At 44.4% G+C, this 144,179-nt stretch overlaps 1 protein-coding gene and 1 long non-coding RNA gene across 2 annotated transcripts; one reads left to right on the forward strand and one right to left on the reverse strand.

Moving 5' to 3' along the window:
* Positions 1–12,699: 12,699 nt before the first annotated feature.
* On the reverse strand, positions 12,700–87,702 carry CHUK (component of inhibitor of nuclear factor kappa B kinase complex). Its single transcript, XM_040320670.1, has 21 exons — positions 87,526–87,702; positions 80,310–80,404; positions 77,486–77,600; positions 73,155–73,224; positions 68,148–68,236; positions 66,525–66,614; positions 52,701–52,825; positions 43,728–43,835; positions 40,918–41,053; positions 40,617–40,811; positions 38,646–38,748; positions 37,611–37,734; positions 37,130–37,281; positions 34,912–34,973; positions 30,616–30,725; positions 29,330–29,379; positions 29,130–29,226; positions 26,158–26,305; positions 16,072–16,202; positions 15,781–15,880; positions 12,700–13,058 (listed from the first exon to the last, which is right to left on the reverse strand). The coding sequence occupies exons 1-21, from the start codon at positions 87,631–87,633 to the stop codon at positions 13,029–13,031; spliced, it is 2,238 nt and encodes a 745-aa protein (XP_040176604.1). The 5' UTR covers positions 87,634–87,702; the 3' UTR covers positions 12,700–13,028.
* Positions 87,703–87,780: 78 nt separating this feature from the next.
* On the forward strand, positions 87,781–100,597 carry LOC120909051. Its single transcript, XR_005741217.1, has 2 exons — positions 87,781–87,896; positions 99,667–100,597. It is a non-coding gene; the product is annotated as an uncharacterized LOC120909051 (long non-coding RNA).
* Positions 100,598–144,179: the final 43,582 nt, after the last annotated feature.

Here is a 144,179-nt window from a genome sequence, read left to right on the forward strand (position 1 = left end):
GGATCTATACTGCTGCCTGCAGTACACTACGCCCGAAAGTGGCATTCTCGTACCCTTCTCACATCTACCTGGTAGAACTTAGTAAATGTATGGACTGAAGACCAAGTGGCAGCCTTACAGATCTCTAGGATTGCCCACTACTTGACCCCCATTGATCTTATTCTTGAGAAGTTTTCTAGTTCCTGCCAGTAGAAAAAAAGAACCCCTCGTAACCCGATACTACTATGTTTCATCTTGGGAATAGTGTTCTCAGGGTGACGAGCTGTTGGCTTTTGTGCCAAGATGAAAAAAGTTCTGGTTCTGTCTCTTCCAACCAGTTTAATTAAGAGGTTGCAACATATTGAAAAACAACATCCAGGTTACATGTACATGTGAATATGGTCCCATATTTCCAAAAGCATATGCAAAAATGTGTTATGGTCTGATGAAACCAAGGTTGAACTTTTTGGCCATAATTCCAAAAGATATGTTTGGCACAAAAACAACATTGCACATCAACAAAATAACACCATACCCACAGTTAAGCATGGTGGTGGCAGCATCATGCTTTGGGGCTGTTTTTCTTTAGCTGGAACGGATGCCTTAGTCAAGGTAGAGGGAACTACGAACAGTTCCAAATACCAGTCAATACTGGCACAAAACCTTCAGGCTTCTGCTAGAAATCTGAACATGAAGAGAAACTTCATCTTTTAGCTCGACAACAACCCAAAGCTTACATCCAAATCAACAAAGGAATGGCTTCACCAGAAAAAGATTCAAGTTTTGGAATGTCCAAGCCAGAGCCCAGACCTGAATCCTATTAAAAATCTGTGGAGTGATCTGTAGAGGGCTATGCACAGGAAATTCCCTCGCAATCTGACAGATTTGGAGTGTTTTTGTAAAGAAGAGTGGGCAAATATTGCCAAGTCTAGACGTGCCATGCTTATAGACTCATACCCAAAATGACTGAGTGCTGTAATAAAATCAAAAGGTACTTCAACAAAATATTAGTTTAAGGGTGTGCACCACTTATGCCAGTGGTCCCCAACCTTTTTGGCAATGGGGACTGGCTGCGTGGAATTTTTTTTTTGCCAAGGCCCAGTTGGGGGGAGGTTGGGAATGGCATGCGGGGGGTAAGCGATTTTTCGTGGGCAATTTGTCAGCGCATTATTTCTATTATTACATTGTAGTAATAAATAAAAAAGAGAGATTTTTAATACAGCTTACCTGTAAAATCTTTTTCTTGGAGTACATCACGGGACACAGAGCGGCATTCATTACTATATGGGTTATATGGAGTACCTTCAGGTGATGGACACTGGCAATCTCAAACAGGAAATGCCCCTCCCTATATAACCCCCTCCCATAGGAGGAGTACCTCAGTTTTGTAGCAAGCAGTATGCCTCCCAAAATGGTCCCCAAAAGAGGGGTGGGAGCTCTGTGTCCCGTGATGTACTCCAAGAAAAAGATTTTACAGGTAAGCTGTATTAAAAATCTCTTTTTCTTTATCGTTACATCACGGGACACAGAGCGGCATTCATTACTATATGGGATGTCCCAAAGCAATGCTTACAATGAGGGGAGGGAGAACATCTCCAAGACAAAAGGATTTAATTTAGAGATATACTCAAATTATAATAAATCCAACTTAGTTGAGAAAAATAATCTTAAATTTTAAATTTAACTCAAAAAAAGGGGAGCCCCCGGAATCCGAGGGTCTCAAACTGCAGCCTGCAGCACTGCCTGCCCAAAGGCTGTATCAGTATTCCTTCTTACGTCCAACTGGTAGAATTTTGTAAACGTGTGGACAGAAGACCAGGTTGCCGCCTTGCAAACTTGAGCCATAGAGATCTGGTGATGTGCTGCCCAGGAGGCGCCCATGGCCCTAGTAGAATGAGCCTTTAATGATACTGGAGGAGGCAACCCTTTCAAGCCGTAGGCCTGAGTGATTAACTGCTTAATCCACCTAGAGATGGTGGACTTTGCAGCTGCCTGCCCCTTCTTGGGCCCATCCGGTAAAATGAACAACACATCCGTTTTCCGGATCTTCTCTGTAGCTTTAAGATAGGCCTTCATGGCCCTGACAATATCCAAGGTATGCAGCAACCCTTCCTTTCTGGAAGTAGGTTTAGGGAAGAAGGATGGTAATACCAAATCCTGGTTTAGATGAAAACTGGATATAACCTTCGGTAGGAAGGAAGGATGAGGGCGGAGAACGACCTTGTCCTTATGAAAAATAAGATATGGTTCTTTACAGGATAAGGCCGCCAGTTCCGATACTCTTCTTGCGGAAACTATGGCGACCAAAAATACTAACTTCCTTGTCAGTAAAACCAAAGGAATTTCAGCCAACGGCTCAAACGGTTGTTTCTGTAAACTTGACAGAACAAGATTTAAATCCCACGGACAAAGCGGGGATTTAATTGGAGGTTTAATACGTAAGACCCCTTGAAGAAAGGTCTTAACCAGCGAGTGGGTGGCCAGCGGCAGCTGAAACCACACTGACAGAGCTGAAATCTGTCCTTTGATTGTGCTTAATGCCAATCCCTTATCCACTCCTAGCTGGAGAAAACTTAAAACTCTATCGATGGTAAACTTGCGAGAAAACCATAGCTTGGACTCACACCAGCCTACATAGGCCTTCCAGACCCTGTAATAAATCACCCTAGAGACCGGTTTCCTGGCTCTGATTAGGGTAGAGATTACCTTCTGAGACAGACCTCGACCCCTGAGAATCAGGGATTCAGCTTCCAGGCCGTCAAATTTAGATGCCGTAAGGCAGGGTGGAGGATCGGACCTTGCGATAGCAGGTCTGGCCGTAGAGGAAGAGTCCAAGGGTCTCCCACTACCATCTTTAGGATTAGTGAGTACCATGCCCTTCTGGGCCATGCTGGAGCTACCAGGATGACTGGTATGTGCTCCACCCTGATCCTGCGCAGCAGGCGGGGTAGTAACTGGAGCGGGGGAAAAGCATAAAGAAGTTTGAACTGATGCCAAGGGCACACCAGCGCATCGGTTCCGCAGGCCATCGGATCCCTTGAGCGGGATATGAACCTGTCTAGCTTCTTGTTGAGTCTCGATGCCATGATATCCACGTCCGGCACTCCCCATCTTTGGCAGAGTGCATGAAAGATTTGTGGATGCAGAGACCATTCCCCCGGCAATAGAGTCTGGCGGCTTAAGAAGTCCGCCTGAAAGTTGTCCACTCCTGGAATAAATATTGCCGATATGCAGGGCACATGAGCCTCTGCCCATAGGAGAATCAAGCTCACCTCTCTCTGAGCGGCTTGACTCCTGGTTCCCCCTTGGTGATTTATGTATGCCACGGCCGTGGCATTGTCTGATTGAATTCTCACCGGGAACCCCTGCAATTTTGACGTCCAAGCCCTGAGGGCTAGTCAAGCAGCTCTGAGCTCCAAGATGTTGATGGGCAACTGCCTCTCTGGCTTTGCCCAAGTACCCTGGCGAGTGCAACCATCCAAAATTGCTCCCCAGCCCGTCAGGCTGGCGTCTGTGGTCACTATCTTCCAGGCCACTGGGCTGAAAGATTTCCCCTTCAGCAGATTCTGAGGGTCTAACCACCAACACAGACTTTGTCGGACTCTTGATGAGAGCGGCAACGGGATATCCAAGGCCTGTGGCCTTCTGCTCCATGCTGACAGGATGGCTGCCTGCAGGATGCGAGTGTGGCTCTGGGCGTACGGTACTGCCTCGAATGTGGCCACCATCTTGCCTAGTAACCACATACACAGGCGAATAGTCGGTTCCTTCTTGCTTAGAACCAGTAGGATTAATTCCTTGATGGCTTTGACCTTCATCAGAGGTAGAAACACCCTTTGTTGTTCTGTGTCTAATCTCATGCCGAGATATTCCAACTGCCTTGTGGGCTGGAATGCTGACTTTTCTCGATTTAGGACCCAGCCGAACCTCTCGAGGTATTGGACCGTGAGGGCCACTGCTCGCTCCAAGCCGGGAGACGAGTGATCTATGACTAGGAGGTCGTCCAGGTATGCTAGGATCGTGACCCCTTGGATCCTTAGTTTGGCTAGGATTGGAGCTAGGACCTTCGTGAACACCCGGGGGGCCGTAGCCAACCCGAAGGGAAGCGCCACGAATTGGAAATGACGTGAAGCCACCATAAAGCGTAGATATCTTTGATGTGGCTGATAAATTGGAACATGAAGGTAGGCATCCTTTATGTCTATGGACGCCATGAAGTCGCCCTTTTGGAGTGTGGCAGCTGCTGACCGCACGGATTCCATCCGAAATGAGCGGACCTTTAGGTATGCATTTACCATCTTTAGGTCCAAAATTGGCCTGACATCTCCATTGGACTTTGGGATGATGAATAGGTTGGAGTAGAAACCCAGCCCCTGTTCCAGGACTGGTACCTCTACTATTACTTCCTGGGAGAGTAGATGATTTAATGCCGACATTAATGCGGCTCCCTTCTCCGGATCGTTTGGAATCCTCGACTCCTGGAAATGAGGAGGAGGAAACCTTAGGAAATCTAATTTGTAGCCCGTGGCCACGGAAGACCGTACCCACTTGTCGGGAATGCTGGCTTCCCAAACCTCTGAAAAGAGACGCAGCCTTCCCCCCACCTTCGTGGGTGGGGGCGCCCCTTCATAGGGTCGGCCTGGGGGCTGGTTTTGCTGGTTTGCGAAACCACTGCTTTCTGCCTCTAGCAGCCTGTCCCTGCGATTTGCTGTTGAAGCTGAAGTTTGCTTTCGCAGGAGGCCGTCGATACTGTTTGGCATTAGAGGGCCCCTGCCCAGGGGAGTACTGTCGTTTAAACGCAGGCCCCTGAAACTTCCTTTTAGTTGGCAAAAGAGTGCTTTTGCCGTTTGAAATGGTCTGAATGTATTTATCCAGGTCTTCTCCGAAGAGTCGTCCTCCATGGAAGGGGAACCCTACCAGGAGCTTCTTGCATGGGGGCTCGGCCTCCCAGCTCTTTAACCATAAGAGTCTTCTCATATGGATAAGGGATAACGATAAACGTGACGCTTTCTGGATAGAATCCTTAATCGCGTCTACCGTAAAGCATATGGCCCTAGGGACATCCGAAAACTCTTCTGCCTGCTGGGCAGGAATAAGTTTAAGCATCTGCTTAGTTTGATCCGATAATGCTTGAGCAACCCCAATCGCCGCCACAGCTGGCTGCACTACTGCCCCTGGGCATGTTAACGATTTGTTAACACATGAGATGGCTGCGTCCACCGCAGGAGTAGCCCATCTCTTGGAAAATTTATCTTCCATAGGATATAGGGCAGAGAATCTTTTAGGTGGTAAAAAGATCTTATCTGGCTTGCTCCAATCTTGGAACAAAACTTCCTCTAGCAGAGGATGGATCGGAAACACTGCATTGCTTTGAGGCGCCCTTAGTGAGCCCAAAGCTGAAACCGTCGATACTTGGAGATCTGGTACTGGCAAGTTGAATGCACTATGGACCAAGTCCGTTAAGGCTTGAATCCACCAGCTCTCCCCTTGGGAGACTGCTCCAGACTCCTCTGTATCCGGGTCCTCGATCCCCGAACCTACTTGGTCCTTGTCCAAGAGGTCGTCCAATTCCCCTGAGGCAAGGACCTCCTCTTCTGAGGGTCCACGCTCGGGCGACGGAGATCTAATCCGTTTACTGCCCCGCATAGCTGTGGCTATCATTTTTCCCATTCTTTTCTCCATCTCTCTTAAAGAGGTGAGTAATACCTCGTCCGTGACCATCTTAGGGTTGGACTGACCCGCGCCAGCTCCAGCCCCAGATCCCGATGGCCCCAAGGCTCCCTTTGGGGAAAGCAGCGGCATAACCTTGTCCGAGACCTCAGACTCTCTGGGGGAATCCCCACCTCTTGTACCCTCTGACCCGGATGCCATGGTACAATACCGAGGTACGCCTGCTAACCTATCGGTACTTGGAACTATAAATAGTTAATTGCCCAAACACCTATTTGGGGGATAAAAAATGCCTCCTCTCCCCTTGATGGATTTTTAATTTTTCTTTTTTTTTTAAATCCAAGAAAGAAAAAGCATTCTGTCCCCCCTTAGTAGTATTGCCAAGAAAACTATTGAGATGGAAAAGAACAGCCTATTTCTAGGCTTGAAAACAGTCTTCTGAAGACTGTAATATCTTTTCTGGCCACTGTGTGTCCTCGGCGCCCCGTGCTGCCGCTCTGGTCTTTTCCTCCTCAGTTCCAATCGTAGAATGAGCTGATGGAACGAAAAAGGAAGGGCCGCCCCTTCCTTAAGCAACTGACCCGCCCTTCCCCCCTCAGCTTAACGGCGCGAATTGCGCCTATAACACGGGGACGCGCGCGCGCCCGCCGACAGGGGGGGGGGGTTGGGGGGAAGGGAGCCTCTCCACGAGGAGGTCAGCGTTTGCCTGCCTTGCAGGCTCTGAGGAGGAAGAACCGATGCAGCATCGCCTGGAGGCTTGCAGGTAAGCACAGCTCTCTGAACACACACACACACATACACACAGGCCCCACTCAATGCTTTTCCAACACTACCAGGGAGGTCACTTCTTATGGGGAATAATACACATAGAGCCATCCTATCGTTAAGATATGTGACTAGTTTTGTCAGATGCAGCGCATAACTTTAGGCATGTCCCCTGTGACCCCCCAGAAAAAACCTGCTAAGAACCAAGTTCCGCAAGTTTTCCCCTCACTTACCTGCTCCATGCCGCAGGACTTTGCCAAGCAAGAGGCCCAATCTTCCCCCATCTCCGTGGGGCTGTCTAGACCTTCAGGCCCTGGGTTCCTATGAAGGATCCACTGTCCTGGGCCCATATAGCACTCTGGCAACAGAAACATTAGGCCCCCAAAGGTTTCTAAGTTCTGGGCCCAGGGTCCAGCTCTCTAAAAAGAAAAGCATTATGGGCTATACCCCAAGGGTTTGGGGTCCGGTTACTGACCACTTTAGCACTGAGGCCTTTGGACAGAACCGGTTAGCTCACCTAATCCCAAGGATGCGGAGGCAAGCTAAACCATGACCAACACCTAAGACACTGGCGTAAAAACTAAGGTACTCCTCCTATGGGAGGGGGTTATATAGGGAGGGGCATTTCCTGTTTGAGATTGCCAGTGTCCATCACCTGAAGGTACTCCATATAACCCATATAGTAATGAATGCCGCTCTGTGTCCCGTGATGTAACGATAAAGAAAGTTAAACCCAACATAATGCAGAATCAGTGGGAGCTTTGAGCGTGTCACTTGCCACGCTGCCTGCCACCAGATGCGGAATGTCACTTGCCACGCTGCCTGTCACCAGATGCGGATTGTCACTTGCCATGCTGCCTGCCACCAGATGTGGTAAGGCCCCAACAGATGAAGGCAGTGCTCCCCTCCACAGATGAAAGTAGTGCCCCCAGGAGGCCCTGTACTCATGTGTCCAAATCAGTCTCTGCTCACACTCACCCTGTCACTGGTAGTGTTGTCATACTCTGGGCTCCCCCATTAACAGTACTGTCCTCTGCCCCTATTTATATCATAACCCCACATTACAGTCCTCAGTCCCCCCCACACATTACAGTCCTCAGTCCCTCACATCACAGTCTTCAGCCTACCCCCTACATTACATTCCCAACCTCCACTTTAATATCCTCAGCCCCCCTCACATGACAGTTCTTGTTCACCCCAATTTAACTTCTTTAGGCCCCCCCACATTACAGTCCTCAGTCCCCCCACTCCAGTCTCTGTCCCCCCACATTACAGTCTCGGTCCCCCCACATTACAGTCCTCAGCTCCCCCCTCAGCCCCCCCCACACACTCCAGTCGTCAGCCCCCCCCACACTCCAGTCGTCAGCCCCCCTCACACTCCAGTCCTCAGCCCCCCCCACACTCCAGTCCTCAGCCCCCCCCCCCCACACTCGTCGTCAGCAGCCGCCCCCACACTCCAGTCCTCAGCCCCCCCCACACTCCAGTCCTCAGCCCCCCCCACACTCCAGTCCTCAGCCCCCCCCCACACTCCAGTCCTCAGCCCCCCCCACACTCCAGTCCTCAGCCCCCCCCACACTCCAGTCCTCAGCCCCCCCACACTCCAGTCCTCAGCCCCCCCCACACTCCAGTCCTCAGCCCCCCCCACACTCCAGTCCTCAGCCCCCCCCACACTCCAGTCCTCAGCCCCCCCCACACTCCAGTCCTCAGCCCCCCCCCCCACACTCCAGTCCTCAGCCCCCCCCCCCACACTCCAGTCCTCAGCCCCCCTCCCATACTCCAGTCCTCAGCATCCCCCACACTCCAGTCCTCAGTCGTCATCCCCACACTCCAGTCCTAAGTCCCCCCCCCCCCACACTCCAGTGCTCAGTCCCCCCCCCACACTCCAGTCCTCCCCCCTCACACTCCAGTCCTCAGTCCCCCCCCACACTCCAGTCCTCAGTCCCCCCCCTCACACTCCAGTCCTCAGTCCCCCCCCTCACACTCCAGTCCTCAGTCCCCCCCCCCCACACTCCAGTCCTCAGTCCCCCCCCCCCACACTCCAGTCCTCAGCCCCCCCCCCCACACACAGGTGATTGGCTGCTAGGATGAAGGACAGTCCTAGCAGCCAATCGCCTGTTTGATAACCTCGGGCAGCTCCGCCCTCCACCCAGAATTGTTCCGCCTCCCGCTGTCGGCTCTGTGAGGATTACAGAGCGACGGCAGGAGGAAGAAAAGTTTCCTACATCGCGGCCCGGCTGCAAAAGTGCCGTGGCCCGGTAGTGGGCCACGGACCGGGGGTTGACGACCCCTGATTTATGCAACCATATTATTTTATTTTTGTATTTTTACTTCCCTCCACCTAGAAGATTTCAGTTTGTTGTTCAACTGAGTTGTACAGTTTATAGGTCACATTAAAGGTGGAAAAAGATCTGAAATTATTATTTTTTTTCTCATCACAGAAGCCTGAAATTTTTACAGGGGTGTGTAGACTTTTTATACCCACTGTATTTCGACATCGAATGGAATTTATGATGATGGAATTTAGTTTCAGAACAAAATTTTACAGGCGGTTTTACAGGTAGAAAACATTCAACACCAGAGCTTATTAATAGATTGGACTTCAAAGTAAAAGTGAAACACTTAAGATAAAAACCCCTTCAATATTTACAGGGTTCTTGTTTAGTCAAATGAAACAAGAAAAGCAATACAAAAAGTAAAATTTTCCTGGTTATTTATTTAAATTACCGTATATTGATATTGTACAAGAACAAAGTTAAAGGACATGAATCATTTCTCAGTTACAGAAATAGCTTTGAAAGAATTGAAAATACATTAAAACTTAAATATACAGACATTCACGAGATTGGAAAGATAAATCTACAAGCCTACAGGTGATTCGGAAGCCATGTGTCCAGGGTTTCCTCTTAGAGGAAGTAAAAATATTGCACTTATAAGAACAGTCTTCCATAAAATTGAAACTTTAGAAACTTAAAATTACACCTTGCTAGTTACAGTCCTCGAATAATCAAATAAGGAAGGTAAAGGAAATTAGTCATGAGAAACTTATGGAAGCTGCCACTGCCCTCCTTTTGACAATCCTAGGTGCCTGGCTGTCATGCTGACATTTCTGCATTATTACTTTAACTCTGACCCAGAAAAAAGTATTCTGATACAGATTTATGACTTTACAGATCTTTATATTTGCTCCAGGTCAGTAACTCAAATTAATGAACCAAGAAGGTCAGAATAGGAACCAGGCAACTATGTTTAAATCAGTCAATGGCAGCCCCTATCTCTCTCTCATGACAAGTTCACTTAAATGTGTTTTGTTCCTGTCCTTTGTCCAGGGAGCAGCGAGTCTATAGAAAATTTAACATACGTTGTGATGTACAGTGCACCCGTAAAGTATTCACAGTGCTCCACTTTTTACATTTTGTTATGTTACAGCCAGGGCCGGTGCTACCACTAGGCAAACTAGGCAGCCGCCTAGGGTGCACTGCTGCCTAGGGGTGCCCGGCCACTGGTGTTCCTACCTACTCTCTTCTCTCTGCAACAAGCAACTTAGTCCCAGCATCAGCAGGCAGCCACCGCGCCATTCATACATAGTGTCAGAGGCGCAGTGGCGGCGGAGGACTGTGCCCCAACTCCTGAATGAATGGAAGCAAGCAAACATTCATTGATGGGCACGAGTAGGCTACATTGATGGGCGCTGGTGAGGCTGCATTTGATGGGCGCTGGTGAGGCTGCATTTGATGGGCGCTGGTGAGGCTGCATTGATGAGCGCTGGTGAGGCTGCATTGATGGGCACTGGTGAGGCTGCATTGATGGGCACTGGTGAGGCTGCATTTGATGGACTCTTCATTAAAAAGGAGGGGTATACATGGGCAGGACAAAGGGGGTGAAGTCAGGGGTGGAGCCAAGGGGGGGCACCAAAATGAGGTTTTCGCCTAGGGTGTCAAAAATCCTTGCACCAGCCCTGGTTACAGCCTTATTGCAAATCGGATTAACCACTTGACAACCAGGCCAATTCTGGCACTTCGTTCCTACATGTAAAAATCATAATTTTTTTGCTAGAAAATTACACAGAACCCTAAACATTATATACATTATAACATTAAAAAAAGTTTCATGCTTTAAAAAAAAAAAACACAAAAAACAGTAAAGTTAGCCCAATTTTTTTGCATAATGTGAAAGATAAAGTTACGCCGAGTAAATAGATACCCAACATGTCACGCTTCAAAATTGCACACGCTCGTGGAATGGCGCCAAACTTCGGTACTTAAAAATCCCCATAGGCGACGCTTAATTTTTTTTACTGGTTACATGTTTTGAGTTACAGAGGAGGACTAGGGCTAGAATTATTGCTCTCGCTCTAACGTTCGCGGCGACATCTCATATGTGTGGTTTTAACACCGTTTTCATATGTGGGCGGGACTTGCGTATGCGCTTGCTTCTGCGTGCGAGCACACCGGGACAGGGGCACTTTAAAAAAAAAAATATATATTTTGATCACTTTTATTCCTATTACAAGGAATGTAAACATCCCTTATAATAGGAATATGACATGATCTCTATGGTCGGGCCGGGGGAGCGGCGGATCCTGTCACCGACTCACAGATCGCACAGGTGAGTCGGTAAAAGCACTGGAGGGTGGCGGGGGGGTTTGTTCCCTTTCTCCGCCCGTAAGAACAATCAAGAAATCAAGCGGCGGAACAGCCGCTATGATCGTTTCTATGGTGTACAGAATTGCCGACAGGAACCCGCAATATCTGAATGATGCCTGTAGCTGCATGCATCATTCAGATATCACTGCACAAAGCCCATGCCGTTAATTTACGGTGTGCGGTTAAGTGGTTAAATTAATTATTTTCCTCAAAATTCTACAAACAATACCCCATAATGACAATGTGAAAGACATTTGTTTTAAATCTTTGCAAATGTATTAAAAATAAAAAAAATCCCATGTACATAAGTATTCACAGCCTTTGCCATGACACTCAAAATTGAGCTCAGATGCATCCTGTTTCCACTGATCATCCTACAACTTGATTGGAGTCCACCTGTGGTAAATTCAGTTGATTGGACTTGGTTTAGAAAGCCTTAGGCCCCTTTCACATTAGCGGACCGTTCGTCCGTTTATTACAAGTCCGTTGTAATGCATCCCTATGGGATCGCGTCCGTTAGCGGATGGAAGAAAACCCTATTTTTCTTCTGTCTGGCGGAACGGATCGGATGAAGACGGACAAAGACGGTCCGTCTTCATCCAATTCCCCATAGGGGAGAGCGGAGGAAAAACAAGGTGGTCTCTGCACAGTGTGCGGGGACAGCCCTGTCCGCCACAGCTCAGCGGGGATTACGGAGGATCCCCGCTGAGCCGACGGACACACACGGAGCGGACACAAAAACGGTCCGCTCCGTGTGAAAGAGGCCTTAGTCAGGGAGGTGACCAAGAACCCGATGGTCACTCTAACAGAGCTCCAGCTTATTTCTGTGGAGAGAGGAGAACCTTCCAGAAGAACAACCATCTTTGCAGCACTCCACCAATCAGGCCTGTATGCTAGCGTGGCCATACGGAAACCACTTTTCAGTAAAAGGCACATGACAGCCCGCCTGGAGTTTGCCAAAAGGCACCTGAAGGACTCTGACCATAAACAAAAATCTTTGGTCTGATGAAACAAAGATTGAACTCTTTGGCCTGAATGGCAAATGTCATGTCTGGGGAAAACCATACACCGATCATCGCCTGGCCAATACTATTTATACAGTGAAGCATGGTGGTGGCAGCATCACGCCGTGGGGATGTTTTTAAGGAACTAGGAGACTAATTAGGATTGAGGGAAAGATGAATGCAGCAATGTACAGAGACATCCTTGATGAAAACCTGCTCCAGATCTCTCTGGTTCTCAGGCTGGCGCAAAGGTTCATCTTCCAAAAAACATTGCTCCTGAGCACACAGCCAAGATAACAACAAAGTGGCTACAGGTCAACTCTGTGAATGTCCTTGAGTGGCCCAACCAGAGCCCAGACTTGAACTTGATTGAACGTCCCTGGAGAGATCTGAAAATGGCTGAGCACTGACGCTCCCCATCCAACCTGATGGAGCTTAAGAGGTCCTGCAAAGGAGGATGGGAAAAACAGTGCCAAAGGTGCCTCAACAAAGAATTGAGCAAAGGCTGTGAATACTTATGTACTTATGTTATTTTTTTTGTTTTTTTATTTTTAATATATTTGCAAAGATTTTAAACAAACTTCTTTCACATTGTCATTATGGGGTATTGTTTACAGAATTTTGAGGAAAATAATTAATTTAATACATTTTGGAATAATGCTGTAACATAACAAATTGTGAAAAAAGTGAAGCGCTGTGAATACTTTCCGGGTGAACTGTACTTCAGGGTCAAGACATAAGATATACCACCATTTCCAACCTAGATGTATGTTAGATAAAAAGATTTTTTAGGAAAACTGATATATTTGTGGTGATATGCTTATCAATTTCTGAAATCATAGTAAGGATTTTTCATGGCGACATTCCACAATTACATATTACTGCATTACTAGTCTTGTTATAACAGATGCTGCAGCCTATAAATGAGGAGTGAATGGTTGGTTGTCTTTAGTGTACAGCTCAACACTTACTGTTGGAGCCAGCTCCAATCCAGGCTCTAAGCAGAAAAAAAAGAGATGTTAGCCTATTTTCACCATATTTTAGTAAAGTACAGAAAAATTACACAAATAAAATACTATGGCTTGTGTGAAGAATATAATGAATTTGTGCACTATGAACTTGCCATTTATGAACAATGTTAAAGTGTTATTCTAACTAAGGTTAAATCTACACACACCCCCATTGTAAGACAATTCTAGCTACCCTGTAAAAGAAAAGATGCCTATACTTGCCTATTCTTAAGCCGCTCCGGTCTGGTTACATGACCGGCTTCAGAGTAGAGAAGAGACAACAGACAATGGCTGCTGCATAGTAAGTCTATGGGTGACGTTATTGTCCAGGGTCTGCAACCATTCTCTCTGCTTCTCCACTACACTGAAGCCGGCGCTGGGACCTGACAATGTGACCGGACCAAAGAGCCTTCAGAATAGGAAACAGACATCTTTTCTTTTATAGGGTTGATAGAATAGTCTTATAATGGGGGTGGGAGTAGATTTAGCTTTAGTTAGAATTTCACAGGAATTCCATTTTATTTTTTTAATCTCAAAGCAAATTTTATTGAAAAAACAAAAGTGCAATACATCCAATACTGGCATCAGAGCAATAAAGGTCATTATACAATCACAGGTCATAGATTCACATAAGATACTGCAGGTTTCACATAAACATGTACAGTGTAGTGCAGTGAGCTATTCTGGAACCAAACTAAGAATTCAGCTATAAAGTAACAGTTATAGTAAACGATCCAATACCAGCTTCACCGGAGCCAACCCGGGTACATTCAGCCATGGATCCCAGAGCTTGGCACATTTTGCCACATGTTGGTAGATACGTTTTTCCAGTCTTAAAGCATTACCCATTTGCTCTACCCATTCCTTCACTGTAGGGGGTTTTGTTGACTTCGTAATTCCATTTAAAAGCCTACCTTCCAAGCCTAGCAAAAATACTGTTAAATTCAAAATGGTTCCCTGCAAGATGTCCTAGTCTTGCAGACTGAATGATACGCAGTGTCACTCAACCCAGAAGACTAAAACAAGTCTGAGCGCGAGGAGTCAGGGCCTTGCCCCTAAGCAAACGCTTTGCACTCACGATGTATCAATGCAAAGACCAGAATTAATGTCATCACACCAGCATTATTTGCTGCATCATCCAGGGTCACCTAAGACTGGGAGAAGCCTGAGGAGGACCCAGCATGTGACCAAATAGAAGGACATCAGGGGAAAAAAAATGTAAAAACAAAAAACAGAAAATTATCATGGAGGGTGTTGGGTGGAGCTCAGTAGCTTGGATTTGGACTTTCATGGAGAAGTTTTGCCTTTTAAAGCGCAGTTCCACCCAAAAGTGAAACTTCCACTTTAAGCACTCCTCGCCCCCTGACATAATATTTTTTTTGGGGGGGGGGGGGGGGGGGTAACATCTTTTTAGTGCGACTTCCTGTCCCACTTCCTCCTTCGGCCACCTAGGCGGCGACTCCTCTTGCTCCAAAGCGGCCCCTCCCCGCCAGCGATCTTCAGGGACAAAACTCAGGTCCCAGACGATCGGCTGGCCAATAGGAGAGCGCAGCGCGACTCGCGCATGCGCAGTGCGCGCCCAGCCATGAAGCCGTAAGCTGTCATGGCCAGGTGCCCACAGTTATGATGACGGTGCAGAGGAGAGGGAGAGGAGCGAGCCTCCGGGCAGCCGCATCGCTGGAGCAGGTAAGTGTCGGTTTATTAAAAGTCAGCAGCTATGCTAAATTTTAATAAACGAAAACACGGATGGAACTTTAACAAAAAAATTATGAATGCAAATTTTTTTTGCAGGTAAAAAATGTGGATTTACTATTTTTTGATTTAGGAGCTTGGAAAGCATTACACTATGCAGGTCTCCTGCAGAATGTCAGTGTGAGCTGTCTGCCCGTACATCGTATGGGCAAGCAGATTACCATTGATAGGTAGACTAATGAACTACCAAAATGCTTAAGAGCGCTGTGGTAGTTTATTGAGAACTACAAGCCGACATCCGCAAAGGCTTTCGGTAGTTGTAGCCCGTTCATTCACAGAACATTTAAAATGAGTGAGGCTGCGGAGCATTTCCTTTAGATTGTGGAAGCTGACAAAACATGTGATGTGGGGGGGTTGATGGGCACAGGGACAAAAAAAGGTGAACATATCTTTAACGCAAATAAAGAGAAGATACAAAGTAAAAAACAAGGGGTGCAATCAGCGCAAAAATTGTGTGTAAATATGATCAAAACAATAGTGCAATAAACCCCAATGAATGTGAGATTAATAATCAATTTAAAGTAAAAAACAAGGGGTGCAATCAGCGCAAAAATTGTGTGTAAATATGATCAAAACAATAGTGCAATAAACCCCAATGAATGTGAGATTAATAATCAATTTAAAAACCAATTGTAAAAGTAAAACGTGAAAAACTTATTTAAAGTTAAAGTTCACAGGAATGCTAGCTGTACACTAAAAAGGACATTCACAAAATCCAAAAACAGTAATAAAAAATAGAAAACAGTGCAGCGCAAACCAATAATGAAAAAGTGAAACAAGTTCACAAAAATTTGGGATCTATTTGGGACTTATTGTGAACTTGTTTCACTTTTTCATTATTGGTTTGCGCTGTACTGTTTTCTATTTTTTATGCAAATAAAGAGAAACCAGAGACTGATACAGCGGTTGAAATACTACTTCTAATAACTAAAAGCAAAAGAAAAAAAAAAAACTCACCACTAAACTGCTCTCCTTTTCTTTTGTGCTTTCCATAATCAGGGTACTCAGCTGTTTCTGGTAGAACAGATTCTCATCTATGGTACGCTTAAATGCTTCCCTAAAAAGAAGAATATTACACATGCATTTTAAATTATGTTAAAAAAGCAAAACCTTGCATAGCCAATATTAAGCAGACAACAGTGAAGCTTACTGTAAAACGTAACATTAGACAATGTGTCATTATGTAGGAAAATTGGCAACTCAGCAAATGAAAGGCTAAGGAGGTGACTGTATTTTATTATTACATACCTGTTCCTTTCTTTTGGAAGAAGCATAGAAGTGAGAGCTTGAGGAGAGTTTGGGTCTGACCAACCTGACGGACGAGGACTAGCGGTGTTCTCTAAACTAGAAGGTCCCAAAGAGCGTGCAGAGCTCTGTGTCTGCACAAAAATAAAGAAAATAATGGATGTTTTAAATATCAAAACGTTATACTTTATTTTAGCCTTCCAGCTGCATTACATTTTCAGGTCAAACAGTATGCATTTCAAGCAAATTCTACCCCCAAAGAGGTTGAAACGGTGTTCCCATTTCAAGATACTAATTGCTTGGCTATCATGCTTGATGCAAAACATTGAGTCACTGACCCTAAACAAGCATGCCAAAACAAAGTACTGAAGCCACTGGACCAGCATCAGAATCAACATTAGCATCCAAACACATTATTCTTTCAGGATGTGTCTTAAAAACAAAACACGTAGCAGCCGATAAGCTTCAAATAACGGTTTGTCTAGTAAATTTACAGCATGGTCCCCAATAAATCAGTTTTTAGTTTTAGATCAGTTACAGCTAAGTTCCATGGCTGACAGGCAGCTTGTACCAAGGAAATATGCTCAAACTGCGTTTTATCCTGCACAACTCTTTCAGAAAGTTAGAAGATAGACAAAGCCCCACTAAATATTAATAGCTATGGCTATATATACACAAAAGATATGGATTATATACAGGTGCATCTCATAAAATTTGAATATAATCAAAAAGTTATTTCAGTAATTAAATTCAAAAAGTGAAACTCATATTTTATATAGATGTACTATACACACAGAAAGATATATTTCAAGCATTTCTTTCTTTTAATTTTAATGATTACAGCTGGTGAATACCCCAAATTCTGTATCTCAGAAAATGTGATTATTACACAAGACCAATAAAAAAAGGATTTTTAAAACAGAAATGTTGGCTTACTGAAAAGTATGTCCATGTACAGTACAGTATGCACTCAATACTTGCTTGGGGCTCCTTTTGCATGAATTACTGCATCAATGCGGCGTGGCATGGAGGCAATCAGCCTGTGGATCTACTGAGGTGTTATGGAAGCCCAGGTTGCTTTGATATTGGCCTTCAGCTCATCTACATTGTTGGGTCTGGTGTCTCTCACCTTCCCCTTGACAATACCGCACAGATTCTCTATGGGGTTTAAAGCGGAGGTTCACCCTATAAACCCAAAAAAAAAAAAAAGTTTTTCTTCTACCATAAAATCAGGCATTGTAGCGCGAGCTACAGTATGCCTGTCCCGATTTTTTTATCCCCGTACTCACCGTGTACTCGTACATCGAAGATACCGACTCCCCTCGGGGAATGGCCGTGCCTATGGAGACGGAGGATGATTGACGGCCGGCTCTGGCGCGTCACGCTTCTCCGGAAATAGCCGAAATAGGCTTGGCTCTTCACGGCGCCTGCGCATAGCCTGTGCGCAGGCGCCGTGAAGAGCCGAGACCTACTCCGGCTGTCTTCGGGGAGAGTGACGTGCCAGGGCCGGCCGTCAATCATCCTCCCTCTCCATAGGCACGCCCATTCCCCACGGGAGCCGAAATCTATAATGTACGAGTACACAGTGAGTACGGGGGTAAAAAAATCGGGACAGGCATACTGTAGCTCGCGCTACAATGCCTGTCTCGATGGTAAAATCGTGTCACTGAGGGTGAACCACCGCTTTAAGTCAGGCGAGTTTGCTGGCCAGTCAAGCACAGCGATACCATGATCATTAAACCAGGTAATGGTACTTTTGGCAGTGTGGGCAGGTGCCAAGTCCTTCTGGAAAATTAAATCAGCATCTTCATAAACCTGGTCAGCAGAGGGAAGCATGAAGTGCTCTAGAATTTCCTAGTAGACGACTGCGCTGACTTTGGACTTGATAAAACACAGTGGACCAACATCAGTAGATAACATGGCTCCCCAAATCATCACTGACAGTGGGGACTTCACACTGGACCTCATGTAACTTGGATTCTGTGCCTCTCCACTCTTCCTCCAGACTCTGGGACCTTGATTTCCAAATGAAATGCAACATTTTCCAGTCAGTGATGATTTTGGGAGTTGTCATCTGCTAGTGTTGGGCCATTGTGTTTTACCAAGTCTAAAGTCAGCGCAGCCCTCTACCGGGAAATTCTAGAGCACTTCATGCTCATCTCTGCTGACCAGCTTTATGAAGATGTTGATTTAATTTTGCAGCAGGACTTGGCACCTGCCTACACTGCGAAAAGTACCAATACCTGGTTTAATGATCATGGTATCATTGTGCTTAAATGGCCAGCAAACTCGCCTGACCTAAACATCATAGAGAATCTGTGGGGGATTGTAAAGAGGAAGATGAGAGACACCAGACCCAACAATGCAGACAAGCTGAAGGCCACTATCAAAGCAACCTGGGCTTCCATAACACCTCTGCAGTGCCACAGGCTGATCGCCATTAAGCCATGCCACATTGATGTAGTAATTCATGCAAAAGGAACCCAAGCAACTGTACATGGACATACTTTTTTTATTGGTCTTAATATTCTAATTTTCTGAGATACTGAATTTTGGGTTTTCACTAGCTGAAAGACAGAATCATTAAAATGAAAAGAAAGAAATGCTTGAAATATAAATTTCTGTGTGTAATGTATCTATATCAAATAAAGAGATTTTTAATACAGCTTACCTGTAAAATCTTTTTCTTGGAGTACATCACGGGACACAGAGCGGCATTCATTACTATATGGGTTATATGGAGTACCTTCAGGTGATGGACACTGGCAATCTCAAACAGGAAATGCCCCTCCCTATATAACCCCCTCCCATAGGAGGAGTACCTCAGTTTTGTAGCAAGCAGTATGCCTCCCAAAATGGTCCCCAAAAGAGGGGTGGGAGCTCTGTGTCCCGTGATGTACTCCAAGAAAAAGATTTTACAGGTAAGCTGTATTAAAAATCTCTTTTTCTTTATCGTTACATCACGGGACACAGAGCGGCATTCATTACTATATGGGATGTCCCAAAGCAATGCTTACAATGAGGGGAGGGAGAACATCTCCAAGACAAAAGGATTTAATTTAGAGATATACTCAAATCATAATAAATCCAACTTAGTTGAGAAAAATAATCTTAAATTTTAAATTTAACTCAAAAAAAAGAGTAGCCCCTGGATCCGAGGGTCTCAAACTGCAGCCTGCAGCACTGCCTGCCCAAAGGCTGTATCAGTATTCCTTCTTACGTCCAACTGGTAGAATTTTGTAAACGTGTGGACAGAAGACCAGGTTGCCGCCTTGCAAACTTGAGCCATAGAGATCTGGTGGTGTGCTGCCCAGGAGGCGCCCATGGCCCTAGTAGAATGAGCCTTTAATGATACTGGAGGAGGCAACCCTTTCAAGCCGTAGGCCTGAGTGATTAATTGCTTAATCCACCTAGAGATGGTGGACTTTGCAGCTGCCTGCCCCTTCTTGGGCCCATCCGGTAAAATGAACAGCACATCCGTTTTCCGGATCTTCTTTGTAGCTTTAAGATAGGCCTTCATGGCCCTGACAATATCCAAGGTATGCAGCAACCCTTCCTTTCTGGAAGTAGGTTTAGGGAAGAAGGATGGTAATACCAAATCCTGGTTTAGATGAAAACTGGATATAACCTTCGGTAGGAAGGAAGGATGAGGGCGGAGAACGACCTTGTCCTTATGAAAAATAAGATATGGTTCCTTACAGGATAAGGCCGCCAGTTCCGAAACTCTTCTTGCGGAAACTATGGCGACCAAAAATACTAACTTCCTTGTCAGTAAAACCAAAGGAATTTCAGCCAACGGCTCAAACGGTTGTTTCTGTAAACTTGACAGAACAAGATTTAAATCCCACGGGCAAAGCGGGGATTTAACTGGAGGTTTAATACGTAAGACCCCTTGAAGGAAGGTCTTAACCAGCGAGTGGGTGGCCAGCGGCCGCTGAAACCACACTGACAGAGCAGAAATCTGTCCTTTGATTGTGCTTAATGCCAATCCCTTATCCACTCCTAGCTGGAGAAAACTTAATCGATGGTGAACTTGCGAGGAAGCCATAGCTTGGACTCACACCAGCCTACATAGGCCCTCCAGACCCTGTGATAAATCACCCTAGAGACCGGTTTCCTGGCTCTGATTAGGGTAGAGATTACTTTCTGAGACAGACCTCTACCCCTGAGAATCAGGGATTCAGCTTCCAGGCCGTCAAATTTAGATGCCGTAAGGCAGGGTGGAGGATCGGACCTTGCGATAGCAGGTCTGGCCGTAGAGGAAGAGTCCAAGGGTCTCCCACTACCATCCTTAAGATTAGTGAGTACCATGCCCTTCTGGGCCATGCTGGAGCTACCAGGATAACTGGTATGTGCTCCACCCTGATCCTGCGCAGCAGGCGGGGTAGTAACTGGAGCGGGGGAAACGCATAAAGAAGTTTGAACTGATGCCAAGGGCAAACCAGCGCATCGGTTCCGCAGGCCATCGGATCCCTTGAGCGGGACATGAACCTGTCTAGCTTCTTGTTGAGTCTCGATGCCATGATATCCACGTCCGGCACTCCCCATCTTTGGCAGAGTGCTTGAAAGATTTGTGGATGCAGAGACCATTCCCCCGGCCATAGAGTCTGGCGGCTTAAGAAGTCCGCCTGAAAGTTGTCCACTCCTGGAATGAATATTGCCGATATGCAGGGCACATGAGCCTCTGCCCATAGGAGAATCAAGCTCACCTCTCTCTGAGCGGCTTGACTCCTGGTTCCCCCTTGGTGATTTATGTATGCCACGGCCGTGGCATTGTCTGATTGAATTCTCACCGGGAACCCCTGCAATTTTGACGTCCAAGCCCTGAGGGCTAGTCGAGCAGTTGATGGGCAACTGCTTCTCTGGCTTTGCCCAAGTACCTTGGCGAGTGCAACCATCCAAAATTGCTCCCCAGCCCGTCAGGCTGGCGTCTGTGGTCACTATCTTCCAAGCCACTGGGCTGAAAGACTTCCCCTTCAGTAGATTCTGAGGGTCTAACCACCAACACAGACTTTGTCGGACTCTTGATGAGAGCGGCAACGGGATATCCAAGGCCTGTGGCCTTCTGCTCCATGCTGACAGGATGGCTGCCTGCAGGATGCGAGTGTGGCTCTGGGCGTATGGTACCGCCTCGAATGTGGCCACCATCTTGCCTAGTAACCTCATACATAGGCGAATAGTCGGTTCCTTCTTGCTTAGAACCAGTAGGATTAATTCCTTGATGGCTTTGACCTTCCTCAGAGGTAGAAACACTCCTTGTTGTTCTGTGTCTAATCTCATGCCGAGATATTCCAACTGCCTCGTGGGCAGGAAAGCTGACTTTTCTCGATTTAGGACCCAGCCGAACTTCTCGAGGTATTGGACCGTGAGGGCCACTGCTCGCTCCAAGCCGGGAGACGAGTGATCTATGACTAGGAGGTCGTCCAGGTATGCTAGGATCGTGACCCCTTGGATCCTTAGCTTGGCTAGGATTGGAGCTAGGACCTTCGTGAACACCCGGGGGGCCGTAGCCAACCCGAAGGGAAGCGCCACGAATTGGAAATGACGCGAAGCCACCATGAAGCGTAGATATCTTTGATGTGGCTGATAAATTGGAACATGAAGGTAGGCATCCTTTATGTCTATGGACGCCATGAAGTCGTCCTTTTGGAGTGTGGCAGCTGCTGACCGCACGGATTCCATCCGAAATGAGCGGACTTTTAGGTATGCATTTACCATCTTTAGGTCCAAAATTGGCCTGACATCTCCATTGGACTTTGGGATGATGAATAGGTTGGAGTAGAAACCCAGCCCCTGTTCCAGGACTGGTACCTCTACTATTACTTCCTGGGAAAGTAGATGATTTAATGCCGACATTAATGCGGCTCCCTTCTCCGGATCGTTTGGAATCCTCGACTCCTGGAAATGAGGAGGAGGAAACTTTAGGAAATCTAATTTGTAGCCCGTGGCCACGGAAGACCGTACCCACTCGTCGGGAATGCTGGCTTCCCAAACCTCTGAAAAGAGTCGCAGCCTTCCCCCCACCTTCGTGGGTGGGGGCGCCCCTTCATAAGGTCGGCTTGGGGGCTGGTTTTGCTGGTTTGCGAAACCACTGCTTTCTTCCTCTAGCAGCCTGTCCTTGCGACTTGCTGTTGAAGCCGAAGTTTGCTTTCGCAGGAGGCCGTCGATACTGTTTGGCATTAGAGGGCCCCTGCCCAGGGGAGTACTGTCGTTTAAACGCAGGCCCCTGAAACTTCTTTTTAGTTGGCAAGAGAGTACTTTTGCCGTTTGAAATGGTCTGAATGTATTTATCTAGGTCTTCTCCGAAGAGTCGACCTCCATGGAAGGGGAACCCTACCAGGAGCTTCTTGCATGGGGGCTCGGCCTCCCAGCTCTTTAACCATAAGAGTCTTCTCATATGGATAAGGGATAACGATAAACGTGACGCTTGCTGGATAGAATCCCTAATTGCGTCTACCGTAAAACATATGGCCCTAGGGACATCCGAAAATTCTTCTGCCTGCTGGGCAGGAATAAGTTTAAGCATCTGCTTAATTTGATCCGATAATGCTTGAGCAACCCCAATCGCAGCCACAGCTGGCTGTACTACTGCCCCTGCAGTAGTGAAGGAGTTCTTAAGTAGTGCTTCCAAGCGTTTATCAACTGGATCCTTGAACACCTGTATGTTTTCTACAGGGCATGTTAACGATTTGTTAACACATGAGATGGCTGCGTCCACTGCAGGAGTAGCCCATTTCTTGGAAAATTTATCCTCCATAGGATATAGGGCAGAGAATCTTTTAGGTGGTAAGAAGATCTTATCTGGCTTGTTCCAATCTTGGAACAAAACTCCCTCTAGTAGAGGATGGATCGGAAACACTGCATTGCTTTGAGGCGCCCTCAGTGAGCCCAAAGCTGAAACCGTCGATACCTGGAGATCTGGTACTGGCAAGTTGAATGCACTATGGACCAAGTCCGTTAAGGCTTGAATCCACCAGCTCTCCCCTTGGGAGACTGCTCCAGATTCCTCTGTATCTGGATCTTCGATCCCTGAACCCACTTGGTCCTTGTCCAAGAGGTCGTCCAATTCCCCTGAGGAAAGGACCTCCTCTTCTGAGGGTCCGCGCTCGGGCGACGGAGATCTAATCCGTTTACTGCCCCGCATAGCTGTGGCTATCATTTTTCCCATTCTTTTCTCCATCTCTTTTAAAGAGGTGAGTAATACCTCGTCCGTGACTATCTTAGGGTTGGACTGACCCGCGCCAGCTCCAGCCCCAGATCCCGATGGCCCCAAGGCTCCTTCTGGGGAAAGCAGCGGCATAACTTTGTCCGAGACCTCAGACTCTCTGGGGGAATCCCCACCTCTTGTACCCTCTGACCCGGATGCCATGGTACAATACCGAGGTACACCTGCTAGCTTATTGGTACTTGGAACTATAAATAGTTAATTGCCCAAACACCTGTTTGGGGGATAAAAAAAATGCCTCCTCTCCCCTAGATGACTTTTTTTTTTTTTTTTTCGTTTTTTGTTTCAAATCCAGGAAAGAAAAAGCATTCTGTCCCCCTGAGTAGTATTGCAAAGAAAAACTATGAAATGGAAAAGAAACAGCCTATTTCTAGGCTTGAAAACAGTTTTCTGAAGACTGCAATATCCTTTCTGGCCACTGTGTGTCCTCGGCGCCCCGTGCTGCCGCTCTGGTCTTTTCCTCCTCAGTTCCAATGTTAGAATGAGCTGTTGGAACGAAAAAGGAAGGGCCGCCCCTTCCTTAAGCCACTGACCCGCCCTTCCCCCCTCAGCTAAACGGCGCGAATTGCGCCTATAACACGTGAACGCGCGAGCGCCCGCCGATAGGGGGGGGGGGTTGGGGGGAAGGGAGCCTCTCTGCTCCATCCTGGAACCACGAGGAGGTCAGCGTTTTGCCTGCTTTGCAGGCTCTGAGGAGGAAGACTGATGGAGCATCGCCTGGAGGCTTGCAGGTAAGCACAGCTCTCTGACACACACATACACATTATATCACACAGGCCCCACTCAATGCTTTTCCAACACTACAAGGGAGGTCACTTCTTATGGGGAATAATACACATAGAGCCATCCTATCATTAAGATATGTGACTAGTTTGCCAGATGCAGCGCATAACTTTAGGCATGTCCCCTGTGACCCCCCAGAAAAAACCTGCTAAGAACCAAGTTCCGCAAGTTTTCCCCTCACTTACCTGCTCCATGCCGCAGGACTTTGCCAAGCAAGAGGCCCAATCTTCCTCCATCTCCGTGGGGATGTCTAGACCTTCAGGCCCTGGGTTCCTATGAAGGATCCACTGTCCTGGGCCCATATAGCACCCTGGCAACAGAAACATTAGGCCCCCAAAGGTTTCTAAGTTCTGGGCCCAGGGTCCAGCTCTCTAAAAAGAAAAGCATTATGGGCTATACCCCAAGGGTTTGGGGCCCGGTTACTGACCACTTTAGCGCTGAGGCCTTTGGACAGAACCGGTTAGCTCACCTAATCCCAAGGATGCGGAGGCAAGCTAAACCATGACCAACACCTAAGACACTGGCGTAAAAACTGAGGTACTCCTCCTATGGGAGGGGGTTATATAGGGAGGGGCATTTCCTGTTTTAGATTGCCAGTGTCCATCACCTGAAGGTACTCCATATAACCCATATAGTAATGAATGCCGCTCTGTGTCCCGTGATGTAACGATAAAGAAATATGAGTTTCACTTTTTGAATTGAATTACTGAAATAAATGAACTTATTGATGATAGTCTAATTTTGAGATGCACCTACAGCAAATACTTCTCCATTTAGAAAGCTCAGTACACAAGCTCATCTCACGTCAGCCATTGCCTATTTTCTTAAAAAGCAACAGCTGTATTAAAAAGTTCTATTTATGCCAGGAAAAACAGATTCCTTTCTTCTGAGCACTCATACACAGCCAAAAAAAGCCCAAAGTGAAACTCAGTCATGATACCCACAGACTTCCCAACAAAGAAGTAATACAATGCTTTCTATGATCTTGTGCTTTGAGGTATAAAAGAAGTGCTGAACAGCAGGCTTGCCTAAATCGCTAATCAACATCAAAATCTGTCTTTTTGGGAAGTAAAGAATAAAAGAGTAAAAAAAATAATTAATAAAAATGCAATAAAACAGTGGTTCTCAACCAGGGGGTCGAATGATGATTTGCCAGGGGTCACAGAATCCTGAGCTGTTCCTAAAGCACGCACCGCTCTCCCAGCCTTTTTGCGGCCACCCAGTAGGGCTATCACTGGAGCCTGTGGCCGCCCAGCTGGTCTGTTCCTGGAGCGCGCATCTTCCCACTCAGCCTCTTCGCAGCTGCCCATTCAGTTTGCGGCATGGCTGGGGGGCAAGACTAGAGGTCAGCTGACTGGTGAGGAATGTGAAGTGGGAGGGGCTGGAGGAGACCCTATCTCCTGATTGCTACGAGACACCACAAAGTCAGAGACACAGTGAAGCCAGAGACACAATGAGTAACACTACCTGTAAATATAGTTGCCATTAAAAAAACTTGGGTAGCACTAAATGCCTGTGGGCATTCTATGCATTAAGATAAAAAAAAACTTGTGTGTAGCACCCCCCTAATTACTTACCTGAGCTCCATCTCTCTCCAGCAATGTCCACGAATGTCTAAGCCATCAGGGACACTTCTCCTGATTGGCTGAGACAAAGCAGCGGCGTCATTGGTTCCCGCAGCTGTCAAAGTCAGTGAGTCAATCAGGGGAGAGAGGGGGCGGGGCCGGGGGTTCCATGTATGAATGGACATACGAAGCAGTGACTCAACTCCAGTGCCCCCATAGGAAGCTGCTGACTGTGGGGGCACTCTATAGGAAAGAAGGGCCAGGAGCAGCAAAGAGGGACCCAAGAAGAGGAGGATCCGGACTGCTGTGTGCAAAACCAAGTGCACAGAGGAGGCAAAAAGAACATGTTTTTTATTTTATTTTTTAAACAAGACGTTACAATCACTTTAAGAAGCCCACTACTCTGCACATATAAGTAAAATTTCACTTATACAACTTCATTACCAAAATAGAGTGCTTAGGTCAGTTTGTAACATCCATCCACTAAACAGTAATATGAAAGGCAAAAATACTCACACATGCAATTTTCAGGAGATGCCAGATTTCTCGTTGACGTTTGGCCTGCATCTGCATCAGGGAACTATCAGCTTCCTTAATGTTATTTATGGTCATCTCTATCTGAGGCAGCAGTTCAATAATTTTCTGCTTACAACCCAATAGTCGGCTAAGGGAAAACATTTTTTTTTAGTAAAGGAAAAAAAGAAGAAAAAAACATACAAAAAACAGCAAGTAAATCTGCATGGTAAGGCCTAGTAAATATGGGCTTTGGCTTGGATAAGAACACAGTGTGCAGAAAACTTTTGCAAGGCTTTCAGCCAGCTTCAGCTTTTGAGATGCCTTTTAAGCATAATTTAGCTACAGCTTGGAAGATTATACACAGATTTTAAAAGGGATTGCTGACTGTCACTTTAAACAAGCTTCTGGCAGGATTAATTTAAGAGGAACTGCAGTCTACTCACATAATTTGTGATAAAAACATCTTTGCCATTCTTAGGCTTCCCCTCCAACCACTTTGCATATTATTTTATATATACTGTGATTCTGTACTTGCCAAATATGCTACAGAAATCTCTCTACGAAGTCTGGCTGCAATCCATCCATAACTGTGGGCAGCTGAAGCTGCTGCCCGTTCACTTCCTGGATTTACACAGAGGCACATCTCCAGCTTTGCATCTCTCCTTGGCCCTCATAGGACTCACCCCCCCCCCTCCCTTCCTGGCAAACTCACAAGAGTTAGAGAGAGCTGTGCAGGATGTCAAGCCTAGATTTTTTACCAGACAAGAAACAGGAAGTGGGCTGTATAAAGTACTTACTGGCAGAAAAAAATGTTTTACTATCCGAAGTTAAAACAACAAGGGCAGAAGATTTAATAGACTGTAACAGAATGGCACAGGTTACACAAAATGTAAATAGAGTACCATATTCATAAAATTTGTTTCTCGCCACTGATCCCCACTGAGCAGGCCAATGACAGGTCTGTGTCCACTCGGCTGTGCCCCGCTGTTCTCTATATACCCATGGGGAATGAATCCCCCCATCTGTCTGTTTTTGGCAGGCAGGATCGGATCAGATGCTGGCGGGCAGGGCAGGACTTAGGGTGGTGGGGGCCCCTGGGCTTGAGTGTTGATCGGGGGGGGGCCACCGATCGGAGCTGACCAAAGTTGTTGTGCGGTGGGGGGGCCGCCAATAGAAGTTGTTGAGCAGGGGGGGGGGGGGGGGGGGTCGCCGATTGATCAAAGTTGTTGAGGGGGGGTGCCGCCAATCGTAGTTGTTGAGCGGGGGGGTGAAGAGGACTTCTTGCCTCTTAAATAGCAGCGGCATGGCTCTTCCTGCTTCCTCCTCCCGGGCCCCCTATTGGGCGGGGCCCATGGGCTTGAGCCCAGTCAAGCCCAATGGTAAGTCCGGCCCTGCTGGCGGGTGTCAGCAGACACATGTCCAATGACATCCGCTGCTCCCTAGTGAACAATGGCTGGTCCAATGGCTGTCAGTTTTTCAGGCGGACCTGATCAGACCGCCTGTGTGAAACCAGCCTAAGGGTTCTAATGTAGCAAATTAATTGCAGCAAAGTAATTCTATTGAGTTTACTACTACCACTTTAGGGTCTGTGTAAAAAATTTGAGCTAAATTTTATATTTTTCATTCTTTAGAGGATTTGCATCAGTTAACAAAATAATACATAACTGTATACAGTGAAACCTTGAATTGCGAGTAACGTGGTTAACGAGTATTGTCTTGCAAAACTAGCACGATTCATACCACAGCAGTACCGCATTTGGCCAGAGGTGCGGGGGCGCCAGAGCCGATCGGAAATACTCTGAAAAACTCTGCTCCTGAGCCTTTCAGAGTTCAGCCGAGCTGTGCCCGAGGCTCTCTAGCGCCCCCCCCACCTCAGGCCACATGCGGTATTGCATGCCATAGAAGTTGATGCGGAAACAAATTACAAATTATTTTCGTTTCCATTGACTTCTATGGGGAAACTCGCTTTGATATCCGAGTGCTTTGGATTACAAACATTCTCCTGGAACGGATTATGCATTGTAATCCAAGGTTCCACTGTAAACGAGTCTGACAATTGTTTTAAAACATTTGCAAGGTAGATTTTCAGTTGTAAGTAAACAGTAAGGTCTATGGGAATTTAGGATAGGCCGCAAAATAGGAACCTATGCCTCGGAAACCAACGCATAGTTTATATAAATTTACAAAAGTCAGGTAAAGGATACAAGTGTTTTTAACCCTTTTACTACCTTTTACAATTTTTTGATTCTTATGATGTTTTACTTAGGCTGCATTCACACTTCAGCATTTTGAATCACAGGCTTATTTGTCCCAATTCTGCCTGCGATTTGAAAGTGCCGATGTGTAAATGGCAAATCGCGGGACTCGCATTTGAGATGCCATTCATTTGAATGACACCTAAAATCTCAGCACGGGTCTGCTGTGATTGTCACATGATAAATTGTGCTGCAACATCAGCAACACGCATCGCGGGAAGCACGTCGCCCAAAAAAAAGTTCAGGCGCTACTTTTGGGCGACATGCTTCCCAAGGTGTGGGTTGCTGCGATTGCAGTGCACTGCGATTTTAGATGTCATTGACATGAATGGCATTTCAAATGCGAGTCCCACAATTTAAAAAGTGTGAATGTAGCCTTATAGCTTTCAGAGTTTGTAGACGCTCATTGGGATTTTTTACCAAAAATATGTAGCAGAATACATATCGGCCTAAACTGATGAAGACTTTTTTTTATTTTTTTTATTGGATATGTTTTATAGCAGAAAAATTTTCGGCCTTTTTTTGTTCATAGCGCAAAGAATTAAAAGCGCACTGGTGATCAAATACCACCAAAAGAAAGCTCTATTTGTAAGAAAAAAAAACATAAATGTTATTTGGGTACAGCATCACACAACCGCGCAATGCAGTGCCATATTGCAAAAATGGCCTGGCCAAGAAGGAGGGTAAATCTTCTGGAGATTAAGTGGTTGAGCTTACCTCAAATGTCCAAATAGCTCCTTTAAAACTTTATCCTGGCCCTGTACGGTCAACACAATGGTTCTCACCATTTCGGTGCTATCACTGTAGGCATTATCTTAAAATAAATGGATTGCCAGCATTAGATAAAATATTAACATCTTGTTATAAAATAAATAAAAGAAAAAAAATGTATCTACACAGATATCACAAACACATACCTGGAGGCCGAGGCTTTAACTGCTTGTATAGGTCTATAGCCTTCTGTTCCCTGGTAGAAAATAGATTAATTATACATCATAATCTACTCCAACACTTAACAAGAGTTAGAAACACATGAGAGCACAGGTATAGTTCAGCAATGATAACATTCCTAGAAGTCGATGTGTAACATGCAGCTAGTGGAGGGGATAACAAAGTAGTAGTAACAGAGGAGGAGCAGTTGCACTGCAAAAGAGTTCAAGACAGACTGTAGATTACAGTCAGACTACTGAAATCTATTTTCTGTGTAACCTGCAGCTGAAGGGCAAATAGAGAAAATTAGTAACTGAGAAGTAAGAGGAAATGATTTTGGCCTGTTTCATATGGGCTTTGGCTTGTATAAGAATAGCATGAACGGTGAGCTTTTAACAAGCTTCAAGCAGCTTTCTCTAAGGCCCCTTTCACACTGGGGCGGAAGGCGCGGTGGCGGTATAGCGCCGCTAAAAATAGCGGCCCTATACCGTCGGAATTGCCGCGGGATGCAGAGGCGCATTGCGGGCAGTATTACCGCGGTTTCCCATTGTTTTAAATGGGAAGGAGCGGTATACATACTGCTCCTCTCACCGCTCCAAAGATGCTGCTAGCAGGAGATTTTTTTCTCTCCTGCCAGCGCATCGCCTCAGTGTGAAAGCCCTCGGGCCACCCTCCATCTTATGGGAGACACACAGCTCCCAGAAACAGCAGGGACCAGTCAGAACACGCAGTAGGGAACCAGGCTGTGAAGCCGCAAGGCTTCACTTCCTGATTCCCTTAACAAAGATGCCGACACCTGCACTCGGGAGCCGAGGGACGGGGTGGCTTCGAGGAGGACATCGCGGACGCCCTGGACGGGTAAGTGTCCATATTTTAAAAGTCAGCAGCTGCAGTATTTGTATCTGTTGACTTTACATTTTTTTTCGGCGGAACTCCGCTTTAAGGTTGGTGAATTGAACATTTTTAGAAGATAATTATCAGGAGGTAAAATAAGTTATGTTGTTATAATAAATCATTACTCTTAGTCAGTCAAGCCTTTTAGGTTAGAGAAGCTTTGCGAGTTAGAAATGTAAACTCTACTCTCTGTGTAACCTACAGCTAGTAGAGGGAAAAATAGAGAGAAGTGGTAACTCTGAGGAAAAGTGGCTGCACTGAGTAGTGGTACCAGTGGGTTCTGTGGTAAGTAAAAAAATAAATAAATTAGTGGTGAAATCAAACTAAGCAACAAAAAGGCATACATACAACATGCAAAAACTACTCAATGTGAACTTACAGGAGCTCCATGACATCGCCTTGTCTACGTGCATAGGGGCTCCTCTGTAGTTCAACTATCTCAGTGTGGAGTCCCATGATTTGGTCATCCAGAAAGGAAATTTGTCCAGCCTGTGAGTTCAGAGCAATACAATAGAATATTTATAAACAATTTACAAAGACGAGATATAGACAAAAAGTTGAATCTGGCCATTGACATGAAATGATCTCAGGTTTATGCCAGTGGATAATTGCCAGTCAACTGTTTTCAGGGAAAAAAAAAACTTTGCTAACCAAACCAGTGTGTCTGGTGAAACATACAGGTTTAGGATCAAGTAGGCAGACAGGTGCGTCTGCGTAGTCAGATTGTGTCTTCACTACTAAGTTCCTTTGTATTGTATGTCCACTGTCACCTTTAAAAGAGAAGTTCAGTCCCCCCCAAGGATCATACTTACCTAGGTGCATGCAGCATCAGTCCAATGCTGCATCTGTCCCCCACCGGCTCTTAGACTGATAACCGAGCGATCAAACACCACTGATCGCTCAGTTCTCACAGCTTCGTGAGCAGACAATTGGTCACTGTCAGTCACCGCTGTCTGCTTGACCCCCCACCCAGGCTGGGCTTTACAGAGTTAGGAAATGTGGAATATGGCTGCAATGGATGAGTGCCATCATCCCTAATAAATGCAAAAGGGGTGGAACTATAGCAGCACTGGTAGATTAAAGTCAAAGTGGCACTAAGAATTGTAAAAATAACAAAATGTTATTACAAACTGTACATATACAAAACATCAAGTGAAAATGGTGTATGGCAACCATACATGAATATTGAAAAGATTAGATACGGACAACCAATGCGTTTCGGGTCTCCTTCAGAGGTGTCTTCAATATACAGTACTGTAAGGGGTTAGCTCGGTAGCGGGGTGTGTGACCCCTTGGATGGGTTCACCACACACTGAATTTATACAGACTGGCAGTCGAAGACGGTTGAAAACAACATTTTTGGTTTATTTTTCCATCTTGCTGGAAAACAATTGCAAGCATCCAAACAGTATAAACAAAATCAAACATAAAATAAACCCTAGCCACTCTGGGCGTCTACCTTCCACACAGGAACCTATCTATGGAGTCTGACTCAGCCTAGCGCTGGGCAGACAGAGCTGGTCGTACAGCACAAAACAATAGTCTTTTGATTTTTATCACACAGAAAAATCACTCCTCTCCTCACCTCCTCAGAAGACTTTCAGTACGCTGCTCTCCTACTCACAAAGCCTTAGGAATGATGCAGCAATTCAGTGGTAATCCTTTGGACTACTTATAGAGGCCTTAATTGCCTCATCCTGAACAGCTGGAGTCTTTCAACGCCCTTACCTTGTCTGGCTATTTTTGCAGCTGATGCCTAATAACGATTGGTGTATTGTCTAAACAAGGCAGAAACGTATGTCCCGTCTGTGACAACACCCACAGATTTACCTGACTTCCTGTCACAAGTACATACAACTTTCTAGATTTTTAAATGATGATGAATCCTATTGTGATGCTTAAACCCTCATGTGTTTTCACCTTAATGCATCCTATACATTAAGGTGAAAAAACTTCTGTGTGTCACCACCCCCCTCCCGAGCCCCCGTTTTACTTATCTGAGCCCTCGAACTTGACCCAGCGGACACTCGCTCTTCCTCATCCCAGGGGCCTCGGCTCTTGAGTGGATAGATTAATAGCAGCCATTTGCTCCAGCTGCTGTCTATCAAATCCATTGACGCGGGCCCCCGGGGGTGGCCGAGTCATACATTCGGCGGCTTTGGACGCCGAATGAATGACTCGGGAGCGTGCCCGCAAGGTAACCCCCGGGACAGCGATTCTCCTCGGGGGTTACCTGATGAGAGGAGGAGCTGCGAGAGCCGTCGGGGGACCCCAGTTTTTGTGGATCGGGGCCACTCTGTGCAAAACAAACTGCACAGTGGAGGCAAGTATGACATGTTTTTTTTTATAACTAAAAACTTCACAACCACTTTAAGAACATGCATCAGCGGGCCATGTGTTGTTGTTGTTTCCCGACACCCAGCCTGATGTAAACACTCGGAACTGGCCCGTGGAGATTCCCCCAGGATTCAGTCTGAAGAGACAGGGACTGTGTGATGATAGAAGATGGATATAACCCCAAGTGTTTGGTAATGAAGCCAGGTGGTCAGTATTTCCGGGCTGAAAAAACGAGTCCACACCCGAATGAGCTTCAGAGAGATAGACACACGTCCGGACGATCAGAGAACCCTGTGTGTTTACATCTTCAGTTTGGACCATGTTGGTGCAGTGATTTTCTGCACGATACAGTGGTCCCACTGATCCAAGTTCTCACTTGGGAGTATACCCATCTTCCAACATCACACAGTCCTCGTTTCTTCAGACTGTATCTTAGGGGAATTGCTGCAGGCCTGTTCTGAGTGAACCTATGGTCACATCAAGTTGGTTGTCGGCTCTCTCTCCTCCTTAACCACTTCCTGCCCAGCCAATAGCATATTTACGTCCGGGAAGAGGTTCTGTTATCCTGACTAGACGTCTATTGCCATCACCTGTCAGTACCTCATCATCAGTGCCGCCTGCCAATGCCCTTTAGAGCTGCCTGCCAGTGCCCATCAGAGCCGCCTGCCAGTGCCGCCTATCAGTGTCCATCAATTCTACATATATGCCCCTCATCGGTGCCTATCTGTGCCACTTTATCAGTGCCCATCTGTGCAGCCTCATCAGTGCCTGTCAGTGAAGGGAAAAATACAATTTTATGACAGAAACTTAAAAAAATATATATTTTTTCAAAAATGTTGGTCTTTTTTAGTTTGTTTAGCAAAAAATAAAAACCGCAGAGGTGATCAAATACCACCAAAAGAAAGCTCTACTTTTGGGAAGAAAATTATAAAAATTTAGTTTGGGTACAACGTTGCATGACCACACAATTGTCATTCAAAGTGTGACAGTGCTGAAAGCTGAAAATTGTCCTGGGCAAGAAGAGGAGTAAGTGCCTGGTATTGAAGTGGTTAGCATTCAGGTAGCAGCTGTCTGCACACAGGTGTGGACTCGCTTTTTGAGCTTGGAAATAATGACCACCTTCATTACCAAACAACTGACTCAGGACTATCTTCAGTATGGACTATGTTTGTGCAGTGATTTTCCACACCATACAGTGGTCCCAGTGATCCAAGTTCCCACTTGGGGTTATATGCATCTTCTATCATCACACAGTCCCTGTCTCTTCAGACCGCATCCTGGAGGAATCTCCACGGGCCTGTTCCGAGTATTCACATTGGGCTCGGTGTCCGGGAACAACACCACATGGCTCGCTGATGCAAGTTCTTAAGCGTCAAGATATGATTTATCACTCAAAAATCTGGAAAGTTGTATGTACTGTATATTGAAAGTCATCTCTGAAGAAGCAGTCCTGAAATGTGTTAGTTGTCTGTATCCAATCTCTCCATTATTCATGTATGGTTGTCATACAGCATTTCCACTTGATGTTTTGTATATGTACAGTTTGTAATAAAATGTGATATTTTTACAATTCTTAGTACCTCTGACTTTTATCTACCAGTGCCACTATAGTCTCACCCCTTGATGGATTTCTCCATTTCCATTCACAGAGCCTGGGGACGGGCTGCACATGCTCAGTTTGGTGTGTATTGCAAGAGAGTTTTTTTTTTCTTGGGAGCATGCATGTGATCAGCACAGGGCCAATAAGCACTGTCCAGACATTTCCAGACAGAGGATCGGTGAGAATGACAACTCCTACAAACGTTACTAGGAACTGATTCAGATCACAAGGCTGCTCTATACGGCTGACGAGAAAATGTATTTATCTGTTTATTATTACTAAAATAATTACATTTCCATGTTCTTTGGGAGACCAGATATAGCGAATGCAGGTTCTGGGTTTATTAACGCTTTAAAGATTTAAGTTGACACTTCTGATGTATAAAAAGGCAACACAAGCTAAATTGTCATACTCAATCCTATCTTTATAAAGAACAAATGGAGAGAAGACAAGGGAAAAGCAGAGAGTGGCAGGAAACTGAAAAACATTTTATATACAGCTTTCCCTTGACACCTAGTGGGTTTTTGCTCCAAAGTCCTTAAGCAGCACTAAACCCAAAAATCAATGACAGGCAACACAATCCAGATAATATTCCCTAATTAGGCAAGATTTTTACCATACTGAAATATTAGCTTTTGGTGGATAGGACAAATTGCCATACCTCACCTATATACAAAAAACATCTTTGGAAAAATGTTGATAGTTTATGAGGGACAGCTTAGTTGGTTCACATATTACCTTCGCACATCCTACCGCTCGATCCTCCATCTCCTTCCAAGCTCTCAGCATCTTCTCTGAAGCTGCCAAGTAGAGAAAAGGTTCATTAGACTTTTGGACTAATGGTTAAAAAAAAACAATCTGCTCTACAGTCTGTCATGTTTTTCAGATTACTGCAAAGAAGTATGAGAATCTTTTAGATCAGTCAAGCTGAAAAATATATGTCACTGAGGCACTGGTAAGGTAAGTATTACCTTGGGTTGGGAGGGCCCTTTACAAACACACTGTCGCTTTTCCCTGCATGGGCAAGTTGACGTTGTCTGTTTAGGAATGCCCAGCAACAAGTTAAAACTATAGGTTAACTGCTAATGACAGCAAGGAAACACTGCAATTGGGCAAAATAAAGTCAGAAAGTCCATGCAATTTAACCCAATGTGTGTTCTATGTAATCTACTGCAACAGAAATTCAGAAATCCAGAAATCTATTAACATGCATGGAGGGTGTATTTGCTTCCTACAATCTGAGCAGTTGGCTCTTCTCTTTCTGACAGATCATCTAAATCAGACTTCCAAGAAAGGTGGAATTCCAGCCTAACTAACTATGCTTTAAAATTACGCCCCCCCCCCCCCCCATCCCTGCTACCCATCTTGCCTACCCTGTGTAAAAAGATGCAAATTCTTACCTAGTGCAGTCCGATCACGTGATCCCCCGTGTCAGTGAGTGGAAACTGGGGGGGAGCGGAGGAAGCGCTTAACAGCTGGGAATTGCAGGAGCCAAGACTTCACCTCATGGGCTCCCATGTCCCAACCATTGATGCCATTCTCTCCTCTCCCCTGCAGCCGCCGCTCACTGACAGATTGGAGCCGGAGCTGCAAGATCACATGACCGAACTGAAGTGGACTAAAGCTAGGCGAGTATACTGATGTTATTTTACAAAGTTTAAGCATTATAGGTAGCAGTGGGGGACGGGACATTTTTTGGCATGGTAGTGTAATCCTAAATACAAACGGGCCCAAAAACATTTGGTTCAGCAGTAACCGGTCAACTTCTGGCCCGTGTTTACAGCAACAGAGTCCGATCATGGCATGTGTACAGCTGGATAGGCTGTCTGTGCTTTTAACAGAAAGAACACAAAGCTGGCACCTCTGTGGATTTGTACTAGATATATCCCCTGCATGAGAAACTTGTGCACCGCCTTTGAGAGAGACCTCCCTAAAACTGAGGGTTGGGAAGGGGCCTGGGTTGTATTTTCTGTTTGAAACTGAACACAATATATGCATAAAATAAATGAATGATCTTTAATTGTGCTAGAATGTTAAAATACTTGTCCTATGTAGAGTTTGCAATTAATATGTAAATGGAGGAAGCCATATTTGCTTATGAATTACAGGCTCTGCTTCCCAATGCCACACAATTACAATTCTTTACTGCCCCTTCAGAAAATGACAGTCTAACGTTGGCTGACACTACTGAAAGCAACCCACTCTGTGTGCCCAATATATTATTTCTTAAAGCGGAGTTCCGTCTACAGATTTATTTTACATTTTTTCCAGGCATACCCTCACATTGCATTGATAATACACAAAAACAATATGTGTATATGCTAGTAGATAGTAATCCTATTTATTTTAATCTTACATTTTTAACTGATCCTCTTCTGGCCATTGCCATGATGAGTGTGGGCATATGAAGCCAAATCACAATCTATTCCTGGATACTCAATCAGGAGGTGCATGCTGGGTAACCAGCATGCACCTCTCCATTTCACGCATGCGCGATGCTCCGGGGGCCATAATGCAGATTGTTTAGCAAGTTGCCCCAACAACCGACGGCAACGGAGGAAGGTACCGCCCTGTTATGACAACATAGATAGATGGATCCGCTTTAAATCGTGTAATTTCCATAATGTGATTTTTTTTCACACAGTCCTGCCCACTGACTCCTGGGAAATGATAACTCACATTTCCCAGGAGCACAGGCGAGGGAGGAAGTGATGCAGAGCCGGAAGTGGCTGATTAGGAGCCACCACCTAGCAACAGGGCACTTATGGTAAGTGAAAAATAAGAATTCACTCCAAATGTTTTTTATTATGAATAAAGGACTGGGAAATGTAAAAATAGTCTTCAGGGTGGAACTCCGCTTTAAGTAAATAGGTAGTGAAATACAGAGCTTCACCTAGTGGCTAAGCTATAAACAGCTCTACATGCATGGCAACATGGTCAATAAAGATGCACTCACAGATTCCATAGGCCATTTGGTCACTGTAGCGCTCCAAATCAATCTCAATGCTTTTCTTGAAAAACTGCAGCTTGGCGTCTAATTGTTGAGAGGCTGATACCATTGTATTCTTCATCTTTGTGAGGTTAGTATTGTAGCGGAGTAGACTAAGCCTAAAAAAAGAAAAAAAGAGGTGAGGACAGTTTACAATTACAGAAATGTTGAAACCAAACTGGTCAGCCATTTTAAGCTTTTAAGAGGAAAAAAAATTGCCACAGAAAAGCCAAATCTTTGTGCCCCTCTGATCTTGGTTTTACTTTATTACCAAATGTGTGCAAAAACAAAAATGTTTTTTAGTTTTGGATAAAGCAGGGAGGCTTTTTGCGGTCTGTATCTTTGGATGAGAGATTCACCCCTATATTCAATCTCGTCAATCATATTTTTTGACTATCGGGTTACCTGTATAGCCCGCTTTAGATAGAAATGGATGCTGAATACTTACATTGCTGCTCTTTGGCCCTGAAAAAGGCGGCTATAGTCTTCCTTCAGCCCAGACACATAGTGAACAGCCTCTGCCCATACCTTGCGCAGCTGTAGTAAGGGAAGCTGAACTTTGCTGTCCTGTACTATATAAAATGAAAAAAAAAATATGTTTTTATTTTTTTTATTTGTGATCAATGTTTATGGTTAAACAGGCACAAAATAGATTAAAGCAAAAATCTATAAAAAATCTATGTAAAGAATACAGTATCACACAAAAAGCTTTAATTGTAAATAAAGAAAAAATAAAATAAAATAAAAAATAACATATATGTTTTAAGTTTCAATTCTGAATTATCCCTTTGTAGCCACCCGTTTAGATACAGTGATTGCAGAGACTACAAGCTGTAAGTGGCGAATAATGAGCCCAAGTGAGAGAACACATTCCCAACTATAGGAATGTAAAGGACATGAGTATGTTCCTCCCTGCTGGCCACTGGATGGCGCAAAACTTTAGTTGCTTGATTACCGTTTCAGACGCAGGTCTGATCGTATGCAACCAAGCAACTAATATGCCAAAAACATAGCTAAACCATCTACACCGTCCAGTGGCCAGCTCGCCCCCTTAGAACAGGGTTTCTCAAGCAGGGTTGCAAGAAACCCTAGGGTTTCTTCAGAGGTTGTTAGGGATCCTTTGAGAAATTTCTTCCTCTCAGATAAGTTTGCCCACTGACGCCAATAAACCCTTTTGGATATCTGTAATCCGATTTTATCTCTAGCCATTGTAAAGCTAATGATTTCAAGTTGAAATCCAGAGCAAATACTTTTGGATAAAGTGGGAAAGGATTAAAGCCTCTTCCACTCTGCCAGGATTCCGTTGGGCTCTTTCTCTGTTGGAGAGTTCCCATCATGTTCCTTTCCAAGTCACAAAATGGTCACCAGCACAGAAGGGGAGAAGAAATCACCACAATGAAGTAAAGAAGTATAACCCTGTCTTTCCCTATGCAAAACTAAAAAGAATTTGACTGTGTCTGTAAGGCACCATTTATTGACTTACCAATATAATTTACACATTCTGAAAGGTTTCTTGGTTGAAAGGGTCCTTCATAAGCAGTCTTGCTCTTATCAAACAAATATACCATGTAACTGTCCCAGCCTCTCTGTGTAGGAAATGAGAACATAAACAAACAGGACATATTAAATATGTTTAAAAAAATCTTTTTCTTCTACATACAAGATTAACAAAATGATGTCTTCTTTAAAATTACTGAGCGAAGTAACACTACTAAGAATAATCTGCAGCTCACAAGACCCTCATTATAAAACAGGATAGGTCAACATTATCTCCTTACAAAAATATCCCAGCCTCTCTAAACACCAGACGTGACATTTCAGAGGCTAGTGAAGAAATGTACGTCCTGTGATCCAGTCGTACAACTTGTGAAGGAAAAATGAATGCTATCTGAGAGGCAATGTCTGACCTATACATACACTATTTAGGAAAGGGACAGTTTGCAGCGACAAACCTCTATCTTTCTCTCTGCTGCATAGTGAAACAGGTGGCATTTACTGGATATTTACCTTTACATAACATTAAAAAATGACAAAACCACTGCCATACTCTAGGAAGTTCAGAAATTATTGCTTAAACAAGCAATCAAAAAACATATCGTAAACTAGAATTATACAAACTTAAAGGGGTTGTAAACCCTCATGGTTTTTCACCTTAATGCATTCTATGATAGCAGCACAGCCATTGGCTCCCGATGCTGTCAATCAAATCCAATGATGCGGGGCAGAGTCCTGCATTCTGTGTGAATGGACACAGATGCAGGACTCTGGAGCACGCCCATACGGGTGTCCACCAAGGAGAGCGATTCTCCAACGGGGACACTCGATGCGGGGAGGAGCCAGGAGCGCCGCTAAGGGACCCTAGAAGAGGCCACACTCTGCAAAACGAACTGCACAGTGGAGGCAAGTATGACATGTTTGTGATGTTTCTGTTTTCTCCTTTACTGACGGGTACGGATGAGGCTGCACTAATGGACACTGATGAGGCAGCACTGATGGGAACTGATAAGTTGGCACTGATGGAGAGGCACTAATATTAAGAATTGATGGGTACCGATATGCAGCACTGATGGGCGGCACTGATGGGCACTAATACGTGGCTCTGCTAGGCAGCACTGATGAGGAGGTACTGACAGGCATTACTGATGGGCATCTGAACGGCACTGGCAGGCTTGACGTATGGGGCACCGATTGGCACGTTGATGAGTACTGATAGATACTTTTATAGGCACTGACGGCAGCTTTATGCAACATATATTAAGCAACATGTATTTATGCAAACGTGCCTATGCAACATGTGTTTATGCAAACATGTCAATGCAAACATGTATCTACGCAACATGTATTAATTCCGACATGCGGTTATGCAAACGTGAACATGTATACATGCATTTACAGAAGCATCTATGCCAATATGCATTTATGCAAATACGTATATCTATGCAACATGCATATACACCTGTGTCTACACAACACTTGTCCACGCAAACGCGACATCGTGGCCAGTCTTGGGGAGCTGTATGCCGGGCAGACGACACTTCCCGGTTCACACTGTGATCAGAGTGACACACCTCATCACCGAACGCCACGCTGCGTGCCCTCTTGGGCACGCGCTGACTTGTTATCCTGAAAGGCATCAGGATAACGGAACCCCGCCCGGCCGTCATTCTGCTATAGGCTGGGCAAGAAGTGGTAAAGATCTTCAAAGTTTGGTCCGGCTCCTTCTGAGCATGTGCACCAAGATCTCCATTAATTGCAAAGGAATATCTATACACTGGAGGAGTAATACAAATATTCCATTGGACTGAATAGAGAATGCAATGAGCAGGACCTGACGGTGAAGATGTTTAAGACCTGCAGAACAGGAACAGGTAAGTGTTTTGTTTGTCAGGGGTGATGAGAGAGGGCATCAGAGCCCATTACAAGTGGAGCCCTACATAAAGTATTGCAAACTTACCACTCCATCTATCACACACTGGGAGGCAGGCTTTCTGGGGTCAAGAGACACCCCCATTTCAAGCAGCAACTCCTGATTGCAGGTACTAATTCCAGTCTCTTTTTCAATGTTAGACTGAAGAGTGTGTAGACTTTCCTCAGGTTGTAGGAGGAAAGAGATGATCTTAGCAGATGTCATGTTCAAAATGTGTACAATCTGTAGATGGGGTATAGAAGAATGAAAATTAAAATGCAACCCCAGTAGCGTAGCAAATAGTTGACTACTGTAAAAACAAACTACACAAAAAACAAGCTCAATGTACCTTTAAGTTCAGAATGTGTTCCATTAACACAAAACAACGAGGGCGACCAGAGTTCTCATCAATTCCACCTCCACGATGCTGAGGGTCCCAGTTTAGTACAAGCTGTAACCACGTCTCCATGTGTTCCACCATGATGCTTCCAAAACAACAAAGTAAAAAAAAAGGTAAAAATCTATTTCTTCATTGGAACAGGCAGAAGATTCACAGAACCTACAGTTTTTGTAAAGGTGTTTTTTTTTAAAAATAACAAACATGGTATACTTACCTGCTCTGTGCAGTGCACAGAGCAGCCCCAAACCTTCTCTTATGGGGTCCTCTGCTAGAACTCTTGGCTTCTCCTCCCTTACAAGTGCCCTCATCGCAAATCACTTGTTATGGGGGCTATCGTGCAGGCTCTATGCTGAGCAGAGATGTGCGTGTCTATTGGCACACATAGCATGGCTCAGCCCTGCCCCCTGAGCCTTCCAAAGGCTTCCACTTTTGCCTCTGAGTCGTGTGAGGAGAGAGAAAGAGAGCAAAAAATTTTCATGCGATACCAGATCATACGGGTTTGTTTAATCAGGACAGTTTTCATCCGAAAATACAATACAATACAATACATGACCTCACTTCTGAATTTTTATTCTGTCATACGAGAATTTTCATAACATTAGTAAACTCTTCACTTTAGATATGAAGACCAGCATGCAAAAAAAGCGGACGGCCATCTGTCCAATAATTTCGGGGATACTTCTTAAACAAATGCCTTGGTAACAATTAAACAGGTTGTCCTCAAAACAATGGGAACTTACATACCATTGTATTTCAGTTGACAGATGTTTTTATTGTCTCTGTAACTACAGTAAACAAGTTTGTAACCTGGGCAAACCATAGCTTGGCTTTTTTGACATATATATATATATGGCATGTATGGTACCATAGTGCCATCTTGAGGTCGAATTAGACACCACACCCATGGTGGGGCAGGTACATATTCCAAATAAAAGGTTGTCAGGCATAAGCTGACAAGAGGACTCTATAGTGACTTAACACCAAGGAAGGTGTTAAGGACCTGGTATGGGGAAACAGCTGATGACCCATCAGTTTTTAAGAACGTGGTGGCTGGCTTCCCGACCCGCTCCTTCAAAGTGTTAGTAACCTTACACTATGATTCACTCCCAGACCCTCTCTTTTAAGCAGCCATAATGCACTTTATGAGTGTTTGTCAAAAACAAAGCCTCTAAATCCCTTTTTTTAATATGTATCTTCGGACCGGTCACGTGACTCCCGTCCGCTCTAATACTTCGACCTACGGGCAACAGCAGGAGCGGTCGAGATCCCCTCTGACGTCAGCCAGGGAGGTCACATGATCACAGTGCTGGCCACTCAGCCCCTCCCTCTATAGCCCTTAGATAGGGGAGGAGAACGGCCGGTAGTCATGTGAGCAGCCAGAAGATATATGAAAAAAGGTATTTACAGACTTTGTTTCAACAAACACACAGTGAATTATGGCTGCTTAAAAGAGAGGGGCCAGCAGTGAATTTTTTTTAAGTTTAGTTTACTACTAACAGCAGTAGGGGGGGGGGGGATTAGAGACAGGTCTTACAGACACAGGAGCTGACAGGCTGGGGGGTTAGTACAGAGGAGAGCTGCAGATGACGGAGGCAAGTAAACTGACCACAATAGCAGTGCTCAGCAGCCATGATAAACAGTTGTCACTTTAGAATAGGGGAGGGCAGAGCCAGTTTTTTTACAGCTTACAGTGGGACAGGTTAGGTTTTTTTAGGGTTACAAACACTTTAACTGCTTGCCGACCAGCTGCTGCAGTTATACGGCGGCACGTCGGCTCTGCTGGGCGAGATCACGTAGCTATACGTCATCTCGTCGAGCAGCCAATAGGGGCACGCCCACGCACGCCCCCCCCCGCTCGCCCCTGACATGCGTGCCCGGCGGTCGCGATCACCGCCGGGCACCCACGATCGCTCGTTACAGAGTGAGAACCAGGAGCTGTGTGTGTAAACACACAGCCCCCGGTCCTGTCAGGGGGGGGAAATGACCTATCGTCTGTTCATACAATGTATGTCAATCCACCCCCCCTTCAGTTAGAACACACCCTGGGAACATGATTAACCCCTTCCTCGCCCCCTTCACTGCCATTGGCTTTTTTTTTAGTAATCAATGCATTTTTATAGCACTGATCGCTATAAAAATGCCAATGGTCCCAAAAATGTGTCAAAAGTGTCCGCCATAATGTCGCAGTACCGATAAAAATCGCTGATCGCCGCCATTACTAGTAAAAAAAAAATATTAGGAAAAATGCCATAAAACTATCCCCTATTTTGTAAACGCTACAACTTTTGCGCAAACCAATCAATAAATGCTTATTGCGATTTTTTTTAAAGAAAAATATGTAGACGAATAACGTATCGGCCTAAACTGAGGAAAAAAAATTTTTTTGGTATATTTTTGGGGGATATTTATTATAGCAAAAAGTAAAAAATATAAAGTTTTTTCAAAATTGTCGCTCTATTTTTGTTTATAGCGCAAAAACTAAAAACTGCAGAGGTGATCAAATACCACCAAAAGAAAGCTCTATTTGTGGGGAAAAAAGGACGGCAATTTTGTTTGGGAGCCACGTCGCACGACTGCGCAATTGTCAGTTAAAGCGACGCAGTGCCTAATCGCAAAAAGTGGCCTGGTCTTTGACCAGCAACATGGTTCGGGGGTTAAGTGGTTAACAACCAGCTATACACAGTTTGTTGTGGAAAAGAAAAATGCATGTACCGGTAAATATATATAGAAAGAAAAAGTATTCCAGCATTTCAAAATACCTGCATAAGTTATTGGGCTGTGGCAAATGGATGCTGAACCTAATTTCACCTGACATCTCCTCATAAGCATAGATGTGCTTAGGATCCTTCTTCTTGATCTTTTCATGCCTAGTACAAGACAAATTAAGTTGTGTATTAGTGAGATATACAGTGGATATAAAAAGTCTACACACCCGTAAAATGTCAGGTTTCTGCGTGTAAAAAAAAATTAGACAAAGATAAATCATTTCAGAACTTTTTCCACCCTTTCACTGCCAGGTCCATACGTCATACAGAAGTGTCCGCAGGTGGCCAGGTCAGTATACTGTACGAACCTAATTTCTCCACTCCCGCCGCACCCTTTTATCTAAAACTGCCCCCCCACTTGCCTCTCATATTCCCATCACCCCCCTTAGCACCAATTACCCCCCTCCACCCGATTAGAGCCCCCCCGATTTAGCGGCGCTCTACCTTCGTTTTTGCGGCGCTTCTTGGGAGAAATCGGGCCACTTTTAACCCCCGCTAGTGGCCGAATAAGGGGTTAAAAGCGCCCGCAAAGTGCCGCTGCGATTCGGCAGGGTTGCCCATTGATTTCAATGGGCAGGGGCCGCTCCTAATGTGCCTTTTTTTGATGTCCTGCCAGCGCAGCGCCCCAGTGTGAAAGCATTCAGGCTTCGACACTGAGACTGCAGATGAGGTTTTCAGGTGCTTTACAGGCGCAATTTTTTGCGCTAAAGCACCTGAAAAACGCCTCCCGTGTGAAAAGGGTTAAACATAATAAGACCCCCCAGCCCCCAAATGTAATGGCTGTAAAAAAAAAACACATACACGATGACGGTCCCCCTGTACTCACCCCTTCACAGATACCTCAGCTTCTCCTCCCGGCCAACCTGATCCATCCTGATTGGCCAGGAAGAGAAACCAGAAGATGATCGAGAATATTAATTCACTATTGTCACAACTCACAAGTGCAATACTATGCACCTGAACCCAACCTTTTTCAAGCCAATTAGAGCCTCAGGCTCTAATCATGTGGCTTGAAGAAAAGAAAAAAAACCTCATACAAACGTGCGAGTCTGGTGTCCTGCAGGGGATGCAGAGCAGACACGGACACAGCTCACTATTCTCTATGAAATGGTGGGATGGAAACGGACCGCCTGTCCATTTCTATCAGATGCCATCCAATCCGCTAGATGGATGGGGAATGGAATCCCCATCTGTCTGTTTTTAGCGGACTGGATCAGATGCAGGCATGTGTAAATGGACACTTTTCATCCATTTACATCAGTCTCTCCATAGAGAACAATGGGTGGTCCGATTGGGCACGCCTGAAAAATGGACAGGCAGACCCAATCATTGTGCTTGTGTGAAAGGGGCCTAAGGCCTTGTTCACACAGGCCATACACAGCTTACCTTTACAGGGATGCAGGGGTGTTTCGTGCATCTATGTGCAGGCCGTCCCATTGATGTCATTTGGGATGTAGCAACTGCACGAACAGAGCCGTTGCTCCAAATTTTACATCCATGTATGTCCGCATGCATGTCCCTGAACTCACACTGTCTGCGTTCGGGTCATGTACCCACACGGATGTCAGATTGGGAACAGCTATGAGCAGTCGTTGCATCCCAATTGATATAAATGAGACTGCCTGTAATGCACGGAACACCTGTGCAGTCCTGTGCGGGTAAACATGGCCCTCCATAGGCATACACTTTAGTATGCCACATGTGAACGAGGCTTTAGTACTAATTGCAACACTGCAAACTTCCAAAGTAAGACTTTGCTTCCCACTGTTCTGAGCCATACAATCTTTTATCAAATTAGTACTAATTTTGTAAGTTACGTTGTGTTTACGTGCAATATTAATGATTTTAGTGTATTTCTAGTGAAAATAGCGATATGGATGAATTATTGCAGGGCCCAAAAAATCTGTAGCACTTTTATTCTACTGGCCATGTGCTTTTAGAAAATTTCTAATTTGAGGGGTCTTTTCAAATTCTGAAAGCTGTAAGTGAAAAATGAAAACCTCCAGATTTTTAAAGACATTTTTGGGTACGTTCGATTTTTACCATTTTGCAAAAGGGCGCAATTTAAAATACTTCTTATTTATTAACCCCATACAGGTAAAGCTTTTATATTTAGTAGGGATTTAGCAGGAATTGTGTAAAATTAGATGTGTTTTATCTGCTAATGATGGTTTTCGTGTATTTCTTGCCAATATATTGGTTCGATAAACATTTGCCTAAATACCGCGGGGTCTAAAAACTCAGTAGCACCTTTTTTTTATTCTAGAGGTCATATGCTTTCATAAAATATATGGTTTTGGGGGTCTTTCACAAATTCTGAAAGCTGTAAGGGAAAAATGAAAACTTTCCGATTTTATGAGAAATTTGGATATTTACATTTTTTCGTACGTTTGATTGTTTTTTATTCACGCAATACCGTTAAGCTTTTATATTTAGTAGGAATTTTGCAAAATTCGCTGTGTTTTTATCTGCCAATAATGGTTTTTAGTGTATTTTTTGCAAATATATTGGTTTGATAAACATATGCGCAAATACCGCGGGGTCAAAAAAAAAATAAAAAATCTTAAATCTTTTAGGTGGAGGGAAGTAAAAATACAAAAATTACAATAATATGGTTGCACACCCTTAAATTAATACTTTGTTGAAGCACCTTTTGATTTTGTTACAGCACTCAGTTTTTGGGTATGAGTCTATCAGCATGGCACATATTAACTTGGCAATATTAGCCAGATTCAGAAAGACATGCGCCGTCCGTGGACATATCCCAGAGTGCATTGCTCCAAAGTACGCCGCAAGGACGTATTGGTTTCGACGTGAACGTAAATGACGTCCAGCCCCATTCACGAACGACTTACGCAAACTACGTAAAATTTTCAAAATTCGACGCAGGAACGACGTCCATACTTAACATTGGCTAGGCCAGCTTTTTGTTCGACTAACTTTACGCCGGAAAACGCCTTACGTAAACGGCGTATCTTTACTGCGACGGGCAAGCGTACGTTCGTGAATAAGCTTATCTCGCTGATTTACGCATTCTAGGCGTAAATCAGCGTTCACGCCCCTAGCGGCCGGCCGAAATAGAAATCTAAGATACGACGGCGCAGGCAGTCGTATCTTAGCTAGGCTTAAGTGTATCTCAGTTTGAGAATACACTTAAACATACGACGGCTTAGATTCAGAGTTACGGCGGCGTATCTACTGATATGCCGGCGTAAACCTCTCTGAATCTGGCTATATTTGCACAAACACTCTCCTGTGCACAGCCCTTTTCAGATCACCCCACAGATTTTCAAATCGGATTCTGGTCTGGGCTCTGGCTGGGCCATTACAAAACTTGAATCTTCTTCTGGTGAAGCCATTCCTTTGTTGGGTTGGATGTATGCTTTGGGCCGTGGTCATGCTAAAAGATAAAGTTCTTCTTCATGTTCATCTTTCTAGCAGAAGCCTGAAGGTTTTGTGTCAATATTGACTGGTATTTGGAACTGTTCTTAGTTCCCTCTACCTTGACTAAGGCCCCTGTTTCAGAAAAACAGAAGAAAAACCGCCCCAAAGCATGATGCTGCCACCACCATGCTACACTGTGGTGGGTATGGTGTTCTTTTGGTGATGTGCAGTGTTGTTTTTGCGCCAAACATATCTTTGGGAATTATGGCCAAAAAGTTCAACTTTGTTTTCATGAGACCATAACACATTTTACCACATGCTTTTAATGTGAAAAATTTAGCTGGACTTGGATGTTTTTCTTTGTAAGAAAAGACTTCCTTCTTCCTTCTTGCCACTCTACACTCTATAGCCCAGACATATGAAGAATACGGGAGATTGTCACATGTACCACACAGCCAGTACTTGCCAGATGTTGCATAGTTTTTCCACTTGATGATGACTGAATTCACTGAGTTTCGTGGTATATAATGCCTTGGAAATAATTTTTTACCCTTCTCCTGACTGATACCTTTTAACAAGTATTAGTATTCCTCCGATACTTTGAAAGCTCTCTGCGGACCATGGCTTTTGCTGTAGGATATGACTAAGAAAATGTCAGGAAAGACCTACTAGAAAGGCTGAACTTTATTTGGGGGTTAATCAGCAGCACTTTAAATGATGGGAAGTGTGTACTGACTCCTATTTAACATGAGTTTGAATGCGATTGCTTTTTTCTGAACACAGCTACATCCCCAGTAATAAAAACGTGTGCACATTTATGCAACAACATTATTTTTTATTTTTTTATTCCCACCCAAAAGATTTCAGTTTGTTTTTCAATTGAGTTGTACAGTTTACAGGTCACATTAAAGGTGGGAAAAGTTCTGAAATTATTTATCTGCGTCTCATTTTTTTTTTACATCACAGAAACCTGACATTTTAACAGGGGTGTGTAGACTATTTATGTCCACTGTATATGAGAATACACAGAACATTCAATAACAGTGCCAGGGTAAAAGACAGCTCTACATTCAGTCACAGTCAGAAGAGAGTATAGCACCTGCACTCTGATTACAAAGATAAATATGCAATAAAAATGCTTCTATAACTAAAGTTATAACTAAAATGATCGAAAATCACAGGGACGAGATAATAAAAATGAAATTCCAATTTTGTTAAACATGTGAGGCCTAAAATGATATGAAATCTTTCCAGAGAACAAGCTGCCTCATGCAGAAAAAAAAATCTAAAGCTAAACTCTAGGTAAACAGCTAAATACAGAGATTTAACACATATGGGAGCAGTTTTACCTGCCAAAGGATTGCGATTTCTGGCCAGGGACCATGCTGCACAATCCACTCTAGCAGTCCTTGTACTGCAGCACAACTGAATATCCGCTTGTGCTGTTCAGCTTTGAAGAGTATTGGCCCTATTTATTAAGATGACAAACCTCCTGTGCTGCAGAATCCCAAGCTGCCCCCCCTCTTTCTTACCTGAGCCCAATCCGATCCAGCGATGTGCACGAGAGCAGCGGCTCTCACCACTGTCTCCCTCCTCCCTGGGCAGATTGATAGCAGCTGGAGTGATTGGCTGTGCCCCCATGGAAAGCGGTTTTCATGGGGGCACTTGCCGAAGAGGAGATGCCTGGAGCACTGAAGGGAAACCCCAGAAGAAGAGGTTCGGACTGCTCTGTGCAAAACCATTACACAAAGCAGGTGAGTATAACATGTTTGTTATTTTAACCACTAGGCATCCGCGCTATAGCCAAATGACAGCTACAGTGTGGACCAGAATTTCCAGGAGGCAGTCAATAGACTCGGGTGATCACAGATCCAAGTAAGGGGCCGGTTCGGGCCCCTTACCACGTGATGAGCTGTCAGCCAATGACAGCTGATCACGTGATGTAAACAAGGCTCGGTAAGCGTTTTTTATTCTCCTCACTCTGACAGCACGAGGAGAAAAAAAAGCCGATCACCGGCCAGTGGAAAAGGCACATCCGCCTCGTGCCCACCAGGGCCCCCTGCCAGTGCAAAACTGTGCCACCTATCAATGCCCATGAGTGGTGCCAATCAGTGCCACCTAGCAGTACTGCCTATCAGTCTCATCTACCCATGCTGATCAATGCCCATTCTTGCCACCCATCAGTGCCACCTATCAATGCCCTTTAGTGCCCACCAACGCAGCCAATCAGTGCCCACCAACGCCGCCTATCAGTGCCCCCCAACGCCGCCTATCAGTGCCCCCCAACGATGCCTATCAGTGCCCATCAGTGCAGCCCATCAATGCCGCCTATTGGTGTCCATCAATGCACCCTTATCAGCGTACATCAATGAAGGAGAAAAATTACCAGTTTGCTAAATTTTATAACAAAATATACAACGGTTTTGTATTTTATTTTTTATTCTGCCTTTTTTAACCACTTCCGGACCGCCTCATGTACATATACGTCAGCAGAATGGCACGGACAGGCACATCAACGTACCTGTACGTGCTCTGCTTGACGTGGGTCGGGGGTCCAATCGGGACCCCCCCCGGTACTTGCGGCGGTCCGGTAAGCTTCAGGAGCGATCCGGGATGAGGGGGGGGGGGGGGCGGTTCGTTTTTGTCCACCCCTCCGGATCGCTCCCCAGCCAATCCGCTTCCTCCCCCGCCCTCCTCCGCCTGCATTGTAAACACAGGCAGAGGAGGAAGTGATGTCACCGCTCCTCCCACCGGTATATTCGTCCGGCGGAGGAGCGGAGACATCACACAGTGAGTACACAAGCACTACACTGACACCTGTACACATCGGCATACAATCCCCCCCCGGTCACCCCCCCCAGCCCCCCCCCGTCACTAAATAGCAGTGATCATTTACTGATCACTGCATTTAGTGTCAGTGTGACAGGCAGTTAGTGTCAGGCAGTTAGTGTTAGGTCCAGTATAGCCCCCTACCCCCCCCCCCCAATAAAGGTTTTAACCCCTTGATCACCCCCTAGTTAACCCTTTCACCCCCCTTTTGCCAGCGTCACTAAGCGATCGTTTTTCTGATCGCTGTATTAGTGTCGCTCGTGCCACTAGGTAGCTATTTTTTTTTGAGGTTCGCCGCCATGTTTTTATAGCGTTAGAAAATTTATGGGGGTACCTCACGCTATAAAAGCATGGCGGCGAACCTCAAAAAAAAAACTAGCTACCTAGCGGCACGAGCGGCACTAATACAGCGATCAGAAAAACGATCGCTTAGTGACGCTGGCAAAAGGGGGGTGAAAGGGTTAACTAGGGGGTGATCAAGGGGTTAAAACCTTTATTGGGGGGGGGGGTAGGGGGCTACCCTGGACCTAACACTTTTAACCCCTTGATCACCCCCTAGTTAACCCTTTCACCCCCCTTTTGCCAGCATCACTAAGCGATCGTTTTTCTGATCGTTGTATTAGTGTCGCTCGTGCCGCTAGGTAGCTAGTTATTTTTTGAGGTTCGCCCGCCAGGTTTTTATAGCGTTAGGTACCCCCATACATTTTCTAATAAAGGTTTTAACCCCTGATTGCCCCTAGAGTTAACCCTTTCACCCCCCTATTGCCAGCGTCACTAAGCGATCGTTTTTCTGATCACTGTATTAGTGTCGCTGGTGCCGCTAGGTAGCTAGTTATTTTTTGAGGTTCGCCCACCAGGTTTTTATAGCGCTAGGTACCCCCGTACATTTTCTAATAAAGGTTTTAACCCCTGATTGCCCCTAGAGTTAACCCTTTCACCCCTATTGCCAGCGTCACTAAGCGATCGTTTTTCTGATCGCTGTATTAGTGTCGCTGGTGCCGCTAGGTAGCTAGTTATTTTTTGAGGTTCGCCCGCCAGGTTTTTATAGCGTTAGGTACCCCCATACATTTTCTAATAAAGGTTTTAACCCCTGATTGCCCCTAGAGTTAACCCTTTTACCCCCTATTACCAGCGTCACTAAGCGATCGTTTTTCTGATCGCTGTATTAGTGCCGCTAGGTAGCTAGTTATTTTTTGAGGTTCGCCCGCTAGGTTTTTATAGCGTTAGGTACCCCCATACATTTTCTAATAAAGGTTTTAACCCCTGATTACCCCTAGAGTTAACCCTTTCACCCCCCTATTGCCAGCGTCACTAAGCGATCATTTTTCTGATCGCTGTATTAGTGTCGCTGGTGCCGCTAGGTAGCTAGTTAGTGCCAGTAACGCTTACACCCACGCGCAAAGCATACTCCCCCCATATGTGGAATTACACCCCAAAATACATTCTGCTGCTTCTCCTGAGTACGGGGATAGCACATGTGTGAGACTTTTTGGGAGCCTAGCCGCGTACGGGACCCCAAAAACCAATCACCGCCTTCAGGCTTTCTAAGGGTGTCAATTTTTGATTTCACTCCTCACTACCTATCATAGTTTTGAAGGCCATACAATGCCAAGATGGCACACAAAAAGTCCCACACATGTGGTATCCTCGTACTCAGAAGAAGCAGCAGAATGTATTTCGGGGTGCAATTCCACATATAACCATGGCATGTGTGAGCAATATATCATTTAGTGACAACTTTTTGTAAAAAATGTTTTATTTTTTTTGTCAACATGCCTCTCAGCAGTTTCCTTGGGGTGTCTACTTTTCAAAATTGGGTCATTTGGGGGGGTTTTGTACTGCCCTGCCATTTTAGCACCTCAAGAAATGAGATAGGCAGTCATAAAATAAAAGCTGTGTAAATTCCAGAAAATGTACCCTAGTTTGTAGACGCTATAATTTTTGCGAAAACCAATAAATATACGCTTATTGCGATTTTTTTTACTAAAGACATGTGGCTGAATACATTTTGGCCTAAATGTTTGACTAAAATTTAGTTTATTCGATATTTTTTACTTTTTGTTATAAGAAAAATCATTTTTTTTCAAAATTTTCGATCTTTTTCCGTTTATATCGCAAAAAAAAAAATCGCAGAGGCAATCAAATACCCTCAAAAGAAAGCTCTATTTGTGGGAAGAAAAGGACGCAAATTTTTTTTCGGTACAACATTGCATGACCCCGCAATTACCAGTTAAACCAGCGCAGTGCCAAATTGTAAAAACACCTTGGGTCTTTAGGCAGCGTATTGGTCCGGGGCTTAAGTGGTTAAGATGGGGCTGATCCTGCTGAGCAGGCGAATGACAGAGCCGTGTCCCCTTTGCTATGCAGAGCGGACACAGCTTGCTGTTCTCTATAGACTGCCTGTCTCTTTCTATCTGACTGTCATCCGATCCGATAGACGGATGGGGAATGAATTCCCTTTCATCTGTCTTTCGCGGACAGCATAGGATGCCAGCGGACACATGTCCGCTAACATCCGCCACTCCATAGTGAGCTATGGAAGGTCCAATCGGGACCATCTAAAAAACTGACAGGCAGACCCGTTCGATCTGTCAGTGTCAAAGGGGCCTTAATGTCACTTTAAATTTTCCATTTGAATGTCCAGGTCGAATTTACTGCCACTGACCCACTGTGACTTTGGCAACCTAAGTTCAGCTCAATTGTAGAAAAATAACAATAGCTCTACAGCAAAGAAAATTTTACCAGAGTGCTCACCAAGTGAAAGGCTGCATGTTATGTAGAAATGGCCTGAAACCAGCTATACATTCAAAAACCATTGTACCAAAGCTCCAGTAATCCACTGTGACACTGTATGGCTTGTTTTCAAACAGTTCCGGGGCCTACAGTTAAAGGAAAAGACATAACAGATATAAAATTACTTAAGAATAAATTACAACAGTTTTTCTTCCTTTCCTAAATATAATGTCTAGATAAGGGCATCAAAGTGCTGTCTCTCAATATACCACAAAGTGAAGACCTGGAAACGCTTATACATGACATACCCCCTTCCCAATTGAAGTTCTGATTTGATTTTTTTTTATACATTTTGTATACAAAAATATCCAGCCCTTTCCCAATGAAAGCAGTAGTGCTGCCATTTGCCTGCAGAGGGATGAACACTGTACAGAGGGGTACTAACGTTTTGGACTTCATAAACACAGGAATCAATGCCCAGAGCAAAGGAAAGATCAGGGTTGCTCAGTGCAAAACACCGGCACAAAGCAAGTAAGACTAACAGGTTTTTTTTTTTATTGCTTTTAATATCACTTTAACTAATCTTCAGCTTTAAATTTATTATCTGTAAAAGACCATATGTACACCTGCTGTTGATCCCTGGTGTGGTGTGTTTTGCCTGTGTTACTCTGTAACTTTTGTGAGTACCGGATTTGTCGGTGTATAAGGCGACCGGGCGTATAAGACGACCCCCTAATTTTACAGTTTAAGATTTTTTTGCCTGTACTCACCGTATATGAGGCTTCTTACACTTCATATTTCTTCCTTCTGGAGCCATGTTCTTCTTCATTCTTGCTGGAGCTGGACCCATATTCTTCTTCCTTCTTGCTGGAGCCAATCACGGCGAGCAATGTATTCTATTAATTAATACAAAGCCTGCTTGGATTGGCAGAGGCTGTAACATCATTAGCCCATGCCTCTCAAAGCCAATCCGAGCAGGCCACTGTATGTAGCCTGCTCGGATTGGCAGAGGTTGTTACTCCAATCCGAGCAGGCTCTGTATTCATTTGAATACAGAGCTCACCGGGATTGGTTAATCAGTATACACTGTATGTATACAGGAAAAAGAAATCTCGCGCCAAATGAATTACACTAAATTATATACTTGATAAATCAAGTGACTAACTGAGTGAAGCTGCTCCCAAATAAAATCAGGTGACTGACTTGCATATATTGTATAGTGAGGTGAGGGGCGCTATATCAAAATAGTGGATGCGTGTCACAATGTGCGTTTGAGTAGTACACAGTGTAACTGTGTACCCAAATCTATGTGAAAAACCAAACAGATTATAGTCTAAACTCTATAAGTACAATAGAGCCAAATGCTGTGGAAAATAAATAAAATATAAAAAAAAAAAAAAAAAAAAAAAAAAATTAAAAGAATGTCCAGCAAATAAATAGTTAAGTGCAAAATGGATCCAGTGTTGTATCAAGTCCAGGTGCAAAATGCAAATAATCCAATCCCAAATCGCAGGGAAAAGTGCAAATGCTAAAGTGCTTGTGAATCTTCAAAATAGCCAAAGTGCGAGAAAGAAGTGATCCGCCTTCACCTATAGGTCACCAGAATAATAATGGATGGCTCCTTACCACACGGTGTTGACCAGATTACTTAAAATATGGTCGATCAGGCTTGTTTTAAATGAGGATCAGCAGGGTCTCATTGGATTCCAATGTCAGCGATTGCAGCAAATGGTGTACCAAGAAAGGAGAAGAGATACCACCATAGTGTAAAACCATTTAATATACAAAAGTTAAAATTACAATGCCAAATGGCCTCTTACTGTTGCTGGTGCCCGTTCCCGGCACTGAGGCTGTAGGTGGTGGGGATAGTAAGACCAGATAAGAGATGGCCGCGTTCTGGTCCACTAGCGTGCGTTCCACCGCTAGTTGTCCATCAACCAGTGAGACCGGAAGTGCGTGGCTATGCGTGTGCGCTTGGATACCGCCTCGACGTCACGTTTCAGTTAAACCGTCCTGAAGACGGTTTAACTGAAACGTGACGTCGAGGCGGTATCCGAGCGCACACGCATAGCCACGCACTTCCGGTCTCACTGGTTGATGGACAACTAGCGGTGGAACGCACGCTAGTGGACCAGGACGCGGCCATCTCTTATCTTGTCTTACTATCCCCACCACCTACAGCCTCAGTGCCGGGAACGGGCACCAGCAACAGTAAGAGGCCATTTGGCATTGTAATTTTAACTTTTGTATATTAAATGGTTTTACACTATGGTGGTATCTCTTCTCCTTTCTTGGTACACCATTTGCTGCAATCGCTGACATTGGAATCCAATGAGACCCTGCTGATCCTCATTTAAAACAAGCCTGATCGACCATATTTTAAGTAATCTGGTCAACACCGTGTGGTAAGGAGCCATCCATTATTATTCTGGTGACCTATAGGTGAAGGCGGATCACTTCTTTCTCGCACTTTGGCTATTTTGAAGATTCACAAGCACTTTAGCATTTGCACTTTTCCCTGCGATTTGGGATTGGATTATTTGCATTTTGCACCTGGACTTGATACAACACTGGATCCATTTTGCACTTAACTATTTATTTGCTGGACATTCCTTTAAAAAAATTTTTTTTTTTTTTTTTTTTATATTTTATTTATTTTCCACAGCATTTGGCACTATTGTACATATAGAGTTTAGACTATAATCTGTTCGGTTTTTCACATAGATTTGGGTACACAGTTACACTGTGTACTACTCAAACGCACATTGTGACACGCATCCACTATTTTGATATAGCGCCCCTCACCTCACTATACAATACACTGTATGTAGCCGAAGCTGCATACAGTCTTATAGCACATCCAGCAGGCATCTGAGCAGTTGACCCGGCGTATAAGACGGCTCCTGCTTTTTGGCCAGTTTTTTTTAAGTGTAAAAGGTAGTCTTATACGCCAGCAAATACAGTATATCTGCTTTTTATAAATCATGTGGTTTTAGTATACTACTCTTTGGCGTTTTGTTTTTTCTCCTACCCACTATGACTTTGAGGTGCTGGCTTCGAATAACTTGTGAAGAACTGTGGAGGCGTTGGAGTCAGTGTTATCCTGAGTGGTTGCCACCTAATTGAAAGATTTCAGCACTGTTGATCTCATTTGGATATCATTACTCTTTGGTAAAGGAATTGGCACACTTGTCTGTAAAGTGGATTGGGATTTTTACACGTGGACTTTAAAAATTTTTAAGATTTGACATTTGGACTTTTATATATTTATTTTTGAAGTTCACTTCTTTGTTTTGCATAAGTGAATTACAGTGCCTTGAAAAAATAGGATTTTTAATACAGCTTACCTGTAAAATCCTTTTCTTGGGAATACATTACGGGACACAGAGTCTTAATTACTTAATGGGTTATGTAGAGAGAATTTGGATGAAGAGCTATTGATTGGGCTTTGAGGGCACACAGTACAATTTAGTGTAGAAAACTAGAAATTTATTGAGTATGAAATATCATAAAATCATCTGCTTCAGGCATGACGTGGTGTACGTGACACACGCACGTCGGAGGGAGGAACCACCCGCGCTACGGATCCGACAGCGCATCGGGAGATGGGAGGACAGAGACCCGGAGGAGGCCCAGCGACAGCGGATGTGCCGCATAGAGGGAGCCCACCGAGTGGATAGCCCACCCACCCCGAGGAGTCCACCTGCCATCACCGCTCTCCGGCAGTAGCCCGCCGCCTGCCGCACCCCGCCTTTCCCCCATGAGACCGCTGGTAAGGTAAGGTACGGAGGAAGAGCAGGGAAGCCCCCCTTCATGGTGTGGGGCAGTCCCCCTCTCCCTGCCGTACACAGCGACCACAGCTGATCACAGCTGTTCAGTGCAGGAAACAGTGGTGTGAGCAGTACGCAGCAACCAGGTAACATTCTAGACTTCACTTGCAGTGGCGTTTTTTTTTCTTTTTTCTATTCCTGATGTTCCTCCTCCTCATGTGTTGGTTGTTCTGTCTTGTGCCCACCGGGGTTCCGGGGTCCCGGATATATGAACCGCACTAGGCAAGGAGAGTAACCTATGACCCACCTTCTTACAGTGGAGACATGGAAGGAGAATTGCCATACAAATCGCATATGTAGACCCTTATAGGTTAGCTACAAAAGCGCATGGAGGGAACTATTTAAAGGGAGCCCACGTGCAACTTGGTAATCACACTAATTTCAGAGGGCCACTTATTGCCGATGATGTTCGCACTTTCTTTTCGCAATTGAATGTTCACGTACTCTCAGTGGAAGCAAAGCCTTCTTGGGTGGGCTGTCCCTCACACTGTGGGCACGTACCCTGGCGGACTAGTAGAAAAGCAGTTGACACTGCGCCTGTCTCTTGGAATCAGCAGGGACATGCTTTAACTTACTACATGTGCAATTATCTGTATTGTATCAATGCAACCAGGAGGTGACGGTCTCACATTCTGCGGACACTTACCTTGGCGGACTTGTAAAAAAACAGCAGACTCCGCTAGTGCCTCTTTAATTCAACCCGTACATGCTCTACTTCACTTTTTGTGCCCACAGTGGCTCGGAATTAATGTATTCATGAGTGGACGGTCTTACACACTGCGGTTACCTACCTTGTTGGTCTAGCAGAAAGTTACAGACCCTGCGTCGGATCCCACAAACGAGTCCGCCCACGTCTTATGTAACTCTATGCACATCTTCTTCTATAGGAATTATTGCATCCATAAGGGATCTGTCTCACACACCGCGGATACTTAACCTGGCGGCGAACCTGAAAAGCGCTAGATCTTGCTCTTGACCCTACAAATCTTAGCTAAAAACCCAGGTAGGGACAAGCCCCGAACCTACGGGAGTCACAAGAAGTGCCCTCCTGGGCGGTTTAAAAAAAAAAAAAACCTCACTTATAAAAAAAAAAGGAGAGAGAGGAGAGGGGGAGTGCAGTCCTCCTTCCCCCCTTCAAACTGGGAAAACGTATTAGAGCGATAAAAAAACACAATATGAACAGATCAACAAGGGGCGCCGCCCCTAAAATCCCTAAAGACACTGCCACTACTAGCACAATTAGACACTACATGACGCCAGAAGGCAGTGCGAAGAGCCCAGGCTTGGTTAAAAAAACAGAAAAAACGGGGACAAATAAAAAGGGAATAGGGGGGGCGGAAACCCCGAGTGCGGACACGTCAGTCGAACTCGAACATGTAACGGCCCAAATGGAAGACCTTAGCTCGGATTCTCATATTCCCTCTAAGGGGGAAATGGACATTATGCTCAGGAGACTGGAGAATGTAATAAGACAGGAAATTAGCACGCTAAGAACGGACCTATTTCACACGTTAGAACGGGTGGAGGAAGCCGAGAAAAAGATAGGAAAACAGGACCTTGCAATTAAGGAGTTAAACAACCAACATCTAATTATGAAACAAAATCAGAGGCTGTTGCAATATCGACTCGAAGATTATGAGAACCGTAACAGAAGGCAAAATTTAAGGCTTAGATCGGTTAAGGAAGTGAAGGGTGAAGACCTGAGGAAAATTCTCAACGACTTGTTCCTCCCCCTCCTAAACAACGGGAGGGAAGGCCCCTTAAAAATAGAACGAGCACATCGAGTGGGAAAGCCCAGGGAGGGAGGAAGCAAGTGGGATAGGGATATAATCGTCAGGTTCAGGCACTTTGAAGACAAAAATGAAATATGGCAGAAACTGAGAAGAAAACCCCCCTTATTATTTGAGGGGAATGAGATTCAGATCTACACAGACTTGGCCTGGGAAACCCTGTCTAGAAGAAGGCACTTAAAACCTTTATTGGAACAGATGCGGAAATCTAACATTACCTATCAATGGGGGTTCCCAGCCTGCCTGATAGGATACAAAGAAGGAGTGTCAGCTAAACTAACATTTCCGGAAGACCTGGGGGAGTTCTGTCATAAACTGGACATTCCGGTGATTGAATTACCGGGATGGGTGGAATAGCGATTAGATAATAGTTACCCCCAGAGGGGGCCTTTAGAAACGGGCTAGAGAGACGGGCGAGGAGGGGGGACGGAGGGCGAGTGATTGGAGAGGGTAACAAGGTTGCGCGGATCTGTATCCCCACACACATAAGATCGAGCCACCGGGAAATTCCGGGGACAGCGTGTGGGAGGGGCGTAGGGGGTCTCACCTCATCCAAAAGAACCAACGGGAAAGGGGTATCGTGGATCCCTACGGTTCAGAGGCGATGTACTGGCCTAGGCAAGGGGAGGGAAGGGGGAGATGGGGGGGTGGGTTTGGAGGGGGAGAGAACACTCCCCCCCCCAAAATAGGGTGGGAAACGGGATTATGGCTCCCAAGGGATCTCTTAGAATGTTCAGCACGCATATGGAAACGACCAAGCAATAGGAAATGACAGAAGTTAAATTTTTATCCTATAACGTAAAGGGATTAAATTCAACGGTCAAAAGACTTAAAGTTCTGGGCGAGATTGAAAAACTTAGAGCGGATGTGGTATATATCCAAGAAACCCATTTGACTTTAGACGCAAATATCAAGCTATATTCCCCGGCATATCCCACGTGGTTCTACGGCGACTCTATCTCAAAACGAGCAAGAGGTGTGGCTATAGGGTTTACAAGAGGGCTAGGATTTACGCTTGAGGCGAGGTTAACAGACCCAGAGGGGAGATTTCTATTCCTCAAAATAAAGCTAGATAATATCACATATACACTAGCTAATATATATGCTCCAAACTTACACCCAATCCAATACTTAAGCAAAATTCTGGGCAAATTGAATATTTTCGCCGAAGGACATATAATCCTGATGGGGGATCTAAATTTTGTTCTCAATCCCACGGAAGACAGTACGTCCCGTGGGAAGGTGACAAAAATAGAGCAACTACAGAGAATTAAACTTAAGTTACATGAACGTCAACTAGTAGACGTTTGGCGGATTTTCCATCCAAACGAACACGATTACACATTTTTCTCCCCCCCCCACGGAACGTACTCTAGAATAGACTACATCTTAGTGGATCACGGGTTACTTGACTCTATTAGAGATACAGAAATTGGAAATATGACGGTGTCAGACCACGCTCCAATAACAATGAAAATCTTATTATCTACACAAAAGAAACAGCGGCCGTTATGGCGACTCTACGATAGCTTGATCCGAGACGAAGAAGGGGCAAGAAGGGTAGAGGTTGAACTGGAAAAATTCTTTCTCATTAATGACACAGTAGGGATTTCCAGCGCCACCTTGTGGGAAACGCATAAAGCATATATAAGGGGAATACTAATCGCGGTGGGAGCTAAAAAAAAAGCAGAAAGGAATAGAAAAACCATTGCCCTCGTGAAAGAGATAGAGACCCTTGAACGCAAACATAAAGAGCAAAGACTAAAAGAGACCTATCAGAACTTAACCTTGAAAAGAGTGGCACTTAAGGAAATTATGGAACAGGAAGTGAGGTATAAACTAAACTGCATCTCTAAGGAGAGGTACATATGGGGAAATAAACCAAGTAAGCTTTTAGCCAAAATGGCCCAAAAAAAGAAAACTAGGAACTACATTGAAAAAATTAAAGGGAAAAACGGGAATCTGGTGTACGCAACCGGGGAAATCGCGGATAGCTTTAAAAAATATTATGAGGACCTATACACAATAAAACAGTCTGGCTGGCAGAAAGGGGAAAGGGAAGAAGAGACCAGAGACTTTCTTGTTAAGGCGGACCTCCCCAGATTAGACGAGATGGAAAGTTTGAACATGGACCGCCCCATAACGGAGGCTGAAATTAAAACAGCCTTAAACTCTATTCCGGGCGGTAAGAGCCCGGGCCCGGACGGGTTCTCTACCATGTATTATAAAAAATTTAGTAAGATATTGATTCCAAGGCTGTGCAAATACTTTAACGGGTTAGGATTGGAATTCGAAACCAGCAGGGAAGCTACAGCGGCCGTGATTACGACAATTTTAAAAGAGGGGAAAGACAGCTCTCTCTGTTCAGGGTACAGACCGATCTCTCTGTTAAATACAGACCTCAAGCTGTTTGCCAAAATTCTGGCGGGACGCTTGAAGGGGGTTATGCACTCATTGGTGCACCCGGACCAGGTGGGTTTTGTCCCCAACAGAGAGGGCAAAGACAATAGCCTTAGGGCAATCCTCTTGATACAGACCATCAGGCAAAATGAGACCCCCGGTCTGCTCCTGTCAGTTGATGCTGAAAAAGCCTTTGACAGGGTAGATTGGGGGCTCATGACGGAAACCCTCACTGCAATGGGGATAGGAGGCAGGATGTCCCGTTGGATTAAAACACTTTACATCCATCCCACTGCAAAAATTAAAATAAACGGTACACTTTCGGAATCATTTGAGATGAAAAATGGGACTAGGCAGGGGTGCCCTCTATCCCCTCTTCTTTTCATTTTGTCATTGGAGCCATTATTGGCTACTATCCGTAAGGATTCTGATATCAACGGAGTAAGAGTAGACGGGGAGGAACATAAATTATCGGCTTTTGCCGATGATATACTATTTTATGTAACCAATCCGGTCAAATCCATCCCAAAGCTCTCAAAAGTATTGAAACAGTACGGTGCCATCGCTAACTTTAAAATCAACGTTACCAAATCAGAAATCTTGAACATCAATTTAAATAAAAAAGAGATAGGATCAGTAAAGGAAGTTTGCGCATACCCTTGGACTAAAGAACTAAAGTATTTAGGTATTAAACTTGCAAATACAGCACAGAAGATGTATAAAATAAACTATGTCCCCTTATTAAACGAAATCAAGAACGAACTAAAAAAAACAGTAAACAAACCAATCTCATGGATAGGGCGCATTAATATGTTGAAGATGGTGGTAGTCCCTAAAATTCTTTATAAATTCCTATTGGTCCCAATCGCCCTCCCACAGCAGTTTCTGAGTATCCTTAACACCCTGTTGCTAAACTATGTTTGGAAAAATAGGAAGCATAGAATATCCCTTTCTATATTAAAACAGGGAAAGATGCAGGGCGGGCTGGCGGCTCCGGATATCAAAAGCTATTATAAAGCGGCGGTTCTATCTCGGGCGGTCGAATGGGCCCGGAACAGATCAGATAAAAGATGGGTACAAATCGAGAAAGCGTCAACTAGCAAATACTTGAACAATATGATATGGATCCCTGCACAATATAGAGCATTAGAGCACAAAACACAGGACATTACACGACTCACTTTAAGAATGTGGGATAGAACCCAGGCACAATTGGAGGGGAAATTTAATTCCCCCCTAATGAATTTAAAAGAAAATCCGTACTTTGCACCGGGGGAAAATAAAATTGGAGGGAACTGGATTAGGGAAGACACTGTGCACTTAGGAGATATTATTGAAAATGGTGACATAATGACCTATGGAGATTTGAAAGCCAAAACGGATTATTGGAATCTTGATAGGTGGCATTACGCCCAATTACACCACTTTGTGCAGCACCTCCCCCGCCCATTACGGACGGAGGCGGAGCTGACCCCACTTGAGAGGATTTGTAAATCGAAGAATTCAAAAGGCACAATCACTAAACTTTATGGGATATTGGTTAAGATAGGTTTTCGGGGAGAAGCACCTTTCATAGAGAAATGGGAAAGACAGTTAGGAAGCACTAGAGGGACAAATTCTTTTCAGAGGATCACTCATCTAACCCACTTTTCCGCAATAGATGTTCGCACTGCCGAGGCAAATTATAAGTGCCTATCAGGGTGGTACATAACCCCAGACAAAGCCAATAAATTTAAAGCAAACCAGTCCGCGGAGTGTTGGAGGGGCTGTTTAGAAATAGGCACAATGGCCCACCTATGGTGGCTATGCCCAAAAATTCAAAACTATTGGGACACAATATTGAGCCAAATTAAGGTTATAACGGGGGAGGAGATAAAGAAAGACCCCTGGGCCGTGCTCTTTCACGGCAGCTCGGAAGGGGTAAAAAAATATAAACAGTCGTTACTTCCCCATCTGTTAAACGCAGCCAAGAAACTTATTCCTAAAAAGTGGCAGGAGAAGGAATGCCCACACGTCTGGAATTGGATAGACGAAGTGGAGGAAACGTACAGGTTAGAAGAACTAAAGGACAGCTACCTGGAAAGGAATAGTGATTACAGGAAGAAATGGGCAAAATGGAAGGAATACAAAAAAACATGGAGCTACGCGGAGAGGGTCAGGGTTCGTTAGGAACTAGAAACGTAAAAGGGGGCGGCAATCCGCTAGCACCTCCTCACTTGCATCTATCCGAGGTTCTATCCGGACCGCTTTTAGAGCGTTGCGAAAATATAGCTTCCTTTGCTGAACTGGCTAGGAGACACTTCAAAGGGGAACAGGAGGAGATCCCTGGGAGCCATTAGGGGAGGGTGGGGAGGGTAAAAAAAAAAAAAAAAAAAAAAAACTTTTTGCAGAATAAATACCACATATGATGCAAACCACAAATGGAGACGTAAGAAGCATCAAACCATGAGCTGGTCTCTAGAATTTGGTTAAAAAGCTGAGGTGGAAAAGAAAAAAAAAAAAAAAAAAAAAAAAGAAACAAAAAAAAAGAAATATCATAAAATCAAACAGACGTAAAATCAAATTTAGGTCAGTGACTAATACTACAAGGGTAGTGACAACAATATACAATCTTATTATATACAAGCTTTATCTGACAAGCACAGTTACAGGTATAATGTTGAGTTGTGTATCCCATGTGGTATTTCCGGAGGTTTAATGGAGGGGCTTGCTCTACATGTTACGCGCATTAGCGCTTCCTCAGGAGCATAAGATATTGCATCTAATGAAACATATATACAGGAAAACAGTTAAGTTCACAAGTATACATACATAGGAAAACGATTTTTGTGTATAAAAAACATATACAATATAACATAAACATAACAAATTATATAAAAGAAAACAAGATATAGACACAAAAAATGTAAAATATTTGCATTTGTCAGTGCAGGTGCGGTAGAGCAGAGGGGCAGCGTGTCACCAAAACCCATCGAGATAAATGAAAGAAGGAAGCATCACAGAAATTTGACACCAAAAAAGAGGGGGATAAAGTGAAAAAGGAAGAGAAAAGAAAAGAAAAAAGGGGAAAGGGAAGAGAAGAGGAGAAAAAGGAAAAGGGGAAAAGGGGGGGAAAAGAAATTATAAGGGGTTGAGGAAAAGGGGAGGGGGGGGGGAAACAGAGAGAGTGCAGGAATAAGGGATAAAAGAATGAAGGGGGAGGGAAATGGGGGAAGGGGAAAGGAAGGGACAGGGTGATACTTGTCTAACTCAAAATTTAACTCCACATTGTCTACAGATATTATCCCCACGTTAGGCTGGATTGACAGACTCTGTCCACTCAGCCACTGTGGGGTTAGGACACCACTGTCGCTTGTCTACCCCCAATGCGACATATTTTGTAAGTTATTTATGTCTTTTATATACCCACCTTAACTATTTCCCTTCCCCCCTCTTTTCCACCTCCTCACCCTGTCCCTTCCTTTCCCCTTCCCCTATTTCCCTCCCCCTTCATTCTTTTATCCCTTATTCCTGCACTCTCTCTGTTTCCCCCCCTCCCCTTTTCCTCAACCCCTTATAATTTCTTTTCCCCCCTTTTCCTTTTTCTCCTCTTCTCTTCCCTTTCCCCTTTTTTCTTTTCTCTTCCTTTTTCACTTTATCCCCCTCTTTTTTGGTGTCAAATTTCTGTGATGCTTCCTTCTTTCATTTATCTCGATGGGTTTTGGTGACACGCTGCCCCTCTGCTCTACCGCACCTGCACTGACAAATGCAAATATTTTAAATTTTTTGTGTCTATATCTTGTTTTCTTTTATATAATTTGTTATGTTTATGTTATATTGTATGTGTTTTTTATACACAAAAATCTTTTTCCTATGTATGTATACTTGTGAACTTAACTGTTTTCCTGTATATATGTTTCATTAGATGCAATATCTTATGCTCCTGAGGAAGCGCTAATGCGCGTAACATGTAGAGCAAGCCCTCCATTAAACCTCCGGAAATACCACATGGGATACACAACTCAACATTATACCTGTAACTGTGCTTGTCAGATAAAGCTTGTATATAATAAGATTGTATATTGTTGTCACTACCCTTGTAGTATTAGTCACTGACCTAAATTTGATTTTACGTCTGTTTGATTTTATGATATTTCATACTCAATAAATTTCTAGTTTTCTACACTAAATTGTACTGTGTGCCCTCAAAGCCCAATCAATAGCTCTTCATCCAAATTCTCGTTATATCGGGGCGTTGGCACATTTTATACAGGTGCATTCGCGGTATCACCACGCAACATATGCACATTAAAATAGGCTTTTTCTTTTTGCAAAATAATGGGTTATGTAGTCACCACAGGTGATTGGACACTGGCAAACCCAATTAAAACTGAGTTTCTCCCCTATATAACCCCCTCCTAAATGAAGAGTACCTCCATTTTGTAGCAAAGCAATAGGTATTCCATGTTAAACTCCGAAGAGGGGTGGGAGCTCTGTGTCCCTTTGGTGTATTCCCAAGAAAAGGATTTTACAGGTAAGCTGTATTAAAAATCCTATTTTCTTGATCATACATCACGGGACACACAGCCCTAATTACTTAATGGTTTGTCCCATAGCAATGCTAAAATTTGAGGGGAGGGAGACACATATCAGAATAAGACCGCCAACGAGCCATAGAATCTATATTGCTGACTGCAGCACACAACACCTGAAGGTGGCATCCTCGTAATCTCTCACATCTACCTGGTAGAATTTAGTAAATGTATGGACCGAAGACCAAGTAGCAGCCTTACAGATCTGAGCCATGGAGGCCTGGTTATGCACTGCCCAGGAAGCACCAACTGCTCTAGTCGAGTGTGCTTTCACCTGAAAAGGAGGGATCTTCTTTTCTAAACCATAGGCCTGAATACTGACTTGTCGAATGCACATTGCAATAGTGGATTTGCCGTAGCTTGCAGATAAACCTTTACCGCTCTTACAACATCTAGAGAGTGTAGACTCTCTTCCTCCGCAGACTGCGGACCTGGGAAACAAAAGACAATAGGACTATATCTTGGTTTAGATGAAAACCTGAAACCACCTTAGGTAAGAAATCCGGGTGAGGCTGCAGCACCACCCTGTCTTCATAAAAAATCATATACGGTTTTTACACAAAAGAGCCGCCAATTCCGATACCCTCCTAGCTGAGGATATGGCTACAAGAAAAAACAGTTTCTGTGTCAACAGACTTAGAGAAACCTGGTGTAAAGGTTCAAAAGGCAGCTTCTGTAAAACAGACAACACCAAATTCAAATCCCATGGGCACACGGGAGACCTAATCGGCAGATTCAACCACAGTGCACCCTGAACAATGGCCCGAACTAGGGAATGAGAGGCAAGCGGTCTTTGAAAAAATACAGACAAAGCCGAGATTTGACCCTTGATAGTGCTCAAGGCCAACTTCATATTTAAGCCCAACTGAAGAATGGCAAGCATCCTATTAATGGCGAAATTTCTAGGATGCCACTTTCTGGGTTCACACCAGGAAACATATGCCTTCCAGATTCTGTAGTAGATGAACCTGGAGGCCGGCTTCCTAGCATTAACCAGAGTGGATAGAACTGGCCCTGAGAGCTCAAGTTTTCTCAAAATGTGGGTCTCAACAGCCAAACCATCAAATTTTGTTTGCACAGGGCATATTATTTAAATGCCTTCAGAGATCTCAAATTAAATAATGGCGCCAAATAATATTTTTCTATCCCCATCCAACTGTATTATGAACAGCTGGGTACCACGCACAGGAATACTTCTGCAGACTAAGATCATTAATGCTAGTCATTAATTAAGCAGAACAAATGTATACATACCAAATACTGTAAGGTCCCAACAAACGATGTACACAGGCTTCCTTGATCTAGATCTTTGGCATACCCCAAGTCTATAATTTTATGCACAGTCTGAAAGTACAAGTAATGAGAACAATTTATAGATGTTGCAATGTCAACACATTTTTATTGAAATAAGAGATTAAATTAAATACAATTTCAAACAAAACTAAAATAAATAGTCCAGAACGCATTACCAGTAAAAAGCTTAGTTATACTCTAAAACAGTGTTTCTCAACCTTTTTACTAGAGGTCGACCGATTATCGAAAGAGATATTTACAATTTTTCAAATAATCAGTATCGGTCAGAAACTTACCAATAATGGTCAGACCTCCCCATCCCCGTGTGGTGCTCACTGCAGTTTCCGTCTATCTGCTCCTCCAGATACCATTTAAAGCGGAGTCTGACATCATCTTTTACTCCTTGCCTCGCATCACCGCTGTTCCACCCCTACAGCAGGGCCGTGAAGGCTGCTCTTGACAGAGCTGCAGCTTCGGGCGAGCAGAGAGATAGTTACGTAATCTCTCACCGCTCCCTTGCATGTGGAAGTTTACCTGCTCAGACACCCCTGGGGAGATGCTGCCAGAAGTAGTGTAAGTAGTGACAAGCTGCATATGGGTGGCAGGTGACATGCTGCATGTGGGTGGCAGGTGACATGCTGCATGTGGGTGGCAGGTGACAGTGGCAAGCTGCATCTGGGTGGCAAGTGACACGCTGCATCTGGGTGGCAAGTGACACGCTGCATATGGGTGGCAGGGGACGGTGGCAAGTGACACACTGCATCTGGGTGGCAGGTGACAGTGGCAAGTGACACTCTGCATCTGGGTGGCAGGTGACAGTGGCAAGTGACACTCTGCATCTGGGTAGCAAGTGACACGCTGCATCTGGTGGCAGGGGGCGGTGGCAAGTGACACGCTGCATCTGGGTGGCAGGTGATAGTGGCAAGTGATATGCTGCATCTGGTGGCAAGTGACATGCTAAATCTGGGCGTCGGGTGACAGTGGCAAGTGACATGCAGCATCTGGGTGACAGTGGCAAGTGAGACACTGCATTTGGGTGGCAGGTGACAGTGACAAGTATCATCATTCCCTTTATCAAAGTATCATTATTACAGAATATCGGCACCTGTTATCGGTTATTGGCCTAAAAGCCGGCTGATAATCGGTATCGGCCCTGAAAAAAACAATATAGATCTATCCCTACTTTGAAAAATCCCTGTCAAAAAGTCTGAGATCTCATGGAACATTGATGTGATCAGTGAGCTGACATAACAATTCATTTTTAGAAATAGCATTAAATAGAATATTACAACTGACCTATTTAGTGTGAAACTTGTGCTACCTTTTTTTTTTTGCACAGATGTTCAATTCTGGGTGCAATTTGAGATAGACAGTGCACAGGGGGGTCAGGAGAGCACAGTACAAAGGGGCGGACATTACGTGGGAGGGCACATTAGTTTAGGATGAAGCAGGGCACATTGTGGGGTACACAGCTGGACACTTTGCATAACCATAGAACAGTTGGCCACCTAAATAGGCCTGGGCACAGCAAGCCAAATCATTCAATAATAGTTTCCAGATATCCTATTCTCATTATCATCTCACCTTCCCATTACAGTCCTGTAGCACAATATTTTCTGGTTTCAAGTCTCTGTGTATAATACGATTTGAATGCAGATACTGAATACCAGCACCTAAAAGAAGAAGATATTTAAAAAAAAAATGAGAACATTTATGCAAGAACAATAATTTGTTTCCTAGGAAAGAAAAAAAAAAATGATATACATATATTTTTAGTTACATAGTTAATCTGGTTGAAAATAAGACAAGTTCATCTAGTTCAACCAACAATAAATAAAGCATGATCCAATATGCTTCAGCGGGGGAAAAAATTCCATCCTGATCCCTCAATAAGCAATCAGATATTCCCTGGATCAACTTTACCTATAAATATTAGTATCTAGTTATATTATTATGTGCATTTAGGAAAGAATCACAGCTCTTCTTCTCTGCCTTTCCGTAATTGAAGATTTAGGCTCGGTTCACACCTAAACCGGCCACGAATCAAACAGGAACGCTGTGTGTCCCCGCTTTCTATTTCATCGACAAATCAGGCCTGAATCTGTGCCTGAATTTGGCCCTGAAACGGAGCCAAAGACACACATCGTTTCTGTGCAGTGCGCTTCGCAGCCGCCCGGAGATATGTGAACCAGCTCCATAGAGAGCCGGACACATTCTCCTGCTATGCGAATTGGATGCGGAGAAACCCGTATTCAATTCGCAGAGGTGTGAACCCAGCCTAAATCTTTTTTCCTCCAGATGTAAAGAGTGTCCTCTGTGATGAGCTTAAAGTAAATAACTCAACACCAAGTTCACTTTATGGACCACATATGTATTTATACATGTTGATCGTATCTTCCCTTAATCTCCTCTTCTCAAGAGAGAATGGATTAAGTTCCTCTAATACTTCTTCATAGCTGAACTCCTCCATGCCTCTTATCAGTTTGGTTGCCCTTCTCTGCACTTTCTCCTGTTCCCCAATATCCTTTTTGTGAATTGGTGCGGAAAAAAAAAAAAGGAGGTCTTACTAATGATTTGTACAGGGGCAAAATTATGTGCGTCTCTCTCCCTCTCTGCTGTCTATACCTCTCAATGCAAGAAAGGACTTTGCTCACTTTGGAAACCACAGCTTGGGATTGCATGCCATTATTAAGCTTATGATCTACCAGAACACCCAGATCCTTCTCCACCATTGATTTCCCCAGTTGTACTCCCCCTAGTATGTATGATGCATGGATATTCTTAGCCCCTCAAGTGCACAACTTTACATTTATCAACATTAAACCTCATTTGACACAGAGTTGCTCAATTAAACAGTGCATTGAGGCCCACTTGTAGGTTGGAGACATCCAGTAAGGACGTAATTCCACTGCATAGCTTAGTGTCCTCTGCAAAGACTGAAATGGTACTTTTAATCCCAGACCCTAGATCAGGGGTGGGCCACATGTGGCCCGCGACCTCCTTCTCTGGGATGGCAGATTGTCAAGCCCACATCATGGGTTATGGACCCGCCATCCCAGAGCATCTGTGTTGTTAATAAAGCCAGTGGTATAGAAAGCAAGCAGCTGTGGAGCAGAGCTGTATAAGCTGATGCTTCCTGTATAGCGCATTCTGCCTGGGACAGCAACAGCAGGCAATACCTGAATGGAAGACTGTTATTAAAGGTCAGTTTATTACTAAAGTTGCAGTCTATGTATGGGCATATCTGTGCACCTTTAGGTTACCTGCACTGAGGCATAGGCTTCTCTTATTACCTATGGGTTTGGTGAGCTTTCATAAAGTGCACCACACCTGCAAAATATAATAGAAGTTTATGGCAAAGTGTAGCTAAACCGCAGGAAAGACACAGGTGCACTGCGCTGTATTAGTGTGAAAACTTTCACACAATCGGTCCGATCCAATCGAACCCTATATTCACCTCTATGAAACGGCAGATGTAAACAGATTAGTGTCCATTTACAAATGGAAATAAAGTCCATTGTGAGTGTAGAAAAAGGTGCTAAAGTGCTGGTGAATCTCAGAAGGGGAAAATCACATATAACAAATAAACCTAGATATATGAATGCAGAGAGAATAAATTATATAAAATGATATAAATAAATATATCAAGTGCTGCTGTGCTGCAAACAAGTGACTACAGGTGCAATGATATAAAGTGCAATGATAATAAATATTCAAAAATTTATAATAATTATAATAAAATACAATGCGTGTAAAATTAGAAACAAATGGAAATAAAGTCCATTGTGAGTGTAGCAAAAGGTGCTAAAGTGCTGGTGAATCTCAGAAGGGGAAAATCAATTCCTCTGGATCCAGGGTGCACAGTGTAGTGTTGCTGGTGCTTTGATACAGTAACAGGTGGCACTGTGACTTCTGTTAGAGGTGGCTCTGATTTGAAGATTCTGGTGTGCTTAAGGATCAGATGTACAGGAAAGCTGACACTCTGCTGCGTTTCCGCTTGGTCCAGCCCTGGCGTCCAAGACACCTGTGACATAGGAGCATCTAATCTAGGACATTTGAAAAAAAACGTCCTCGATGCCGGATTGAAGGGAAACCTTGTTTTATGCCCTCTAGACTGGAACAACCTTATTTCAGGTTCTTTCCACTCAGAAAGGATCATATCTTTGAGAGAATGATGCCCTGGAAAAGACCTAGGCTTACGTTCCCGAAGGCCCGATACATCTTATCCTGAATAGACCGAGTCTGCTGTGGCATCTCAATCTGCTCAAAAGTATAAACTGCCTTTAACAGCTTATCAATATCTTCAATAGGAAAGAGGTATCTGACCGAGCCAACAGTCTTTTCGACCTCTGACGCGGATTCCTCGTCAAATGTAGATCCTCTCACTCTTCCAGGTCAGAAACATCCCGTGAACTCACGGTCGCTATGCGGAAATTATGTCTCAACCTGCATAAACTGACTTGTAGTGGTTAATTGTGTATGCATGCATCTGGCTGAGGCAGGGATTCCAACCACCCACCCATTCCCCACCCTCTTTCTTCCTTTCCTCCTCCCCTAGTACATTTTCTTCCTTTTTCTCTTATTCACTATTCTCAGTATTTTTACGTGAGGCACGAGCTGTCCTATATTGGCAGCTACTGGCCCAGATTCAGGTAGAATGGAGCAATATTTGCGTGGGCAAAGAGCAAAGATTTTTCTCTGCGCCCACGCAAATATTTCCATTTGCCCAGCGATTCACGGAGCAGTAGCTCCGTAAATTGCGCGGGCGATATGCTAAACAGCCGGGCGTAAGGCTGCCTAATGTAAATGATCCCGCCGGGGGCGGGAATCATTTAAATTAGGCGCGCTCCCGCGCCGAGCGAACAGCGCATGCTCCGTCGGGAAACTTTCCCGACGTGCATTGCGGCAAATGACGTCGCAAGGACGTCATTTGCTTCTAAGTGATCGTGAATGGCGTCCAGCGCCATTCACGAATCACTTACGTAAACAACGTGAAATTCAAATTTCACGGGCGGGAGGCGCAGCTATACTTTAGCATAGGTTGCCCCTGCTATAGCAGGAGCAACCTTATGCTAAAGTCGCCGTACGGAAACTCCGTACCTTGCGTGCGCAGGGCCCGCGCAACTTTTGTGAATCGGTGGTAGTATGCAATTTGCATACTATACGCCGATCACAATGGCCGCGCCCCCTAGCGGCCAACGCAAGAATGCAGCCTGGGATGTGAAGGCATAAGGAGGCTTATGTCTGTCACATCCTAGGCTGCAGTCGGTGTAACGAGGTTCCTGAATCAGGAGCACTCGTTACACCGGAGCAAGTAAGCACTTGCGCCGCGCAACCTATGGTTGCGCGGGCGCAAGTGCTTCTTGAATCTGGGCCACTGTTTTTAACTTTTAACACGATGACGTGTCATACAGGATAATGATTACTGAACGGCCCTAGGCCTTTATGGACACCTCACATAAGCCTAATAATATGTGGAATACTAAACATACCAGGTGTCCACATGTGTTTGTATGATATGCCACCAAGAGGACGCCTATTGTTGTTTTGATAACAATTCTCTGTTACTTGTATTTTCTTCCTTAATAAAAATGTATTAAACAAAAAAAAAGAAAGTAGTCTGGGGTATTTCGTAAGCGGCATGGTGAGTTGTTTTAAAGTTGCAATTTTTGGTCACCATTTTTTTATTTTATTTTTTTACTGTCACCAGTGCAGTACAGCGTCATGACTGGTGTGACACTTATCAGGGACAATGACTGTTGTAGTATGTAATTTGTTTTATCATAATTAAATATTTTTTCTTATTACATTTTTAATATCAGGGATTTTTTGGGTTCATAACAGCTGTGATTACTAGTGATCTGTGATTGGCTACAGCTAATCACCTAGTATAGGGTGCTTTGATTGGCCCAGGTACCATGTGATAGCTGTGGGCCAATCGCAGCATCACTTTATAGGAAACAGCTACTATGAATGAAATTTATTCATAACGGCTTTGTTGACATATCGTTCACATGATCCCCCGGCCAGGATACACCTCTGGAGACAGTGGTCGCAGGAGCGGTGCACTGTGCTCCCCTAACCTGGAACAGGCTGATGTACATGTAAATCATACAGCCTGTACATGACGCCAGTGCGCCTGCCCACAGTAAATGTACTGTGGGCAGGTGGCAAATTGGTTAAAATGATCATCTTTTATATACGTAAAACCTTTTTCCCAAAAGGAAAAATACTGTTTGCTGTAACCGATTATAAAGTATGAGCTGTAGTTTGGTTTTAATTTGTTACTGTATTTAAATCTGCTAGTACATATAACACTCCTCTTTCCCATAGACTGACAACGCTACTATCCAAATCTGCCCCCCTATGCTCCTTTGTATAGAGTCTGTAAAATACAGGAGGTCTGTGGCTGGCCTGATCACCAGGGAAAAAAGCATGAAAAAAATAAAAATAAACTACTATAGACACTACATATAATGATTGATAAGCTGCAATACATTACATTTTCCGTTGTGGGCTTAATACCACTTTAAAAACACAGAGTTGGGCTTTATGACCAAAAAACACCAATGTTTTAAAGGTGTTACATACCTATATCACTTATTATATTCAAAACTTGGCTTTCCTTCAACCCACAGCAGTTTTCTGGTTTGCTTAAAAGCTGGAAAAGAACACAAATAAGCAGAACTGAGTGATGCATTCTTACTCAATTAAACATAACATATATTTATAGCGTTTACAAAAAAGGGGATAGTTTTATTGCATTTTTATTAAATGTTATTTTGTTTTACTACTAATGGCGGCAATCAGCGATTTTTTTCGTGACTGCGACATTATGGCGGACACTTCGGACAATTTTGACACATTTTTGGGACCATTGTAATTTTCACAGCAAAAAATGCATTCAAAATGCATTGTTTACTGTGAAAATGACAGTTGCAGTTTGGGAGTTAACTACAAGGGGGCGCTGAAGGGGTTATGTGTGACCTCATGTGTGTTTACAACTGTAAGGGGGTGTGGCTGTAGGTGTGACGTCATCGATTGTGATTCCCTAAAAAAGGGAACACACGATCGATGTCAGCGCCACAGTGAAGAACGGGGAAGCTGTGTTTACACACAGCTCTCCTCGTTCTTCAGTTGCGGGGACCGATCGCGGGACTCCAGCGGCGATCAGGTCCGCGAGTCCCGCGGCAGCGGTCACGGAGCTTCGGACCGGGTCGCGGGCGCGCGCCCGTGACCCACGGCTGGGCATTATACAATCACGTACAGGTACGTGATTGTGCTCAGCCGTGCCATTCTGCCGACGTATATCGACGTTAGGCGGTTCTTAAGTGGTTAAAAGAGATAACGACAATATACAGCCACAAAGAAGTAAAGTAGAATTGGGGGAAGAAGAATACTTGCAATTAATGTCCAAGGGTTGATCAGAGTGCGATCGATGAGCTGTCAGTTCAAAGGGGTGTTGACAGTGACCAGTGACCAATCGTCTGGCCATCTTATTTAGGGGTTGGTTGCTTGGAGGTGTCTACATTCATGACCATGTCCCAGGTACACTTTGTGATACATATTGATATCTCTGCATCCCTAATGTTTACAGACTAACAATATCCATTTTATTGTTCAGCGTGACATTTGGTTCAAAACAAGTACACACATGACGTGTCTCCAATTTCTACTTTACCTAGGAGGAATAAAGGGTTCCAGGGGCTTTCCATATGACCTGACATATTGGTGACTGGACTTGAAATGTTACAAATTATCTGAGGAAACTAAATATGTCCATATTATGGCGGTGCTATTATTATTTATTTGGAAGTTATGAAACATGTTGAACTTTCGTACTTTTTCCAAGGTTTAAACTTTATGTGCACCAAAGGTATTTACAACCGGGATCTCTTGGTTCTCTAAATTGAGAGTAGGGGTGCAACGGATCACAGTTGATCCGTGATCCGAACGGGTCACCCCCTTCGGATCGGAACACACTGTGATCCGCGGATTGCCACGGCTTCAGAGCTAGGCCGAAGCCGCGGCCTTTCCTAATGTTACGGCGGCGGCTCTGGAGCTAGGCCAAAGCCGCAGCCTTTCCTAATGTTGCGGCTTCGGCCTACCTCCGGACCCGCGACCATAACGCTAGGAAAGGCCACGGCTTCGGCCTAGCTCCGGAGCCGCGCCGCAACATTAGGAAAGGCCGCGGCTTCGGCCTAGCTCCGGAGCCGCGGCCATCTTGGTACAACCGGCGGCGGCCCTCCTCTGTTTACACCCACAGAGGAGGAGCCCGCACTCGTGGGACACACCGCTTGGGGAGTGTCTGTCGGTACTAGCTGGGGGGGGGGGGTAACTGTAATTAGAGCGGGGGGGGTCACTGTAATGAGAGCGGGGGGGGTCACTGTAATGAGAGCGGGGGGTCACTGTAATGAGAGCGGGGGGGTCACTATAATGAGAGCGTGGGGGGGTCACTGTAATGAGAGCGGGGGGGTCACTGTAATGAGAGCAGGGGGGGGTCACTGTAATGAGAGCAGGGGGGGGTCACTGTAATGAGAGCAGGGGGGGGTCACTGTAATGAGAGCAGGGGGGGGTCACTGTAATGAGAGCAGGGGGGGTCACTGTAATGAGAGCAGGGGGGTCACTGTAATGAGAGCAGGGGGGGTCACTGTAATGAGAGCAGGGGGGTCACGTCAATGAGAGCAGGGGGGTCACGTCAATGAGAGCAGGGGGGTCACGTCAATGAGAGCAGGGGGGTCACTGTAATGAGAGCAGGGGGGTCACTGTAATGAGAGCAGGGGGGTCACTGTAATGAGAGCAGGGGGGTCACTGTAATGAGAGCAGGGGGGTCACTGTAATGAGAGCAGGGGGGTCACTGTAATGAGAGCGGGGGGGGGGTCACTGTAATGAGAGCGGGGGGGGTCACTGTAATGAGAGCGGGGGGGGGTCACTGTAATGAGAGCGGGGGGGGTCACTGTAATGAGAGCGGGGGGGTCACTGTAATGAGAGCGGGGGGGTCACTGTAATGAGAGCGGGGGGGTCACTGTAATGAGAGCGGGGGGGTCACTGTAATGAGAGCGGGGGGGTCACTGTACTGAGAGGAGGGTGGGTGTCTGCACCGAGGGGGTGGGGGGAGACATGTGGATATTACAGTGGGGGGAGATTTTTTTTTTTTTTTTGCCGATCCGAAAAATGATCCGATCCGTGACTCCTGATCCGAGGAACGATCCGAACCGTGAGTTTTTTGATCCGTTGCACCCCTAATTGAGAGGGTGACAGTTTCACGATAGGCCTGTAGCTGTTATCTGTGTTTTTTCAGGCCTAGCTTGGTTCCGCTTTCTCTCCACAGAAACTGCTCTCCTAAAACTAACAAACGATATACTAACAGCCTAAACCAAGGGACACTATTCTTTACTCCTAGACCTCTCTGCTGCCTTCGATACGGTTGACCACCCCCTCCTCCTCAAAAAACTCAACGCCTTTGGTCTCCATGACTGTACTCTTCGCTGGTTCTCTACCTACTTATCCAGCCGCACCTTTAGCGTTACTTACAATTCTACTTCCTAATCTCCTCTTCCTCTCTCTGTTGGGGTCCCCCAAGGTTCTGTTCTTGGACCCCTCCTATTTTCAATCTAAACCTCCTCCCTGGGTCAGCTGATAGCCTCCCACGGCTTCCAATGCCACCTCTATGCTGACGACACCCAAATCTGTTTCTTTGCCCCTCAACTCGCTCCTTCATTCTTCTCATGTATCACTAATTTACTAGCAGATATATCAGTCTGGATGTCACACCACATCCTCAAACTCAATCTATCCAAAACCGAACTTATAATTTTTCCTCCCCCACGTGCCTCTTTCCCTGATCTTTCTGTCAAAATTGATAGCTTAGCGCTGTTAGCCTAAAACAGACAACTTGCTCTAGACATCTGTGCACAATGAGGCATGATGCCAAACACACTAAAATATAGATATAGGGTTTACATACACTAACGGCTTTGCTGAAAACAAAATCTTGTTTACCAAGCTCAACAGATGACGCTTTGATAATCCACACAGATGAATGAGTTGGAAGAGAGGCCCCCTACCACATTATTCTTTATGTCCCAGTGCAGACCATCAATCAGCAGAAATAGGCTTAAAGCAGTTGTAAAGTTTGGAAAAAAAATATATAATTACCCCTGCAAGGCAATGTTATAATGTGCTAGTATGCATTTCATGCATACTAGCACATTATGAGTGACCTTAAAACAACCTTAAAAACAATACTAGCACTAGCACATTATGAGCGACCTTAAAACAACCTTAAAACAAAGCTTTCCAGCAGTGGGTTATCACCACTGACCAGGCTTTAATCTTCACCCAGTCTTCCTTCCCGGGTACACGGGCTTGGCCGTCTGACTGGCCAATCCGTGATGACATTATTCCCGTGCACGGCACGGGAGTCACAGTTTATGGCACACTGAAGGAACAGCATGGGTACCAGCTGCTGCTCACTGGAATATCTCCTAAACAGTGCACATTTAGGAGATATTAATTTTAGGTATGCTTTATTATAAGCTGTAGGTAAAAATCTCAGACATGAGTTTACTATCACTTTAAAGCAAAGACATAGGTTTTGTGCTTGCGCTTTCTCATTAGAAAGCCCATAATGTCCTATGACACCAGTGTCAGGGGTGCATCCTGTATGGAATGTTTATTTGTAACATATTTTATAAAAAAATCAGAAGTTGAAAAACTGAAATTTTACAGTTTTTACTTGTGCTAACATATGAGAATATGATGCAGGTTCTAGTCTCATCTGCAACAAAACAGGTGTATATATTTTACTGTCATGCCATTATCAAAGGTCAACGCCTTCAAAGCTCAACCAGCTGGACGAATATGATTCATCGTAGACCAACATCAGCAATTAACTTCTTAAAAATCAACGTAGCACTCACTTTACGTAGATCGCCTCCAGAGCAGTACTCCATTGCCAAGTGAGGCACAGCATTCACCATGAAGTCCATTTCAGGTGGCACATCACAAGCTTTAACAACATTCGGATGGGTTAATCTGTGCAGAAAAAAAAAATTGCTTAAAAAGGTAAGAAACAAAAGTAGTAGAACTGCTACCTAGTGCTATAAACAGCTACCATGTGAAATGGTGGAAACCAGTAACCATGTATGGCACAGTTCTGTCCTTTGTAACAGAAAAAAATATATATAATTTTTTTTTTTTTTTTTTTAAGATTTTCATAATACAAATTAGAATGAGCCAATACAAAACAACATGTATGCTGCCAACCAGAAATCTATATTTAAAGTGATTCTAAAGTCTCATTTTTTTTCCTTTAAAAATAAACATGTTCTACTTCGATCCCCTGAAGAAGTCATGTGATGTGACGAATACGCGTAAGGGAATAGGAGTTGCAGAGCCGACACAGACCGACGGCGATGAGACGAGCTCACCGCTCGTAGGTGTTTTGCTTCTGCCCCAATTTTAAATTACCCCCTGAGCACTGGCTGATACTACGGACAGGAGGTGGAAGATACAGAGAAGGTGGAAGTGAGAGTTGTTGTGTCTGTCAGTGATCCTCCAGCATACCAGTTCCGGATACGAACGCGGTGTTCGTGGAGATAGGTCCACTATTCACAGCCTCAATGTGAGTGCATGTATACGTTATATATCATTTGCAAGGTTTCCCACAGGATTATGCTATTATCCATTGATTTTTGCTTCCATGTTTGTATGAATATTTGATGAGGAGCCCCCTTCATCTCAACCTCAATCCGTGTGACTGCACCCCCTAGGGAGACATTGTTTGGTACTTTGAGCCATCCGTGCTATGGCTCTGAGGTGAGCATCTAGTACCACAAGAGGTGTGCGCACCGAAGTTTGCCTACTTTTACACTGGACTGTCTTCTGGGACGTCACTATTTTAAATAGACTTTTTTTTTCCGCATTTTTGCTATACATTGTTTTTGTACACAGTTATTTTGGTTCACATCCGTGCACCTTCATCACTGTGTCTCTGGTTTATCCAGCCTGGTACATTCGTGCCACACCGGACTGTCTTCTGGGATGTCACTTTTTTAAATAGACCATTTTTCACGTATTTCTGTTATACATTGTTTCTGTACACAGTTATTTTAGTTTGTGTAAGCTACTGTTTGGTTCACATCCGTGCACCTTTACCACTGTGTCTCTGGTTCATCCAGCCTGGTACATTCGTGTCACTTTATGTTCACATTATATGTTGTTTATTCACCTTTCTTTCCCTGTAATAGTCACCTAGTATCTATTTATTTATTTATGTATTTCACTTTAGGGTTACCTACCTGTTAGGTATTGAGATCCCCTTCTATTTTTAGTTCACAGCGCTTCACCATCACTTTCCATGTTCTACTTACCTGCTCTGTGCAGTGGTTTTGCACAGAGCAGACTGGATCCTCCTCTTCTCATATTCCACGCCGGAGCTCCTGGCCCCTCCCTCCTGTCCATTCAGACATGGAGCTGCTGTTTGACTCCGTCCCCTCTCTCTCCTAATCAACTGACTTTGACAGCAGCAGGAGCCAATGGTGCTGCTGCTGTGTCTCAGCCAATCAGAAGGGAGAGTCCCAGATGGCCGAGGCACTCGTGCACATGGCTGGATAGAGATGGGCTCAGGTAAGTATTAGGGGGGCTGAAACACACAGGCGGCCTTTTATCTTAATGCAAAGAATGCATCAAGATAAAAAAACCTTCTACCTTTACAAACACTTTAACAATAAACAATGGGTGTTTTTTTGGACAAGGCTGCATCTGATAATTTAGTTTAAAAAAATCTCCTCTCCCTGTCTAGTTATGCAGCGTGACTGAATACAGACATGCTCCTCGGGAATCGTACCAAGAAGCTCATCATACGATCCGGAAGGACGGTGGCCACACACAGCTGTGACATAAGCTTCCTCGGCACTCGTTCTCCTGGTCTTTCCTTTCCCCGCTCTCCATCCTGTCTGCTGCCACAGAGAATCTATATGGAGAGCGGGGAAAGGAAAGACCAGGAGAACAAGTGCCGAGGAAGCGAATGTCACAGCTGTGTGTGGAGACCGTCCATCCGGATCGTATGATGAGCTTCTCAGTGCGACTCCCGAGGAGCATGTCTATATTCAGTCATGCTGCATAACTAGCCAGGGAGAGGAGGTGAGTGCTGCAGGGGACCAGAGCATCATTGGGGGGGGGGGGGGGGAAGGGGCGCATGGGGGACCAGAGCAGCATGGAAGGGCGGGGGGATAGAGGTGCATGGGCGACCTGAGCAGCATGGAGGGGAGGGGGGATAGAGGCGCATGGGGGACCAGAGCAGCATGGAGGGGGGAGATCGAGCATGGGGGACCAGACTGGCTCCTAACTTTTTTAGCTGGCTACTAAATTTCAAGCAAATTTGTCAAGCCCTGCCCCAGAGTGTATATATCTTTGTGTCTGTGTTTGAATAAACAGCCCTATGTTTTTAACCACCCTACACTGATGTCTCGACAAGTGACTGGGTGGGCTAAGGGATCTTGGATAATGCTGGTAACAGATAAGGGAAGCTTTCACAGTGGACATACTCCTCGAGTACAGGGGTCCGTCACAAGAATTACAAATAATAGCAGAACTAGGGTTTTCAATGTGATCCCATGGCTACAAAACAGTTATCCAAGTTGATATTTGGGCTGGTGAGCGTAAGTGGCAGTGCCTGCCACTCCTCTAAAATCAGAGATAAAATTTACCTTCTAGTAAAAATAAGTGTACCAAAATAAAAACCTTTTCATTATCTGTATCTCCTGACACCATCTCTCCTTGTTCTTCACACTCAGCTCCAGGCGGCATGATTTGATTGCTTTCAAATCTCCAGTTTCCTGCAAATCAATTAAGAAAATTATGAATTCTATGTCATTTGTTTATAAAACACACAATCATTCACCGATTACACCTAATGCTTTCGGGGGAACTAGTTTTTGTAGAATACCCCAATTGTTACCCCTGCCCTCTAGGATCTCTCCGCTCCCAGAGCTTCATGGTTTTACTTAACCACTTGCCGACCACCCGCCGTCGTTTTACGGCGGTAGGTCGACACCCCTGCACGAGAGCCCGTAGCTATACGTCGGCTCTTGCGCATGCAACTAGGGGCACATGCGCGCCGCCGACTCCCGTGCGAGTGCCCGGTGGGCGTGATCATACAATGTATGAACAGAAGATCAGTCATTTCCCCATGTCAGTCCACCCCCCCTACAGTTAGAACACACCCAGGGAACATACTTAACCCCTTCCCCGCCCCCTAGTGTTAACCCCTTCACTGCCAGTGGCATTTTTATAGTAATCCAATGCATTTTTATAGCACTGATAGCTATAAAAATTCCAATGGTCCCAAAAAAGTGTCCGCCATAATGTCGCAGTACCGGAAAAAAGTCGCTGATCGCCGCCATTACTAGTAAAAAAAAATAATAAAAATGCCATAAAAATACCCCCTATTTTGTAAACGCTATAACTTTTGCTCAAACCAATAAATAAACGCTTATTGCGATTTTTCTAAATGAAAAACATGTAGAAGAATACGTATCGGCCTAAACTGAGGAAAAAAATAATTTTTATATATATTTTTTGGGGGTATTTATTATAGCAAAAGGTAAAAAATATTATTTTTTTTCAAAATTGTCGCTCTATTTTTGTTTATAGTGCAAAAACTAAAAACCGCAGAGGTGATCAAATACCACCAAAAGAAAGCTCTATTTGTGGGGAAAAAAGGACGCCAATTTTGTTTGGGAGCCACGTCGCACAACCGCGCAATTGTCAGTTAAAGCGACGCAGTGCCGAATCGCAAAAAGTGCTCTGGTCTTTGACCAGCAATATGGTCCGGGGGTTAAGTGGTTAACAAGAAAATATATAAAGTAGGCCCTATTTTAAACTACATGCATCCTTGTACTAAATAACAGAACATCTGCAAACTGTGATAATCAATAAAGTGCAATAAATTTAAAATTCTGTGAATAAAATCAAGCTATTATATCAGCATCCCATTTGTGATGAGTCTGTGCATATATATTCAAATCAACATGTGCTGTGAAAATAAACAAAATAAAGTCCTTATTGTACTGTGTACTCCTCCAAATCTGTATCTTGCTCTTTAATTAAATGCTATCCATCCCTCGTGCATCTGTATAATTCCAAGATAAATGTGCTCCACCACCAATAATACAAATGGTCACTCACCAGAGCCCAAAGGCCCACTGGACCCCAATGTGTATGTCATAATATTACAATCTGCCGAGAAGGAATTCCCGATTGACTCTTCTCCAACTCACAGACGCTCTTTTCCCCTCAGCGGGATGTACACCAATCACCCAGAAAGAAAATAACATGACGATCATGCAACAGTTTTATTTAAAAATGTCCACTTAAAACCAATCCCCAAATGTATGTGCTTACATATCAGGGTGCCCAGACCAGCACTAGCTCGACCAGCATAAACGTATATAACAGCGTATACTATCCACTCTACTGCTGAATGGTACAGACAAATGCCCCGTCAGTCTCACCAGATTCCAACGTGCGTCTTACTGCTCGAATGGAAGTGACGTCACATGCGGTCCATGGGAATAGAAAAGGCGATCCGACCTCTATGCATTTCATTGTATAGCGTCATCAGGAAGTTCCTGATGAAGCTCCATAGCGAAATGCATAAAGATGCACGCCGAAAACTGGTGAGGCAGACGACACCTTTGTCTGTACCATTCAGCGGTAGTGGTTTATGCTGGTCTGGGCACCATGAAATGTAAGCATATACATTTGGGGATTGGTTTAAATAAAACTGTGTTGCATGCTCATTGTGTTATTTTCTTTGGGGGCGATTGGTGTACATCCCGCTGAGGGGAAGGAGCATCTGTGACTTAGGACCCCTTTCACACGGAAGCATTTTTACAGCGTTGTAACGTTAAAAATATCGCTATTAAAACGCTCTCCATGCATCTCAATGGACCCTTTCACACTGAGTCCTGCAAGCAGCATCTTTGGAGCAGCTTTTGGGCGCTGAAAAAAAAAACGCTCCAAAAACCTCTCCATTGAAATGAATTGAAAGCGCTGTAAAAACACCTTACCCTTTCACACTGAGGCATTGAGCTGGCGGGGCGTTGAGAAAAGTCCTGCAAGCAGCATCTTTGGAGCAGCTTTTGGGCGCTGAAAAAAAACGTCCCTCTTTATTGAAATGAATTGAAAGCGCTGTAAAAACGCCTTGCCCTTTCACACTGAGGCACTGCAAAAATGCCCTAAAGCGTTAGGGTCTTAGCGGTGCTTTTAATGCCAAAGCGCCCGAAAAACGCCCCAGTGTTAAAGGGGCCTTAAAGCGGAGGTTCACCCAAAAAACAAGTATATAACATTACATTCAGTATACCTCAAACTTGTACAGTATGCCATGTTTTTTTTTTGGGGGGTGTACATACGGTATTATCGGTATTTTCCTCCCGGCTTCCGGGTACTCGCTCCCGCGGGAGTAGGCGTTCCTGTGCAGTGTCGCAATGTCATCTGGGACTTCGCCCATATGATTGACGTGCCTGAGAAAAACTCCCCCCGGCGGATAAGGTATGTCACGACATTCCAAAAGTAGCCGAACCGCGAGTCGGCTCTACACGGCGCCTGCGCACCGACTAGGAGCCGTGTAGAGCGGACTACGCAGGCGCCGTATAGAGCCGACTCGCGGTTCGGCTACTTTCGGAAAGTCGTGACGCGCCTTATCTGGCGGGGGGAGTTTTTCTCAGGCACGTCAATCATCTGGGCGAAGTCCCAGATGACATTGCGGCACTGCACGGGATCGAGTACCCGGAAGCCGGGAGGAAAATACCGATTATACTGTATGTACACCCCAAAAAAAAAAAAAAAAACGTCATACTGTACATGTTTGAGGTATACTGAATGTAATGTTATATACTTGTTTTTTGGGTGAACCTCCGCTTTAAAGAAGAGTCAATCTGGAATTCCATCTTGGCAGATTGTAATATTATTACATACACATTGGGGTCCAGCGAACCTTTGGGTGAGTGGCCATTTGTATTATTGGTGGTGGAGCACATTTATCTTGGAATTATACAAAGATGGACGGTGGATGGAAAGCATTTATTAAGGAGCAAGATACTGATTTGGATGAGGACACAGTACAATAAGGACTTTAATTTTATATTTTCACAGCACATGTGGAACACTGATATAATAACTGTTGTTTTTATTCACAGGATTTTTATTGTTTTTAATGTATTGCTTATCACAGTTTGTAGAAGTTATGTCATTTAGTACATGCAAGTCTAAGGATGTACATCGATTAAAATAGCGCCTACTATATATATTCTGGTTTAATTCTTTAGTGTGGTTCACACCTAAAGGTGTATTATCAAAACAAAAATTTGCACAGGGTTGGCACCTTATACATTTTGAGGATGTAGTCCCAAGGGATGTGGTGAACATGCTGACTAGCCCCCAGCCAGAACGGTTTGGATGATGGGGGCAAGCTTACTGAGGAGGAACAGGAAGTGAGAAATTCAGACAAAGAAAAAAAACATTTAGAAGGGAAATGGAAGGAAAAAGTGAGTGAACCAACAATGCACTAGCTTAAAGGAACCTATTTAGAAAATAAAAAACAAACCTTTACAACCCTTTTAAACGTCATTATCTTCTCAAAAGAATAATCTAATATTGAAATATTAAAAATACAGTGCACTATAGTTGATGTTCATAAGCTAACACGACGGGATAAGGATCCTTGTTAATTAAAATTAACAACAATCAACAAACAAATCAACAATGCCAGGCACAAGGTTGAAAATAAAGAGCTTCATCCCTGCTATAAAGCTCTGTGAATGGTGCATAAAATGTTTGTACAGTGTATTGATTTATCCATCATTATCTGTGCCTGCACACTACTAGCGGTTTTTGAGTGGTGGTTGAGAGCCTTAGCATTACACAATTACAGAAGACAGAAAATAGACTCCATTCACCGCAGATCGCATGCGGAATTAAGGTGATCGGACACATTTTTCCCAAATATCGCATGCGATTCTGAAAATGTCAATTCACTATCCCTTTATGCAGTATTTACGTCAAAAACACTCTGAAGATACCGCATAAAAAGGTGTAAAAGTCAATTCACAGCAAAGGTTAAGGAATGTGTTTTATTTTAGTTGATTGTTAAGGAGCCAGTGTTCTGTCAATAAGTTCTGGGATGTACTGCGCATGCGCCGTACGGAACAGCATAAAAGCTGATTTGCCTATCAGCTGGTCTGACGTAACCATGGCACATGTGCACATTGTAGGAGGTATCTCTCCAAGGATATCCTTTTGTACTGGCAGTCTAAAGTCCGTCCCCATCTATGCCGATCCTGGTGGGTTCCGGTGTCTTTATGGCAAAAACGCTGTATGCTTTAACTATTTTACACTAGATACTTCATCCAGCACAGTGAACTCTCGATTACCCATGCTCTGGGGTTGTGTACATACCCCCCAGTCATGTTTTAAAGTACTCTAATGTGCGATGGGACATTTTTGAGATGCAAATCCTGCCAATTTGTGAATCCTGATGTGTACTGTGATTTACCACTGTGATTTAAGATAGTCACACTACAATACAGCTTGTTCTAAATCAGCCCCTGAAGAAGGAAATGGGTATCTAAACATACGGTATATTCCGAAACATGTTGGGACTTCTGCGTACACTTCACCATGAGATCAACCATGTGTTTCAGAACCTAGCTGGAAATTATGTATACCGTATGACTATCCAATTTGTTTTTAGGATACTCCAATGTTGTGTATGAACCTATACTTCTTCTATTTTTTTTGTATATATTATTTTTTTACATGTGCCTGTTACTCCTCTATCTGGTCTTTTCCCTCAGCCCATACAATCCCAGGGGCAACCCCCTTTTGTGTTTTTCTCTGACCAAGCATATATGTCACCACTCTACCTACCCTGACCCAGGATATGTCACCACTCTCCCCACCCTGACCAAGGATATGTCACCACTCTACCTACCCTGACCCAGGATATGTCACCTCTTCCCCAACCCTGACCCAGGATATGTTGTCATCTTCCCTACAATGACCCGTGATAAAGGACACCCCTTCCTCCCTACCTTGACCCGGATATGTCACCTTCCTCCCTAAACTGACCCTGGATATGTCACCTCCCTCCCCACCTTAACCCAGGATATGTCACCTCCCTTCCCACCCTGACCCAGGATATGCCACCGCCCTTCCGTTACCTCTCTCCCACCCTGACCCGGGATCTGTCACCTCCCTTCCTACCCTGACCCGGGATATGTCACCTCTCTCCATACCCTGAGCCTGGATATGTCATCTCTCTCCTATTCTAACCTGGGATATGTCACCTCTCTCCTATTCTAACCTGGGATATGTCACCTCTCTCCCTACCCAGACCTGGGATATGTCACCTCTCTCCATACCCTGACCTGGGATATGTCACCTCTCTCCCTACCCTGACCTGGGATATGTCACCTCTCTCCCTACCCTGGGATATGTCACCTCTCTGCTATTCTGACCTGGGATATGTCACCTATCTCCCACCTTGACCCAAGATATGTCACCTCCCTTCCCACCCTGACCCAGGATATGCCACTGCCCTCCCGTTATCTCTCTCCCACCCTGACCCGGGATCTGTCACCTCCCTCCTACCCTGAACCGGGATATGTCACCTCTCTCCCTACCCTGACCCGGGATATGTCACCCCTCTTCCTACCCTGAGCCGGGATATGTCACCTCTCTCCTATTCTGACCTGGGATATGTCACCACTCTCCCTACCCTGACCTGGGTATAGTTGATCCAGGGTAAGTATAGTTGATCCAGGGTAAATCTGATTGCCTCTCGGGGGGATCAGGAAGGAATTTTTTTCCCTGCTGCAGCAAATTGGATCATGCTCTGCTGTTTTTTTTTGCCTTCCTCTGGATCAACTGTGGGTATGGAGTTGGGTGTATGGGATTGCATTGTGTTTTTTATTTTGTTTGTTTATTTATTTATTTATTTTTGTGGTTGAACAGGATGGACTTGTGTCTTTTTTCAACCTGACTAACTATGTACCTATGTAACTATGGGATATGTCACATCTCTCCCTACCCTGACCTGGGATATGTCACCTCTCTCCCTACCCTGACCTGGGATATGTCACCTCTCTCCCTACCCTGACCTGGGATATGTCACCTCTCTCCCTACCCTGACCCGGGATATGTAACCTCTCGCCTATTCTGACCTGGGATATGTCACCTCTCTCCCACCCTGACCTGGGATGTGTCACCTATCTCCCTACCCTGACCCGGGATATGTCACCTCTCTCCCTATTCTGACCAGGGATATGTCACCTCCCTCCCTACCCTGGGATATGTCACCTCTCTCCCTATTCTGACCTGGGATGTGTCACCTCTCTCCTATTCTGACCTGGGATGTGTCACCTCTCTCCCTACCCTGACCTGGGATGTGTCACCTCTCTCCTACCCTGACCCAAGATATGTCCCCTTGTACCTGACTCTATATCAGTGATAATGAAAGCTGATTTTTATTAATTCATGCTGGTTAAAACTGCATTGCCTTTTAGGTTATAGGCACTGGCAATTATTATTGGCATTGTTAGATTGTAAGCTGCAATAAGCAGGTCCCTCTGAGTCCTACTGTAATAAAGTGTATTGTATTTGTACGGTCTACCCTCAAGTTGTAAAGCGCTGTGTAAACTGTCGTCGCTATATAAATCCTGTATAATAATAATTAGACGTTATACTGTCTCTTTTTATTTCAGTAATCTTTACATAAACGAGATAAGGAAATGTGTTTCCATTTATTCGAAACTACAGACAATTGCTTAGAAGACTCCATGTAATGGTAGGCACGTCTCTGGAATAAGTAGGGAAGCCCCGGGGCTCCATGGCTGAGACTCTTCTACAAGGTTCTCACAGACTCCAGGCCCTCCCCGCCCCCCTGACACACACATACCCTGTTCTGGAACAGACACACATTCCCAAAGCCTCCAGTGCCCAGCCTGTCCTTCATTTCCCATGGCCCGCACACAATTCCCTGCTGGATCGGGGGCTTCTCCATCATGTACCACAGATATCAACTTCTGGGACTTCCGTCTCCACTGGAACCATTTCCGGTCACCTGTTAGCTCACCTTACCCTCCTACGGAAACTGCAAAAAAAAAAACACCATACCCCATTGGCTGTAGTCGTGTCACGTGGGTCTTCGATGCGTATCAAGACTCGTTCTCAGTTGTGCATTCTTTTCCGGGAAGCTCCGCCTATAGAATGCGAGCGATGCGTGTGACGTATTGCCATTGGGCTGCAGATGGAGAAGGACAGAGAATGGTGAGCTGGGGGTGTGTTCCTCGGTATGGTGTGTGCTCGGTTCGGTCTGTGTCAGTGTGCAATGGGGGGAAGTGGTGGGGTGTTCTGTGGAGGAGGAGTTATTCCATTAGGGGGGCATCTCATCCAGCAGAATCTCTGACGTCTGTCTGTAGGGGGGGCATTTCAGTCAGTTCATATCCCCCGATGTCTGTTTCCCTGACCGGGACCTTAGTCACCTCACCTGCAGATGTAGTGTTCTACAATGACGCTTCTCTAGGTGTTTCTATAGTAACAGAAGATGGCTGCTGGTGGGAAGCAGAGGAGGCACAGCAGGAGGTTGTCTTGTATACTGTGTGAGGGGATAATGGAAGATGTCTGCTAGGCCAATGACAGTTCTACATGTGATGGAGACAACTGACAATGGCGACACTACATGTCTTCCCCCCCCCCCCCCCCCCCAATTCTGATCGGAAAGGAGATCAGCGGAGGACCTATGAGGTCATCCCACATTCCGCTTATTTACAGCCTTGGCCAAAAGTTTTGAGAATTGCACAAATATTAAAGCGGGAGTTCACCTGCTCGTTCGGTCTAGGGGAATCGGCTATTTATATTAAAATAGGTGCAGTACTTACCCGTTTTCGAGCTGTATCTTCTTCCGTCGCTTCCGGGTATGGGTCTTCGGGAGCGGGCGTTCCTTCTTGATTGACATTCTTCCGAGAGGCTTCCGACGGTCGCATCCATCGCGTCACTCGTAGCCGAAAGAAGCCGAACGTCGGTGCGGCTCTATACTGCGCCTGCGCACCGACGTTCGGCTTCTTTCGGAAAATCGTGACGCGATGGATGCGACCGTCGGAAGCCTCTCGGAAACCTGTCAATCAAGAAGGACCGCCCATTCCCGAAGCCCATACCCGGAAGCGACGGAGAGGATGCGTCTCGTAAACGGGTAAGTACTGCACATATTTTAAAATAAATTGCCGATTCCCCTAGTAATAACGAGCAGGAAGCGAAGGGGGAAAAGTGCCCTCTAAGGGTGAACCCCCGCTTTAATTTTCACAAAGTCTGCTGCTTGAGTGGTTTTTAGGTCTTTTTATCAGCCATTACTCTGGTATACTGAAGTCTCCTTGCAAGCATTTCATACGTGTCAAAGGCTTTTATTGACAATTGCATGAAGTTTATGCAAAGAGTCAATATTTGCAATGTCGATCCTTCTTATTCAACGCCTCTGCAATTCGCCCTGGGATACGGTCCATGAACTTCTGGGCCACATCCTGACTGATGGCAGCCCATTTTTGCTTAACCACTACACTACCCTCCCATAGTAATATGACATCCACAGGAGAGATCTCCCATCCTGGGCGGGCGTCATGACGTCCTGGGCTTCCCGACCGTCTTGGGGGTGCGCGCGCCCCCATGGCATCGCTCGGGACCCGGTGCGCGGCGGCCACGATCACAGCAAGACCGCGGATCTGTGTTTGTGAATACACAGATCGTCGGGTGAGGAGACCGATGTGTGTTCCCAGTACAGAGGAACACAGATCGGTCTCCTCCCCTTGTGAGTCCCCTCCCCCCCTACAGTAAGAAGCACTCCTTAGGGAACATATTAACCCCTTGATCGCCCCCTAGTATTAACCCCTTCCCGGCCAGTCACATTATACAGTAATCAATGCATTTTTATAGCACTGATCACTGTATAAATGCGAATGGTCCCAAAAATGTGTCAAAAGTGCTCCGCCGAAATAAAAATCGCAGATCGCCGTCATTACTAGTAAAAAATAAAAATAAATTAAACTGCCATAATTCTGTTCTTTATTTTGTAGACGCTATTAATTTTGCGCAAACTAATCAATATGTGCTTATTGCGTTTTTTTTTTTTATTACCAAAAATATGTAGATGAATACATATCGGCTTAAAATGAGGAAAACATTTTTTTTAATAATTGTGATATTTATTATAACAACAAGTTAAAAATATTGTGTTTTTTTTCAAAATTGACGCTGTTCTTTTGTTTATAGCGCAAAAAATAAAAATCGCAGAGGTGATCAAATACCATCAAAAGAAAGCTCTATTTGTGGGGAAAACACAATTTTTTTTATTTTGCTACAGTGTTGCATGACCGCGCAATTGTCATTCAAAGTGCGACAGTGCTAAAAATTGGTCTGGGAAGGAAGGGGGTGAAAATGCCCTGTATTAAAGTGGTTAATCAATGCTTGGAGTTTGTCAGAATTTTTTTTTTTCTTTTTTTTTTATCTGCCTCTTGAGGATTGTCCACAAGTTCTCAATGAGATTAAGGTCTGGGGAGTTTTCTGGCCCAAATTTCCATGTTTTGTTCCCCAAGTCACTTTTGCCTTATGGCAAGGTTCTCCATCATGCTGGAAAATGCATTGTTCATCACCAAACTGTTGGTTGGAAAAAGTTGCTCTCGGAAAATCTTTTTGTACCATTCTTTATTCAGAACTTTCATGTTCAAAAATGTGAGTGATCCCACTCCCTTGGCTGAGAAGAAACCCCACACATGAACGGTCTCAGGATGCTTTACTGTTTGCATGACACAGGACTGGTCGTAGCGCTGACCTTTTCTTCTCTGACAAGGTTTGTTCCAGATGCCACAAACAATCAGAAAGGGGATTCGTCTGAGAAAATTACTTCCCCACTCCGCGGTAGCCCAACCCCTGTACCTTTAGCATAATATCAGTCTGTCCCTGATGTTTTTCCTGGAGAGAAGTGGCTTCTTTGCTGCCCTTGTTGACACCAGGTCATCCTCCAAAAGACTTATCACTGTGTGTGTAGATGTACTTGCACCTGCCTGCTGCCATTCCTGAGCAAGCCCTGCACTGGTGATGCCCCGATTTCCACAGCTGTATCCACTGTAGGAGATGGTCCTGGGATTTTCTTGGACACCCGAATGCCTTCTTCACAACAATTGAACCTCTCTCCTTCAAGTTCTTGATGATCTGATAACTGGTTGATTTAGGTGTGATCATTGTAGCAGAAATATACTTGCCTGTGATTCCTTTTTTGTGCAAAGCACTGATGACTGCACGTTCCTTGCAGGTAACCATGGTTAACCGAGAAAGAATAATGATTTCAAGGACCACCTTCCTTATAGAGCTTCAAGTCTGTCATTCTAACTCGGTCAGCACTATAGAGTGATTTCCAGCCTTGTCCTCATCAACACTGACGCCTGTGTTAATGAGAGAATCATTGACATGTCAGCTGGTACTTCTGTGGCAGGGCTAAAATGTAGTGGAAATGTTTTCTCTGGCTTTTAGGCCGGGTTCACACTGCTCCGACCATGAAAGTTGGACGTACTTCCAATCCGACTTTGTCCTATGACTTCATGTCCAACTTCAATGAACTGGAACTGACCTTGATCCAAGCATACCGGGGGGGTTCCCACAATCCATACCAGACCCATATCCGAGCACGTGGCCCAGATGACGTCACAGGATGGCCACACCTTACGGCTATATAAGAAATGGCACACACTGGAGCTAACGCCAACAGCTGGAGCGAAGGTTGGGAGAAGAACCAACGTTTTAACCAGAAGAGAGTGGAGGAAAAAGACCTCACCAGAGGGAGAAGACATGTTGGAGCTATGACTGGGGGGACAGACCCCCCCCCCCCACAACCACTGTCCCAGGGTTGTCTGGAGGACGCCCTTGTCCCCATCAACAGCATCCTGAAGGCCAAGCAACACACTAGACAGGTCAGGGATAAAGTTGTGGAGAAGTTTAAAGCAGGGTTAGATTATTAAACAAATATCCCAAGCTTCGAACATCTCACGGAGCACTGTTCAATCCATCATCCAAAAATGGAAGAATATGGCACAACTGCAAATCCAAGACATTGCCGTCCACCTTAACTGACAGGCCGGGCAAGGAGAGCATTAATCAGAGAAGCAGCCAAGAAGCCCATGGTAACTCTTGAGAAGCTGCAGAGATCCACAGCTCAGGTGGGAGAATCTGTCGAACAGGACAACTATTAATCGTTCACTCCTCAAATATGGCCTTTATAGAAGAAAATAAGCCAATAGTCCTGTTTCAGTTTGCGAGAGGCCATGTGGGGGACACAGCAAACATGTGGAAGAAGGGGCTGTGGTCAGAGGAGACCAACATTTTTGGCCTAAAAGCAAAACGCTATGTGTGTGGCGAAAAATGAACACTGGCCTTAACACACCATCCCCACCATGAAACGTGGTGGCAGCATCATGTTGTTGGGTTGTTTTTCTTCAGCAGGGACAGGGAAGCTGGTCAGAGTTGATGGATGGAGGCAAATACAAGACAATCTTAGAAGAATACCTGTTAAGAGTCTGCAAAAGACTTGAGACTGGGGCGGAGGTTCACCTTCCAGCAGGACAACGACCCTAAACATACAGCCAGAGCTACAATGGAATGGTTTAGATCAAAGCATATTCATGTGTTAGAATGGCCCAGTCCAGACCTAAATCCAATTGAGAATCTGTGACAAGACTTGAAAAGTGCTGTTCAGACTCTCTCCATCCAATCTGACAGAGCTTGATCTATTTTGCAAAGAAGAATGGGCAAAAATGTAACTCTCTAGATGTGCAAAGCTGGTAGAGACATACCAAAAAAAAACTTGCAACTGTAATTGCAAAGACAGGTGGTTCTACAAAGTATAGACTCAGGGGGGCTGAATACAAATGCACGCCACACTTATCACATATTTATTTGTAAAAAAAATGAAAATCATTTTCCTTTCACTTCACAATTATGTGCAACTTTGTGTTGGTCGATCACATAAAATTTATGTTTTTGGTTGTAATGTGACAAAATGTGGAACATTTCAAGGGTTATGAATACTTTTTCAAGGCACTGTATATCAGGGCTCAAAATTTCAAGTCCTGAGCTACTAGCCAGGCCTCAAGGCGTACTCGCCACTAGTTGCCCCGCCCAACCCCTACCATGCCCTGCCCCCTAGACACGCCCTTCTCAGGGAAAAGGTGCAGGAACTCAAACTCGCACCACACCTTCCCCCAAAGTAGGGGGGTGTGGGAGGGTCCTAAAGGGTCATTAAATACCATGAGGGTGCTACATACAGAGTGCAGAGTTCAGGTGGGTGCAGGGTACAGAGTGCAGGTGCAGGTAGGTGAAGGGTGCAGAGTGCAGGTGGGTACAGAGTGCAGGTTGCAGGGTTCAGGTGAGTGCAGAGTGCAGGTGGGTACAGAGTGCAGGGTGCAGGTTTTATCTATAAATAGCTCTGTACCTTGCACACCCCCTCCTTATCATACCTACTTGCACAGGGGGGACGCCAGACACTGTCTGAGACTGAGTCCTCCCAGTCCCACTCACACAAGCAGTACAATGAATATACTCCCCTCACCTCACTTTGTGGGCTCCGGCCGGCGGTGGACTCTGTCTCTGTGAACACCCCCCGCACCTGTTCCGCCGAATATGCCTGCCGCGGCGCCGTCTGGAGAGGAGACAGGAGGAGGGCAGCAATCATCACAGGTGATTCCCTGAGCCGCGGGGTTGAAACTGAAAGTACTGTGTAGTGAAGTGACTGACGTCACATCATCACACAGTGCAGTGTGACAGGCACAGGCTGAGCTGAGGCTCGCCGCTCGCTCTTTCAGTACGGGATGTGAGGAAGAAGGAAGAGTCGCACATAGACACACGCGGCGGCGGCGCTGGATAAAAAAATAAATAAAAAATTCTCATCGTCGGGATGGTGTCACGGCAGCCCACACTCGCCTGCCCTCAAAATGTACTCGCATTTTGCGAGCAGGCAAGTGTAAATTTTGAGGGCTGCTGTATGACAATTTAAAATAGCTAGACCTAATTTATCTTAAAAATGGCTAACTCGTGTATGGATACTGGCCCATTTTCAGGCTGCTTTAGTTCAGTCAGATGATCTCCCCTATTTGGCTTCCAGAATCAAACCTTGCAAATGATCCTTATCTCTTCAGTGGGACTTTATGAGAGAGAGAGATATTTTAACAGGTTACACAGTACCGGTAGATAAATAAGCAGTTTAGTTGCATAATGATGGTCAACTATTAGAACCTTTTTTAGATGGTAAAGATAAAAAGGAGAAAGAAAAGAAAGCAGGGAGAGGTCGAAGTAAACCAGGGAAGGGATGTCTAGCGTCCGGCCCCTCTTGTTTTTTTACTGCAGAGGTGTTAAATAAAAAATCAATGGACATGTTATTGCATCAGTATAACATAACTCAAGTTTTTTAACAACCTGTAGTAACAGAATCCGTTTTGGTCAAGAGACCTTGTAGAGGGGGTCGTAGGGTCTATCCAGGAGTGACCATAGGGCATGACATATAACCACTTCTGAGAGAGGATGCTTGTAGAGAGGATTATTCAGAAGCCATTTGTCAGGTCACCTATGGCCAGATGACAGATGCACCCTGTTGGAGTCAGGAGTGCACCACAAGGTTGTGAACAATATGGCAGACTGCTGCGGATGGACCACAGAGTGGATATGGAGGACAGGTCCACTGGAGCACAAACGGGGATCCCACAGGCAGCTTGAACCCAAGATTCCCCAGGGCACGGAGTCTAAGATCCAGCTGGTATTCACCAGAGCCTCTAGTGGTGAGGATGGCCTTAGCTGCAACTGAATCTGGGTCGTGGCCCCCAGAGTCCCCTAGGTCACGTTCCGTAGGGAGAGAGGGGAACCAGCCACTCGGGACACAAGAGATAATGAAGGGTTAAGCTGAGGTCCGGGCAAGAAGCAGACAAGGATAAACAAGGGACAGGCCAAGGGTCAGGGTCACAGGCAAACAGGAGTAGTCGGGGACAAGCCAAGATCGGTACACAGAGATAAACGTAGCACACGGCAAGCAGGAACACAATGCTTAACAAGCAACATTGATCAGCAAGGCAGACCTGTAGTGCACTGGTTAATATAGAGTTTCTGGGATGGCCTGGGGTGGAGCCATACAGGGAGGAGAGATGATAAAAGCAGCCAGATAAGAGAGTCAGGCCTCTAAGGTGAACACATGGAGAGAAAGGTAAGCTGCCAGACATTACTGCATATCCATGACACCGTTAGACATTTTTGGATGAAGGAGCTCCACCTTTTTTTCAAATCTATTGTTGTCCCAATCGTTTTGCAGCAAGAAATCAATTTTTTCTAGGCATAATAGAGTTTTAAGGTCTCTTTATTTCTGATAGTGGGCAGTAAAGAGGAGATCAAGTGTCTGAAGATTTCTGCGAGCGATAATTAACGCAAGGAGGATCCATTTTTTTTTATTTTATTTATTTGAGGTCTCTGGGAGGTGGATTAGCAGTACCAGTTGTTGTTGTTGTTGTTGGTTTAAGGTACCTGAAATGAAGGATCCTGGGATCCTTATTTATGTGGCAATTAGTTACTCCATAGATCAGGGTTTGACAAATTTGCTTGGAATTTAGGAGTCAGCTAAAAAGGTTAGGAGCCGTCCCGCCGAGCTTGCGCACAGAATCGAACGCATACGTGAGTCGCGCTGCATATGACAGCGGTGTTCAAACCACACACACATGTGAGGTATCGCCGCGATTGGTAGAGCGAGAGAAACAATTCTAGCCCTAGACCTCCTCTGTAACTCAAAACATGCAACCTGTAGAATTTTTTTTTTTAAACGTCGCCTATGGAGATTTTAAAGGGTAAACATTTGTTGCCATTCCACGAGCGGACGCAATTTTGAAGCGTGACATGTTGGGTTTCAATTTACTCTGCGTAACATTATCTTTCACAATATAAAAACTTTACTGTTGTCTTATTTTTTTAATAAAAAAAAAGTGTATTTTTTTTCCCCCCAAAAAGTGCGCTTGTAAGACCGATGCGCAAATACAGTGTGACATAAAGTATTGCAACAACTGCCATTTTTTTCTCTAGGGTGTTAGAATAAAAAATTATATATGTTTGGGGGTTCTAATTGGAGGGAAGGAGATGGCCGTGAAAACACAGGGGAAGCTCCATTAGCATTGCTGGTTGTCTTGTCATGCCAATGGCCACCACAAGATGGTCCCAGATCACAGAAGGAAGCATAGGCCTGCAGAAGACCGCAAAGCCGCGGCCTCAATTACCGGCCGACGCCAGGGAGCACGGAGGTGGGGAGTGTCTCCGTGCGCCCCCGCGACGGCCGCAGCTTTGAGGCCTTCTGCAGGCCTATGCTTCCTTCCCTAGGCACCAGGTCGATAATTCTAGTCGCAATTGTGACCTGGCGCCCGGATTTTGACGAACCCTGCCATAGATAAGACAGGGTTTGTGACCAATAGTCTGTGATGGGTGGGCAAGACCAAAGATGATGGATCAGGGTTGGTTTCCGGATTGAGCATCAAGGGCATGAGGCTTCCTTAGTTGAGAGGTGTTTATTGAGAATGGGAAGTAGGCCTTATGAATTATTTTAAATTGTGTTTCCCTCCAGGTTTCATTTTGATATTGGCTTTCTGGTTGCATTATAACCTTCGAGGATGTTGTTTATGCTGACGTCGCCAGGTATATCTGCTAGCCAAAATTTCATTGAAGTTTGATATAGAGGTTTTGTAAAGGTTGAGTTCAAGGGTTGGTAAATGTCTGTAATCAAGTAGTGTTGTTCCTTAAGCAACTTGTCCAGGAAGGTGGACCGAAACCTGATGTCTTTCTGAGGGCAAGTTCTGCTTATGGGAAAAAATGGTACTACAGCGCTACTGCTTATATCAATCAAAGAAAAAACTATTATACAACAAAAATTACCAAATGATACAGCTGCAGACACAGAGGTGTACAAAACCAATAGTGAAAGTTTTATAACATTAGGTGTTGCGCTTATACCAACATTTGTTGTTGTGAATACAATAGTGCCAATGATACCTGGTACACACCCTAATTAAGAGGTATCAATCAATGTGCAAAATTAATGAAGGAAAAAACAACAAAAATAAATTTAAGAGAAAAACAGTGTCACGTTCCTAGACATAAAACAATAATATTGGTGAAATATTGTCCTGCTAATTTGCAGCATGAATCCTTCAGCGGAAGGAAAGTTCTGCTTATAAAGTCCGAGAATTGTGAAACTGGGAGAAAATTATGTATTAGGACCCCCCCCCTTTCGCTCTTTGGGCGATATAACTTGCTCAAGGCTATTCTCAGTTTACTAGTGCGTCATAAGGTGGTCGTTTCTGCCTTATTCATTTTTTGTACATCTTTGTTTCATAAGAAAGGGTATTGTTTGTAGGGGGTATAAAAGGCGCGCGAAACGCACCATCTTAAATAATGAGCATCTCCCAAACAGCGATATGGGGAGGTTCATCTAAGCCTCTAGTTCGCCCAAAATTATTGAGATCAGAGGAGGATAGTTAAGGGAGTAGAGAAAAGATGGTTTGTTACCTATTTTTATGGCTAAATATGAGATAAATGTATTGTTGATGGGGGAAGGGGGTTGATGTCCAAATTTGCGAATGCCAGGTACCTAAGGGTAGGACCTCGCTTTTATTAAAGTTTATTTTGAGGCCTGAGCATTTATGAAATTAGTTGAAGATAGATTAAATGCTGGCTATATCCGAGGAGGGAGAAGATTAATATGTCATCTCCAAATGGGATCCCATGTATGAGGGCATTATCATTTAGATATCGAGACAGAGGTTCTATGGCTAGATCGAATAATAAGGGGCAAGAATACAGTCTTAAGTTATTAATAGTGTTTGCGTTATAATGTTGCACTGGCAAATGTATGAGAATGCTACAGTACAATGGCAATATGATGCAAGTTTTTAGCCTGCATGTGGTATGTGTGTTTGTGTTGTGATATAAGTATTATTTGCAAGATTGAGAGAATATTGGCAACCTCCACTACTGTCTGATCTCCTTATTATGTAAAAGAGTCTAAAACCTTTTAGGAACCAAACTGTAACGTTCACCACCGTTTACGGCCTTCCATCAACCCACAACAGCTCATCTGACACTCCAACCCTCAAACAGACATCAGACATCCCATTTCCCCAGAATAACGAGACTTGCTCTGTGTTCTGGTTTCAAATGCAAGACAACTTTAATGGCTTGCTCTTAAGTTTATATACAGTTTTCAAGGCATGCTTCAGTGATCACAGGAACAATCAAACTCTCCACCCACACACTGGGGGGGCTTCAATACACCTTCAGATGGCTAATTGCTAAACATTCTAGACATGTCGGCGCCGGTCTATAATTATCATGTCCTAATCACTCCACCTGAGAAGTCCCATTCCTTCATTAACAAAATTCAACCAAAACCCCATCACACAATGATTTCTTCTCAATCCACATCTTTAGACAGACGTTATGTCTCCGCATACAGCTTGACCAGTTCCATTTCACACACACAACAGTATTTAGCATACATAATGAGAGATACTGGACCAGAATCAATTAGCATGTCAACTGTCTACACAGAGAGATGAGTCATAGAATAAACCAACACTTTACTGATAGCTCATATTGCAGGAGATATTGCAATGTCCCCTGTCCTGTAATTTAGGATATCATTTCTCAGTCACCCTATGGCCCTATCGGACATAAGGTGACCCTAGACATAAGAGTTATTAATGACGCTGGCACAGGAGTACCCCTCATCCTTCCAAAGTCTCTGTTTGTCCCGGGTCATTCCGTTACACAAACATTGGTAATATTTTTAGATCCTACAGTCTGGTGCTTTTTGGATTCAGATTTTCCAGGTCAGCTAGGCCATGTGGTTCAATTAGTATTGTCAACATTCCAACTACCAGACGCTATGCTAAGTTTGAATTAAAATGGTGTGGGCAGTAAGCAAATGTTTACTTCACACTTTCAGTTAAATCCTTTTGCGTATGGGGAAAAAGCAGGTTTTACAGTTGGAAAAGGGATGGAAATTTTTGTTTTTAATGATATTCCAATTTAAAGCGGGAGTTCACCCGAAAAAAAATTTTTAACAGTAGATTGGGCCTAATTACGGGAAGCAGAATCGGGTGCTTTGATTAAAATCAATGCAGTACTTACCTTTTTTGAGATGTTCTCCCGCCGCTTCCGGGTCTGGTCTTCGGGACTGGGCGTTCTATTTGACATGTGATGCATACCAACACATGACTTAAACTGCCCGGTTTCCTACCGCTTTGAAGAGAATTTTTTTAAAGTGATATTAAAGGTAGATTTATTTTATTTTTAACCAACATGTCATACTTGCCTGCTCTGTGCAATGGTTTTGCACAAAGCAGCCTCGCTCCTTCTCTTCTTGGGTCCCCCGCCGGTGCTTCTGGCTCACCATCCAGCATATTTCTCCCATAGCAAACAGCTTGCTTTGGGGGCATCCGAGCAGGCTCACTCCTGAACCTCTGCTCTCTGTGTCCATTTACACATGGAGCGAAGCTTGGCCCCACCCTACCCCCAGTTACTTCTCATTGAATCACTGGCTGTGATTGAATGTTGCAGCCTCAGTCAATGAGGAAGAAGAGACCCAGTCGAGCCGCTGCTCTCGTGCACATAGCTGGATCCGAATGGGGCAAGTGTCGGAGGAGGAGGGGGCTGCTGCGCACTTTTTTTTTTTTTTCTTGCACCTGCAATGATTTGTGTCTGTTTATACTGTGTCTGGAGTTCAGGTTTAAGGCATGATGTCTTTGTTTTGGAATGGCTGACAGGTTCAATTTAATGGATGCTCTTAGGTGAGGGTGCTGAAAATAATCTAGATGTGATGATGTAGATCTTGGGATTCGGCTAAATTGGAGAAGTAGAAAGTTCCATGGAAAAAAAGTCATGTATTCTTCAGTCCTCACTGATCTGAAATGTTAAATATTTGAAATGAATACTCATATCTAAATTTCTGTGACCTTTTTTCCTTTTTTATTGTTCACAGTGAAAACTTCACCTGATCCAAGATTTCACAGTGGCTGGATTTTCTGACATCTGTGTGTGAACAATATATTGGCTAGAGCTGTACTTCTTTTTTTTTTTTTCCTAACCAGATGACGGGGGTCGGAGATGCACAAACAAATTTAGTTCCTAACTGTAGTAAGGGAAATTAGACATCACAGTTCCCCTATATAGTAATATACAAAGATTGGGGGAGTAAAGTGGAACACAAGTCCCAGCTTAATGCAGGTTCGATATGGGCCAATAGCAGAAGTAGTCATTAACACTGACACAGCTTTTTAGAACGCTGGTTATAAAAATGTTCTGCTATTATAAGCCCGAATGCATGATGAAGTCTTATAAGCACTGGAAAAAATTACAGCTAACTAGTATTGTATTATTAATGTAAGCTGTATACTTTTTGTATAGTAGCACTAGCAAATACGTATTATTTAGCCAGTGTTCAGGAGGCCATTACATTTTCTGCCTGAAATTCAGTAGTCATGTGTACGTTAGTGATGTCTTTTGATGACCCGCTTGGGGTTACCACAAGCAATGGGAAGATTTTTTCTGGGACTGATTGCAATGACACATCTAGCACGGTAGATGAAACTTCAGAAAACAAGGATGAAAATCCTCCCACTGATCTAGAGTCGGAAAGGAAGACATCTGTACAGCTGTGTCACATTGAAGACATGCAAGCCACAATGGAAACTAACGCCGAGGAGCAAAACACGCATCGAATTAATGCCAACAGCTGGTTTGTTACTCACTTTTTCTTCTGTCATTGTTAGAATGGTCAAATTCATTGCACAACACTTGGGTATCACAGTTCTGGGGGCATTAAAGGACACCGTAGCAGCAGTGCCTTGTTGACTAAGGAACTGCTCTAAATTTAGGGAACACTACATAAAGAGCGCAAGTTGTATATGTTGCTTGTGCTTTTATTTTTACTATATATGAAGTTTAAGAATAACAATACAGTGGGAAAATAGTTATTTGATCCCCTGCAGATTTTGTAAGTTTGCCCACTTACAAAGAAATGAAGGGTCTATAATTTTTTATCATAGGTATATTTTAAATAATGCAGACAGAATATCAACCAAAAATCACACGATACAAATGTTATAAACGGAGTTGCAGTTCAGTGAGCAAAATACGTTTTTTTGATTCCCCCCTAACCAACCAACAATAATTCTGGTTCCAACAGACTGGCTACAGTATGTGCTGATGTGGTACAAAAATTAGTCCTGTCAATTTAAAGGGTCACTAAAGGAATTTTTTTTTAGCTAAATAGCTTCCTTTACCTTACTGCAGTCCTGGTTTCATGTCCTCATTGTTCATTTTGCTCTGATGTTGCTGTAATTCCTCTCTGTTCTGGACACTTCCTGGTTGTCTGTTTCCTGATGACCACAGTACTGGGAGATTCTAGTTTCATTTTCCAAACCATCACTGCTCTATGGCTCTGTGTAGCACACAGGTAGGATAACATGCAAAAACGAAACTAGAGGTACATTATATGATTGATTTTTTATCTGCTTTTAATCAATTTTAAAATGAATCCGTTAACTATTATGTCTCTATACCCTGTAAACAGTCATTTCAGCAAAAAAAAAAAATATTTTATTTAAGAGAAGGTGCTCATAATAAAAACTTGTTATGTGCATAAAAGGCACCTGGCCACGGAATCTTTCTTCCATTCAAACCTTACCATCACGAGCAAGACCAACGAGCTGTCAAAGAACATCAGGGACAAGATTGTAGACCCGCACAAGACTGAAATGGGCTACAAGACCATCAGCAAGACGCTTGGTGAGAAGGAGACAAACTGTTGGAGCGATTTATTCACAAATGGAAGAAATTCAAAATAACCATCAATCGCCCTTGGTCTGGAGCTCTATGCAAGAGTTCGCCTCATGGGGTAAGGAGGATCATGAGAACAGTGAGGGATCAGCCCAGAACTACACAAAATGAGGTTTTGAATGATCTCAAGGCAGTTGGGACCACAGTCACCAAACAAACTATTGGTAACACACTGTACAGGCACATGTACAGGCCCTTTCAAAGTTTGCCAATGAACATCTAAATGATTTAGAGAAGGATTGCGAGAAAGTGCTGTGGTCGGCTCAGAACAAAATTGAGCTCTTTGGCATTAACTTGACTCGCAGTGTATGGAGGAACAAAAATGCTGACTGACCCTGAGAACCCCTATAGTCCAGCACGGAAGTAGAAACATTATGCTTTGTGTCTGTTTCTCTGCTAAATGTACAGGCCAACTTTGCCGCATTGAGGGGCCAATGGATGGGGCCATGTATTGTTAAATTTTGGATGAGAATTTTTCTCCTCCCCCTTTTCTCAGCCAGAACACTGAAGATGGGTCATAAATGGGTCTTCCAGCATGACAATGACCAAAAACATACCGCCAAGGCAACAAAGGAGTGGCTCAAGAACAAGCACAATAAGGTCATGGAGTGGCCTATCCAGTCTCCAGACCTTAATCCCATGGAAAATGTATGGAGGGAGCTGAAACTTTGAGTTGCCAAGCAACAGCCGAAAAACCTCAAGGATTTAGAAGATCTGTAAAGAAGAATGGACCAAAATCCCTCCTGAGATGTGTGCAAACCTGGTAACCAACTACAAGAAAGGTCTTAACTCTGTACTTGCCAACAAGGGTTTCTCCACCAAGTACAAAGTCATATTTTGCTTAGGGATCAAATCCATTATTTTGCTCGCTGAACTGCAACTCAATTTATAGCATTTGTATCATGTGTTTTTTCTGGATTTTTGGTTGATATTGTCTCTATCATTTAAAAAAAATCTATGATACAAAGGAATTAAGGGTCTATCATTTCTTTTAATTGGGCAAATTTACAAAATCAGCAGGGGATCCAATAATAATTTTCCCCACTTTAGCTGTTAACCTAAAGCTGAAAATTTGTTAAACGTTTTTGCTCTACGGCTTTAGTTATATTACTTGCGTGTAATGTATGTCTCACAATGTGCAGTCTGATAGAACCCGTAAAAGTCTTTATTGCAGGGCTGCCCCCTCCTCTTCCTGCTGCTGAACTTCCAGCGTTTGTGGGTAATTTATGGCTTCGGGTCTCCGGGCTCAGCTGCACTAAAAAAAATCTGTTGAATCATCTTTAGTATAGCTGAGCTCAGAGACCCAAAGCTGTTAACCCCCACAGTGCTGAAAGTTCAGCAGCAGGAAGAGGACAGGACAGCCATGCAGTGAAGATTTCTACAGAATTTGGCAGCGTGCCTATCATGGGACATACTTCATTACAGGTAAGTAAGGTAACTAAAGCTGTAGAGGATAAGAAAAAAAAAAAATTCTGTGTAATTTCTGCTTTTATAGCGGAACTTTACCCAAAAGAGGAAGTTCTGCTTTTCCTTTATTCTCCCTCCGCCCTTTTTCCTTCACATTTTGACGCGTCATTTGGTGGAGGGGGTTTGGACAGGTACCCCCTTCTACTTCCAGTGGGATCACTGTCGTATTTCCATTGGAAGTTCAGCCCCCTCCTCCTTCCACCCCAGCCTTCTGGGACACGTCACAGGTCCCAGAAAGCTTTGGGACCTTTCAGTGCGGCTTGTGCATGCACAGTGAGCAGTTGGCTGTGAAGCCACAAGCGGCCCAGCTGGCTGCCCACAGTTAACATGCTGGCACCAGGGACCTAAGCCCAGTAAAGAAACCATCCGGGTGAGGACAGCGATGGATTCTGGCACAGGTGAGTATGTTTTATTAGCCACTTTGTTACCGGGCCTATTTTGGCACTTTTCTCCTTTATGTAAAAATCACAATTTCTTTTTGCTAGAAAATTAATCAGAACCCCCAAACATTATATATATATTTTTTTTAGCAGACACCCTAGGGAATAAAATGGCAGTCATTGCAACTTTTTTTCTCACACGGTATTTGCGCAATCATTTTTCAAACACCTTTTTTTAGGGAAAAAAACAGTTTCATGAGTTAAAAAATAACAAACCAGTAAAGTTAGCCCAATTTTTTGTATAATGTGAAAGATTATGTTACGCCGAGTAAATAGATACCTAACATGTCACGCTTTAAAATTGCGCACACTCATGGAATGGCGCTAAACTTCGGTACTTAAAAATCTCCATAGGCGACTCTTTAATTTTTTTTACAGGTTACTATTTTTGAGTTAGTGGAGGTCTAGTGCTAGAATTGTTGCACACCCTCTAATGCACGCGATGATACCTCACATGTGGGATTTGAACGGTGTTTACATATGTGGGCGGGACTTGCATGCGCGTTCGCTTCTGCACGCGAGCGACCGGGACAGGGGCGTTTTTAAAAAAAAAAAAAATTATTATTATTTTTTTTTTTTTTTTTTTTTTACTTAATTTTATTATTTTTACACTTTTTTTTTTTTTTTTTTTTTTTTTACATTTTTTTTTTGGTCACTTTTATTCCTATTACAAGGAATGTAAACATCCCTTGTAATAAGAATCACTGTGACAGGTCCTCTTTATGGACAGATGTGCGGTCAATAAGACCCCACATCTCTCCTACAGGCTTACAAGCATGAAATCGGTGAAAAAAAATCACTGATTACATGCCGACAGCCGCGATAGCGGCTTTGTTTACTTTCGGGTACCGGGCGTGATGTCATAACGTCGCGCCCGGTCCTCCGACAGTCATAGAGATGACTGTGACCGTCTGGTCACCAGTCATCTCTATGGTTCACCAACGAGCGCCAGCCGATTCGCTCTCCGGGCCCCCGATGGCACGGGAGAGCCCGGAGAAGCACCTGATGGCGGCGGGAGGGGGGGGGACGTCCCCTCCCGCTGCCTAGAAGAACGATCGAGCGGCGCTTTGATCGTTCTTCTGGTGCACAGAATCTGAATGATATCTGAATGATGCCTTGTTAAAGTGGTTAAAAGTCGGCACCTACAGTTTTTGTCTGTTAACTACATTTTTCCACAAGTCACTGAACAACTGCTTTAAAGTAAGCCTGTGCTGTTGCTATACAAGGCAAAGCCGCAAGCTCACTTTAGTGCCCCATCAGTGGTATATACTCACCTCTCTGTAGATCAGCTACTGGCCACTTGGCCAGATAAAGTTAGTAACATTCCTGCTACGTTTGGTTATGGCGAGCATGTGACTCGCTGTTTAATCCTGTGTAAGCTCCAGGGCCACCTCTATTTGCCCACACGGAGCAGCAGAGGAGGGGTGAAGGAAAAATGACTATGAGCAGCTGCATGAGGTGGCTATGAAGTGAACCTGCTGCTTTGTCCTACATGGGCAAAGCTACGGTTGACTTTAAATCTGAGTTATAGCTATCAAAGAGTGCCATGTAATGCTGACATTTTTTATTTTATTTATTTTTTCTCTTGAAAAATACTTCTTCATGTTATTTCCTTTTACTGGCTTCAGCTTTTGATTAATCGTCAGCGCTTCTAAGCTGTACACACTGGTAATAGAGGCAGTAGTTGAGTTAGGGGGTCAGGAAAACTTCTTGGCCGTGGTCTACTTTGCAGTGGTGCCCACTACATGTTGTGAAAAATGTCAATTAGAGATTTAGCATTGCAAAGGGTTTGTGCCCTACGATTCACTATTGTTATGGGGATTTCTGCGCTCAGTGGCTGCTACTGGCCTGTATGGGCTGTTATAGCAAATAATCACAAATAAACAGCCTTGGAATTTGTAGGGAATATACATTTAACTACATAATTGGGCATCAGGTACAGGCTACAGGTAAGCTTTATATGAGTTAATTGGCAATTTTTTAAACTGTTTTGGTATTGCCCACAAGCAAAGGTTGTGTAGGCCAAGCACTTTTATTGTATGGCCTTTATTGGCAGACAAAATGGTTTTGCTAAAATAAGGATTATGTAAATAAGCTAGAACTATACAAGCGTTTTTGAAACCAGTAGGAAACAATGTATCTGGCAATGTTACTATAATGTTTTTCTTTGCTATGGGCTAAGATCTCTGGTAGTGTTTTTTTTGTTTTTTTTTTCCTCCGGTGTTCCGCCAAAATCTCCAACCTGCCGAGAACTAGAACACCGACTGTTAAGAAATGTTATCAGCTTCAGTCACATGTCTTGGAAGGATAGGGTCTGTTCTGTAACTACTGTATGTATTTTAATCAGTGTCAGTGATGTTGGCATGCCATCTGGCATTGCCCTTATGCCCAGGAATCCAATATAATTGTTAGTTTACTTACAGAGTGATATCACATTGTACTTGGAGGAGCTCATCATTGTACTTGTTCATCTAGGCCACTTCCAAACAGCCTGCTGTAATTGTTTTGTTGTGCCGGTCAGTAAATATTAGCAGATTTCAGCACAGAAGCTTCTATATCTCTGCTGTGTAATTACAGCGGAAACATGAGATGGCTTAATAGAGGCTTCTGGTCTGCAAACTCTGCTCAACCACCCCCAGTCTTATCAATTATACAGCATATGTTTGATAAGACCCATTCTGTTTTGTAGCCATTTGTCTTGTTGGAATTGTTAATCGTCTATGTGCTGTCAAAATAAATGTTCATCTTTTGCAAGTCTGTGTGCCTCATTGCTTTTTAATTTATTTGTTTCCATGTGCCAACACTGTCTGTACATTCAACAATACAATACATGCTATGACAAAAGGTGCAATCGTATTAAAGAGCAGCTGTCATCAAGCTAAACAACCACTTCAGAAGCCTCTGATAGAAGCTGACATTTTTCACAAATTATGGGACAAAGACATGATTAGTGAACCTGAATAGGTTAAGCTTTGCTATCTCAAAACTAGTAGTTATAAGTCAATGAAATGCTGTTTCCAACGATGCTTTGGAGATGGCTTAAGCTGTCCTGCTTGAGGTAAGTTTAATCCGTTTTGTTCTATCACAATGGTAATAAAGCATACAGCAAGCATTGGTACGGATTGGTCTGTATACTCTAAAAAAAAAAATGGAATAAAGACTGTGAAGTCTAATCCACTAGTTCGGAGTCATGGATCCTTTAACCACTTCAGGCCCGGAGGGTTTTACCCCCATCCTGACCAGAGCACTTTTTACAATTTGGCTCTGCGTTACTTTAACTGACAATTGCACGGTCATGCAATACTGTACCCAAACTAAATTTGTGTCCATTTTTTTCCCATAAATAGAGCTTTCTTTTGGTGCTATTTGATCACCTCCGCTGGTTTTTATTTTTTGCGCTATAAACAAAATAAAAAACAATTTTGAAAAAAAAAACTTTAAATATCCCCAAAAATGTTTAAAAAAAAATAATTTCTTCATCAGTTTATATATATGTGTGTGTGTGTGTGTGTGTGTATATAATATATATATATATATATATATATATATATATATATATATATAAAAAAAAAAATATTTATATACACACACACTTCTTCATATTTTTGGTTTAAAAAAATTGCAATGAGCGTATATTGATTGGTTTGCACAAAGTTGTAGCGCCTACAAACTATGGGAAAGATATATATATATATTTTTTTTTTACTAGTAATGGCGGTGATCTGTGATTTTTAGTGGTATTGTGACGGACAGATCTGATGTTTTTGACACATTTTTGGGACCATTGACATTTTATACAGTGATTACTGATATAAAAATGCACTGATTACTGTGTACATGTCACTGGTAGGAAAGGGGTTAACACTAAGGGGTGATCAAGGGATTAAATGTGTTCTAACTGTATGGGGGTAGGACTGAATTGGAGAGGACTTACTAGGAACAAGCAACATGTCTCTCCTCCGACAGTACAGGGATTTGTGTGTTTACACACACAAATCCCTGTGCTGGCGCTCATGAATGCACATCGGGTCTCCCGCTGAGCAGCGGGTGCGCGCGCCCCTCTGGTGGCTCTTAAAGCAAACCCCCATACAGGGTTTCACGCAGGGGTGCCCTTCTGCCCTCGTAAATAGATGTGAGCCAATCGGGAACCAGTTAAAGAACTGACCACCCACCAGTAGTCTGTATAGTGAATGAAGGTGGCATGAACCCACAGTCCAGTTTAAACCCTGAGCACAGAAACGTTTAAAATGTACTCCTCATTAGCCTCAAAGGGTATAAATCCACTTTGTATGCACAAAATGCCATTGTAAAAGGTGTGATGGCAATACTGTGCATTGTACTGTACATTGCCTGAGCAGAGCTATGAGAGGGACTTGGCAGCTCCGCCTACTTAACAGTGGCCTGCAGAAAATTACAGGAGGGGGCGGATACAAGACCAGTCACCCTGCACAAGGTGAAAGAGCAGCATTGACTGGTCATTGGATTACAGCACAGGTCTGGAAAGAAATACACAAAGCACTCCAAGATTCAACTGAGACCACTTGTATTTAGATAATAACTGCTTATCCCAGGGTTTAAAGTGCATCTAAATCCATGAACAAAAATTTAATATATTGCTATTATCAGTCCGGTTGGACTAATACATTTTGTGCAAGTACAGAAACATTCCAGTTCTAGTTAGCAATCTTGTGTCATTGTAACTTCTGTGTAGTGATCTGATATCTTGAACCATATTTACAGCCAGACTGACAATGCTGCAATACAAAGGTGCCCTTGTGCTCCTTCATCCAGTGGGGAGGCACTCTAATAAAGGAGGTGTGTTATTCGCCATATCACCAGAGCGGAAAAAAAGCCCCCCTCAAAAAAAATGAAAATTAATTCAGCCACCACATTTAAGGATTGGTAAGCTGCAATATATTCAGTTTTGGGGTTAACACCACCTTAAGCTGACCCTACAGCCTGTGGGTTGAGTTAAAGAAATCTAACATTCTTCCATACAGGCTAACTAGCTCCAGCAGCTGTCAGAATACCAGAAAACTTCTTGCATCTGGCAATTCCAACCAGCTCTTTAAACAAAAGTCACTTGAACGGCCATCAAAGTGTTTATTGAGTGGACAAGGTAAAGATTGTCATGTCACCAATACAACCCCATCACCTTGTCCAATCGTAGAATGCTTTGCATTTGTTGAGAAAATGTAAAGTGTGGCATTCGTGCCAATGACCACCTCCTAGAGCTGCACGATTCTGGCTTAAATGAGAATCGTGATTTTTTTTTTTCGCTTAGAAGATAGATCACGATTCTCTCACGGCGTAACATCATCTTTCACATTAAACAAAAAAAAATTGGGCTAACTTTACTGTTTTTTTATTTATTTGTAGGGTATTTTTTCCCCAAAAAAATGCAATTGAAAGATCACTGTGCAAATACACTATGACATAAAATATTGCAGCAATCACCATTTTATTCCCTAGGGTCTCTGCTAAAAATAAATATATAAACTGCTCAAAAAAATTAACCACTTGAGGACATTGGGTGTTTTTTCAGATTCGGCGTTTACAACACTAAAACATTTTTTTTTGCTCAAATTGCTTAAAACCCCCAAACATTATATATATTTTTTCTAACACCCTAGAGAATAAAATGGAGGTCATTGCAATACTTTTTGTCACACCGTATTTGCGCAGCGGTCTTACAAGCGCACTTTTTTTGGAAAAAAATCACTTTTTTGAATAAAAAAAATAAGACATCAGTATAGTTAGCCCAATTTTTTTTTATATATTGTGAAAGATAATGTTACGCCGAGTAAAATGATACCCAACATGTCACGCTTCAAAATTGCGCCCGCTCGTGGAATGGCGTCAAACTTTTACCCTTAAAAATCTCCATAGGCGACGTTTAAAACATTCTACAGGTTGCATCTTTTGAGCTACAGAGGAGGTCTAGGGCTAGAAATACCCCAGGACACCATCCATCGTCTCATTAGGAGCATGCCCTGATGTTGTCAGGCATGCATACAAGCACTTGGGGGCCATACAAACTACTGAGGACCATTTTGAGTCGTTGCAATGAAATTTCAGCAAAATGGACTAGCTTGCTGCATAATTATTTCACTTTGATTTTCGGGGGGTCTTTGAATTCAGCCCTCTGTAGGTGGATAATTTTCATTTCCATCAAATGATGTGCAATCCTTTCATTTCTAACACATTACCCAGTCCATATCAGTATACATATCCAGCATGAGTATTTTGCCTGTTGAGATCTGATATGTTTTCAAAGTGTTCCTTTATTTTTTTTTGAGCAGTTTGGGGGTTCCAAGTAATTTTCTAGCAAACAAATTCAGACTTTAACTTTGGTAAGAAACAAGTGTCAGAAAAAGGTTTAGACTAAGTGGTTAGGTTAAACTTGCAGCATTTACACACAGAAGATTTATCCCTTTGATCTAAGAAGGAAGAGTTACAATGTTTCTAGTTCTACTAGCACAGAAAATGTTAAAAACTTGACAGACTGCCAGAGTGAGCAGAGAAGTCTCTACACTTGTTACATGAAAGAATTGGGAATCTCGCAATTTCTTTACGATTAATTGTGCAGCTCTACCACCTCATGTGTTCACAATGCAACAGGACAGTCAATTGGCATTGAACCCAGAAGCCAGTGGAGATCACTGTAGTAGCTGTGTCTCATTCAGTGATTTCCAGATTCCACGAGGATCCCAAAGGTATGGTACATACTTACATTGGTCTAAGCTGGACCAATGTAACAATGTGAAAAGGACGCTTTCAGACTGATGCAGTGTGATTTTTTTTTCCTGCAGTGTACCTGCAATATTCGTGCGTGTTACCTTTGCTTTGCCATAGACTTGAATCAGATTGTGTGGTTTTCGGTTTTCCACAAATCCTGCATTCGTTGCACCCATGTTGTGTCCATGACAACCTACATTTGCTTTAAAGAGTGATAAGCTGGGTCTTCTAACGTTCATTGACGCTGAACTGGCTGGATTCTACATGGATGATCATCCATTTACATCCATCATTATCCCTATTTTGAAACTGATCAAAACTCAATTTTTCTTCAGTTTTTAAAAACAGATCAGATGAAAAACGGATGTAAATTGACAAATGATTAGTTTTTCATCCATTTTTTTGCATTAGTAGTGGATGTAAAAAAAAAAAAGAACTGATGAGCATGGATGAAAAACTGATGATTACTTCATCTATTTTGATGTGACTGAACTGATGAAATGAATGGTCCGCCTGTGTAAAAGAGGTTTTCAGAGAGCTTTAATAAAAGCGTGTCCAAAGCCATGTTTTGGAGCAAGTGTAAATGAGCCCTAAGTGTCATTTCTGGCCACTGCCTCTTTCCTCTGCCATCAGCAAGAATCACTCCTGACACCAAGAGAAAAATGATGACATGGGAGGGATCTCCAGCTGATTGACAGCCTCAGCTCTGTTCCTATTGCGCTGTGTGAAGGGGGTGTGTCCCTTCCCTCCAATCAGCTCTCAGAGCTCTTCTCACTGAGGCAACTTCAAGTTTCCGCCCCCGGTTTTGCAGAGCTGAGAGATCCTGTTTAAATTCGGTACTTTGAATGGATTTAGGGGAAAGATGGCTGTAGATAAACATGTACAGCTTATGCAAGCTGATTTGTTTCATCTCTGTGTATCGCCTGAGGCCAGTCACTTTACTGGATATATGTTTTTATGCTGCCCCCTTAGAATTCATAAAGCAAGCTGAAATGAAACATTTGTCTCCATTAGATTTACAGTAAAACCTTGGATTGCGAGCATAATTCGTTCCAGAAACATGCTTGTAGTCCAAAGCACTTGTATATCAAAGCATTTTTTTACAGGGTATAAAAGAGAAGAGGCACCTCTAAGTGTAGCAATAAGTTGCTAAATGTTGTACCTTCATTAAATTTAACCATATTGCTACACTTAGAGGCTCCTCTCTTCTTTTTTATACTCAGTTGTGACATGACGCTACTCTTATATCAAGACATTGCTTATATATCAAGTGAAAAACGTATTAAAACATTTTGCTTGTTTTGCAAAACGCTCTCAAACCAAGTTACTCTCAAACCAAGGTTTTACTGTACTGGTAAAATTAATTATAGGTGCAGGAACTCAACCATAAACACCCCCCACACAGACACACCCTCCAAACCACATCAAATAGTGGGTATGGTGAAATAATACTAATAGTGGGAGTATCTTAAAGGGGCATTAAATACCAGGAGTGCATTACGTATAGGGTGCAGGTAGGGTTACACACAGTGCAGAGTTTAGGGTTGCGCTACATACATAGTGCAGAGTTAAGGGGTGCGCTACACACAGATTGCAGAGTCTTCATTCACAGCTGCTTACCTCTGCACCCTCCATCCACATCTCGCCTTCATCCCTCTTCTTCCCTAGTACCTTCCCGCACACTATAGGTGGCTCATTCTCAGGGAGATCATCCATTGCGGGAGTCAACATCCACACTGCACCCCAGGAACCTATATCTCCCAAGTCCCCATCCTGCACTTCAGGATATCAAATCTGTGGGAACTGTTGGGAGACAAGCTGTCACTTGTAAACACAGAAGCCAGACTTCTGTGTTTACAAGTGATAGTCGTGAACAGGGAGAGAAGGGCCTGAGCCAGAGGTGGTGGTACTGAGTTCCACCAAGTTTCATCTGCAAAAAAGCCCTGTGCAAAAAAAAAATTGCTCCAGATTTAAAGGGGTTGTAAAGAAATTTCTCTTATCGTCCATGGATGGACACAGCTCCTTAAATCTTGACAAGTGGGTTATGTTCCCTGTTTACAGGAGAGGACTAGGCATAAACATGTTGGATAATTAAATACATGTTACATTAACAGAGTCGAACAGCCCCGCCCACAGGGCGGTCCCTCCAGACATAACCCTCCTCACTGCAGCATGCAGCCTCAGTTTCGTTCTGCCTAGCAAGGAGAAGGACGTATGGCTCCCTTTGGGCCCAGCGCCCTGAGGAGAAATTGTATTTTATTTAACTTTTTCTTGAAGAATCTTTTTTCAACTGTCGGCTGAGAGACAGGCTGGATAATATAGATCCTTGTAGTCTACTCAGTCTGACCAGCAAGCCTGGGCAAACCTTTGCAATGAGGCTGGGTCTGCCACGCCATACCCCATGACTCCTGGGGTGGCCGGTGAGCTTTGCTCTGAGGTCCACATATGACTGGGCTGTGGTGTTGTCTCACTCACAGTGAACCGAGCCGACAGCTACCTCCATTGTGGTTGTAGTTCTGTCAGGAATGCGTCAGCGAGTCCTCGCTTGGACGGGTAAGTACAGTCCCTCCCGCTTTGGTGGGTTGGTACGGCTGGGCATTCCTGGGGTTTGGGGGTCCTCTTCTCCTCCCTTCCCTGCTCCTTTTCCCTTGCTGCATTGCTAACATTGCCGTTGTCAGGGGGGGGCCTTCCTGAGGGGACTGTGTTATCTGGCCTGTGTTTTTTCTTTTTTGTATGGGCCTTTTCTGTGAGGGGTTTTTCACTGTTAAAAAGCCCTAGGAGGCTTTTCCTGTTTAAAAGCGGCATTTGGCCGGCGCTGGTGCCATTTTTTGGGAGGTTTTTCAATTACATTAAAAACTCCCATTGGGCTTACATTGCGGTCAGCCATTTTCCTGTGGCCGCGTTCCGAACGCTCGGCGGCCATCTTGGAGTAGTCCTGACCCCTAGTGCTGTATATGGCGCACACAGGTCCCTGCAGATGCCGCACAGTTACCTCACGGTTCTTTTCCTCTCACACACTGTGTGCTGAGAGAGGACGGCAGCACTGGGCAGTCTCCTGAGGTGAGTCCCGTGGGCACCCCTGGTCAGCGCAGAAAGTGGGTGAGATGCCCTGAATAGGGCTTTAGGAGCTTCTGTTTATTTGTAAGGACAGGTGTGCATATTATACATACACACTATGTAAATATTATTAATATTTGGAGTCAGTACCTGGGTCCTTCCCCAACATGCTGGTGGTGGCAGCAGGTGTTAGCACCTGGGATTCCCACAGAGGTTTTATTGTTGGTCCTGGACACGTTTGTGCCAGGGTGGGGGTGGACTGCGGATGGGCGGTAAAAGAGTGCCCCCTTCCCCCGTTTTTTCCCCTGGGGAATGCTCTGTTATGGAGCCATGGACCAGGTACCTGGGTAGTAAGAAAAAAAAAGCAGGATAAGGCATTTATGGGTGCGCTTCTCACTGCTGCAAGGGACTCTCTTAAGCTGGATAGTGCAGCTGGGTTTCCGCCGAGGGCTCTGTCTTTTTTGGATCACACAAATCGGACCACTCTGTGTAGGTTTTTTCCTTCTGTGCCTTTCTTTGATAATTTCGAAGAGGCGGAATGAGAAAAGCCGCTGAGGGCTTTTGTAGTCCCTCACCGCCGGGCGATTCAGTGCCCCTTTTGAGGAGAGCCTTTTCAAAAGGTGGGCTTCTTCTCCGGTGGTGGACCTTGCGGGTGTCATGTATAGGTGACCACTCTCCCTATTGCGGGAACCCCCAATTGTATGGATCTGACTGGTAGAAGATCCGAAGTACTGACCCGTTCCATGTTTACGATGCTGGGGTCTGACTTGCGGCCTATTTTGGCCATTACTCTGGGGTCTCAGTCACTCACGGAGTGAGCATTTTGCACCAGACAGTGGAGGAACACCCACTCTCTCCCGAAGTTTTTAGGCTAGCGGACCAGCTGGTCCAGGGCCTCATATAGGTCTGTGATGCTTCATTGAATGCTGCGCCCTTGTTATCCAGAGCTTCTGTTCAGAATGGTTTAATGCACACGGTGGTGTAGTGGTTAACTTCATTACTTGGCAGCAAGAGAGTCATTGGTTCGAATCCGGACACTGACGCCAATCTGCCTGGAGCTTGCATTGTCGCTCCCTGTGTCTGCGTGGGTTTCCTCCGGGTACTCTGGTTTCCTCCAAAGGCATGTGTGCATACACCTGCATAATATACATACACACTGTGGGCTAGATTCAGAAAGAATGGCGTAACTTTCGGCAGGCGTAGCGCATCTCATATACGCTACGCCACCGTAACTTAGAGAGGGGAGTACTGTATTCAGAAAGAACTTGCACCCTAAGTTACGGCGGCGTAGCGTAAATGGGCCGGCATAAGCCCGCCTAATTCAAATGATCAAGGCAGTGGGCGTGTTGTTTTACAATGAGCCGTTGACCCCATGTAAATGAGTTGGCGATCGAACGGCGCATGCGCGCGCATGTTCAGTCACGTCGCAAATACGCCCTAAGATACGTTGGCTCAATGCTTTGTCGACGTGAACGTAACATACGCCCAGCCCCATTCATGTACGACTTACGCAAACGACGTAAAATACGACGCTGTTCCGACGTTTCCGACGTCCATACCTTAACATGACTTACACCTGCTTTATGAGGGGTAAACTTACGCCGGACCGACGCCTTACGTCAACGACGTAGCTAAATCCGACGGGCGCAAGTACGTTTCTGAATCAGCGTATCTAGCTCATTTGCATATTCTACGCATAAATCTACGGAAGCGCCCCTAGCGGCCAGCGTAAATATGCACCCGAAAGACGATGGCGTAAGAGACTTGTCAGTCGTATCTTGGACAAATTCTGGCGTATCTGATTCTTTGAATCAGGCGCATAGATACGACACCTCACATTCTGACTTACGACGGCGTATCCGGAGATACGCCATCGTAAATCCTTTCTGAATCTGGTCCTGAGTGTGTATTATTTTGGGGCAACCCTCCCAGGCCGTCAAAGGCCCAGCTGGGGGACTAATCCGTCCCTGGGTGCGTAAGCCGATCACCCCGGGAACCCAAATCCTGCCAATGTATGTAGCCTTCCCTCCCTGTCTCTAGATGGGAGGGGCGGTTTGCAGGTTCACAATTCGGTGAAACCTCCCTGCTCTCCGACCAGTGGGTCTGCAAGGTGGTCTCTTCAGAGTAATAGATAAAGTTTCCTCCTATCCACAGAACAAGGTTCTTTCCTCGTGTCTTCCTCGCCCGGCACGTTGGTCTGCCTTGGGCAGTGTGGGACTTGCTAAGCTGCGGGGTAATTTTACCTTTCCTGCAGGACGAGAGGTTTGGGGTTTTCTATGGGCCTCAGGCCCTGAATACCTTTGTGAACGTCAGGTAGTTCCGCATGGAATCCATTCGTTCGGTGGTAGCTGCACTCCATCCGGGGACGTCCTGGCGTCCTCGGACATCAGGGGCGCATACATGCATGTCCCGTTTTGCGCATGTCAGTGTTTTTCTTTGCTTCGTGATGAGAGAGAGGGTCTCTGTCAGCCTGTGGCCCTCCCTTTTGATCTGGCGTCAGCACAATGGGTTTTAAGCTAGGAGCTTGCACTTATCCTAACTTTGTTGGGACAGCGAGGCTTTGCCTCATTGGCTACTACAACTGTCTTCTGAGATGCAGCTTCTGTCTCAGACCTAGTGGATGTGTTATTTCCATTCAGACCCTCCGAAGATTCGGGTGGGTGTTAAACATTTAGGCCAGAAGGTGTAGCTCAGTGGCAGCAAGCCTGCCTTCCATGTGTGTGCGACCCAGGGTTCAAATCCTGGCATGCTAGGTTCCGACTCAGCGTTGGAGTATCTAGGGTTGATCCGGACTCCTCGTGGCGAAGGTCCTTCTTCCCCTGGAGAAATTGCAGACTCTTCAATCTGCGGTGAAGGTATTGGCATCACATAATTAGTCTTCTCTCCGGGCACCTGCTGGTCCGGGGCCTGTGGGTAGCCTCCTTCGAGGCGGTACTGAATGCCCAGTTCCACACTCGGGTTTTCCGGGAGAAATACTGTCCAGGTGGTAAAAATCTCTTGTCTCTGAAATCATCAGATTCCGGTGCGCCACCTAGTTAGAGTCTCTCTGAGTTGGTGACGGAGATACCCGATTCTTCGGTCCGGGAAGTTGTTTCTCCCTTTCAGTGGTCGGTGTTTACGGCGGATGCCAGCCTCACGGGTTGTGGCGGCACCTGGGGGTTCCAGTCGGCCCTGAGTCGCTGGACTTGCGTGGACCTACGGCCACACCTCCTTGAATGTGCCTGCTCTCGGTAGCTACCCAGGGTCGGGGCCTGGCTAGTGCCTGGGTAGGAGACCGCCTGGGAATACCAGGTGCTGTCTACCGTTCATTTTCCTGCTATTTTAGGCGATCAGGCTATGCTTCTTCTCGTGGTCGAGGAGGTTGCAAGGTCGTCCGATCTGGTTTCAGCCGGACAACGCCAAAGCCGTGGCTTCGGTCTACCATTAGGTAGACCGGCAGGCGGACTACTGGAGTCGCCGGATGCTGGACCAGGGCGACTGGTCTTTGTGCTTGGGGTGTTTCGGCTCCTTTGCAGGAGGTGAGCCTCACAGGGCATGGATCTCCTGGCCGCTCATCTCCACCGCAAGGGTGTCGCAGTTCGTGGCCAGGTCTAGTGATCTATTACAGACGCGTCAGTCGAGCTGGTGGCCCTGTGGGATCTGTATCGGCGACTTTTTTGCCGTTCCTCCATAGTAGTTGCTTCCTCGGCTGCTCCACAGAGTGGAGGCTGAGGAGATCCTGATGATTCTAATCGCTCCAGATTGACCTTGGCGTCCTTGGTACGCCGATATTGGGCGCCTGGTAGCGGAGGTACCCTGGCGGTTGCCAGGGCTCGAGGTCCCATACTTCCTCCTGTTGTACAGTCACTGACTTGCTCAACATGGCTATTGGAAGCCCAACTTTAAGTGACCGGGGTCTGTCCGACTCGGTCATCTCAACAATGCTGAGGGCACGGTAGTCTTCTTCCGGAAGATCTACCATCGCACCTGGCAGGCCTACATCTCTTTGTGCGAAGGGATGGAGTGACGTCCACGGACGTACTCAGTGTGCAGGGTCCTGCTGTTTTTACAGCTTGGAGTGGATCTAAAAATTGCTTAAAGCACTGTTTGGGGGCAGATTTCAGCCTTGGCTGTGTTCTTTCAGTGGCCTTTTTGTGGCCCGTTCCCTGGTGGGTCCCTTTTTGTGTGCAGGGGGTTTGTCATATACTTTCCCCTCTTGGCCCATCTCTTCCCCCATGGGTTTTGACTCTGGTGCTCTCGGTTCTTCAGGAACCTTCCTTTTGGAAACATCAGAGAGACTTTCTCTTGACACTATCTCAGAAGGTGGCCCCCAGAAGGTGGTTTGGGCCTTTCGCAGGAATAAGGACATTGTCCTTCCATCCTTCTGTCCTCGGCCGGCGCATCCTACGGAGGTTGCTTTTCATACTTTAGGCGTGGTACGCGCTTTGCGGGTGTACCAGCCTGCTACAGCTCCGTTTCGGAGTTCTGACTCTTGTGTCGGTGTCTGGTCCACAAAAGGGCCTGGCGGTCTCGTTGGCCACCATTTCTCGGTGGATCAGGCAGGCTGTCATACAGGCCTATGCTCTTAAGGGGCGGGCCCCCCTTTCCAGTCACGGCACTTCCGACCAGGGCAATTGGTGCTTCCTGTTTTTTTTTTCCGACATCATGCGTCGGTCTGCGAGGCGGCGACTTGTTTGTCCGATCACTCTTTTTGCAGAATTTACAAGGTTGCTGTGAGTGCATCTTCTGATTTATCTATTTTTTGCCGCTAGTTTTGGCAGGTGGCTGTTTAAAGTTGAGGAGCTCTGCTTGTTTTGGGGTGAAGTTAAAATTGGTTTTACTGATATATTTCCCACCCCTCGTTTTTGACACTGCTTGGGGACATCCCACTTGTCAAAATTTAAGGAGCTGTGTCTGTCCATGGACGATAAGAGAAAATAGGATTTTTTGTACTCGCCATAAAATCCTTTTCTCTGAGTCCATGGACGGACACAGCACCCACCCCTTCTTTTTTAGGTTTGTACTGCTTGTTACAAACTGAGGCTGCATGCTGCAGTGAGGAGGGTTATGTCTGGAGGGACCGCCCCCTGGGCGGGGCTGTTCAACTCTGTTAATGTAACATGTATTTAATTATCTAACATGTTTCTGCCTAGTCCTCTCCTGTAAACAGGGAACATAACCCACTTGTCAAGATTTAAGGAGTCCGTCCATGGACTCAGAGAAAAGGATTTTACGGTGAGTACAAAAAATCCTATTTTTTCCCTAAATAGCTGCCTTTACCTTAGTGCTGTCCTCCTTTACTTACCTCATCCTTCGATTTTGCTTTTAAATGTCCCTATTTCGTCTGAGAAATCCTCACTTCCTGTTCTTGTGTCTGTAACTACACACCGTAATGCAAGGCTTTCTCCCAGGTGTGGAGAAAGCCTCTTGAGGGGGGAGGGGGCGAGCAGGAGTGTCAGGACACTCTCTACTTTTCAGATAGAGAAAGGAGCTTTGTGTTAGTGGGCGTCCTGACACTCCTGCTCGCCCCCTCAAGAGGCTTTCTCCACACCAGGGAGAAAGCCTCTCATTACGGTGTGTAGTTACAGACAGAAGAACAGGAAGTGAGGATTTCTCAGAAGAAATAAGGACATTTAAAAGCAAAATCGAAGGATGAGGTAGTGACGGAGGACTGCACTAAGGCAAAGGAAGCTATTTAGGGAAAAATTAATTTACCTTTACAAACTCTTTAAGCTTCTTTCAAAAATGTGGATGACAGTTCCATGCAAAGTCCCAAATTTGTTTCCTTATTTTTGGAGCAGATAGCACCTCACTGCCCATCCTGTTCATGTGTAAAATTGTGTTTTATGACATTTTGTGATGTGATTCAATATACTGCTAGCATATACAGAGCAAACGTGATGCTAGTGGAATCTGTTCTGTGTATGTGTAACTTACACAAGGAGAAATTATTTTATGTGATAAAACCACATACTCCACTATGTGCTGACCATCTCCACTAAATCTATCACCTCTGTTCGAAACCACTTGTAGCCTGCGTTAGCCTTGTAAAGTAACAGCTGACATGAGAAAGGAAACATTACTCACAAAGCACAAGATACGCAGAACCAATGTTTATTTCATTTATTCAAAGGGCAAGTCTGGCCGGAATGGATCTTTTAATCATAGGTGGGCTCCAAAGGTCTTGTCGTCAACTAAACCACATAGATGGGGATCTCTCTGACGTAGTTTCCATTTCTACTGGGGCCGTTTGTTTATTTTTTTATTATCTAAAATCTAGCAGGAAACATATGATGCCTTTGCCTTGGATTGTAATGAATGTGGGACAGTCATATTAGAAACCAGCAGGTGGCTCAAGCTACCGAAGCCCATGTAAAAGTGAAACAACAGTTTTACATGCTTTTTGGCTTCTAAATGATAATTCTCAACAAGAAATATGCAGACATTGACAAAATTTATTTAATTGTCTATTTTTGCAATTTTATGCAACTCCTTAACGCCGACTGTACGCAAATATGCGGCCCCACTGGACTGGGCTTTTTTCCGTGTGCAACATACACATAGGCCCAGATTCATAAAGCACTTGCGCCGACGTATCTCAAGATACGCCAACGTAAGTAAAAATGTGCGCCGTCGTATCTATGCGCCGACCCACATACTAAGATACGCCTGAAAATAGGCTTCCTACGACCAACGTAACTTGCCTACGCCGTCGTATCGGGGGCGCATATTTACGCTGGGCGCATTTGCCGCTCCCATTGATTTTCTATGCACATATGCAAATGAGGGAGATACGCCGATTCACTAATGTACTTGCGCCCGCCGCATTATATACGCGGTTTGCGTAAGTCGTACGTCCGGCGTAAAGTTATTCCCCATATATGAGGCGCAACCCATGCAAAGGTATGGACCAGGGAACACAAGCCGTCGTATCTTTTGTCGTTTACGTTGTACGTGAATATGACTAGGCGTAGGTTACGTTCACATCGTAGGCAGTGATCCGTCGTACCTTAGGGAGTAGTTCCGACGTGATTCTGAGCATGTGCACAGGATGCGCTCGGCCCATCATTTGCATGGGGTCACGCCTCATTTGCATGGCTCACGCCCAATTCCACTTACGACGACTTGCGCCTAAGAAACCCAGCACAGATTTGGTGGCAAGTGCTTTGTGAATCCAGTGCTTGCCTCTGTGCGCTGCGTCGGCGTAGTGTAAAGAAAATACACTACGGCGGCATTAATATACGCGCAGATGTATGTGAATCCGGGCCATACTGTATATGGTATCGCTGTGATTGTCAGGAGCAGGATAATTAAATTTGGGTTGTTTTTTGTGGAAGTTTATGGTAGTAGCAAGAAATATACAGCTAAATTAAAAAATTCCCTTTTTTTTTAATCTTTTTTTCACTACTTTGGACCAGTTTTCCTTTAACCATTTAAGGACCGAGCCTCTTTCTGAGATTTGGTGTTTACAAGTTAAAAACTGTTTTTTTTTTTTTTTTGCTAGAAAATTACTTGGAACTCCCAAACATTATTTATTTTTTCTAACACCCTAGAGAATAAAATGGCTGCCGTTGCAATACTTTTTGTCACACCGTGTTTGCGATTTTAAACTATCACCTTGTAAAACAACCCATTCAGTGACAAATAGAACTGAAAGGTAACACATTTTTTTTTTTAAGTGATCACATTCCCTCTGTTCTCAGCTGCATACAATATGTGGGAGGAGAAGCAGCAGGACACTGAGCATCTCAGTGAATGGCTGTGCAGGGAGTGCATGTGAGGACAAGTCTGATTATTGGAGGAGAGCAAGCTGAGTTCCCAGCATAACTAGAGAACTGACCACAGTGTGTTCTTATGCTCAGTGTGGTCAGTTTTTGATAGGAAAGCAGAGGACTGGCAGTAACTCCAGGAATTTCACACAAAAGAAGCAATGCAAAGAGAACAGGGTACTTTTTCATTCAAGTACATGGTACAGCAGGTACATATCAAGAATATAAAATGCTGAGATAACAAACACATTAATAAAAACATAGAAAGGGGCTGATCGCAGAAGGAAGCTATCAAAGCAGTTGCAATTCTTTGTATTCTAATAGTGCCTGCTTATCCTTTTGCATACACCTTAATACATGTCCTTTATATGCAAGTTATATAGTTACATTGTTCTGTTTTAGCAGCATTCTGACCATAGAAACAGAACATCACTGTTGCCTAAAATATCATCTTACCTATTTCAATGTAGTAGGTTTAAAGTTCACACATGTAGTGTCCTGTTAGAGCAGTGGTTCTCAACCTGGGGGTCGGGACCCCCTTGGGGGTCAAATGAGGATTTGCCAGGGGTCACCGAAACCTGGGCTGTTCCTGAAGCCCGCGGCTGCCCACTTAGACTCTTCACAGCCGCCCATTCAGTTTACGGCATGCTGGGGGGCAGGGACTAGATGTCAGCTGACTGGTGAGGAACGTGAAGTGGGAGGGGCTGGAGGAGACCCTGTCTCCTGATTTTGGCATAGGTGTCACTGCTGCGAGAAACCACAAAGTCGGAGACACAGTGAGTAACACTGCCTGTGATTAGAGTTGCCTTTAAAAGTCCCCACTACAGTTCTCAGATAAGCAGATGACCTTGATCAAGAGCACCCAAGTGAGGGAGCTGCGGTGGCTCAACGCGATTGGCACTGCGCTGACAATCCATTCACCTCTGCAGCTAGGGGTTCGGATCCCGGTCTCGGCTACATGTGAATTGAATTTGGTGGTCTCAGCCCGGCTCCCGGTGGGTGTGCTATGCGAGGTAAGCTTGTGCTTAGTACGCCCACCCCCCTCCCACAAAAAGCACCACACTTACACGCACTCGAAATTGGGTTAACATCACGCACTTTGACCACGCGGTCTCTAAAAAGAGAGGCGAAGGACTAACGGGGCTGGTTGAGCGGGCTAATCCTCTCACTCCCTTATAGGCAGTCCCTCTGCCCCGTTGGGCTTCAAAGCGGAGCAGGTAGGGCGGGCTGTGTGGGAGGACCCCCTCACACACCTGCCATTGCCACCCGGGGCATGGAGAAAGGTGGCAGATTGCCTCTGGGGGAGGCCTGCCTACTCCCAACTCCTGCAATCTGGCTCCTCTCTCGAGTACACGCACAAAATACACTTTAAAAAAAAAAAAAAAAAAAAAAGAGCACCTAAGTTGTCTGATCCCAGGTTTCTCTCTCTAGCCTAATTTCTTGTTTGGAAGAAAGAGAACAAAGAGAGTGGAACATCCTAAAATGTACCATAAGGGTTTTTAATATTGTACGAGTGGAAGGGACTCAGGGAGCGCTAAACGTCCGTGGGTTAGGGGCGCAAATTACTTGTCTTGCTTTGGGTGCCGACAACCCACGCTAGGAAAATAATTTTACTGTTAGGGGTCCCCACAACTTGGGAAATTTTATCAAGGGGCCACGGCACTAGAAAGGTTGAGAACCACTGTGTAATGCCGCGTACACACCATCACTTTATGTGATGAAAAAAAACGATGTTTTTAAAAACGTCAATTTAAATGACCGTGTGTGGGGGAAAACGTAGTTTTATGTCTTGTGAAAAACGTCCAAAAAAAATTGAAGCATGCTTAAATTTTTTGTGTCGTTTTTCAAAACGTAGTTTTTTGTTTCACAGAAATTGACCGTGTGTAGCAAAAAACGACGTTTAGAACAACGTTTTTAAACCCACGCATGCCCAGAAGCTAGTTATGAAGCGAACTTCAATGGAAAAAAGTGGTGAACGTAACCTCGCTTTGCTAGGGCATTGTGAAAAAAACGATGGTGTGTAGGCAACGTCGTTATTGAAAATTGAAGTTTCAAAAACGTTGTTTTTTACTTCACAGAAAATGTCGTTTTTTTTCATCACATAAAGTGATGGTGTGTACGCGGCATTAGAGTGTGAGCTGAAGAACTGTTTCTTGTCTGTCACTTGGGGGTGCTCTTTGGTAATACAAACATCCTATGTGCTGTAGAATAGAATACAGTGCCTTGAAATGTATTCATATCCCTTGAGATTTTCCACATTTTGTCATGTTACAACCTAAACACAAATGTATTTTATTGGGATTTTATGTGATAGACCAACACAAAGTGGCACATAATTTTGAAGTGGATGGCAGTGTTCATTTTGATTTAATTTTAGTCTCAGTCTTAGGACTAAAATGCCATTTTAGTTTTAGTCCCATTTTAGTATTTTTCAATTGTTTTAGTTTTAGTCGACCAAATCTCCAGTACACTTTAGTCGACTAAAACGAATTTTAGTCGTCTAAAATCTAATGGGTGTAATTAAATTGTAATGCATTATTTTAACATTTCTATACAATTTCCAAACTCATTCTATACTGCTGGAGTGAAAAATCTCACCTATTATTTACGGTATTGAGGTACGAACATGCACTACAGACCAATGTTAATTTTAAAGTCAAATTTAGTTTTAGTCTTATGCCGCGTACACACGATCATTTTTCAGGTTCTAAAAAATTACGTTTTTTTTAATGTCGATAAAAACGATCGTGTGTGGGCTTCAGAGCATTTTTCTGGTTCTAAAAAATAGGAAATTTTTTTTTTCGAACATGCTCTGTTTTTTAACAACGTTTTTAACGTTGTAGTTTTTCGGGTTGTAAAAAATGGTTGAGTGTGAGCTTTAACTACGTGAAAAATTTGCATATGCTCAGAAGCAAGTTATGAGACGGGAGCGCTCGTTCTGGTGAAACTAGCATTTGTAAGCACATTCATCAGACAGAAAAGCGCGAATCGTCTCTTTTACTAACACAAAATCAACTAAAGCAGCCCCAAGGGTGGCGCCATCCGCATGGAACTTCCCCTTTATAGAGCCGTCGTACGTGTTGTACATCACAGCGCTTTGCTAGAGCATTTTTTTTCACGATCGTGTGTAGGCAAGGCCGTTTTAATGATCAAGTTGAAAAAAATGTTATGCTAGATTCAGCAAGCATTTACGGCGGCGTATATCCAGATACACCGCCGAAATTTCAAATCTGCGTCGGCGTATCGTTACGCCGATTCTCCAAGGCAGATACGTCTAAAAAATAGGCTTCCTCCACCGACGTAACTTGAATGCGGCGTTGTATAATTGTGTGCAATATTGCGTTGGCCGCTAGGGGCGCTTCTGTTGTTTTTCGGCGTAGAATATGCAAATTACCTAGATATGCCGATTCACAAACGTACGTACGGCCGGCGCAATTTATTTACGTTGTTTACGTTAGGCTTTTTTGGCGTAAGGTTGTTCCTGCTATTAGGAGGCGCAGCCAATGTTAAGTATGGACGTCGTTCCCGCTTCGAAATTTTAATTTTTTACATTGTTTGCATAAGTCGTTCGCGAATAAGGCTGGACGTAATTTACGTTCACGTCGAAACCAATACGTCGTTGCGCCGTACTTGGGAGCAATGCACCCTGGGATATGTACACGGACGGCGCATGCGCCGTCCGTACAAAACGTCAATCACGTCAGGTCATCATAGATTTACATAAAACACGCCCCCTTCCACATTTGAATTACGCGCGCTTACGTTGGCCCCATTTACGCTACGCCGCCGCAACTTACGGAGCAAGTGCTTTGTGAATACTGCACTTGCTCCTGTAAGTTGCGTCGGCATAGCGTAAATACGATACGCTGCGCCGCCGTAACTATGCGCGCCCCTACCTGAATCTAGCCCTTTGTTTTTTCTAGAGCCTGAAAAACGTCATTTTTTAGAACCCGAAAACTGATCGTGTGTACGCGGCATTAGTCTTTGACTAAAATGCCATTTTAGGTTTAGTCCCATTTTAGTCATCTCAATTGTTTTAGTCGACTAAAATAGTATTCATTTAGTCGACTAAAATGTTTTAGTCGACGAAATGAACACTGGTGGAAGGAAAATTATAAATGTTTTTCACAATTTTTTACAAATAAATATGTGAAAAGTGTGGTGTGCATTTGTATTTAGCTCCCCTGGGTCAATACTTTGTAGAACCATCTTTCGCTGCAACTAAAGCTGCAAGTCTCTTTGGGTACATAGTTACATAGTTACATAGTTAGTTACATAGTACATAGTTAGTCAGGTTGAAAAAAGACACAAGTCCATCCAGTTCAACCACAAAAAACAAAATAAAAAAACACAGTAAAATCCTATACACCCAACTCCATACCCACAGTTGATCCAGAGGAAGGCAAAAAACCCCAGCGGAGCATGATACAATTTGCTACAGCAGGGGAAAAAATTCCTTCCTGATCCCCCGAGAGGCAATCGGATTTACCCTGGATCAACTATACCTACAAATCTTAGTACTCAGTTATATTCTGTACATTTAGGAAAGAATCCAGACCTTTCTTAAAGCAATCTACTGAGCTGGCCAGAACCACCTCTGGAGGGAGTCTGTTCCACATTTTCACAGCTCTTACTGTGAAAAAACCTTTCCGTATTTGGAGGTGAAATCTCTTTTCCTCTAGACGTAAAGAGTGCCCCCTTGTCCTCAGTGATGACCGTAAAGTGAATAACTCAACACCAAGTTCACTGTATGGACCTCTTATATATTTGTACATGTTGATCATATCCCCCCTTATTCTCCTCTTCTCAAGAGTGAATAAATTTAGTTCCTCTAATCTTTCCTCATAGCTGAGCTCCTCCATGCCTCTTATCAGTTTGGTTGCTCTTCTCTGCACTTTCTCCAGTTCTCCTATATCCTTTTTGAGAACTGGTGCCCAAAACTGAACTGCATATTCCAGATGAGGTCTTACTAATGATTTGTACAGGGGCAAAATTATATCTCTGTCTCTGGAGTCCATACCTCTCTTAATACAAGAAAGGACTTTGCTCGCTTTGGAAACCGCAGCTTGGCATTGCATGGCATTATTGAGCTTATGATCAACTAAAACCCCCAGATCCTTCTCCGGGGGCTGGTAAAGTACCAGCTTTGCACATCTAGAGAGTGACATTTTTGCCCATTTTTTGCAAAGTAGCCCAAGCTGTCAGATTAATTGGAGAGTGTCTGTGAACAGCAATTTTCAAGTCTTCCCACAGATTCTGAATTGGATTTAGGTATGGGCTTTAACTGGCCCATTCTAACACATGCATATGATTTGATCTAAAACATTTCATTGTATCTCTGGCTGTATGTTTAGGGTTGTTGTCCTGCTGGAAGGTGAACCTCCACCCCACTCTCAAGTCTTTTGCAGACTCTAACAGGTTTTCTTCTAAGATTGCCCTATATTTGGCTACATCCATCTTCCAATCAACTCTGACCAGCTTCCCTGTCCCTGCTGAAGAAAAGCATCCCCACAACATGATGCTTCCACCACCATGTTTCACGGTGTGGATGGTGTGTTCAGGGTGATTTGCAGTGTTTGCACATAGGGGGTTATTTACGAAAGGCAAATCCACTTTGCACTACAAGTGCACTTGGAAGTGCAGTCGCTGTAAATCTGAGGGGTAGATCTGAAATAAGGGGAAGCTCTGCTGTTTTTCTCATCCAATCATATGCAAGCTAAAATGCTGTTTTTTATTTTCCTTGCATGTCCCCCTCGGATCTACAGCGACTGCACTTCCAAGTGCACTTTCAGTGCAAAGTGTTTTTTCCTTTAGTAAATAACCCCCATAGTGTTTTGCTTTTAGGCCAAAAAGTAAAGTTTTGGTCTCCTCTGACCACAGGCCCTTCTTCCACATGTTTGCTGTGTCCCCCACATGGCCTCTTGCAAACTGAAACAGGACTTCTATTGGCTTATTTTCAACAATGGCTTTCTTCTTGCCACTCTTCTATAAAAGCCAGATTTGTGGAGTGAATAGTTGTCCTGTGGGCAGATTCTCCCACCTGAGCTGTGGATCTCTGCAGTTCCTCCAGAGTTACTATGGGCCTCTTGGCTGCTTCTCTGATTAATGCTCTCCTTGCCTGGCCTGTCAGTTTAGGTGGATGGCCATGTCTTGGTAGGTTTGCAGTTGTGCCATATTCTTTCCATTGTCGGATGATGGATTGAACAGTGTTTTATGAGATGTTCAAAGCTTGGGATATTTATTTTTAACCTAACCCTGCTTTAAACTTCTCCACAACTTTATCCCTGACCTCTCTGGTGTGTTCCTTGGTCTTTATAATGCTGTTTGTTCAGTAATGTTCTCTAACAAACCTCTGAGGGCTTGGCAGAACTGCTGTATTTATACTGCGATTAAATTACACACAGGTGTACTCAATTTACTAATTGGGTGATTTCTAAAGACAATTGGTTCCACTAGATTTTAGTTAGGGGTATCAGAGTAAAGGTGCCTGAATACAAATGCACGCCACACTTTTCAGATATTTGTAAAAAATGTTAAAAATCATTTATCGTTTTCCTTCCACTTCACAATTATGTGCCACTTTGTGTTGGCCTATCACATAAAATCCCAATAAAATACATTTACTTTTTTGGTTGTAATGTGACAAAATGTGGAAAATTTCAAGGGGTGTTAATACTTTTTCAAGGCACTATACATATATTGTAGAAAAGAGGCTTTTTCAGTCCTTCATGTATGCTTCAGTGGTCAATGTCCCATCCAGAACTGCTGTTTTGTTTTCTAATAGCATCAGACCAAAATATTGAGCCATTTACCTAACATGCACTCAGTAAATAAATATAATGCATACGCTTGGAATTAGCAGTGAATGTGCTGCTATCTCTGCATTTACTAGGGAGGGAGAAATATGGTTTTGAAATTTTCTAGCCCAGTTAGTCAAACTTACTGAAAGATCCATAAAGTCTCTTGGCATGTGATGGCTGCATTACTTTTTACTTTATTCAGGCTTTTTCCTCTATATTTTAACCGGTAAACTTGCCTGTGACACACTTTCTGTCATACAATGATGCTCACTCACCATATTGTATCTATAGAGGAGCTGTGTTGTAACCCTGGGCAGGGCTGTCTTAATGAGTGGGCACACCTTCGTACATACTGTATTTTCACCGCCGCTTCCGGGTATGTCTTCTGCGGGACTGGGCGTTCCTAACTGATTGACAGGCATACTGCGCGTCACGAGTTGCCGAAAGAAGCCGAACGTCGGTGCGCAGGCGCCGTATAGAGCCGCACCGATGTTCGGCTTCTTTCAGCAACTTGTGACGCGCTGTATGCGACGGTCGGAAGCCTGTCAATCAATTCGGAACGCCCAGTCCCGCAGAAGACATACACGGAAGCGGCGGTGAAAATACGGTATGTACGGGAAAAAAAACAGCCGATTGTCATTAGGACAACTCGGCTGAATGTAATGATACAATTTTTTTTTTGGATGAACCCCCGCTTTAAGTGCTGATGACTGAAGGTTTTTCCAGGTGACAGGGTATCATCTTATATCTGCAAGTTAGGCTGCTTTCACATTGGCAGCGGAGGTGCGGTGACGGTATAGCCGCACTATTTTTAGCGCCGCTATACCGTCGTATTTCCCGCAATATTTGGGCGCTAGCGTTGAGGTTTTAACCCCCGCTAGCGGTCGAAAAAGCGGGCGGTTTTACCGCAGTTTGCCATTGATTTCAATGGGAAGGCGCGGTATAACACACCGCTCCTATACCGCTCCAAAGATGTGGCTAGCAGGACTTTTGGAGTGGTCCTGCTACCACACCTCTTCAGTGTGAAAGCCTTCGGGCTTTCACATTGAAGCCTGCAGGGCATGATTTTTTCATGCGGTACAGCAGCACTATATTTAGCGCTGTACCGCATGAAAAACGCCTCAATGTGAAGGGGTCTTAGTGTCTCTGGACCCTCTGAATGATTTCAACTGTACTTTCTCCTAATTGTAAGTGGAACTCAGTACCACCATTGAAAATTGAGTAATCAGACTGATCTGTTGTGCCTGGTGGCTTCTTCTATATATTGATTGATTATATTTGAATGGATACATCCCTGGCTATCATTTGACTGTGGACTACAGGATTAGTGCTCATTATTTCCAATACCAGTCTCTCCAAATAGCATCGTTATAGACGTTTTCATAATTTTTTTTTTTAATTAATTGTTTATTTAATGTTACTTATATCTTCCTAAGCTCACCTCAGGGAACTCCAGACATGTGGGTACAACCATTATGAATGTAGTAGAATGTGTGGCGTTTGCCTGGGTCCAGTCTGTGAATCACTGAGGAAAGGAAAAAAAACCTTGAGACAATTAGACCATTTAGGTCTTTGGCTAAAGATCTTCCTCCCAGACAGTCCACTTCTGATATTTTTTTTTTCTTTTTCTTCAGTGTTCTAATGCATTTACTGTTCTGATTTGTTTTTCTCTTATTTTTATCTATGCTCTTAATCCTCCATTTTGCAACTGTTTTTGTGGCAGACACTAAACTGATTAAGTCACATATTGTTTTTTTTTTTTTTTTTTTTAATTAGGTATTCTTTTTAAAAATAAAAATAAAAATCATTTATACGTAAAACTCTCAAACACTTTCTCCATCCCTTACTAAATTTATATTTCTCTTCAATTTTCATATTCAATTTTCATAAATAATACGTAAATTCCCCAATCACCCTTACATCCCTCAGACAACACTAATCCCACCCATCACCACATACATTTTCCAGTTATTAAATTTTTATAAAATAGTGCATCACTCTCCTCTTTTTTTTTATATCTAAAATTTCCCATTTTGCAATTTATTTATTTATTATAAACTTTTAATACACTGCTCAAAAAAATTAAAGGAACACTTTGAAAACATATCAGATCTCAACGGGCAAAAATCTCATGTTGGATATCTATACTGATATGGACTGGGTAATGTGTTAGGAATGAAAGGATGGCACATCTTTTGATGGAAATGAAAATTATCCACCTACAGAGGGCTGAATTTAAAGACACCCAAAAATCAAAGTGAAATAATTATGCAGCAAGCTAGTCCATTTTGCTGAAATTTCATTGCAACAACTTAAAATGGTACTCGGTAGTTTGTATGGCCCCCAAGTGCTTGTATGCATGCTTGACATCAGGGCATGCTCCTAATGAGACGATGGATGGTGTCCTGGGGTATTTCCTCCCAGATCTGGACCAGAGCATCACTGAGCTCCTGAATAGACTGAGGTGTAACCTGGCGACACCGGATGGACCGAAACATAATGTCCTAGAGGTGTTCTTTTGGATTTAGGTCAGGAGAGCAAGGGGGGCCATTCAATGGTATCAATTTCTTCATCCTCCAGGAACTGGCTGCATGCTCTCGCCACATAAGGCCGGGCATTGTCATGCACCAGGAGGAACCCAGGACCCACTGCAGCAGCGTAGGGTCTGACAATGGGTCCAAGGATTTCATCCCAATACCTAATGGCAGTCAGGGTGCCATTGTGTAGCCTGTAGAGGTCTGTGCGTCCCTCCATGAAAATGCCTCCCAGACATCACTGACCCACCACCAAACCGGTCATGCTGAACGATGTTACAGGCAGCATAAAGTTCTCCGTGGCTTCTCCAGACCCTTTCACGTCTGTCACATATGCTCAGGGTGAACCTGCGCTCATCTGTGAAAAGCATGGGGAACCAGTGGCGGACCTGCCAATTCTGGTGTTCAATGGAAAATGCCAATCGAGCTCCACAGTGTCCGGCAGTGAGCACAGAGCACACTAGAGGATGTCGGGCCCTCAGGCCACCCCCATGAAGTCTGTTTCTGTTTGTTTGGTCAGAGACATTCACACCAGTTTGTAGGGCTCTGGCAGTGCTCATCCTGTTCCTCCTTGCAAAAAAGGAGCGGATACCGGGCCTGCTGATGGGTTAAGGACCTTCTACGGCTCTGTGCAGCTCTCCTAGAGTAACTGCCTGTCTCCTGGAATCTCCTCCATGCTCTTGAGACTGTGCTGGGAGACACAGCAAACCTTCTGGCAATGACCCGTATTGATGTGCCATCCTGGAGGAGTTGGACTGCCTGTGCAACCTTTATAGGGCCCATGTATCGCCTCGTGCTACCAGTAGTGACACTGACCCTAGCCAAATGCAAAACTAGTGAAAAGACAAGTAGGGAAAAAAAATGTCAGACACCTACCTGAAAAAACATTCCTGTTTTGGAGGTTGTCTCATTGTTGCCCACCTGTTGTTAATTTCAATTAACAGCAAAGCAGCTGAAACTGATTAACAACCCCCTCTGTATACACCCTTCTTCCTCTGCTACTTAACTGACCAGATCAATATCCCAGGAGTTCTTATTCAAAAGTGTTCCTTTAATTTTTTTGAGCAGTGTATGTTATTTAAATGCAATTTTTACTAAAAATGCTCTCAGTACATATTAAGGCTTATATCTTACACCGTCTATCTCTACAAGCTTCTATTTCCTGACCTTTTACTTATTATCTCCAATTGCACCAAAGGCTATACCCGTTTATGTCTAACCAGGGCTTCCACATCTTTTCATATCTATTCACATATTCACCCACTTCACAGCAAACAGACATTTTATGAGAGAGAGAGAGCGAGAGACAGACAGAGAGAGACTCTATTAGCAGAGCAGGGGGCGGGATTGGCTGCAGATTGAATTGGTATAGAAGTGGACTTCGGGGCTCTGATTAAATTGTTGGAACTGCTTCATAAGGATAAGAACTTGTGCCTGATAAACATTAACTAGTCAAAATTACTGAAAACCCGTACTGTCCTGATATATTCTGGACAGGTAGCAACCCTAGCCGGTACTTGGCCCGGGGGTTGGGGACCCCTGCCCTAGATAACAACAGAACCCAGAGCCACAATCCGGTCTATTAGCAAAGCAGGGAGCGTGAGTGGCTGCAAATTGGATTGGTATAGAAGTGGACATCGGGGCTCTGATTAAATTGTCAGACCTGCTTCATAAGGATAAGAACTTGTGCCTGATAAACATTAACTAGTCATGTCCCCCCCCCCCCCCAGCCACCTGTTGAGCGGATGGAGCCCAGAGCCACAATCCGGTCTGGATCCTGTGTCCAGGTTCCAGGCAGACTGAGACCCGGACACATGATTCAGAATGCCTTGAAACCTGTACTGTTCAGGTAAATCCTGGACAGGTGGCAACCCTAGCCGGTACCCAGCCCGGGGGTTCCCTGCCCTAGATAACAGCAACAGTGCTGAAGTACAGGCAGCCTGTGAAGAATGTAATTTTCCATGTGGGTTTTCATCTTAGTCCTTGGGGTCCCTATAGAACACCTTCTATCCTAGGGCCAGGCTGTGCACAGAGCTTCGACTTCCAAGAAGATTAAGATAGTCGGATGTGCCTAATTAGCATGCAACACATGGTATCCAGTCAGAATTGACAAATAATATGATTCTAAAGTAAAAAAAAAATCCCTTTTTCTTGTCATGAATAAAGAACACTTCCCTGAGCTCCATTATGTCCTTGGTCAGATTTATTCTTCCTGTCTTGTGTTGCCTTTCCAGCCTAACCCTGTCAACTAGCTAGCAGTTGGAAACACATTGAGAAAATCTGAATTAATTGCTAAATAAAGTATGACAAATGCCTTGTTTCCACTGCACGGAACGGTTCGGGTCAGTAAGAATGGAGCGGTTTAGAATGGACCGGTCTATTCTCGTGAGCGTTTCCACTGCAAATCGGACCGTCGGGGACCATTCAGGATTTAGAAAAAATGCCTAGCACGTCCACCAATCAGTGGAATGTATTGCATCTCCTCCCCTAATGGAACCGTTCCATTTCCTATGGCCCCACATCTGAAGCAGGACCCAGAATGGTCCGGTACGGTTCGGTTTAATGGCACACTTTCGTAGTGGAAACACCCAAAATAGCGTACCGAACCGAACCGTACCGAACCGATCCGCTCAGTGGAAACGAGGTAATAGAGACCCCCTGGAGCCCTACTGCCCTAGGCTATAGCCTATGTTTGTTATGCAGAATCTGGTCCTGGCACGGAGCTACGAGGGCCATTATGAGTCAGTTCTTAAGAAGAAAAATTTCAAAAGAGGCTTGCTGTATGCTTATAGGGCCGGAAGTCAGCTAAGTGCGAGTAAATATCTCACACTATCTATAATGTGCTTTTGACACCTTTTATATTCATATACGTAAATGTTAATATTAGCTTTTTCTATTTAAATTAGCCAAGTTTTTTGCTAACCGATTTATTTTGTCCTTTAATGGGCATGTGATAATATTATCTTATCAATATGTCCCCTGCCAAAGGTCCAGTCTGTTACTGGTGTAGAAAAATGGGGAGAATTTTGTATGTATACATTAGAACACTAAATTAACCATGGTCATAGTATGATATGCATGTTTCCCAGGGAAGAACTGGGCTGGGGAGTACTTGCCCCATCTTATATCCTCCACGGGGGGTGGTGAGAGACAGAGAGAGAGAGAGAGAGAGAGAGGGGGGATGGAGAGGGGGGGTGGAGGCGAGAGGGAGATAGGGGGATGAGAGAGAAAGTGAATGGGTGAGAGAGAGAGAGGGGGCTAGAGAGAAGGGGGTGAGAGAGGGGCTGAAAGAGAGAGAGGTGGATGAGAGAGAGGGGTGAGGGGGGATGATGATACAGATAAACCCCTGGCCCTGTCTTCATTCCCTCCTGTGCCCCCTTGTCCCAGTTCCTTGTCTGCAGGTAGGTGTGTGTGATGCCAGGTACCGTCTATGGCAGCAGTTCATCCTGACCAACAGTGGGCATGACCCGTTCTCCTTCTGGGTGACGATGGGGGTGCTCTGCTCCTTCCAGTGGATCTCCTGCCAGTCCTCATCTTCCGGCCACCATCGCTGTTGATTTTGGTGCCAGGAGTGGAGAGGAGGTGCCAGACATGCTGCACCCGCTGCTGCTCATCTCTTCGGGGGTCATGGAAGGCGGTGGAAGTCTTCTCCCTTCCTGGGCTCTCAGTCCTATCTGCTCTCCCTCGCCTTCCCTGTGGCTGCCGACTAGCTATGTGGAAATGAGCTAGGCGCTATCATCCTGCCCACACCCAAGGAGGCCGCTGTTCGCTGCTCACTCCCACCACCACCAGACTGGGATAAGGGGCTCAAGAGGCAGCTGCTTTGGGCAGCATAACAATGACTGGGACAGGGGGAGCTGCCCCTTTTGCCCCATGTTAAATACAGCCCTGGTTGGGGCCTGGGTTCTTCAGGATGCACGGGCCCCCTACATGTGTATGGTCCTCCCCCGGATGGTGCCCCTGGTGCTTGTGGACATACTCCCTTTTCAGATGCTTTAAGGTAGAAAATGTTTAGGCTTTAGAACCACTTCAATGTAAATTGCAAGGTCTAAATATGTTGTCTGGCCCCTTGTACAAATAAACCTGGTGTTAGTAGGGGCAAAATGTACCTGTAAAGAAAAATGTTGAGACAAGGACTGCAGGGGTGAAGGAAAGGCACAGGTGCAAAGGTGTAGACACTGTGGGCAGGAACTTGGGAGTGAATAAAAAAGTGATCAGCGCATCTTTCTAATAGTAAAAAAAATCACATGTATGTACTAAACTGACTAATAAATCAATGCAAATATCTACTGTGCAAAATTAGCAATATATCAAACTGTGCAAAATAAACAAAATGTCAAAATGACTGTGCAAATAAGCAATAAAAAGTCCCAAATAACTCTGAAAAATAAAGTGCTGAAATAACATCCACAATATCTTATGTAAACAAATAAAGTGCTAAAGTGACTGTGATACTTTTTTTACTATTAGAAAGTTGTACTGATCACTTTTGCCACTTTACCAATTTTTGTGCACGGTGTACACTTTAGGTCTAGCAGCAATTTTCCACATTATTATTTAGATTAGATTTATTCACTTGATAGCGCGAAGGACCAAACTTTCTAGGAACTTGGGAGTGCTGGTATCTGACAAGCACAAGTACCGGCTGTTGATGCACTGTTAGAGTCGGTTCACACTAGGGCGACATGACTTCCAGCGCGACTTTCAGAGGCGACTCCGACACGACTTGAGCATGAACCACAGGGCGATCTGGGGAGATTTACAACACGACTTGAAGTCGTCTCCAGGACAGGAGACTTTCCAGTGGCCAATCAAACAACAATCAGCTCTAGGAGAGGGAGGAGGAGGGAGAGGGAGGAGGAGGGAGGGGGAGGGGGAGGGAGAGGGAGAGGTTTGCCTGAGAAATGTATGTTATCTTCCTGGAAAGTCGCTTCAGTTAAGACAGTGATCAGACTTGGATCAGACTTAGAGGCGACTTCCATTGAAATCAATGGGTACAAATCGCCTACAAGTCGGATTGAAGTATTACAGGAACTTCTTTTGAAGTTGGAGCGACTCCAGTCGTGTGTATTAACACCACTCCCATTCACTTGCATTGTTTTTCTCGACAGCGCGACTTGGGACGACTTGAGGCGACTTCAAGTCGGATCCCAAGTCGCCCCAGTGTGAACCGGCTCTAAATGTCCAGTTGTGGTAGAAGTCAGGTCCCAAACCTGATTAAGTGACAGCCAAGTGCAAGGACAACAGGATGTAAGCAGATTCAGAGTCAGGAACAGGCAGAACAATCAGGCAGAGAGGTATAGAGTCTATAGGCAGAATTGTGGTCAGTACTCCAGGTACCGACCCCGGTAGTGGAGGCAGACAGTAAACATAAGCAGGCAAGAGTAATCAGGGCCAGATCTAGAGGGTGCTGGGGTGGGCTGAACCTCCAGATTTTAGCTGCGCCCCCCCCAGGGTCTTTGATGCCTTCATCAGTGTTGCCAAACAAACGTCCATGTCTCATACATACTCACAGCAGCTCCGCCAGCACAGCCCCCCTCAATCCTCTGCACCAATGGGAGAGGAGAGGGGCTGGATCTGTTCTGCCTCCCCCTGCTCCTATCCCCCTGTGCCCGCCTACACTGTAGCCTGTGCTGTGTCTGTGAAGGGATATGTGGGCTGGAAGCTGTGGGTAGCTGTGGGTGAAGCTTGAAGAGTCCAGCAGGTAGTTGTGAGCTAAGTTTGAGGATCTACTGTGGGATACTGTGAGTAAAGTTGTTGCTATAGGAGACAGCAGTTGCTAAGAAATACAGATCGCTGCATCCAGCTTAAAAGCCCTTTTTCTGTATTGCTATCTGCCTAGTTCTATTTTTGTCCAAGGAGTCTGTCCAGTTGCTATTGCATTTGCCTAAGGGTGTCCTGTACCCTACCCTTTTCTCCCCCTGTTCCTGCTAAGAGAAAGAAAACTCTCTTCGTTAATTTTTAAAAGTGACTGGCGCCCATCTTTCCATCTTGCACTACACCCACCATGGAGGTATGTCAGCCCTGTCTGACTATGGGGGTCACCACCAGGCCACATGTTAAATCTTATGTCATATTTTAGTGACTGGGTTTATATACCGATTTTATCATTGGAGAGGGCAATTTCTAGAAACATGCCTTGTAAATTTCTGATAGATGTTGTCATTTAATTCTACAACTCTGTTACCAGTTTCCATAACGGAGGTCTACTTATTCAGCAAATGTCTACAGTTCAAAAATAGCCAGATCCATCACACTGACTCGGAAAACAGATGTTGCTGTTGCTTAGAATAATTGGCTACAGTGAATAATACGTATTATGAGAAAAATGAATGCCATGGTGGAATGTTGACTGGTCATAGTACGGTTTAATTGGAGAGAAAACTTGAGTTTGGAGGTTTTAGTTTATTTTATGGAATGGTAGAATATTAATCATCAAAGATATTGCTAAATTACACTGAATGGGTTTTCTAAAACAATATATATTGGTTTGCCTTGTTGGAAATAGTCTGTGATTTAAAGGGTAGGATGAATAAAGTGTAACGTGATTAATGGGGGGGGGGTTGGTGATGTGTTGTGCTCTGCCTTCGGAGACAACCATTTTCTCTCTTTTTCCTTTTTTCCTTCTACTGTTCCTGCCTTCTTCCTTTCTCCTTCCTTATAACCCATCTCCCCCTTATCCCTTTCACACCACCAGTGCCATTCTAAGAGCATTATAGGCCCCCGGGCAATACAGTGCACTGGGGCCCAGTCTACACAATCACACACGAGAATAAAAATGCAAATTATCAATAAGGCTATATTTATTGGTAACAAAATCAGTGTTTAAACATTAAAGTGGAGTTCCACCTTTTTTTATGTTTATTAAAAGTCAGCAGCTACAAAAAGCATAGCTGCTGGCTTTTAATAAACATACACTTACCTGCTCCACTGCGCATGTGCAAGCGGCGCTTCGCTACCTGATTGGACAGGCTGCCGTAGGCGATATGACGTATTGCCTAATTGGTCCCTGGGCGGAAGGAGAAAGTGGGACAGGAAATCCAACTCCTCCTGAAGCCCCCACCCCCCCCCAAAAAAAAATGACATGCCAAATGTGGCATGTAAGGGGGCGAGGAATGGTTTAAGTGGAAGTTCCATTTTTGGGTGGAACACACTGCTTTAACACAACATTTGAACAATATAACACACGCTTGAAAAGCAAAAAATTGAAAAAGAAGAAATTACAGATTGAAATGGCACAGTGGCTGCGTTTGAAGGGCACAGTGGCTGTGTTTAATCGGCACAGTGGCTGTATTTAATCGGCACAGTGGCTGCGTTTGAATGGCACAGCGGCTGCGTTTAAATGGCATAGTGGCTGTGTTTGAATGGCATAGTGGCTGTGTTTGCATGGCACAGTATCTCACAAAAGTGGGTACACCCCTCACATTTTTGTAAATATTTTATTATATCTTTTCATGTGTCAACACTGAAGAAATGACACTTTTCTACAATGCAAAGTAGTGATTGTACAGCTTGTATAACAATGTAAATACATTTATTGACCCCTCAAAATAACACACAGCCATTAATCGGTAAACCGCTGGCAACAAAAGTGAGTACACCCCTAAGTGAAAATATCCAAATTGGGCCCAAATTGTCAATATTTTGTGTGGCCACCATTATTTTCAGCACTACCATAACCCTCTTGGTCATGGAGTTCACCAGAACTTCATAGGTAGCCACTGGCGTCCTCATTCACTCCTCCATGACGATATCACGAAGATGGTGGATGTTAGAGACCTTGCGCTCCTCCACCATCCGTTTGAGGATGCCCCACAGATGCTCAATAAGGTTTAGGTCTGGAGACATGCTTGGCCAGTCCATCACCTTTACCCTCGGCTTCTTTAGCAAGGTAATGGTCATCTTGGAGGTGTGTTTGGGGTCGTTATGTTGGAATACTGCCCTGCGGCCCAGTCTCCAAAGGGAGGGGATCATGTTTTGCTTCAGTATGTCACAGTACATTTTGGCATTCATTTTAGCAATCAACTGTAGCTCCCCAGTGCCGGTGTTCTGTCGAGAAGTGCCCGGGATGTACTGCGCATTCGCCATACGGAACAGCACAGCAGCTGATTTGCAGATCAACTGGCCTGACGTAACCATGGAGCATGCGCACATCGTAGGAGGTATCTCTTGATGGGATATACCATTTCACAGGCACAATTTAAACCTATACAAACACTGGGGGGTAGACCGTAGTTCTCTGTGTATGGCTGCTGCTGGAGGGCGGCTTGTGGCTGTGTTGAAGGGCTGGTTTTGTCTGTGTTGCAACCCGCCCTTTCAAAGCCAGCCAAAACCAGCCATTCAACACAGAAAACCCACCCTGCAACACAGACAAAACTGGACTTTAATGCCGCCCCGCAACTACAATCTCCCCCCACTGTTTGTATAGGTTTGAATTGTGCCTGTGAAATGGTATCTCCCATCAAGAGATGCCTCCTACGCTGTGTGCATGCGCAATGATAACGTCGGGGCAGCTGATCTGCAAATCAGCTGTTGTGCTGTTCTGTACGGCGCATGCGCACTACATCCCAGGCACTTCTTGATAGCGGGCACTTCTCGACAGAACACCAGCAGCACTCATGCAGCCTCAGACCCTGACACTCCCACCACCATGCTTGACTGTAGGCAAGACACACTTGTCTTTGTACTCCCCACCTGGTTGCCGCCACACACGCTTGACACCATCTGAATCAAATAAGTTTATCTTGGTCTCATCAGATCACAGGACATGGTTCCAGTAATCCATGTCCTTAGTCTGTTTGTCTTCAGCAAGCTGTTTGCGGGCTTTCTTGTGCATCATCTTTAGAAGAGGCTTCCTTCTGGGATGATAGCCATGCAGACGAATTGGATGCAGTGTGCGGCGTATGGTATGAGCACTGACAGCAATCATACGTCTATTTCCCAAAGACAGCCTCTGGAACCTGTGGAACCTGTCTTGTTAAACCGTTGTATGGTCTTGGCCACCATGCTGCAGCTCAGTTTCAGGGTCTTGGCAATCTTCTTTTTAATTTGTTTTTATCGAACAATTGCAGGTTACGTTGGTTCATTCATTAAATCATCATGCACAATATATGATACTATAGATCAACGAGTGCTTTTTAGCAACTTTAGGCAATTAAGATGCAAACAGAAAGGTTATCAACTATATCTCTTTTTCCCAGTTGGGGAGTTATTCTTTTGTAAAACTTAAGGGTTACAGAAAGAAAAGTGGTTAAAAAAAATAAAATGACACAAAACAAAACATAGACACCATATTATACCAAGACTAAAGAGTTTCAAGAGACAAGATCCTGTATGACCTTCATATTATACATCTCTTATCGGGAAGAGCAAACCGTTCCAATCATTATAAAAAATTAGTATAGAGTCCATACCATATGCTAGCGTCTGTTTATGTTGGGCAGAATTTTGTACTTTTTTGATAGTTTCCCACACATTAGGGCCTATTTTCGTCTTCCAGAGAAATTCTATAGTCATTCCGTCTCCAGTAAAAATTTGGACAATTAGAAAGTGAAATTGTTTTGGAATTTATCCCTGTGATTTCCATTCCAAATAGCTGAAAGTGGTGCCTAGATCTTTTCCCCATGCCAACATTGGGGCCGTTTTGATACAGCTATCATCGGGTTCTAGATGGGCGTAGTATTGGCAATCTTCTTATAGCCTAGGTTATCTTTATGTAGAGCAACAATTATTTTTTTCAGATCCTCAGAGAGTTCTTTGCCATGAGGTGTCATGTTGAACTGCCAGTGACCAGTATAAGAGAGTGAGAGTGATAACACCAAATTTACCACACCTGCTCCCCATTCACACCTGAGACCTTGTAACACTAAGGCCCCTTTCACACGTGCGGACCGTATGTCTGCTTTTTCATTTATTCGTTTGTGAATGAAAAAGGGACATACATTGGTCCCTATGAGATCGCTGATGTCAGCGGATAAACATCCACTGACACCCGATCTCGTCCACCTCCGCAATGATCCGATTCTGCAGACGGAAGAAAACCCTATATTTCCTTCTGTCTGCGGATCGGATGAACACGGACATACGGTCCGTGTTCATCCGATCCCCCCCATAGGGGGGGAGCGTAGAAAAGACAGGGCGGTCCCTGCACAGTGTGCGGGGACCGCCCTGTCATCCGCCAGCTCAGCGGGGATCAACGGAGCAACCGAGGTGGATTATTACTGATCCGCCCCGTGTGAAAGGGGCCTAACGAGTGACATAACACCGGGGAGGGAAAATGGCTAACTGGGCCCAATTTGAAAGTTTTTAATTAGGGGTGTACTCACTTTTGTTGCCAGCGGTTTAGACATTAATGGCTGTGTGCTTATTTTTAGGGGACAGCAAATTTACAGTGTTATACAAGCTGTACCTTCACTACTTTACATTGTATCAAAGTGTCATTTCTTCAGTGTTGTCACATGAAAAGATAGAATAAAATATTTACAAAGATGTGAGGTGTGTACTCACTTTTGTGAGATGCTGTATGTATATATATCAGTATATATACCAGTTTTCCCTACAGTTCTTTTTATTTATATCAACATCATGGGCAGGGGCGGACTGACCATTGGGACTCTCGGGCACTGCCCGAGGGCCCCATGCCACTAGGGGGCCCCATCAGGGTTGCCAGGCTCAATAAAACCAGGGACAGTATGTAAAAATCTGTGTTTTTTTTTACATCTGTCCCTGATATGTCCAAAACCGACATGCTTTTGATGTGAAAATCCTGAGATTTTAGTTGCCTTGCCTATGCAATGCCTCCTGGCGTGGTGGCCATCTGTAAGCCCGGGGGCCCCATAATCTTATATTGCACGGGGGCCCCATGAGTCAGTCCACCCCCGATCATGGGGTATGAGTTCAAAGTAAACAATAATGCCCTGTACACACGATCGGGATTTCCGATGGGATAAAATCCGATGGAATTTTCCATTGGAATTCCGTTCAAGCGGTCTTGCATTCACACTGTCAGACCAAATTCCGACTGTCCAAAACGCTGTGCCGAAAAACACTACGATGAGCCGAGAAAAATTAAGTTCAATGCTTCCGAGCATGCGTCGACTTGATTCTGAGCATGTATGTTTTTCTCCGTCAGAGTTCCACACAGACGGTCGGAATAAAACATGTTATATTTCTAAACTCAGACAAAAAAAAGTCAGATGGGGCCCACGCACGGTCGAAATATCCGATGAAAAAATTCCGTCTAAATTTTTTCATCGGAAATTCCGATCGTGTGTACAAGGCATAAGACTTTGCATTTGTAGGGCAAAATCTGATTTAAAATCGGCCTCCATCCCCTTTGGAGTTGCTTCGGCCCTGGTCTGGTGCCAGCATTAGGGCACTTGGGCAGATGTGCAAGGCACACGCACAGAATCTGGCAGGGGGTTGCAAAGGCCATTCTTGCCCCCAGGCACAAAAAAACGTTTAAATTGAAAACAAAATGCATATCCAATTGTAAGAGAGGGAGGCAGATGAGTCAAGACAATATGAGAGTTTGTTTAGTGTAAAGGTCCGCTTTAAAGCAAAGCTCCATCCTAAAGTGGAACTTCCGCTCATTGGATTCCTCCCCCCCTCCGGTGGCACATTTGGCATCTTTCAGGGGGGAGGGGGTGCAGATACCTGTCTAAGAAAGGTATTTGCACCCACTTCCGGGCTTAGACTGCGGGAAACTGTGGGCATTACACCACTTCCTGTCCCCCCCGTTGTGTTCTGAGAAACACACGGCTCCCAGAATACAGCGGGGGAACTGTGAGGACGGCGCAGCGAGCCTCGCGCATGCACAGTAGGGAACTGGGCAGTGAAGCCGCAACGCTTCACTTCCTGATTCCCTCACCGATGATGGTGGTAGGGGCAGCAAAGGATGAGAGATTGCTCGTCTTCTGCTGCCGACGTCGCTGGACTGCAGGACAGGTAAGTGTCCATTTATTAAAAGTCAACAGCTGCAGTATTTGTAGCTGCTGGCTTTTAATATTTTTAAAAATATTTTTTAAATATACCTCTTTTTCATAGTTTTGCTGAACTATATGAACAGTAATTTATATATGTAGTTCATTGTGGCACATAATAAAGGTAACATTGTTTGCTACTTGGCAGTACAAAGGTTTTAGCAATTAATGTTATCTTTTCAGAATAGTTAGAATATAACACATTTTTTCTTTAAAATAAACATACGTACTAATATGTTAATTTTTTTTCTTTCACATTTCAGGTGTATTGCAGTTGTTACGATTGTTCTCTGTCTTCTCTTTTTTCTGTACTACTGCTTTTAACTTACTAGATACCTCATTACTTTGCTCTTCAACCTAATACTCGCTGTTCATTTCTACCGAAGACGGCAGAGTTAATTCATGGTGGTTCATCCACCTTTTAGGACTGGAACATAAAATGAGAACGGCATTATAGGAAGAGCAAATGAAAAATTTAGAAAGACATATTTGGTTTTCTTTGATGGACCTTTACCCAGTAACTGGAAAGATACCAAACGCACCTTATATTTAAATATTTCTCTCTAAACAAATATTGCCTTGGACAGCCACCCTAATATAAGTATTAATAGAATTTTTCAAGACTGATTTTTTTTTAATGGAAACAATCTCAAACAAAACAACTAGAAGGCAAGCATCTTGGTTTCCATTTGGCCCCAAAAAGGTGAATGTGACCTCTGGTTGTCTTGATCTGTCATCTGCAGAACATGATGTGCTCAGTGTCTAGCGTGGTGACCAAGGATGGGTTCCTGGACAGTACTCTAATAGGAAATTACCCAACAATGGCACAGGGAATACTACTGAAGCCATTCTATGGATTAATGCCATTTCACTTCAGCCTAACTTGGAGTATTTTGATAAAACTCATAATCACTGGCCATTTCTAAACAGCTGGAGTCCTGGGATATCTTTTTAGAAAATACTACCACTTCTTCTGTCATCAGGTGGTATTATAAACAACCTGTAAAGGACTGTTTACTGCCATGTTCAAGTCCCAACAACAAGCAAATACTAAGTGCCATTGCATGCGTAAGTATTACCTCCAAATGCATCACTTTATTTGTTAAAAAGTGGTGACGCCATCTGAATCAATCAAATCTAAAACGGCAAAAAATAAGGTATATCAAAGTTTTTTTTCACAATAGCTTTTATGTATTTGTTCTAAGATGTTATGGCACAATTAGCGTCTTTTAGATGGTAACTCTGTAACCCAATGCTTGCAGAATACAGATAAACTGAAATGGCATTTATAAAAAGCAAGGTGAATCTAGTGTAATAGGAACATGCAATTCTAAAAATAAAATAAAAAAGCCAACAAACTCTAAGGAAGTTGCAGCAGAATAACTATAAGCTTACATGGATTAATTTAAGTTGCCTACTTGAGATGACAGAATTGAAGAATAAGTACAAAAACACCATAAAGAGCATATCACAGAGGGAAACTTGTAGGGAAAAATTCCAGTATCCATGTATGACAGAGGTTGCATGGCCACAGATGTGCAAAATAGTAAAGCATACCACTCGATTTTATGTAGCATCTGCCTTTTTTGAATTCCTACCTCTTAACTTCTTCCAGCTACATTCCTGCTTTACAAGTAAAGTATGAGTACGACTTAAGAGCACAAAAATAAAAAGATAAATATATAAGCATAAGAAATAGGTTTACACTTCACTGGAACACATTCACTGGAATAGCTAGTGAATGGTCCTATACATGGACATTTGAAGTGACTACATACACTGACAGCAGGGTTGAACCAAGATGGAAAAAATGAAGGGTTCAAAACCTAACATGGCTTAAAAAATATGTAAATGATCACTGCCTGTCATTCCCTCTTAGGGGAACCTTA

Source organism: Rana temporaria, chromosome 8, assembly GCF_905171775.1.
Source record: "Rana temporaria chromosome 8, aRanTem1.1, whole genome shotgun sequence".
NCBI classification, from domain to species: Eukaryota; Metazoa; Chordata; class Amphibia; order Anura; family Ranidae; genus Rana; species Rana temporaria.

Excerpts from the sequence above, each read along its gene's own strand:
- CHUK (XM_040320670.1), bottom strand. The coding sequence starts at position 87,633 with ATGATGGAGAAGCCCCCGATCCAGCAGGGAATTGTGTGCGGGCCATGG. Across the intron at positions 80,405-87,525 it reads TGTGTCTGTTCCAGAACAGG|GAAACTGGAGATTTGAAAGC; the intron begins GTATGTGTGTGT and ends ATTGATTTGCAG. Across the intron at positions 40,812-40,917 it reads AACACATTCTGAACTTAAAG|ATTGTACACATTTTGAACAT; the intron begins GTACATTGAGCT and ends CCCCATCTACAG.